We start from the raw sequence: 144,179 nt of genomic DNA on the forward strand, positions 1-144,179 counted from the left end.
TGCTGCTGTGTAGGATGCTCTTTGGCTGGCATGTTCATCCTTGTCACTTGAACACTGAGATGTGAGCAGCATCTTCAAAACGCATAGTCTGTATAGAAGATACGGTCTTTACAGTCCTGTGGCACTGGCTTTTTCTGTGTGTCATACTGTAAGCAAAATATTTATTTTGTGCAAACATTTTGAATCTTTCTGAAGTATACCATGTCTGTAAGTAACGTACATTTGTCCTTACTTTTGGCCGCGCTTTCAGGAGGTGGCAAATATAGTACAAACGAGTCTGCTTACAGTCACCAGTGCCCTGTGAGACTGCACGGCACAGCTCTTTTGGGGCAGCATCGAAGAGGGACAGGGTGCTCGTTCCTCCCTCCTGCAGGTAGAATATCGCTTCTCAACACTTTCTGAGGAAACTCCCGCGCAACACGTCTGGCAAAGCCACCGAACGAGCGCGTTAAAGAGATCTGACGGGGTTTTGCCGGCGAGTGGATGGATTTCGCCGGCGCTGAGGATCAGCAGCTCCATGCTGCCTCCTGCCGCCCACGGCACCCAGCCGGCATCGGCCTCCGGCGCCTCCTCGCGGCGCCGCCGCCCAACGGCCGCCACTAACCGCCGCCGGCCGCTTCCCCCCGGCGTTGGCGGGAACCGGCCGCGGGGTAACGGCCGGGGTGAAGGTCAGCGGGCGGCCCCCGGCCGGCGGGCGGAGCGGTGTGGGGCGGGCTCCCTCCTGAGGGCCGCGCAGGCCGCGGCGCCGGCAGCCCAGCGCCCCTCACGGAACGCGGCGACGGTTCCGCGCTTCGAGGGTCGCGAAACCGAAAGGGAGAGTAGAGGGGGGACGAAGGGAGGAGTGAAGAATTAGCTCAAAATGTCGATTTCGGAAATGTTAAAGAGTTTTGGTGCGGGCACGACGTGAAGGGCAGAGCGTGACGGGGGGAGGCCCCCGTTACACGCACCTGGATCCGCTTTCCCAGGGCTCCACCGTGCCGGGAGCCCTGACGGCAGCTGGGAGCGTTACTTGCCGCTGCAGCCCGCCCCGTCGGTAAAATCGAGCGAAGCTTTTCCGCACAAAGTAGTTATTTTCACAGTTATGCACCCGGTTTCGCGGTTTCAATACCTGTATGAATGTTTAACTCTTCTGCTGGCTTGTAAGCATCCTCGCACACGCGTGGAAGCCCTCCACAGGAAAAGGATGTGTTCCCCAGCCTCAGATTTTATATTTCTATTTTACCTAAGCCCAGACAGATGGAAGTGGAGGGGACTGAGGGGAAATTGTTCAACCTGCATCCAAAAATTATATCCTTCACAGGTGCAGGATCCTTCCCGATAATATGCAATACAAGTGCAGGATTCTTCCCGATAATGGGCAATATGAAAACATCAGATAAAGCGTTCCTCTCTTGACTGTCCGTGCAGCAGTACTTTTGTTTTCAGTAAGAGTGTGACAAACTTAATTCACCCAGAAATGTAAACAAGGAGAGTTTTGGGGCCTGAAAAGTGAATTTTATGTAATAGCCCTGGCCATCTATCCTGGTAGGACTGACATAGCCTTCATTAGAAGATGAGGATATTCAACTTAGTCTAAAACTTGTCTGAAAATAAGACAAGCTGGTTACAATATATTAGCAAGTTCAGAAAGCCTAAGGGAACTTATTTAAAGATTTTAAATACTACCTACAATGTCTTGGCTAACACGCTATTTAAGTATGTTTCTCACACCAGACAAAGCCCAGAGTATATTTCAGCAGATCTGCTGAAGGTTTATGTCTTTTAAATCATCATACCCTAAACAGTTCCATGTTCTCCTGATGTGTCATTCATAAATGCAGCGTTTTCTCTGTAGCAGTGAGGTGAAATTACGTCACTTTTCTGTTTGCCTTTTCCTGTAAGGGCGCCCCTGAAACTCTTGCGCTCACTGAAGCAAAACCAAAGGGCTCGACGGGCGATTTCTGCTACTTTTTCTGCTCTTTCCCTGCAGTTGAGTAACTTTATTCCTTATTGTTTTACAATAATCCTTTAATAATTCGCGTTGTTGGGGTGAAACACTCATTTCGCTCATTTGGACAGAGCACACCAGCAGATAATGGGCTGTGGTTTGTCCGCCGGCCGCCTGCCCGGTCCTCTCTCCACCCGGGCCGTTTGTTTTTATCCCCCCCGTTCACCGTCTCCGGCTCCGTAGGTGCTGCGGTTCCCGCCGCCGGGGCCGCCGAAGCGGGTTGTCCCGCGCCGCCAGCCTGGAAATCTCCCGGCGCCTTTCCGGACCTACTTTTGGCGGGGGTTCGTTCCGATGCTCCGCCGGGGGAAGGCGGGCTTAGTCTACCCCGCGCCTGGACCAGGCCCCGGGGCGCCAGCACTCGTGAGGAGGGGTCGTGACTTTCTCATCCCCCAACTATCGCCCGGCAGCCGTGCTGGGCGGCGGGCCGGGACGGCTGTTGCGGGCCGGGACGGCTGTTGCGGGGAGCGCCGGCCGCGGGGTCCCGGCGACTGGTGGCCGCGGCGTGGCGGCTGCGCGGGCCGGCAGGGGGCGCTGCTGCCCCGCTCTGGCCCCGCTCTGGCCCCGCTCGCTTCCCCCGGCGGTTCCATTGGAGCAGCCGGAGACAAGTTGGCGCCATTTTGAAGCCGACAGGGGGACCGGGGCGAGCTGCGGAAGGGGAGGGGGTTAGAGGCGATTGGCTGCGGCTACGGCGGCAGCTCCTCTCCCAGCCCGGAGCAGCGGCAGCGCGGAGCGGACCCGCCTGGGACCAGCGAGGAGAGGCGGCTGCGGCGGGGTAAGGAGCCCGGCGCCTCGGCCGCCGTTACCCCCCACCCCGTCCCCGCTCCATTTTCCTTTTCTTTGGGCGGGGGGCGCCCGCTCGGACCGAGCTCCGCGGCCAGCGCTGGAGGAGAAGGAAGGGAGGAAGGGGGGACTCCCCCTCCCCCCCCGCCCTGGCCCATGGCGGACCCCCCTCCCCATCCCCCTCGCTCCTTGGCGGGGCTGCTCCCCTCCCCCCTTCCCCATGGCCGGCGTCGCAAATTAAATTTGCCGCCCCCCTCCCCCCCCCCCCCCCCCCCCCCGGTTCCCGCCCCGGGCGCGGCGGGGCCCCGCGGAGTGTGCGGGGGGTGACCTTGGCCGGGGTGCGCTGTGCCCCTCGCCCGGCGCGGTGGCCTTGGGGCGGGGGGGTCACCCCCTCCCCCGCCCCGGGATGGCCCGGCGGGCGGTGTCGCGCGCTCGGCGGCGGTGGCTCCTCGCGGCGGGGGCGGGTGGCGGCGGGGCGGGCTCGCCCGTTGTGGCGAACGGCCGCGGCTCCCCGGGTGTCCCCTCGCAGCCGGCCTAGTCCCCGCTCGGGCTGCACCGGGGCTCCCGCGCGGCTTGCCCGGGCTTGGCGGGGGGACCGCCACCCCCCACACCCGCCCTTCCAAGCCCTCCCCGCCCGGTTGGGTCTCTCCGCTCCGCGCGGATCCTCAGCCGGGAGGAGGTGGCCGCTGCCGAGGACCTGGGTTTGGTGGGTCCCTACTTGTGCGAGCCCCTTTCTTTCATGCTGGCTTCTCTTTTCTTTTTTTTTTTTTTTTTCTTTCTCTCTCCCTTTCTTTTTCCCTCCCCTTTTGCATCAGGCTCTGTTAGAAAGCGCTCGGGAAAGAAGGGGGGGGGTGGTGATAGTGGTTGCCGCCGCTTGGTAGATGAAAAACTATGAATTTTACATCTGAATTGCCAGATGGAGAATGGTTAATTTATAGGTTATGTATTGTTTACGTTGAGAGCCCCTGGTCAGGAATCTAGGTCTGTAACTTCAACCTGCTGCAAATAAATCACTATCTGTTCTTCAAAACAAATCAACAATTAATGACGGTGAACAATCCTGGAAAATTAAACTGCAGCAGATCAGCTCCTACAGAGCTGGATTTTGTCGTGCAAGCCTTATTCTGACTTTTATGTTTGCTTCCTGCGCCGTTGCTTACTGAGAGCTGTGATTATTTTCTTAGGCGTTCTCTTTTCCCATTCAGCACAACTGCTGAAGTATTCTGGTGTTGGTCTTTGTTTTGTGCTTGCTGGGTAGGTGCTTTGGCTGTAACTGATTTCCCTTTGCTGGAGATGGAATAGAAGGAGCTTTGAAAATTTGAGTGGCTTTGTAGTTGAGAGCGGGTGTCAAATCACATTTTGGGGAGGAGATAAGGTGATGCGCATTCCTTCAGGTTTTCCCCTTCCAAACTAGTAGAATTGTTAAGTTTTCAGTTTACAGAAATTTTGCTTGGTGTGTCTTGTATGTAATATAGATATGCTCCAAATATTGTATTTACTTGTGTCAAGTAATACCTCAAAAAGGTGTGAAACAGCTGAATGTATGCTATGCTCAGACCACCCTAGAAGAAAACTGGTAGTGACAGACAATCAGGTAAGATAGTTTAACGGAGGTGTGTGTATTGTGTTCATCACCGGCACTTGAAAATGTGCACTACTGGAGAAAGTAGTTGAGTACTTTAGTACTTGCGTGACACCTTGTGTCTCTGTTTGAAGGAAGGTTGTACTTTATTACTGTGAGGTGGGGGCGTGTGGTGTGGTTGTGTGTGTGGTGTTTTGTTTGATTGTTGTTTTTTTTAAATATGGTTCTTAGACAGTCGCATTTGCTTATGTGTCTCTTGCATTCTGTTTACTGGTTACTATGCAGACTGGATTAACTGTAGTTCAGTTTTTGAGGAAAAAGCTAAAGCATATTAAAACGGAAAAGCGTATGCGTGTAACACTTGTATGCTATTTTGTTTTCTTGTGTACCATATAAATACTGGGTTTAGACTGTATATAGCAAGCTTACTTATGGACTTAAATCGAGCAAGTCAGCTAAGTCATTATTAAGCTGTAATTAAAAATATAAAAACCAACAGTCATTGCTAGCATTTGGAAAAGCATAGTAATGAAATATGGGCATGACCTCGGGCATTATCCATTTTTGGCTCCAGAACAGGAGTCTCTGTTACCTCCTGTAGATCAAAAGAGATGCATTTTCTTTTGGGATACGTTGCTCTCTACCAGGCTCTCGGGTTATGCTTTTTGCCTCTCTGTCTCTTTCTTTCTTCAGTCACACAGCTTATATTCATACAGAGGAGCAAGAGGTTGTATGGGTATGTGTAGGAGTCTTTTAGTGAGGGATTGTCATTTAAGTGCTTTTGGAGTAAATGTTTTGTTTTTTTTTTTTTTTTTTTTTTAAGCCTGAGTTTGGAAGAGGTGATAAAGGCTACTTGTTGCACAAGGAGAATTTTCATGGGAGCAATGAATAAGAAAATGTGAAGCTGAACAGTAAAAGCATGCGAAGTGGGAAATGAGGAAAACATGATGCTAAAACTCATTATTTTTCCCTAACAGTTTCATTCTAATACCACTTTCCCTTAATATTACTTAGCCCAAATACATACCTTCCTCTTTCTTGACATAGTCCCCCTGCCCCCTTCAGACAAGTTCCTTTATTAGAACCAAAAAGTAGTTCTGGTGTGTGGTAGACAAGTAGTAAGATAGTGTATCATACTCCTACATACCTATTGCTCTTCTATTGGTGACATCTTCAGTTGAATGTAGTCTCCTAGAAAACTTGTTTTGTTTTTTTTTTCTGCTTAGTTCTGATGCTTAAGTAAAACATATCAAAAGTGCAGTGTATGGATGAAAATAAACTTTGTTATTTTATTAAGTTAGTGCTTTATTTCAAAAACTCGTTGGAACATTTTGGATTCCGCAGTAAAAATGCTATTAATGTGGGTGATTACCGTAACACATCTAATTTGAAACAATTCTATAAAATACAACTAATAGTTTGACTTTGTTTTTAAGAATCAAAAATTTTAATGGTTCTACTCTTTTTAAAGGTTATTACTGTCTCTGTATGCTGCTTTTCAACCTTTTCTAAAGTGCGAGGAAGTCCTTCAAGTAGGTTCTGAGGATGAAGACCTCCATTACTTTGTCTCCATCTGCGGAATTTACTTTTTCACATCCCATCCCAAGCATTGGAAAAACATTCTGCATCATTCGGCTTGTTTTGTGCTGCCTGATCTTCAGCTCATGACAACTTTGGTATTAATATGCTTCAAGAAATAATAATAAAAAAAAACGTGCCATACCTCACTGAGAACAGATGGGCATGTTTGTACTAATCATCTTGTGTCTGTCACCATTTATATGGTAGTACCGTAACCAGGGATCAGGACCCCATCTGGGGTTTTCTAATTTAGATCCCGTTCTTTAAAGATCGGTTCCAGACAATACTAACTGCGTGTACTTTTTCTCTGACTTAATTAGGGATCCTTGTGGATGCTTCTGCTGCTGAAATGAGATGCTTCACTTGTACACTTTTTAGTGGGCAAAACCAACACGAAGTTAGCAGTCAAAAATGTTATTGTCTTAATTGCTTCCATTGTATAGTCACCTAAACTATATTTTGTACCTCTTTTAAAGAGGACTAGATTCAGCTAAAACTTAATTGGTAATCACTTAGAAAGTAACTGTTGAGTGAGGCTTTCTACCTCTTGTGTAAATACGCCCATTAGTTGTCCACAACTTCTATCAAAGCAGCCTCTGGTTCTCTCTGAGACATCCCCAGTGTATCCACATTGTAGCTCAATGCAACATCAAGAATTAGAATTCTGAAAGTCTTAAAAAGGAGAGAAGGAAAAAAAAAAACAACTTACTATTTTTAAAAACTTAAAAAAAAAATTAAGTTACCCACGCTGAGTGTGAACATACTGCTCATGAGGAAGTCTTAAAAACAAATTTACATCAAAACTTTTTGTATGTAATCTGTGGGCCACCTTGAGTTTGACTGTTCACTTCTAGTAGTACTGCTTTGTTACTTGGATGTAGAGTTTCAGTGAAGACAATCAGATTTCTGGGAAATCTTTGGCGCTACATGTGTTAGGTTTCTGTTTTTAACAAAGAAGAACTTACAACAACTCATCTCAATTATGAGAAATGAGTACAAGATACTTCATGGAAACTTTCGGGAATTTTTTTTCTCCATCTACCTACTTAAAATTTGAAAGAGTTCTCTTGGGGAAAATGTACAGAGGTGCTAAGCAGCTTACCATTATGTGTGATACTGTGTCTGATAATTATTTTGTTATTTGACAGTTCAGTATGAAGCATTGTGTGTAGTTCATTATGACTTCCTGTACATAGAAACAAAGTATACGGAAAACTGTAGCTTTTTGTACCATCAATTTGTGAACCTTTTGTGTGGGACAATGTCTATGGACACTCTGTGTGCCACCCAGTGCTTTTTCAAAGGTCTAAGGGAGATGAATTGTGGAAACTTACTTCATGGTATATAATAAAGTTTACATTGGGTTTTCTTCCTCTGAGAGTGTGAACTAGTCAGTATAAGGCATTTTGCTTTCCTTGTTTTGGAAGTGGAAGAAAGAATGGTTAAGCCCAATGATAAACTCTTCAGAAGATTTGTGAGGGAGTTTTTCAGAGACATAGCAAGTAAGAGATGCATTTCCCTTCCATTTGCCCAGCTTAGATTATGTAGTCTGCAGTTCTTAGAAGCATTTCTGTAACCGAGGGAATTAAGAACAGAAATTTTCATGCATGTACAATTTTCAGAAAGAAATATTCTGCTCTCACTTTAATGACTGGTATATCTGTATTTTGAGAACTTGAAACATTTTGAAGGTGTTGCATATAGCAAGCTCTCCATCAGGTTGTGCATATAGTGTTATATATGAGCACATTTACAGTAACTTTTTATTTCTTACTGGGTCATTGCACCCTTAATCTTCCATATTACATACAGAAGTGCCTTAAAACAATATTCAATTGCAGTTTCTTTTTAAAAGTAGGAAACAGTTTTAATTAATTTCTGTCTGCATAAGTACGTGTTATGGTAGTCTTAGTTATGATTTATATATAATTTGCAACTTGCTCTATTTAGGAATTACAGCTGCATATCAAAGTTGGCTGACGTTTGCCAAAAGCTGGAAAATGTGAAATGAATTGACAGGGGACTGTGGGAAGGGAAAGCATCTCTAGTGATTTGGGTGATGGAATGTCACTTTGGAATACTGGAATTCTTTCTTTCTGTTAGTTTCTTGTGATCCCAGATGAGTCTGTTTAAGATCTTATAGAAAGTTTGATTTAGAAGTGCATTGATTTCCTGGGAGGCAGGCTCTAGACCCTGACTACTTCTGCATGGCTCAACAGAAGCTTTAGTTTCAGACACAGTACTGGATAACATGGTGTACTTTAAAAGTTGTGTCCTAAATTTCTCTTAACTGTGCAGGCAAAATTGGTGGATAATTCTTAAACTTCAGTCTGTAACTCAGGTTACTCATCTATAAAATGGGAAGAATACTCTTTTTTTTTTTTTTACGAAAAATTTTGTGAAATTGTTGTGAAAACAAGTTAATTTTTATGGCATGTTAACATATTACAGTGGTGAGTCCTGCATAGAAGCCCATTAGGAAATTAAGTCTCCTCAGAGCATCATTTAAATAGGGTGTAATAAGGGGCACACATTAAATTACAAGGAGAAAAGCTGAGTAGCTGCTTTGCTTTGATTGAGAAGGAAGTCCTGTGGTATGGAAAGAGGTAGTGAAGGATCAGGAAGAGGTAGTGAAGGATCAGGTAAATCGGCTCCTTAATTCTTAATAAATGATTTTGCAACTATTTTCATACTTTTGCTGTTTCTTTTTAAGCAAACTTAGTAAACAAATTCACTGTATGGATGTGCCCCTGTGAGTCATTAGGTTGTAACCTTTAGGTACGTTACCACTAATTAAATTAATGGAATGCTATTAGTAGCAATAAGTTTTTCTTTTTTAACCAGCATTAAGTGGGATGAGGTGCAAGAGCTCTTCAGTAGATTCTTGCAAATACTCATTATTGGTAGAAGAGCAGCATAACACATGATGATTGCATGTTATACTGCAGGCCCTAGAAAGGACTGACTTCTGCTGGATGTGTCTTCTCATGCCACCCTGCAGCTGAATCTTCCCCCTCCCCCCCGACCCCTGTGTCTCTCTAGGGACTTCTCTGTCTGGTTTGTTCTCATACCTCTTCAGGCTTCTGATTCCAGTCCTTCATTGTCCAAGTAAATCCTACTTTCTCTCTCACATTCAATATTTCTTAGACTTCCAGCCTTGAGGTTCCTAAACTGTGGTGGATGGAGTTTGTGGAGTTTTGTGTGGTTGGTTTGTTCGGGTTTTTTTTGTTTGCTTGGATTTTTATTTCACATGTCCCCTCTCATTAACTTTATTTCTTGGTTGAATGCCTTTCCTATAACCCCTAAACTGTCTACTCCATTTGGCTGATACAGCTTGTTGGTCCTGCAGCTGGTAGAAGTAAGTGTGTCCATATCTCAGCTGTTTCCATGCTAAGCTGAGCTGTTTGTCTTAAAGACTTAATTAAGACAGACTGCTCTTGAGCTGAGAATCTGGCTGAGGTGTGGACAATTCCAGCTTTTTCTGCTAAAGAAGCAGCAACATCTGGCTGTGAGCAGACAGGTGGATTAGTGATGGATTCAGTTGTCAACAGGATTTACTAGAGGTGTTCGTTAGTCTGGTTTGGCTGTGTTAACCTTCTAACTTCAGGGGAGTCAGGAGACAGCAACTATAATGTACACATCAACAGTTCTTTTACCTTAAGTAATAGATGGAAACTCGCTGAACAGTTGTATCTTGATTGTATGCTTACAGTAATAGTGCAAGCAGCTGTATTTGTTTGTTAATACTTTAAAGCTTCCTCCTCTCAATTTGCAAAGCCCATCCTTTTAACAATGAGTAAAGATTAGTTTCTATTGAGTTTTTTACTGTTATCTCCTATGGGTGTTACTTGTGTCCTAATTGTTTCTATTTATGAAACATAATCCAGTGTGGGGTGTGTGGGGCTTTTCATTGTTGTTTTGATTTGGGTTGTTTTTTTTTGTTAATGCTGATGTGCTTTAGATTTTTCTTCTGGGTAGATCTTTGCCCTTCTTGGCGGGGTGGGGTGGTATTGGGGTATTGTAAGGAAGTGATCCAGTCTAGTAAAATGAGATGTGTGTCCTTACTACATATCAGCACAGATCTAAGTCTAAGTGAAAGCATAACCTACAAACTGAAGTACACAGAGTTTGGTTTTCTCTGTGCAGCGACTATGTCATAGAATCATATCTCAAGTTGGAAGGGACCCATAGGGGTGGAGTCCAACTCCCTGCTGTTTGCAGGACTACCTAAAACTAAACCGTATGTCTAAGAGCATCGTCCAGATGCTCCTCGAACTCTGACAGACTTGGTGCTGTGACCACTTCTTTGGGGAGCCTGTTCCAGTGGCTGACCACCCTCTCAGTGAAGAACCTTTTCCTGACGTTCAGTCTGAACTTCCCCTGATGCAGCTTCATTCCATCTCCTCGTGTCCTAATGTGAGTGCATTAGGAGCTGCAACTGAAGGATAACTAAATATTAAGCATTGATTCCAAAGGGGAAAATAAACCACAGAGTTTGAAAACTTACTGCCAACGTTGGCATAGCTGTAGCATTACATACACTCCTGTTTCTACCTACGCCAGGATTAAAATGTATCGATGTTTGTAAATTTCTGAAAGGAGGGTGCAAAGAAGGTAGAGCCAGGCTCTTTTCAGTGGTGCCCAGTGACACGACCAGAGGCAATGGGCGTAAACCTGAAACACAGGAGGATGCCTCTGAACATCAGGAAACACATTTTCACTGTGATGGTGACCAAGCCCTGGCACAGGTTGCCCTAAGAGGCTGCAGAGTCTCCATCTTTGGAGATGGTCAAAAGCCATCTGGATGCAGTCCCCAGCAACTGATTTTAGGCAGCCCTTCTTGAGCAAGGGGATTGGACCAGGTGACCTACAGAGATTCCTTCTGACCTCATCCGTTCTGTGAAAACACAACTCGTCAGGGCTAAATAATTCTAAGGAATAAATACCTGTGTTAGAATAAGTTACAGGAGTGAATAGGTTATTGGCAAAGAACTTACGTCTTGGTCAAGTGTAGAGATAGATGTCAAAGGTTAGTTAGGACTCTGCAGATTGAAACACCAAAAGAGTCTTCAGCTTCAATTTTTTTTTTTAGAGTGATCTTTACTGGTGGGTTCATGTATGATAGCACATGACTAGGCTCTGTCACTTAAGTTTTTTCTAGTCCTATGGTCTTAAAAACCTACCACGAATTCACTTAGGTCACCTGGTTGTAGTTAAGTCTTCATCTAACTCGTGCTTTGTAATCACAATTATAAGTTTTTCCTCCATCTTCAGGGACATGATCATTTTTTCAATCTGTGGTTTTCTGCCACTTAGTTTTGCAAAAAGCAAATAAAATCTTCAAGTAAGCTGGAGGGAAAAAAAGCTAAACTGATAGAAGCCATCTGGGTAGACAACTCCTATTTTTAAGACACCGAGTTGAATGTGATTTTAGTACTAAGATTTCTGTATGCAGTCCTAATATAAATGTTTGTTTATAATTTTACTGATTGTTGTTTAGCACAACATCTGACTTTGCAGTGCAAATGCTTTCTTTTAGGTCTTACAATTCAATCCACACCGCTAGCATTTTTTTGTTTGATCTTTAGTAATTTTGTATCGAATCACTTGCAATAGGGTGTGAGGCATTTAATTTTGTATTTTTTACATTGTATATGAAGTTAGGAAGGGAAGAGAGTCTCATTTTATATAAAAATTCGGACTTGTTACTAAAGCAACTTTACATTAGTTGTTGTGGTTTAACCCCAGCCAGCAACTGGGACCACGCAGTCGCTTGCTCACTCTCTCCGCAGTTGGGGTGGGGAAGAGAATCAGAAGAGTAAAACTGAGGGGAAAAAAACCTCCTGGGTTGAGATAAAGACAGTTTCATAGGTATAGCAAGAGCTGCACACACAAACAAAGCAAAACAAGGAATTAATTCACTACTTCCCATCTGCAGACAGGTGTTCAGCCGTCTCCAGGAAAGCAGGGCTCCATCCTGTATAATGGTTACTTGGGAAGGCAAATGGTCTCACTGTGAATGCCTGCCCCCTTCTTTCTTCTTACCCCACCTTTATATACTGACCATGATGTCGTATGGCATGGAATAGTTCTTCGGTTAGCTGGGCTCAGCTGTCCTGAACTCTATCCCCTCCCAGCTTTTTGTGCCCTCCCAGTCTACTTGCTGGTGGGGTGTTATAAGGAGCAGAAAATGCCTTGGCTGCCCAGCAACAACTAAAAACACCTATCAAAAGTATTTAAATCCCAAATCCAAAACATAGCACTATACCAGCTGCTAGTAAAAAAGTTAACTCTATCCCAACTGAAACCATGACAGTTGTCCATCTGTGAAATCTTACAAAAATATTGTTTTGCTTCTGTGGTAGCATGTTAGTATTCTTAATGTTTGTGGGTTTTTTTTTTGTTTGGTTTTAATTCTTGCCAAAAAACCCAAACAAACTGTCATGGTAAGGCTCAATAAGGCATTTTTTTTCTAAATAAATGGTGTACTAAAATAATACCAAGCATTGTTTCCTCCTAAGGGGCACTACAGTGATGAAACTTATTTGTACCTAATGTCTGTCTGTTGTAGTTGTCTGCTGCTTTCTGTCATGTTCCCCTTATTTTCCCCGTGGCTTCCATGCTGCTCTTGCGTGTTTTCTTTTCTCCCTTTGTGTATAAATGCTATAGATGTTAGCCTTCTAAATTCTGTAATGCAAGGCAAGTCACGTGAGGGTTTTATGACTGTTTTTTATGTTGTTTTGAAAATGGAGTTAATGTAAAGGAAAATAATAATTCCTGCCTCCTTCCCCTCATTCCTTTCCAGCTATTGGGGGAAAGAAACAAATCATTCTTGCCTTACTAACTCTTAAAGTAGCTCCCCTGCTAAAAGAGGGCTGTGTCAAAACTATGGACATAAACTAGGGATATTGTGAAATTTTGATACCTAGGCTCGTTGTCAGTTCTTCTCTTGTTTTAGAATACCAGTCTAAGAACTACATGTCAGTGTTCCTGGTGATTCTGGTAAAAGGTATTTTGTAGAATGAAAGGTCTGCTTTTTCAAATAACTATCCATGTAGCCTACAACAGCAAGATACTAATCTCCTTTGTATACTGAATGAGTTCTGTTATATTCTATTTGGATATTTGCTTCAGTTGTTGTCCAGAAAGTTATTCCAAAACTTGAAATTAAAAACTAGGAATCTTCCTCTAATTACCATGTTTTCTTCATTGTCTGAGCTATTTATCTTTGAGCTTTTGTCTTATGGTGGTTCACTTTCTTTGGTTGGGATCTTCCAGTATTCCTGGTATTTATAGTGATTTCTGCCTCTCTTCCACTTATCCTTCTGACTGTCTCTTCTTGTCACCTCTGTAGATAAATGCTCTCCTGATGTAGTAGACTTTATGTGTGCTTTTTCTAAGTTCCCTCAATGATAGGTGCTGGTAGTTGTACATAATATTCCAAGCAAGTTCTTGCCAGTACCTTGAAATGTGTTAGATGTTGAGGCTTTGGGTTTGTGGGGTTTTGTTTGTTTTTTGAAGTACCTTGTCTAGAATTAATGTTGTGTAGCACTAGTGTATAGTCTTGTGGTGATTTTCTGTGCCTGGACCTAGGCATAGGACCCCCCTTCAGCCTCTTGTTTTTCCCCCTTACATTTGATTGTCTTTCAGACTTGTAGCATATATTCTTGTTTAGGGTTTCAGATGGAGTCTTTATACTTTCAAACATTTCTGTTTCTCTGGTCTTTTCTTGCAGTGTTTCACTGAGAGACAATCTGATCCATCTCTGCCTCCATCCATCTATGATTTCCAATTTAATGTTTACATAAATGATTTTTGGTGTAAGGAAAGTGCAAATTGTTTTATCACAGTCTGATCAAACATGAATTGTCCCAGAGTAATATAACCTTAGAAGTTACATTTATCCTTGTGTTTAAAAGTCTTACTTTAGCATGCAGATTTTCTCTAAACTCTTCAAATATTATTGGTATCAAACTGGTGCAGCTGCAGTAGCAGTATTACTTTTTTGCTCTGCATTGTTAGTGACAGTGCTGCCCTTATTTTCTTGTACTACACCTTCATTTTTAAAGTTAACTTAAATTTTTAAGATTGAAGTGTACTATACCTTAATTTTTAAATATCTTTAAAAAGCTTTTTAAAGATGCCACACTGGTTCACGAATTCTCAGATTATGTCTGTGCAGTTGCTTTCATTTGAAAGTATGAAGGTCTTCAGTGTAGACACAGTAACTTTTGATTGAATATACCTGTTGCCAATTGCCACAGGAGAATGAAGTTTTACCTGGTATTTCTTTGAAAATGGGTGTTCAGCAGACTTTTAAGGGTATTTCAGTACCTTCTTGATACCCAATCATTACTATGCAGGAGCACTTTTTTTTTTCCCCTTGGTTTTAGCTATTGAAGTGGGGTTTTTTTGTGTGTTTTTTTTTTTTTCTTTCCAGTTTGTTTACAATGGCCATCTCAGTTTGGCTCCAATTCTTTCTTATTTCTGTATTTCCCAGTCTTTGTGGTGCAGCTCTCCTCTCCCAAGGGCTCTGATTACTACTTACAACTTTTACTAAGTGGTTGTTTGAATTCACTTAGTAGTATGAAAACTTTACTTGCACCCCAATCAAGGGGACAAACAGCTTAAAACTCGGTTTTGTTCCTTTGGCATGGACATTGACTGTGACCACTGTGTTGGAATTGTATACATCTCCAAATCACTTCTGCTTTCAGTTTGTGCCTTTCAAAACAGAGACTTTATTTATTCACTGCTTGTGTCAATTTAATATAAACGTTATTTGTCTCTGAATGTTGGCAAAATCATATCCTGTGGGATTGTATACTTATATGATGTTTGTGAAACTTAAGTTTTGTTGTGTGTTTATAGGCTGGAGAATAACCTATATCCTGACTAAACGTGAGGGTAGTTCTGGTCAAGCAAGTGCGTGCATGTGGCTTTCTTGATGGAAGATCTTTTTATTTTATTTCAAGTTTCCCACTGAGAGCAGCATTCCCAGATGCAGTAATAGTTAATGAGGAGGCTCACGTGGCCGAATTTCACTGATTCTCTTTAGTATTGCATAGCTCAAACATACAGATAGGATGTTGTGAACATTTCTCATCTTTCTGAAAACCACCCATATAGCTAATGTTGGTGTGTGTGATGGTTTCATGTGGTGGAATGGAAGCAGAATTATCCTGCAGCTGATCCATGTGCTATTGGTTCACTATCTGTGAAATGCCGAAAGATGTCCAGAACACTTATGCCTGTGGTCTCAACTGATGCTTATAGCTCACTGATTTATGCTCTCCATTCTTCTGGAGAAATAAACAGGACTCTGTGTGTGTCGCTTGACAAATGTCTTTTGAGCATCAGTATGTCAGATTTCTCACCAGTACCAGAAAGGCAGGGTATTTCAAAGGCATCCCCTACAGAAGCCAGGTGAATATGTCAAGGAGAGGTTAATGAGTCTTCGTTCACCAATGGTAGACTAAATGCAGTTTTGTGAGCTTTACAATCTTACAGAATTCTCCTTGAGTGTCACTTGTAATAATTAAATTACCATGCTTTATTCTCAGATCTCATCAGTATTTCAAAGCATACCTTCAAACAAAACACTTGTGTTTCAGTTTAGTACTGATTAGTTTGAGTCTCCTGTATGAAAAACTGCATTTTTTTTTTTGTCTTATTGCAATCATAAACAAGAAGATTGTGAGAGGTCTTATTTCTTGAGTTAGGTCAATATATGCACTTTAATTTTAGCTTTCCTTAGACCATGCCCTTATTGTAGACTCCAGGTATTTTTTTGACAGCATTTTTTCTTAAACTATACAAATCATCTCGAAGTATAGCCTGTGAAGGCATGGACTTAATCAATAAAGACAATTTTTGTAGGCTTTGTTGTTAAAACGTAGAGTCTCAAGAGAATATGTATATCGTGGCTTTTCAGAAGCTTTGGGCAAGTTTTCTTTAGCATAAGAGCATATTCTTTGCCCCCAAGACTACTCTTTTCCTAAATTGGTATTTGTATTCTAGAGGACAGGGAAACTGTCATCTTTTTAGACGGCTCTGTCAGATTTGTGATACATTGAGTTTAGTTACTTCATCTTGGATTTATTCTTGGACGTGATTGAGCCATTAACACTCAACTGAAGATCCTTTACATAGCATATGTAAGTATTTCAAGTTTTTAAAAAATGAAGTGACTGATATTTTTTTTTTTACATGGAGACTATCAAGAAAACAAGAAGTGTTAGCAGCCTTTCTAATGTAGCTAAACTTCATAGTGTTTGATAGTGACCTTTAGTATGTGAGACTTCATCCTTTGAAGGTTAAGGTGAAAAGGTCATTGTCAAAAACTTAATAGCTTTTTCTCAGACTTAATGAAACTTACCTCTGTTCTCTGCATCTGCCTTTCTCCCTGCTTTTCCTCCTCACTGGAAGTGTGTTATCTTTTTGCAAAATCCTCTACATCCAACCCTTACATTTCTGATTTTGTGAGTATAATGACATCCTCCCTATTTGCAGCTCCTTCTGTGCATTCTTTTTCCAATTCTTTAAGGAATTGTATTTTTGTAGATCAAAATAAATTACTACAGGACTGGAAATGTTTAGTAAGTGTATTAGGTGAAAACTGTCAGGCTCCTGTCTAACCAAATTTAAGTTCAAGCCAGTTTGAATGACTTACGGCACTTTTTTGTAATATTACCATTTTTGTTATGTCACGTACTTTGCATTCAATGTTAAACACTCTGAGGACTGCTCATAGTCTGCTTGTTGTGTACTTGCCTTTTTTATGGTATGCTTGTGTAAATGACCACCTGACAAGCAATAAGGTGGAATGTTTTCCCTAGTATTTTTCTTGTCTGACAAATATATTGCAGATGTCTATTTTACTAACATCATATTTTGTCAGCCTACGCTCTTTTCTACATTATGAACCAAATAATTACACTTTTCTAAATCTTAAATCTTTATTTCTTTGGTCAGTTATGTCTTTTCCTTTTTCTTTCTCTGTCAGAATCTTTTGCTATAGTCTTCCAATTTTTATCTCCTTATCATTTCTCTTCCTACAGCCATGGACAGAAATAAGAAATTACAATTATAATTCCTACATTCCATTTACTTAGTCTTGGGTAGAAGTATGAAAGCTGAGGTCCCAGAATAACAGAGCAATTTTGTTTTTCCTTAGGTTGTTGATTGGTTTAGTGGTGAATTCTGTTATGTAGTTTCTCATCCTTTTTTTCGAACTGGGTTTATTTTGGTGAAAATGCTGTTTCATAAATGGCAAAAAAAAAAGGCAATTTTATTCTTGTCATTTTTGCTTTCTGTCACGTCTGAAAAAATGCTGTTGGGTCACTTGAGTCTTGTGGAAGCTGCAAGTGTCTGCAACACCACTGGAGAGAGCTGTATGCTGAGACAAAGTGGTACTGAATATTGTCTACTTGCTTAATCTTTGGGAGGCTTTCTCTAATGAAGTTTGGGAAAAAAACCCCACAACAAACACACAAAAAAACCCAAACCAAACCCAAACAAACTCTTCATCAGAAATGGGGAATTGCCTGGGATCATTTCCTAACTGATTGCAAGAGGGAGTACTATATTCTGTGTGAGTAGCTTGCAGACTTCTTAGTGTGCCTGTGTGATTTTAGTATCATGGCTTGTCTTTATTTTAGCATGGTTTGTTCTTTATTCTTACATGTTAGTTCTCTTCCTAAATCCTCCAAATTCTCTGTACGTTATCAAAATATCCCTTCTTGCACAGTTACTACTTCTACATCTTTTCCTTTTCCACAAAGTGTTTACTTAATATGTTAATAAAGAAACTCTATGCTCTTTGCCATATTTTCTAATGGAAGCTTGAAAAATAGTTTCCTAATTTAAACAGGCTTTATTACTTACGTATTGACTTAAAGGATTGCCATTAATGAGACTTCTGTAGTGAAACCCGGTGCTTTTTATGTAATTTGCCAGGCTGAGTGTTACTTTCGCCTCACAATGTGGTTCTTCCTTCCAGATGACCTTTAATTAGTGGTTTCTGTAAATTCTTCATGTATCAGTCCTTACTGCATATAGTGCTGCCTTACAGAAATAGGAAGGTAACGTTTCCTTCATACTATGTACTAGTACCTTGATTTAATGATGGTTAAGTAAACAGTATAACATAATGTAACGCTTCTTAAAGAGAATAGAAAGTATTCCTCTAGACGCTATATCTGAATCAGTATGAAAAATGACTTGGATTTACGTGAGCACACTTGGTCCAACAGTAAAGTTTTCTGTTTTACTCAACAGCAGAAAATTAACTGCCAAGCTTCAGCTTGGAGTGGCTTTTTATAGCCCAGTTATAACTCCTTAGCAGTAGATTTATTATGGAAATAGATTTAATTTAGTGGCACTTAAATAATGAAAGTCTTTAACACCTAAGTCACTTCTCACCTTGATCAATTGTCAATCAGCTATACATAGCTGGAATTTACCAGGATGTAAAAACTTTCTGTAGGTGGCTTAAATCATTAAATTATTTGTGTTTTATTAATAATCCTGCTGAAGCAGAAAGATGCCTGCCTGTTCCACTTCTGTAAATTGCTGAGTAATCTCTTCAGAATGTCTTGTTGTATCTTTTGTGGAAATTACAGCTTGATCAATTTCTTCTTACATGCTATATTGTTGAAGCAAAGTTAGTGCTCTCAAAGTATTTCTAATGGTTTATATTTATTCATACAAGGATGTTACCTACTAAGGGTACAAAAATAAAAAAAACTGGGTATAAATAATAAAAAGAAATGATAAAACAGCATGTTGACAGAGGAAGAGAGCTCTGGAGTGAACCCTGTATTGTAGTTTACAAGATAAAAAAGATTTGACTTCCTCACAATATTCCCTGAGACAATCTGGGGAAAATGTTCTTGGGTCTTCTAAACTCTCTTTGTATCCTTAATGGAATGGCCCGTGACAATGAGAGGCCACTGATTATACGGCTTGATTGTAGAGAACAGATTGATGAAGAGTTGCAAATCCTTTTTCTTGGCTACACTTTCTTCTTGTTGGAGTGATACGAACTGTGTAAACACATAGTTATATCTCTACACATCACAACTTTCTCCCATGCCAGCAATTTATTAAATTCACTTAGGCTTCTAATAGCGTTGTGAATGTGAAGAAAGTGTTATTCCCAGGGCTCATTTTAAAGTGTCTTGCAAACATAGATTTATAGGTATTTGTATAGGTCAAATTTATGTAAGCTTTCTTAAATTTTGTAGGTGTAATTTTAAAATACTAATCTCAAGATGTAACTACATAAATAATTATGTATAGTTCAGTGAAAGTTCTGAAAAAAAGAATGGTGAAGTTTGTACGGTTGATCACTGTTTCTGGTGATCTTCCATGCCCTCGTGTTTGGATTCTGGATTTGAAAGAGGAGGCAATAGTAACGCAGGAGACAGACTTGCAAGAAATATAGGAACTGATTTGCTAAAGCTTCCTTTATCTCTTGGAAAAGACTTCTGTAAAAATATCTGAAGGATTAAGATTTAAAGTATTTTAAGTATGGATCTCTGAAAAAGTACTGTTGACACATGACTTCATGTATGTTAAGGCATAGTTTGTTTGGCAACTAGCACAGTTAATTAAATCACCGTAGGCAATGTGAACTGTCATCCAAACAAAATGCAATTAAATGGAGTGTAGTTTAAGTTCTCCTTTTAGATCATTGGCTGTAATGATATTTATTGACCTATTAAGTACATTGCGTAGGTACTTAATATGCAGGATATCAACCCATGTTTTATTTGCATGTGTGTAATCTATTTTTTTATCCTATTGAGGAAGTAGAGTATGTGGAGTTAAACTGTTCATAAAGAATTATGTACTATATAGAAACAATCTGAGTATTGAATCTTTTAGTATTTAATATCATGGCCAGTAGACTTAGCTGGAACCGAGTAGCTATTGGGTTCTTCCAATTATGTACAGAACTACTAATTTGTGTTTTATTTATTTAAGTTTGGACAAATTTTGGCAATGGTACCTGTTACTAATTAACTCTGTTTAGAGTAATGAATTGTTCCCCATCTATGGTCTGGCTGATAATCGTACTTTTACATTAAATATAATCTTTCAATTTAGCTTTTGCCACAGGAGGTGGATGACTTTAATCCATCCTATTTTAATGTCCAATAAATGCAGCTTGCACTTCTGTTGCTTTTTCCATGTTTTAATTTTCCCGTTATCATTGTACAAAGAGTGTATATTTTTTCTTCGTTCTTTGTTTCTTTCTTTGTTTCTTGTACTAGTTTCTTCCATACACTCCTCATCCCCAATGTATAACTTATTTTTTAATTTTTCAAGCTTTTTTTATATATACCGATTTTTCAGTGTACTTCTGCAGAATTGCTCTTGGTTCCTGATTTCAAGTCTTTGAAGTTGTAGTTGCAACGCTGCTTATGGTGCTTCTGTGTTGAAAGAAGCAGTGAAGCAGGACTTCACTGAAGTCCTACTGTATCATCTCCTTCTGTACAAGGAGTGTAATACATATTTGAAATGCTATGTTAGTTCAAGATATTTTTATTTTCTTTGTAGTTTTTGAAGACTTGACTTGGCTTATAGTATGACGTAACATAACCAAAGCCTGATTGAATCATGATTTTTTTTTTTTATTCCCATGTATTAGGATTAGCGTTGATTTGTTATGTATTTGAAGCTTTTTGTCATATTTATCTCCTTTTTTTTTGGGTCTCATATGTGCAGAAACAGTGCCCATCTTACTGATTAGTTAATAAGCTTACGTTCTAGCTGGTACAAAAGCATCCCAGTGTCTGGAGTGTTTTCTTGCCTTAAAGGTATCCATGTGAGCTTTTTCCTTTTTCTTTGCCTTCTAATTACGTATATGGAATAATACTGGATTTCTGAAAACATTGTGGAGAACTTCTAAAGTTTCAGTTGTTAAAAATTAAAAAATTATCTGTCAGCTGAGTCTCTTGTTGAATCTCAAAGAAACTTTGAAAGAATTGCCCTTTTTCAAAATGCTTGTCATCTTCCAGTATATTCCAAAAGAAGACAGTGCATCTTTAAAAACAAATTTTAAAAGCTTTTTTGAAATTCAGTCATTGGATATCATCTCGCTGGCTTATGGATTTTCATGCTTAAACATGTTCTAGGTAACAGCTGGCCTTGAGGCTGCTGTTCTTAGCTGTCACTTTTCCTTGACAGAAGTTAACTGAAATAGCTGGTGTAACTGTTATGTGAAATCAGAGGCTTTCATTTGGCTAGAATCAGGTTAACACCACCACCACCACCCCACTCCCCCCCACCCCCCCCCCCACCCCCCCCCAAAAAAAAAAAAAGTCCTGGATCTTACTAAAGGTTCAACACAGATTATTTTGACAGTATAGCACAGTTATACTGGTAGTCCAGAAGACCAGCAACTTTTAACAGTGGGGTGTTACAAGCTAATTCAGTTTTTTTAGGTAATGATTGAAGTGATAACTGTTGTACAAGGGGGTAGTTTAGCACTGAATTTTCTCTTGTCGAATGATAGGTTTTGTTTTTTACTATTTCTTTTAAATGACTTTTTTTTCCCCCAGTAAAGCTTACCATTAATGCTAAAAAAACTTTCAGGATTGATCTGCAAATTTTTTTCTTACATAGGAAGTTTAAAAGATTGATTATTCTTTGTCCTTTATGGCTGAAGTAATAGGCTATTTCACTGAACCTTTTTAAAATTTATTTTTGGTCGTATAAGATTAGATGTATTAATTCTATAGAAAATTAATTCCTACTTAGTGATTTCTATACTTCTGAGAGGCATAAGTTATTATGTACCCTATTGTGTAACCTTGGCTGGCTGCTAGGCGCCCACCTAGCTGCTCTCTCACTCCCACTACTTAACAGAACAGGGGAAAAAAATAAGATGAAAAAGTTCATGGGTCAAGAGAAATACAGGGAGGTCGCTTACCAATAACCATCACGGGCAAACCAGGCTTGACCTGGGGAAGATTAACTTAGTTTATTGCCTATTAAAAATAGACGAGGATGGTGAGAACAAAGACAAAGCTAAAGGCACCTCCCCAACCCCCACTTCTTTCCAGACTCAGCTTCACTCCTTAATTTCTGACTCTTCTGCCTTCCCCATCAAGCAGCGCAGGAGAGATAAGGAAGAGGGGTTGTGGACAGTTCATAACCCTTCATCTCTCCTGCTTCTTCCTCACGCTTTCTCCCTTGCTGCAACGCGGGTACTAACCAAGGGATGCAGTCCTTCACAAAGGTCTCCAATGCCGGCCCTGCCTATGGGCTGCAGTTCTTCAAGAACTGCTCCAGCATGAGCATTTCTCACAAGGTACAGTCCTTCAGGAACAGACTGTTCCAGTGTGGGTCCCCTATGGGGTCACAGGTCCTGCCAGGAGGTTGCTCCAGTGTGGGCTTCTCTCCACAGGCTGCAGTATGGGTATCTGCTCTGATGTGGTCCTCCATGGGCTGCAAGAGGACAACCTGTGTCACTGTCATCTTCTCTATGGGCTGCAGGGGAATCTGCTCCAGTGCCTGGAGTACCTCCTCCCTCTTCTCCTTCACTGACTTTGGTGCCTGCAAGGTTGTTTCGCTCACGCTTTTCTCACTTCTCTCTGTCATAGCTGCTGTGCAGCATTTTTTACCGTTTCATAAATACGTTATCACAGTGGTGCCACCAGTGTCACTGATGGGCTCAGCTTTGGCCAGGGGTGAGTCCATTTTGGAGCTGGCTAGAACAGCCTCTGTCCGCCACGGAGGCAGCCCCTGGTGTCTTCCCACAGAGACCACTCCTGCAGCCTCCCCTGCTACCAAAACCTTGCTGTGTAAACACAGTACTGATACTCATTTTCAAACTCAGACCTTGGATGCCGCTCAAGCTTAAGAGCTTGGTGGCATGATAGTTGGACAAACCAGCTGGACAGTTCAACTTGACCATAATACGTGAGTCTCAGTCTTTGGATTATTTAATAGTGTGCTCCAGATGGGACGGTATCACCATATTGTAATGAATTTTCCACTGCAGTTGATCTGATCTGACAGCTATCCACCACTGGAAGGGGGAGTTTTGTTCCCCAGTTCCCTTAGTTTCTTCCCTTCAGGTAGCCTTGTATGTCACATGTTTCAAAAATAATTAGGCGTGTTTTTCTGGGTTGATGAATTTGGTTGGTCCAGCAAAGCATCTGATGCTTCTATATATTCTCAGATTGAGGGGAGCAAGTTTCCCTTCTGCTGTGGTGAGCTGTTAAAATTAATTTAGCTATGATACGTAACATCATTCCATCTGAAAGCTCTAGAATGGAGGATCTACATCAAATAGCAAGAAGAGTGAACTTTGTTACATCTTCTGTGTGTTTTTGAGGAATCCTAGACTTACTGTCATGATGGTGCATTAAGAAATATACCGGGGATGAAGGTGGCATCATATTTTACTGGGAGTATTAGGAAAAGTTACTTCAATGAGTCTTGTTTTGTCCCAGCTCTCTCAGTATCTGTTTTTATTACAACTGCAAGTACTTAGCACTTGATTCAGCTGCTGTGTATGTGTAGGTACAGAGAAGATGACAGAAACTGAGTTGGCTTTTGTGTCGCTTTTGAACTGCATTGCTTATCATGCCTTTTTAATTACATCTGCTCTGTTCATTGTACTTGTATTTTCACCATTTCCCCTAAAGTAAAGATGTGTTGTGCTGTATGTATTCTTCACAAAAACTATTCGAGTAGTCATCATTAACTTCTTGTTTTGTAAAAGATTAGCAAAGATGAGGTGAAATCTGCAACTTAGGTTGTTACTGTGAAATGTGGACTAAAGAATACAAAACACGTTGGGATATTTTCTGGTGGTGCGTGGATGAGTCTATTTCTTGTTCCAGTTCTCCTTCAGTGTAGGATGACCTTGGCTTGGGCCAGTAAGTCTCAGTTATGGCAGGTTACATCATCTAGTTAGGGAACATTCTTCTAGCCCCTCTCTTCTTGTGGATTCTCTTTGATTTTTATTTATGATGCTATAGGTCTGAGAAGTTTGAAGTGTACATAGATCCTCCTTGTATAGGAAGTCAGTAGGAAGAAAATGATGGACTTGGAATTCACAGTTCAGGAAAGTGGTGACTGTGAGGAAGCGTTTCAAACTTTTAAGTAAATAAAAATATCAAGGCAATGGCAAAGAAATTTTATGTCCTCTGTTGTGGTGTGTTTTTTTTTTTTTGTTACATTCTTGACTTGTAACTGCCCTGGTGCATTCTTTTTCTAAAATCCTAAGTATCCCAACACGTGCTGTCTAGTTGGTTTGTTTTTCACTGCCTTTAGTATTAATTGCTTTTATGTAAAGTTTTCGATTCAGATTCCTTCTCTACAGCAGTGGAATTTTTCATAGCTTAGGGTGGATTAGGTGGCAGTCCGCGTTTGCATCAGTTTAAAGGGACTGAGAAACCAAGTAACTGGGTTGTTTTCATAGTTGAATTTTGGAAGAAGATACCATTGCTTATTGGCAGTCTTTTACTTAAAAACTTGGCTTTATGGCATAGAGGGATGACTTCCATTTGGTCTCCTCTCTTCTTTTCCCTGCTTCATTCTCTATCTGCTGCTTGTCTGGCAGTATGGGCAAATTAAAATTAGTGATATATAACACTTCAACAGCACTGTTGTTTAGACTTTTGGGGAAATTGTGCTCTATTTAATCATTTGGAGAACACAAAGTTCACTTCAGATGTTTGTTCTCATAGAGTCTAAGATCTAAGCTGGCTAGGACTTATTACCGAGTGGCAGTAACAATTCATACAATAAGATGAGAAGAATCCTGGTTCTATCTCCACATGTGAAGACCAAATACACTTAGGAATGAGGGGGTTTAGCTTTTCTGTTGTGTACTTCTTTAAAGTGTTACTGTAGCATAGGATAAACTACCTGAATATCAACGGTTGCTGTCTGCCACAATATAGGTTACTGAAACAATCAAAATCTTTTGTCCATTTTTCTCTTTGTTTTTATGGGTTTTGTCTGTATATTTCTAGTTGAGTTTTGTTTGTAAAAGTGGGACAGGTAAGGTAAACATAAACTAGCTAAACAACATTGACTTCTTAATTTCTTTCCACAGTTTTAAAATCGTGAAATCATGGCTCATTCAAAGACGAGAGCCAATGATGGAAAAATCACATATCCTCCAGGAGTCAAAGAAATCTCTGATAAAATATCTAAAGAAGAGATGGTGAGAAGACTAAAGGTTAGTAAGCAAGTAACTGTTTGCCGAATTAAGTGTGTTGTATACAGCATTCAGTGATCCCATTACTATATTTTCTATCTGAAAGGATTATTATTTTTTTTCGTTTGGGCTTTACCTTTTCTATGCTCAGAGGAAGAACTAGTTGGCTGTTACGCCTTTGGTTCTACAATTTTCTTGAAGTGACTTGTCCCAAAACATTTAAATAAGTTTAAAAAAATCACAAATGGAAACAAGCTATGTTAATTTCAAATACTACTTAAACTTTCTTTCAGCTTCTAGAGTAAATCAGTACTTTTTAGAGAAGAAAATACTGGAAAACATAGTGTCATAATTTTGGAAATAGTATGAATGTGTCAGAGTACACTCTTTTTATGCATTTGTGGTCTTTGAGTTGATTATAAAACCCACTTTTATTCTCATTATTTCAGTCTATATTGTAATGAAAGTCTTTGATTATACTACATGTTTCTGTCTGCTGAATTTCTTGACCACTTTATTTGGTCTAACTCTTCAGGAAGGTTGGAGAGATTTGGGGGATAATCATGTTACTACATTTTTTTTTTTTTAATCTATCCATGTATTCTCACAAAAAGACAGGCCTGTTAGCATTGTGCAGAAGGAATGCCTGCAACTTGGGTTTGCCCAGTGAAACAGGAGGGAACAGATGTGGGAGAGGAACCTTAAGTATTCTAACAGCTGGAAGAGCTTAATTTGGAGTTTGTTTTCTTAAGAAGCAGTTTTAAGTCAGTTGGAACTACTGGTAAATGAACAAAAACAAATAAAACCCTCAAACTCAATGATTCCTTCTCCCCTCCCCCCAGTAACCTGTCCATGCTTTGGGAGTTGCGCTTGAGAGACTTTAGTTGGTATAATGCATTCTATGATGTTGAACAGAAGACAACATTTATAACTTTATACATGAGTGACTCCTAACAAAAGAAATCATTTTTTAGCACTTGGGTATTTTTTTCAGCTTGTAAAAATGCACAGAGTTCTCTACTGATACTTTTTTTTTTCCCCTATAGATTAATTTCATTTTTAGCCTTGAAAGTCTAGTCCCTTCTCCTGCAAGACAGATCAAGATGACAGAACAGAAGTGTACTTTGCAGGATGTCCTGTATTTCTTGTCAGCCCTTTATTCTGGCTGTGCATTCATCATTACACAGGCAGGGAGAAAACCACATGTTGTTTCTTTTATGAAGGCTTGGATGATCCAGGCTACGCTACAAGTGTATAGACCTACGGTATAAACAGAATTTCAGGTGCTAAAGAACAGTAGTTGATAAATAAGTGAACTATTAGCCTGTTCATTTTCCTGACTGCCAAATTCATATAAGTAATAGGGAAGAAGCACTTTTCTGTGGATTTTTTTATCATTTACACAAGCAGATAGTCTGCTCTTTGTTAACGACAATATATTTATATAAATACAAAATATTGGGAAATCTGGGAATAAAATGGAAAATATGCACAGTGTGTTTACATATTAGCATGACTTACCTCACAAACGTTATGCATTTCTGATCCACGCCATCTCCAAGTTATAGTAGATTTGGAAGGGACATAGAAACTAAATGATTGGAGTTATGAACTAGCACTGAAGACAGTGAGAAGGTGATAAACATTTGAAAATGATGAACAGTATGACAGGAGCGTTTTTTCCACGGTTTCTCTTCATACACAAGAGCCAAAACATCATCTAATGAGAAATAGTAATTTTAGACCAGCAGGCTAATAGCATACTTATCCATAAGTTATATAACTAAATTTCAAAGCTTATTACTGTATAAAGATACAGGAGCCAGAAAAAATGAATAGGTTAAAAAGTATGGGCCACGTTTGGAAGATGAAGCTCCAGGAGTGTTAATCATGGTGGTCTGGGTGTGATTTCAAGCTCAGGAATCCTCTAACCTATCGCTTTGCAGGAAGCTAGAAAGGTATGCCAGGAACACTAGTTTGTTTTACTTTGTTTTTCCTTAAACACTGTGACAAATTGCTCTGGAGACAAGATGACTGATTTTGTTTTCCTGACCACTATGGAAGTCATATTGTCAGGAAAAAGAAACTGAAGGAAGGTTAATTTTTAGAGTGGACAAAAAAACATACTTCACTTCCATAGAAGTGAAAACAATTCTGTGTTTTAAATTACTTCAATAGTGTGTAAGGGTACCAGTGAACTTCAGGTGGTTCATCTTGTGTCTGAGTGGGGAAGACTTTATTTTTCTCTCAACAGAAATTATATGTGTGCATAAGCTACTATTCTTCTGTACCTTTTAGTAAAAGATTGTAATATGCTAGAAGACTTTACAGCTGGTGTGATCCTAATTATGCAGTTCTTCCTTTTTTTTAAAGTAGGATTTGTTGTTACCTGATCAGTTACAGTAAATCAGGGCCCAGGGGTGGAATTAAATAAAAGAAACTATAGTAAAGTAAAACAGTTTGTATTGTTGAAGGGTTGTGGGCTTTTTTTGTGTTTGGGGTTTTTTTTTTTCCCCTCTTAGGGGTGGATTATTTGGCTTGGTTTTTTTTTTTTTTTGAGGAACTTAACTGACATCATTATTCTTGAAAAATACTCTTCTGCACTGGTGAAATAAATGGGAGTTTTGGCTTTAATTTTCAGGATTGTGTAGTTAAGTCTTTATTACCATTTTGTTAATTTTAACAAGAGTGGAACTCCTTAAGATAATTCTGCCTCTCTGATTCAAAGAAGAAATTGGAACAAAGCATAATTACTTTGTTTTGTCAATAGGTTTTTCTCCTCCAAATAGTGTGGTTTTTTTTTTTTAAATATAAGAATTCTCACCAACTAGCAGTTACTAATTTTGGCTGTTCTTGCTTTTGTTCTGTTGAGGGTGTTAAATATTAAATACTTAGTGTCCCAGACTTTCTTTTTTTTCTTCCGTATCTTTAGTATACTGAATCCTAATAAGACTAATGGGCATTTTAGTCCTGCTGGACAACATACACGCTGCTGGGCTGCACTGGATTTATATAAGCTTCTGCTGAAAGTGCATGCTCTGCTTCAGGGCAGCACAGGGGATAAACTTGTCCTCAGAGCAGTAGTAGAGAAAAACCTCATGTTGAAAGAGAATAGAGGGAAAATAAATTGTAACCCTAAATACTTCAGGAGGTAATAAATATTTTGAATAAAGTTTTGCTGTTTTCTAAATTTTTCAGTGAATGGCTGTAACAGTGAATGCTGTTGTGTGTTTTTTTGGTTTTTTTTTTTTTTTTTTAATTGGCCAACTTGATTATATGGTTTCTCAAAAAGATATGTGAAGTACTACAGCCAGGCTTTCAGTGACTCTGCTGAGTTGGAACAGCCGATAGAGGACTCGACTAGGCCCTTCCTGTACCCTGAAAAATAAGACACTAGTTATTCAAATAAGTACTACTGCATTGCTAATTATGCTTCTCATAGGAGTTGCACAAAACCAGAAAAGGAACTTTCAGTAAGGATCCTGTTACACACAGCACTTAATTTTATGTACTGATGTCTGTCTCCCTTTTTAGATGGTTGTGAAAACTTTCATGGATATGGACCAGGACTCTGAAGAAGAAAAGGAGCTCTACCTAAATCTTGCTTTACATCTCGCTTCAGATTTTTTCCTCAAACATCCTGATAAGGATGTACGTTTGTTGGTAGCATGTTGTCTTGCTGATATTTTCAGAATTTATGCCCCTGAAGCTCCATATACTTCACCGGATAAACTAAAGGTAAATTGAATCAATGTCTTTTTCCACACCAGCTTTTTAAAATGAGTGATTGATGTAATTAACTTATTTCCCCCCCCCTTTATTTTTGGTTCAGTCTGAGCAATCTGAGGTTTTCACTTGATTCTGGAATAAGGGTGTTTGATCAGGTCAACTGTTATCAGATAAAGTGATAATACAGTACATCTTTTAATAACTTGTAGAGTTTGGATCTATATTGAAAACAAATATTTTACTCAACTGTCATTGAGATTTGCACGTAGTTGTCTACTACTTTAGAAATATTGATATGTCTATAGCTTTTATCATAATCTCTTGCAGAGCAGCTAATTCCTTCATTGGGAAAATACCCCCGTGTTTCCAATAAAACTACCAAGAGACAATTAGTATATTTTTGTAGATAAAGGCTCTATTGAAACAAAGAAAAAGCATTTTTGTACAAGGGATAATGATTTCTGATGTGAACTGTAAAATTCTGCAATTACAAACATCACTGATCCCACTAGATGGAGATGGTTGATAGAGAAATGCCAGGTTTGAAAAGGCAGTACATATCTGCCCCATTTGTTTCAGAAAAAATAAATTTTTAGATTGTTTTGTGTCATTTTTACTTATTTAAAAGTAGAAATCTAGCTTACTTTCTAAGTCCCAAAATCAAACTACTTCCCTTACACAGTCTCTATCTAGAGTGATGAACCCAGTCTCATAGAAAATCTTGCAGGGAAAAATTACACTGAAAAATGTGTACTTTTTTTGTCTCCTTGATTTAAGAGTGAGGGGGGGCTTTTTTATTTTGGTTTGGTTTTTGTTTGTTTTTTCCATGGTAGGATAGAGAGGTGGTTGTGGTAGAAGGTATATCAATTATAACTCAAGAAGAAATCACTCAATTTCTGATCTAGTGGTTGCACCGGAAGTGCCTCATAAGTAGAGTGAACAGTATAGTTTCAACTGTAGTGCATCCATTGTTACCATACATACTGGAGAGATACCTAGGGATTTCCGTTAGCTGTATGTTCTTAATTCTAAATTATTGCACCTCTGATTACACACCGTCCAGTTACCTTACTTACTGATTACACCATCTTTAACTGGAGACAGATGAGATATTGAAAGAAGGGATCAGAATTTCAGGTTTCACTGTTTTTTATGTGTATCATCAGTATAAATCTTACATTCCTTGCTGAGTGTTGAAAGAGCTTTGACAACAGGGATGGAAAATGCCACAAGTAGGCTAAAAGCAGAACTGGAGCAGGATCGAGGGAGGTGATTCTGCCTCTCTACCCCTCTCTTGTGAGACCCCACCTGGAGTACTGCATCCAGCGCTGGGGCCCCCAACATAAGAAGGACATGGACCTGTTGGAGTGGGTACAGAGGAGGGACATGAAGATGATCAGAGGGTTAGAGCACCTCTCCTATGAAGACAGGCTGAGAGAGCTGGCGTTGTTCAGCCTGGAGGAGAGAAGGCTCCCAGAAGACATTATAGCAGCCTCCCAGTATATAAAAGCAGGCCTACAGGAAAAATGGGGAGGGACTCTTTATCAAGCATTGTAGTGATAGGATGAAGGGTAACGGTTTTTAACTGAAAGAGTGTAGATTTAGATTAAACATTAGGAAGAAATTCTTTACTGTGAGGGTGGTGAGACACTGGCACAGGTTGCCTGTGGAAGCTGTGGATGCCCCATCCCTGGAAGCGTTCAAGGCCAGGTTGGATGGGGCTTTGAGCAGCCTGGTCTAGTGGGAGGCGTCCCTGCCCACGGCAGGGGGTTTGGAACTAGATGATCTTTGAGGTCCTTCCTAACCCAAACCATTCTATCTATGATTGCTTTTCTGGCATCTGGAAACTTCTAACTGAAGTCCCTTACAGTCTGGGAAAAGCCTGGAGCTCAAATCTAATTTTCAGGGGGGAAGATGTTGTAATCACTGGTATTTGTCAAAGAAAACCACTTGGACAAATGGACTGTCTGCCTGACTTGTCTGAAATGGAGATGTTCAATGGTGTATATAGTAGCAGAACTTCAACCATCTGAATGTGTTCTGTGGTGAAAGCTATGGCTGTGATGCTTACTGAAGCCATTATGTAGTTAACTGGTATCAAGACAAAAATCCACAAAAAACATTCAGTGTTATTCCTGAAGTTGAAGTATAAGCACTTTTGTATTTGGAGTTGGGTTCTAATGTAGACTTGCTTTATGGAGTCTGATGTGAAACCATATTGTCCAATTTGTGAAAGTTGTTGCGATTTCTTAGGTGCAGCCAAAGTTTTTGTCCCATGTTTTGCATTTATAAATGCATGTTCAAATAGTATATTCTGTATGCTCAAAAAAGGGAAAAACCTTGGATTGTATTACACTAGCTATTAAAAATTGGTGAGTACTTTTGAGTTAGTCTGTCTTGCTTCCTTTAAAACAGGAATAGGAAAAAAAATAAAATTAGAAATAAATGATTACTTTTTCAAATGATGCCATTATTATTTGTGAAGTATTCAGATGCTAGACATATTGTACATGTATGCTATTCATTAATGTACATGTTCATATACAATACAGTGATGTGTGCTTTATAAAAATTAGGAAATTTCGTTTTGGGCTTGATAGGGTCTTTGAATCACATCCACTAAAGTGTTGCATACTAAGCTGCAGGATAAAGATACTTTGTTAAATGAACTAATTGAGATTCATTGGTACAAGTTTAACAGAAAAATTATACCTTGGGCATGAGTTCTAAGATGAAGTATTCTTTTTATTTTTGGCATTGATCATTGTCTTGCATGCTCCCTCTTTTCTTGAATTGAATCTTAACCTTCACTGAGACTTCAGTTTTTCGCATGATGGAACTCATTTTGGGTGGTCTGATGGCCGACTAATGGTTCAGGCACTTGTTTTTAAGCGGGGAATCTTCAGACTGGCTTTTTCCTGTGGACTGAATGCTCTTCAGTGGTTGGAGGCCATTAGATGCATCCTTTGAACTGTGTCTTTTGGTTTAGTTTCAACCAAAGAGTCTAGTTTGTGTGCTCTGACTGATCTGAAGTGTGAGCCAAACAGTGATTCTTCTGGTCATCCACTTAACGCTTCAAAGGCACAATCTCGATCCAAATTCAAGCATTAATACAGCTGTATCTCTGAACAATGTACTTCCTGTGCTTTTTTTTGGGAAGAGATGATGATGTCATGTGTAGTGTAATTCTTGTTTTTACCTAAAACCACAGTAAGTGCTCAGCTTAATGATTGAGGTTGAATTTTGTGGTTGTAGCAGTAGAAAAAAGAAACCCTGTTCTCATCTTCTGCCCATCTCATTCTTGGGGGCTAAGGGGAAATGGTCATTTGAAAATGTTATAGAAAAGCTTTCTAGACTATTTTTAAGATAGTTTTTTCATGGTTAACCGTTGGACTTTCTTCTATTTATTATGGCAACTTTATACCTCTTGGAATTTATTTGATTTATACCTAGATTGTTAGATGAAATATTATACAGTTGAGGTTGTGAACAATGTTTCTGGTGATATGTACTTCTGAATCTTTTGATTTAATATAGAAGCTATGAATTTCCAGCTGTTAATTATCTGAATGTAAAAAGCGTTTGAAAAAGACACCTTCCTGTGTGTTTCCATTCTGTTCATAATCAACTGGTTGTTCCTTATAACCTGCTTGAATTTATTTTGTGTGAGACTTTCTGAAGAAGTCTTCCGGTGCTGGAAGTTGATAAAGGAAACAGGAGAAACTTGGTTTATTGGTTTTTGCAAGAGATGTGATCTCTGTCAGTAGTATGATGACTGAGAAATGCACAAACAATACAGTGCAGTAATACTCTAGGAAAGCTGCAGTTGCGTACTGCTTTTTTTCCTCTTCTGTTGAAACCTGTTGCAGTATAAAGTAAAAATGTAAAGTTCTTCGTCCTTCTGAGTGATCTTTTGACTTCTGTGGGATGTCAGCCAGTTGCAGCTCTGTTTGTGAAGTTGAGTGTTTTTCTTTGGAAAAGAGAAACTTTTCCTTCCTTAGAAAAAGGTTACTTTCTCAACCCTTTAAAGAAACATGAAGCATTTAAAGCATTCTCTGTGATGCTTTTGTAGATCATCTTCTTTTCGACAGTGAAATAGTGTGTCTGTCATTGCTGCATATTTTGTAGTGATGAATAATGCTGGTAATTTAAAAAGATAATTATTTCAGTTTTGAAAGTTCATTGCAATTGATTAAATAACTGTCACTTTGTTCTTTTCAGGATATATTTATGTTCATAACAAGGCAACTTAAAGGTTTAGAAGATACAAAAAGCCCCCAATTTAATCGATATTTTTATTTGCTTGAGGTAAGCTTCATAACTTATTTCATAGTAACTGTTAAATGTAATTTTTCAACTTGTATTAACTACTCCTTTTATTTTTTCCTGTTCAACACAGAACATTGCTTGGGTCAAGTCTTATAACATATGCTTTGAATTAGAAGACAGCAATGAGATTTTTACACAGTTGTACAGAACGCTGTTTTCAGTAATAAAGTAAGTATCGCTACCCCCAATTATAATATATTATTGCATGGTTGAGGTCAGATATTTCTAACCGAGGTGTTCAGTCTATTGTGTTACTCTTGCATTAACGAGCTTAGTTTTGTAAATCAGTTTAACTAAAGGTAGTACATAAATATGATAACCTGTTCATTTTGCCTGTTTTAATTAAAGAAGACACACTGCAAATCATCTTTTTCTTTCTAAGAAATTTATTTTGATTGTCTCTTACTGTGTCTATTTTATTCTGGTCTTGAAATTTAATGGTGCAATATGCAATTCTAAGGAATTTGGAGGATTATTGCTATAAAAAGGCGAGTCAGAAAATAGTGAACGCTGGAAGGTACTGCTAGAGATCATCTAGTCTGTCCCTCTTGCTCAAACCAGATCAGCTCTGCCCAGGACTGTAGCCAGTTGGACTTTGATCATCTCCAAGGATGGAGACTCTGTGGCCTCTCTGGGCAGCCTCCTAGTGCTCAATCACCCTTTAATTTAAAAAAGTTTCCTATGTTTTAGATGGTACGTCCTGTATTTCACTTGTGCCCATTGCCTCTTGTCCTGTTGCTGGACACGAATGAGAAGAGTCTTGCCCTGTCTTCTTTACTACCAAAATCAAGTATTTAAACATAATGATAAATTCCTTCCTAAGCTATTTCTTCTCGAGGCTAAAAAAAGATGTCACATCTCTTGGCCTCTTCTTTTATGTCAGCTGCTCCCGTAATCATCACTTAATCATCCCTTTGTGGCCCTTTGCTGAACTGACTCTGGGATGTCCATGTCTCTCTTATGCTGGGAAGCCCAGAACTGGACACAGCACTCCAGATGAAGTCTCACCAGTGTTGAGTAGAATCATAGAATATCATAATAGAATCATAATACACTGTCTTTTCACGGTAGGGACAGATACAGTCCTCTTATTCTTTTACTACAGTTGTAAATTAAGAGGGCATGAGATTCAAGAACACTTTAGAAAGTGGTATGTGTAGCTGAGAAACTGTATTTTAACTTGTAAGAAAACATGTGATTTGATTATTACATTCCTTGCTGTTTCGCATCACCACAGGGAGTACGCTGAACGGAAGTTGTACTTCATATGAATAGTACACTAAGAATTCTTGTTTTTAATTTCAGCAACGGTCATAACCAAAAAGTACACATGCACATGGTTGATCTAATGAGCTCTATCATTTGTGAGGGAGATACTGTGTCGCAGGAACTTTTGGATACAGTGTTAGTTAACCTAGTGCCAGCACATAAGGTAAGACTTAATAGTGGCTTTATTTTTTTTTTTTGTAATCATGACTTATTGGATGTATGTAGTCAGGTATTTAGATTTCATTGAGAGAATATCTGTAGCAAATGTATTGCTATTATTTTTTCTTTTTTAGCAAACAATTTTTAATAGCCAGAAAATCCAGAGTTTCATTGCTTTGATTCACTTGCAATCAGTGAATCAGTATCAGTGGTCATAGTAATCTAAAAGCTTTAATATCATATGAATTTATACACAGGTTTTTTATATACAGTCAATACCAGTAGAATTTAATAAAAATGATACATATATCCTTTGGAAAGTTTTTAATTAGTGTAACGCGGTATCAACAGTTCAAACTAATGTGCTGCCCAAAGTGGGAGGGAATGATTTGTTATGACTGCTGATTTGTAGCTGGCTCTGTTGTATTTCAGAAATGTTGGCTTGGTGTTATTGAAAGCGCATTGGTATCTTTTTGATGCAGCCATAGAACTAACTATGTTTGGAAATGGTGCTGCCTGAAGAGCCCAAGTGATGGCTGTCTTTCCTTAATGTTTTGTTTTTAAAAAAAAAAGTCCTGCAGGTAAACTGAGGAAAAACTGCAATGTTTGCATGTGTTGTGACACTTAAATGTTTAAAAAGCAAGGAAGTCTGACTTCTTTGTTCAGAAAACTAGCTGGGTCCTACTGGAATCTCTTGGTCTACAGTGTATAAGACTTGTAAGTTGTGTAGGACAAAAAAAGATGATGAGAAATTACCCGGGAAATGTGTACTTATCTAGCTTTTGGGCAGTTCTGGCTGTCATCTGACAGCTTTTTTTGTTTTCTTTAAGTGTGCTCAGGAAAGGGTTAAATTTAGTAGACATGAGACGCTCTCTGAAGAATATAGCAAGTAGCACAACATAGTATGTGTTATTGCAAGCCATCAATTTCAGTAAATAAACAGCACATAAATTATTTTTCTATTGACAATGAAGTTTACAGTAAAGGACTAAATATTAGTATAGATTAACCTTTTTTCTTCTGGAAATGTATTAGTTGTGTCCTTCAGGGAGTCCAATACTTTTGTGCCGGGACTAGATTGAAATCTGTGTGGCGAAAATTCAGATTTACCAAGTAAAGCCTTGGAATACAAGAAACAAAAGCAAGACTATGCAAAATACTTCAGTTTGTATTTCTCAGTTGTTAAACATCTGTTGTTTCATTGTGTCGCTTGTGTTCAACTTGATTTGACTGTACTGATTTTAATAAACTGATTTGGGGTTGAAGAATTTGCATCCTGTTAGATTGGCTTTAGCACTGAAACAGTTCTGGTTTATAGTGGATTAAAAGCTACTGACTGAGCATTTTAATAGGATAAGGTATCTGGGGTTTTGCATTTTATTCTGCTTCTGTTTAGTCGAACTTGCTCCTTGTATAGGATGCTAGTTTATAGCTTGCTTCTAACTGAATTAGTTACATAACTTTAGACTATATTCTGAGTACTTTTACCTTTGTTTTGATTTTTTTTAACCTTTTTCATATTAATGGAAACAAGCTTCTAATATTTCTGTTTCATCTCAATATCTTCATATTGTGTTTATTTAAAATTTTGGCGCTTACATAGTCATCTAACCACTTTCTGTGGTTTCTGTCATGTTGGAAAAGTGTAATGAATTCAGAGTGAGAATTCTTCTGCTCATGTCCATTGAGCACAAAACTCCAAGGTTAAGGAAAACTACGTTTTAGCTGACCTAGCCACTAAGCTGCACAAACTGTGGGAAAGGGAAATTGAAAAAACAGACTGGCCACCAAAAATTGCGTATTGTGTTGATATAATGGTGACTAGGGAATCCTTACCTAGCCAGATTCCCTGGGGACCAGAAGAATACTTTTGATGGAGTAAAAGGAGCATAGATTTGTTACTAGCTCAGGTTTGAAAATAATCTGATTGAGAGATCATTGTAGATGTGACAACTATGTTTGTAGCAAGTGACACAGGCAAGTGGTGTATTTTTAATACAGCCAGAAGTAAAGTTGTGCACATGAGAATGTGGAGTGCCCTTGTGAATTGAATGACTGTATTCTAGAAAATAGTGGTAGGGCTAGTATGACTTCTGGTGTATAAACAGTTGCATTGAGTAATGCTAGGTTGAGGACCTGAGGAGCTTAGTCTGCATAATTTATCAAAGGAGCAGTCTCTTAAGTGTGTGTTCGGGAACAGAAGGTTCAAACAGCTCCTTTAGTTTTGGATCCCAGATGCTAAGGTCTAATGGCTGAAATTAAAAAAAAAAAAAAAGGGAATTACAGATTGATGCGAAAAACTACATGAGTATTTTTGAGTTGTAGTAACTAGTTGAACAATATACCAAAGGTTAATTCGATGCTGTTACCTCTCACAATCAAGGTTAATATTTTTCCTAAGAGGAATGTGAGATATGGTCCATAGTCCTGAGTAGTAACTCTAATAAGCAATGGTGCTAGCAGGATGGCTACGAAAACTCAGGCATAAGGAGCGTATACTGGGGACGTGACATACTCTCAAATGTCTGTCTGCCATAATTAGGAGTCACTGAAATAGTCTAAGCTGCTCGCTTGAGTTTGTCATCCATCTCACTTGGCCAGAATAAAAGCCATATTGATGCAAACCTGATGCTAATATCACAAAACAGGTATGTCAGAGTATGCACAAGCTTAATTGAGTAGTACAGCATGTGCCAGATAATTCAATAAAACAGTAAACTTAACTTGTCTGACCATGTGCTCAACTGTTAATTTCTTTCCTTTTGTGGCTTTTCTTTTCTTCTTTTCTATGAACTCTACTGAAATTCTTTTGCTAGATAGTCTTATCTTAATGTAATCATTAAGAGGATATTAAAGAGATAGTGAACTAAACCCAGAAGAGACTGGAAGCAAGGGACAGGTAGTCAATGTGAAAAGGGAAGAAAAATTAATAGTTTTCATTTTCCTTTTAATTGTCATTTTAGATTATAAAGCCTTTATGGCAGCACCTGTAAACAATTTTGTGTTTGTATAGTGTGTTAGAAGGCAAATTGTACTTTATTTCCCAGAAGTGTTTGCCAGTGTTCCATTTTCAGCCTCAGGAGCACTACGGGGAATCCCATGTTGCGCATCATGAATGCTTTACATCCTTATCTTTTTGAAAAAATTATATTGACAATTAAGTTCCTAACTTTCTCTACAAGGAACTTGCTTAATAGTTAGTGTTGTCTATCTTGGCAACACTTCAGCTGAGCTTTTTCTTTGTCAGACATCCTTAAAAACCTGTTTCCCTCCTCCAGCAGAACTAGAGAATCTGTTAAAACTGTTTTGTCAAATGTTCTTGGATACAAATTCTGCTGCTGTGCCATTGATAGTAAGAATGAAATTGAAGACCCTTTTCAAATGCCAAGAAAATAATATGTTACAATGTATGGGGGTTTTAGGAATGTTTGCTCTAGGTACAGACTTAAAATTTGGTTTTCCTCCTAAAGTTATAAAATTAAGGACTGGATTGATTCTAGCTTGTTGTTTGGTGTGTGTGGTTTTTTTTTTTTTTTTTTCATTTAAAGGATGAGTACAAATTATTTCACTCTTGATTTCCTTGAACTGTGTTAAATTGGACATTGAGAGGCAGCTGCAAAAGTTAACTGAAAAAATTCAGTGGGTATACATTTATGTCACTGCCAACCCCATTGCAGCAGTACAACTGCTTTTTAGCTCTGTGGCAAAATGTCCTGGAGACCGTTGCCTGTATATACACAAAAATGTCTGTGCCATGCTGTCAGAGAGGTTGCCACTGCTTCTTGTGTCTGCAGTAGAAGTTTGTCAAACATTCTAGAGAACAGGTACGAAAAATGAGTTGGCAAAACTCTTAGTGTCTTCCAGAAGTGTGAAAAGCTTGAAATGCTAGCAACATATACGCAAAAACTCATGGTAGGAATTTAAACAAAGGAGAGAATTTATGGTTGACGAAGATGGTCTGTCTTCAAATATTAACTGCTGAAGGCCTTCTAAGCATAAAAAAAAAAAAAGTTCTCTACTAACATTCTTTTCTGAATGAAAACTGGAGGGTTTTTTTTTTTTTTTTGGGAAAATGTCTGCAGCATCCTGTAAGTCTGTTTTAGATGTTAAATGTAACTTCTCAGCTATCTTGCAGAAGATCTGTGTTCTGCCTTTTCATGGGTTCTTCTTCGGTTTGTCCTTATCAATCAATACTTCTTTCTGCTTTTTTCTTCAAAATGTAGTAATTACTAATGATTACTTTAGTGTTAGCAGCTGATGGCTTAGTTACTACCCAATTCAGGACTCTTGAAAGCTTATCCCCACTGGGTGCTGATGTGCTCTTAGAGGCATCCTGATTAAGATGATTGTCCCCATCAGCGAGGGATTTCTTAAATCATTGAAAGATCTTGAAATATGTCACTTTTTTTTTCGTAAATGTATAGAAAGATTGAAGAGAGGATAACAATAGAAGAGTTTAAATAAACACAGAGAAGAAATTTGCTAAATTAGGTCTTACCCTTATAAAATTTCTCCTTCAGGCAACGTTTAAAGTATCTTTATGGCTACTAAATTAGTCATAAAGATAGGTTTGACATTTTGCAAAAGATCTTTGAACCTATTTGGTAGTGGCCTGGGCTGCTGTTGTTTTAATTTCGGCTAAGGCAATGATACTTTTTCTTGTTTCTACTTTTATCCTTAAGCTGGAAAAGGGAGAAGAAAGCTTTCTCCTGTGCTTTTAAGGCTTCTTTGGCATTGTTATTTTCAGAAAATTTGGACTCTGGACACTTGAGGGCCCTGGATATTGGCACATATAAATCAGATGCGTGAGGTGTGAAAATAATAGCAAACTTTCCTTAGCCAGTTGTGATCTAGAGTATTTTTTCTCTTTGCAGCTTTTTTTTTTTAGATAGAATAAAGTATAATGTGAATATGTTACTCGGGGTTGCAAATAGCTACTTCTAGCATTTATCTCAGCAAACATTAAGGTGTTGGGAGATCTTTTGCCTGGCCTTAAGTAGCTTAATTATAAAAGGTCTCTGTTCTTTTCAGACTTCCTTTCCTAAGGCTATGTGTGAGAATTTATGTTTAATTTTTTTAAACTTTAGTTATTACTAGTTGTATGGATGAATTACGACAGCTTGTGTGAAATGAACTGCTGTGTGAAAGATACAAGCTGAAGCTGTAATTAATGTGAATCAAAACAGATCTGCCTGTTGGAACTCTGCTATGCTGTTCAGACTTGTTTTATACATAAATCAGATCTTGCTCATGATCTAGAGTTCACTCTTACCCAGGTGAAAGTTGTTTTCATTATTTTGGTGGAGGTGAACTGTGGAAGCTGAGAAGGATCAGAGCAAGACCTGCAACTGGCATGCATTCCTTGTTACTGTTATTTGTGGCTTTTAATTCCTGAACAGTCACAACTCTTACTAAATAACAGAAAACATATGCTACAGATGAAAATGCGGTGCTTTTTTTTTTTATAAACCATAAAGAACAATTGGGCGTGCCAGAACCTTCTCTTTTCTGGAACATGGAACAGCTGTACAATGACCCTTGTATCTTGATTAGATAAGGGAAGAGGAAATTACAGGGATGTTAGTATCTTATGCGAGCATTCGAGTATCTTTCCAGAATTGGGATTTTTATTCACCTTCTGTAGTGGCTCTGAGTAAAACAGATACTTCAGGCATGAATCCTTGTAGTCGTTTTGACTTCATTCACCTAACTTAATTCTATCTATAGGCAAGCCGCAGACTTCCTTTGTTTTATATTAGCAGAAAATGTTAATGTGTTCCCACTGCTGTCTAGAAGTCTATTTTACACAGTTTTTGAAACTGAATACAATACTGTCCATCTCTTGCAAATCTTTTCATTCAGATAGCTACAAAGAACCAAGCACATGCAGGCAAAGAAGTAACCCTGGGTGTGGCAATGCATCTTGTGTTTGCTTTTCATTATGCTAAAAGGAAGGTGTTTTCCTTTTATGGATGAGATGTACTTAAAAAAAAAAGCCGAACAACCACAAACTGCCCCTTTATACTATTTCTTGTAAATGGAATAGGCTGGGTATTTTTAAATTGCAAAGACTAAGCAAAATTGGGGAACTATATTTTTACAGAGACATTACCTATTAAAAGACAATATTTTTTTTGGTGTTGAAGAGTTTTCCTTGATTTTTCTATGTGTTAATCAACTCTGCAGAGGGCGTCACAAGAGCTGAGTTGCATTTACTTCTGAAAATTTTTGAAAAATAATTGTGTAGAAATGGAGAAGTGGAGAAATGACATAGCAACTAGAGAGTGGAGAATACCTTCTGGGAAAGGAAGGAAATAATGAAAGAACAATAACCCAAGTAAACAAATGGAGCTATAGGAATGTTGTGGGTGGTGGGTTTTATTTTTATATTAGAGTTTTGTTTATTTGTATTCTTCACCCTTTTTTGCTCATGGACTGAAATTCTAAGTGTGGTGGGTTCTTTTTTTTTTTTTTTTTCTTTGCTATGTCAGTCAAACAGACTTGAGAGTATCTTGAGATAGTGTAGAGAGACTATGATGGTGGTTCACAGGTGGCTTCTTGATGCAAGGACAGAATTGTACTTTCCACCATGCTCCTGTTGAGAGTCTTGCTTCTGTGGTGACTGTAGGCTTTATATCGCTTTCCTGTTTTTTGGGAAGCTGATAAGGAACAGCAGTAAAATGCAGGAACTGAGTTAGATGGGCAACTGAAAAGTAAGCCCTGATTTGCCAGGAAAGAGTTTTCTCAGTAGTATTGGTGGAGACTACAAAGCTCTGTTTGGACTAGGTTTGTTTTTACTGTATTGTCTTTACTACTGAAAGTATAAAAAGAATAGGCTATTTCTTTAATGCGTTTACCAGTGCCTGGTAGCTTTAAATTCTTGTATTTATTTTTAAGATTAATGCATGTGCTTACATCTTTTTCTGTTTTTTTCCCCCCCCAGAATTTAAACAAGCAAGCCTATGATTTGGCAAAAGCTTTACTAAAGAGGACAGCGCAAGCAATTGAACCGTACATTACTAATGTAAGTGAAGACTGCAGACAAATACGGAAATCAATACAATCTTTAACTGAGCTGTATTGTAAAAGGAATGAATTGCATATAGTCAAATAGGGCTGTAAAATAAATTCTTACAAACTCTCAATCGTTCTTTGAGAGAATTGTTATATTAATGAAGCACTGCGTAACCTGTCCCTCTTGAGTCTAATTCTTTACAATATAGAAACAACTAAGCCCATAACAATTTTGATTTCTGAAATGCAACGGATAGTTTACTTTCTGCTGTCTTGGAAGACCTTGCACTTTAATCTTTAATGTGACTGGAAGACCAAATGTACTTATGTATTGTTCTGATAAAAATATATAAACACATTGTTCCTGTGGCAAAATTCTTTTTCTAGTGAGGAGATGAGAATATTTAGAAGCTAGGATAAGTTAAGATAGAGCAGAATTTTAATGCCGTTGTCACATGAAAAGAAGAGGAAACAGAATCTAAGAATAGGTAGTAAGGAAGAAACCCAGCGAGTGGATTGAGGGTTGTAGCCAAATTGAGTGTAGACATCATAGACATTGCAAAAGAAGAAGGATGAGAGGAAATAAAGAACAGACAGGACTATGCTCTAAATTAAGCTGCACAATAGAAAAAAACCCTACACTTTTTTAAAAAGTAATTAAGGACTTAGCAGGTCTCGTGGCAGCTGTCCAAAACCTCAAGAGCTTGAAAACAATAGAAAATTTTCAGTATTTTTTTGTTGCTTTCAGACTTGTAACACTTCTGGTACGTGGAAAGTGGGTAACTTCTAAGATCTTTTAAAAAAAAAAAAAATCTTCAGTGAAAACTCTTACTCCAAATCTGTTAGTCAAACCTCGCATTTGTGAAGGTATTGCTACATGGGAATGTGTTTTAAATGTTCATCTGTAAGGGGTTAGATTACAAACTGCGTGACGTTTTGTGGGTTTTAAGGAAGTCTGTACAATAAGAATCTTCCTCTTATGGAAAATATGTACATGTAGTCTTCTGTTCTTGGTTTCCCACAAGTGGGTAAAATTATGCTGTCTGGTTTCTTTGTTTTGAAAGTTACTTTCTTTCCTAAAATATATTAAAGACACAGTAGGAGTTAGTTGCATAACCAGGAATGTATACATTCTAGACAACTCTGTATCCAGAAAAGGAAAACTTTTCTGCATGATGGTATGGGGTCTTTAACTTCCAATGAAATGCGCTTATCTCGTATTTTCTAGTCATTATTACAGAAACTATTGACTTTTTCTATTGCTTCACTGATTGTGGTTCACTTTGTAACCTTAAAAAGTAGCATTTTTCATGTTTTTAATTTCTTTACTGATATGATTAAACTTGTCGGGTACAGAGGGACGTGATGTTCATCTGTCACAAGTTTGGGAATAGGAAACTGAAGTGCCAGTTAAGTGTATTATGTTGCATTAGTGGCTGATGGAAATAGTATTAATTTGTTTAGCCACACTTATGTGGTGTTTTAATGCAAAGAGAAAAATAATTTTCCAAATTATGTCCTCCCCCTTACAAGTAGGGGATAGTATACTCCTATTTAGTTACTTCTTACCCATCTATTATGAGAGGATATAGTTGAAAGTAGTGTGGAATTAAAATTTGATATTAGAAAATATTTTTTTTTAATGAGAAGTGTGAAGTTTCTCTCAAACCTGTCAAGTTTACCAAGAAAGAATAATTGCTTTACAACTGCATTATGCTGCTTTTAAATATGAATTCTGAACAGTCAGTTATTAATTTCTATGCCTTACTTACAAATCCTCAATGTGCCAACTGTGTGGTGTAGTAATTAGCCGGTTGTTTCAGCCTTGTTTTGACTAAATATTAGAATGCTTTTAAAGTCATTGTTCTCAATAGTGAAATAACTCTAAATATAGTCACATCATAAAAAGAGCCGATGCACTGGAACTTCTCTAAAGTTGTGTTTTTTAAATTATTTTATAGGCTTGCTGTGGTAAGCTAAATGTCACTTTTTATGTGTCTTTCGTTATGTGTAATATTGAATACAGAACAATGATATTTTAAGATTTCTACTACAGAATCCTGATCTATGTGTGCCCCCTACTCCCCCTCCCCCCTTTTTTGTTTTTAATAGTGGTGAAATAAATGTTGTAAGATTAAAAGGTAGATTTAGTGGTAGACAATCATAGGATGTAGAAGAGTGTGTATACATACTGTTGTTATTGATGTATACTCTGTGTTTTATTTTCCAGTTTTTCAACCAGGTCCTCATGCTTGGTAAAACATCAATTAGTGACCTGTCAGAGCACGTGTTTGACTTGATTCTGGAGTTATACAATATTGACAGTCACCTCTTGCTTTCTGTTCTACCACAGCTTGAATTCAAACTTAAGGTAAACACTTCTTACATTTTCTATGTATTTGAAATGTGTGTGCTTTGACTATTAATGTGATTCTGTTTGTTTTTTTTTTAAATGACAAGTTCATCAAATTACTTGGCATATAAAACTAATACTTTGTCCTGGTTTGTAAAGCATATAAACTCTCCATAGTTTAAAGAAAAACTCATAAAAGCCCTCAAAAAGAGTACTTTAACTTCATGTGCGTGTATGTTTGCATTTTGGCTGGGGTTTGTTGTTTTACTTTTTTGGCTTGTATCTTTCAAGCAGTAATGTGATTTTTTTTTTATTTTTTTTTTTGACCCGAGAATCTGACCTGTTTTGTTCCTTGGTTTACTGTAGTATTTATTGTTAAGGGCTTTAATGTGTTGAAAGTACTTGTGCTGCTAGCTGTGCAGAGAAACTATATCTGTTCAGAGTAGTGAATTTTGGCAGGGAAAAGTTGGGCTCCCTGTTAATGGAAACAGATGTACTGACAATTTTGTCCAAATAAGTGCTGTGTGAAAGGTGGAGATGGAGCATTGGACTCCATGAATATGTCGTGTCATCATTGCTACAATGACTCTTATGATTTTTCAGGTTTATTTCTTATGTCTGAAGGATAGCTGGTGCTAGCTATCTATTTTAATAGGTATTTTTCTTTTTGACTTTTAACCATTTCAGAGTGTTTCTATCACTTGGAGAAAGTCAGTATAACAGCTGGTACTCCCTTTGTTCTGCACTACTTTTATTCTATTTGTCATTCAGCAGGGTTTCTGTGGAAGTGGGGAATTTGGTTAGCTTTATGTTACTAAGTTTGAAAGTGATTTGTTACTAAACTTGCGGGCTAATGTGCAGTGGGCAACTTTTAACCTTGCATGTATTTTTATTATCGAGGACGGATTTTAGGTTTGTAGAACCTTTGGCCTGTTCTCATTGCAGTATTTATTATCATAGTGGTTTGTTCATGCCTATTATTTTTTCACTAATGATGCTAGGAAGGCACACTGCTCTTGCTGGATGAGTTGTCTTTTAATAGTTATATCTTTCCATTCACATTTCTGAAAGTAGGGTTCAATTTACTGTTTCCTGTCTGTGTCTTGAAAGTAGACTTTTTTTCAGCCTTTAATTCCTGTTCTTACAGATGGCAAACAATTATCATTCTCATTCCAATAAAAACAGTACTTTTGGAGCTGAAGCTGTTATTAAAGAGATTTAATCTTAACTGCTGCCACATCCTTTTTTTTTTTTCATAGCCATAATTGCAGTAACCTTTCCAGTTTTAGGTCCATGTAAAACTGCAGGTTCTTGAATTGTCTTCCTTGCTCCTTCATTGACTCTTATATTTCCCTATTACAATACAAACTTCTTTTGCATCCTGTTTTATCATTGGAATCAGCAAGTTTAGTTGCCCAACACTGTCAACCTTTTCTCCCTCCCTAGCCGCAGAACTTAGTGTCTCACCCCTCAACTGAGTGATTTCAGCCCTAATCATTTCCATGTTCTCTTTGTACCTCTTGATTTACAACACTTTTTTTTTCATGTTTGTATTTCTGTTCTTTGTTTAGTATACTATTTATATGTTGAATGTGTATTTTGTTGCTTTTCGTCTCCTTGATCCTTACTGTAGCATTCTCCATGTGACCTAAACCATTGAGGGTAAGGTGTTTCTTCTTTGACATGTGTAAGATCCAGTTTAACTATGTTTCCAATAGACACGTAGGTCTTGATAGTTACATTCTTATGGCTCCTATTCCTTGATGTCTTGTTGAACTCGGTTCGGTTTGTGGCCATTCTGAGAGCACGGTGCAGCTTGGTTGAATCATCTTGTTGCTTCAGGTGTGTGTTTTTGATGCCTGAAGTTATAAGGACAAATAATACATGCATGTTTTGTCCTATTGAGCAGGTTAATCCTGGTTTAAATCCTGAGATGCTGGAAAAGCTTTCCCAGGGAAGTTGTGGATGCCCCATCATTGGAGGTGTTCAAGGTCAGGTTGGATGGGGCTTTGAGCAACCTGGTCTAGTGGAAGGTGTCCCTGCCCATGGCATTGGGGTTGGACTAGATGATCTTTAAAGGATCCTTTCCAATCCAAACCATTCCATGATTCAAAATGAGTTGAGAGGTCTGTAAGACCTTTCTGTGGTTAAAAGGGTATTTTGAAGATGAATGTTCTGAAATATTCATGAAATATGGTCAGCCTTTGGTTTTTCTGAGATCAACACCAGTTCATTCTTTATGCAGACCTGCCAGTGATGATTAAATACTTTCCACTCCAACAATAGCTGTGGCTTTATTCTATAGAGCAACAGCTAGTGTCGAGCATTTTTAATTCATGTCCAGGTAAATAGCAGTGTGCTGAGAAGAGAGTGTGATTTCAATGAAATTCAGAGTACTTATGGTAGAAGGCAGCTAATGTTTTGCTGCTTTGAATGAAAAGAAGCTGGACAGCAGTATCCCAGTTAGCTTTACGAAGCCCTGGGTCAGGGTGGGTGGTAAAGGAGAAAAAACATGCTTGTCAGTCCATATTGAAATATGGGAGAGGGGAGATGTCTTTTAGAATAAAGGTCAATATGGTTAATGACACAATAACCACGAACTTCAGTGAGTTCTGCATATTATTCAGAACTTGCCTAGATGGCTTTGCCTTTTCTGGATTACATAGTATTGTGTTTTTATTCACACCCATAGTTTGAGCCTTGCTCTTTGAGCTCACTCGCTGTGGAGACTCTACTAGGTATTTAAGTAAAAGTTTGTGGAGTATATTTAGGTCAAACACATAGTTTCACAGGGATGTCCAGTTTTTGTTCTATGAGATTGTCTGATACAGCCCTTGAATATAGAGGTGTGATAATAGAAGTCAAATGCTAGGGGCAAATACTCAAATAATGCTTGTGGGGTAGAGGGACGGTTACTGTATTCCAGGATCTCATATAGCTGCTTTACTGCTGAAGAGGTTTGCATTGCTCTTAAAGCAGATGATGTTGAAGGAAAGCTGTGGCTACCTCAACTGTTGAGTTGTCAGTTTTGAGGAGTGAAGATGTGTCAGAATGATCTCATCTTGTATGCATTGAACACATGGAAGTGGACATATGATCTGTGCTTTTCAAAGATAAATTGGGTAATTGCTCTTTGTGTTTTTGAAAACATGCGTTTTCTTTATAATTGGCTTCAAAAGCAGTGATTAAAAAAAAAAATTTGGCCAGATGGAGTAGACTCATGTTGATCTTCTGAGCAAGACATCAAGTGTTCTGGCTGACTTTAAAGGTGATGCTTTAAAAAATATTTTCAGGTGCAAACTTGGCAAGTTCTGTATGAATTTGAACAGAACGTGGTATTCTTGATAATTTCAATGAAATTTAATTTACAAGAAATAAGAAAATGCTTTAAGAAATTGATTTATGTTTTGCCGTAGCTTGAGCCATTTTTATCCAAGAGCTGTTCTTTTTAATTTCTTGTCTAAATTGTCCTGTCTAAAAATTGTCTTAAATTCTTGTCTCAAAAGTCTTTTTGCCAGTAGAGAATGATAAATGGTTACTTTCATACAGATGTTAAACAACTTTTCAATTTTTTTTTGCTGGCCCTATCCTGCAGAACAATGAAGGTGATCTTAATAGGGCACAAGACTTTAAAATAAATTGGGAAATAAGAATTAGGCCTCCGTATATAAAAAAAAAAAAAAAAAGACTGATGTGACATGGGACTTACAAAGGCAAATTGTATAGAACTTGATTACTTTCAACCTGAAAGAAATTTCTTTACTTTTTTGGATGTCATTTGGCAGTGAAGTGGGAAATTATTAGCCAAAGAAAAGAAGACAGGGATTCCTGGAAGAATGATACTATGGTTATACATTTTGAAGAATCATCCTTGAGAAACTCTGTCTGTATGTTCTAATGGTATACATATTTTGCTTCCTGCTATTGAGCACTTAAGAGAAATACAGTTTAGTTCATTCTTCCTTCCTTTTTATTTGAGATGCACCAAGGACACAGATGGTGTGGTCCTGGAGCCATGTGATGACTGATGAATCTTGTTTAGTGAATGGGATGAGTCAATTTACACTGAGGGAAGCCTTTCCAGCTATGCTTCCTCTACCCAAAGCAGAATCCTCATCCACATCAATTAATTTGTAATAACATTGCTGAGACCGAGATGTACACTGCCACCATGATGTGGCGGTGGAGCAACTTGAAATACTGAGCTGAATATAAAAAGATACTGATGCTGATGGAGAAATATTTCTGTGCTGCCTGCCTCTCTGGTTCTGTGCACGCATTCCTCCTATGGCTCCTCCATTTTCTTGTTTGGCACTGCGGGGAGTTTTTCAATATACTTTACCCAAGGAGAGTAGGTGCTAGAGACTGCAAAGACTGAAGTGTCACACCAGCAACTTTACTTTTACCTTAATATCAATTGTTTCTGGAGCTTAGAGAGCTGATGCTACCACCACAAAGCATTAACAGCTAGTAATATCTTTGGATGGAGTGGATAGAGTCGTTCTGTAAGCCTTCTGGTGACAGATCACCTTTAGATAACCCGTTGTCTTTTGGACAAGGGAGGAAAGTGGAATGAATTGTCTAGACACGTAGGTGGCTTTACAGGAATTTTAAGAGCATGCTGCAGAACTGGTACACGTTTCTCTTGGAGAATGTGGAAGTGTGGTGCTGTTTGCGGACATGCTGTGCTATTGGGTCTTCTGGACTCTCTTGAGCCTGGCTTATCTAAGTTGATGGTCTCTGTCTTGTGGGACAGACATAACCACCGTTATTCAGGTACCAATGGAGATTATCTGCATGCCATTTTGGTGCTGTCCTCTTGATCTGCATGAGAGGGAGCTTAAAAGCATGGTATGGAGTAAATGGCACACTTCAGTTCCAGTTAGTACTTGGAAAACAAGGTCTGGTAATTAACTGGGTCAAGTTGCTGAACAAATTCTTTCTAAAGATTCATAGACAGAATACAGTACATAGAATGATAGTTTTTCCAATATGGCCACTATAACACTGTCTTGGAATATGTGCTTCAGTAATGCTGGTGGACATAGCCCTTCTTGCTTAAGAAGGGCTATTTGCTGTCTTTTGAGGATTGTGTGGATAAGGTGATGGACAACTCAGCAATCATTTAAAACTTACACAATGTTGCAGAAACTGTATCTCAGTCCTGCTTTGTTGGGAGCTGTTGAAACTTCAACAGTGTCCCATATCTGTGCCTGCATTCTTCCTATGGCTCCTCCATTTTCTTGTCTTGTTGTCAACAGTTCATATGCCCAATGTCTCCAACTACTGACCATCTAAACTAGTAATCTACAAAGAACTGTAACTTTGTTTAGTGGAACATCATGTCTAGCATTCTCCCATGAATACGCTTGGCTTGGTGAATCTGTATTCTGCTTGGGCTTACAAGAACTACTAAATTCTGTCTGATGACGGACTGAAATCTGTGAAGTCTGGGCATTTCTCTGATATCCTGTTTCTCTAAACTGATTCTTCCTGGTATCAGCAACTTTTCCACGAGTTGCATATTCTGTACATGAACCAGAATTTCCATGTAGTATCTTGGTGGTGGCTTTCTCCCACAGCCAGGTGAGCTTCACTGAGTAATGTCCACTGCCTTCCAATTGATTGGGCTGCCTTGTTCTCAGCATCTGTGGCTGATAGGAGTTTTAAGGTGTGAACAAACATCTGTGTCTCTGTGACTCAAGGATCCAAATCTCTTGTTCTCCATCTCCCTGAATTTCTTTTGCACTCTTTGTGGCAGGATACCTCTTGATTTATCTTCATGGGATCAGGATCTTATGGAAGTTCTAGACTATCTCTTTGAGTGTGGGGAAAAATCCAAGGGCTTTCCTGTCAGTGACCAAAGAAATTTTCGGCCATGTATGGAGGGGTTATGAAACTGTTAGTATGGAATATGTGAGACCACTTAGGTGCCTTGGTAACACTGTTGTGCGTATTTGCTATTTTGGCTCTAAACAATGTGGCCACCTAGTGTTCAAGCACCTTGCCTTTTTGGTACAACCAGTGACCGTAAAGTTTGGTCATGATCATAGAATCATAGATTTGCCTAGGTTGGAAGGGACCCTTCAGATCATATAGTCCAACCATCAACCTAACTCTGACAAAACCTGTCACTAAACCATATCTCTAAGCACTATGTCTACCTGTCTTTTAAATACCTTCAGGGATGGTGCCTCAACCACTTCCCTGGGCAGCCTGTTCCAATGCTTAATAATAATAATGCTTTCAGCATACAAGCTTTTCCTAATATCCAATCTAAACCTCTTCTGCACAACTTGAGGCCTTTTCCTCTTGTCCTATCGCCTGTTACTTGGGAGAAGAGACCAACCCCCACCTCTCTACAGCCTCCTTTCAGGTAGTTGTAGAGAGCGATAAGGTCTCCCCTCAGCCTCCTTTTCTCCAGGCTAAACATCCCCAGCTCCCTCAGCCGCTCCTCATAAGACTTGTTCTCCAGACCCCTCACCAGCTTTGTTGCCCTTCTCTGGACCCGCTCCAGCACCACAATGTCTTTTTTTTGTAGTGAGGGGCCCAAAACTGAGCACAGTACTCAAGGTGGGGCCTCACCAGTGCCGAGTACAGGGGGACGATCACTTCCCTCGTCCTGCTCACCACACTGTTCCTGATACAGGCTAGGATGCTGTTGGCCTTCTTGGCCACCTGGGCACACTGCTGGCTCCTACTCAGTTGGCTGTCAGCTACCACCCCCAGGTCCTTTTCTGCCAGGCAGCTCTCCAGCCGCTCCTCCCCAAGCCTGTAGCGCTGCATGGGGTTGTTGTGACCCAGGTGCAGGACCCAGCACTTGGCCTTGTTGAACCTCATACTGTTGGTCTTGGCCCATCAATCCAGCCTGTCCAGGTAACTTTAACTTCTGTGAGCATTGTACATGGTGTTGACTTGGGTGAAGAGTGGAAGATTGCTGTCAGTAACTGGTGTTCTCTGAAATGTGCAGCTTTTGCGTGCTTTACTCCCTCACTTGCCTTTTCTGTCCTGTGTATCCCAAGAATCTTATATCTGAAGAAAATTGGAATGCAGTCAATTGTGTGTCATTCTGTGTCACATACCAAACAAAAGTGGACAAACTAGTTATCCTTTTGCGTCTGGCTGGGATGGAGTTAATTTCCCTCGTAGCAGCCATCAGCACACTACTGTTTGGGCTGTTGTTGGACAGTGCTTGCACAGGTAAAGGCTTTCTCCCCCCACAACGAGTGGGGGCTGGGACAGGGCAGGAGGTTGAGAAGGGGACAGGTGCTCAGTAGTAAAAGCTCAGGGCAAGGAAGAGAAAGCTGGGGGGCTGGGGGGGGTGGGAATGTTTATGCTTATGGCGTTTGTCTTCCCAAGCAACCACTCTGCATGCTGAGACCCTGTTTTCCAGGAACTCGGGGGACCTTTGCCTGCCAATGGAAAGTAGTGATGAATTCCTCTTTTTGCTTTACTTGTGTACACAGCTTTTTCTTTACCTATTAAACTGTCGTTATCTTGATCCGTGAGTCTTTTCAGCTCCTTCTGTTTTTTCCCCTTCCCCTCTCTGTACAGGAGAGGAGAGTGAATGAGAGGCTGTGTGGGTGTTTGGCTTTTGGCCAGGGTCAACCCACCACACCTTTATAGATTTTTTTTTTGTAAAGAAAAAGCTCTTATGTTCTCATGTGGCAGAAAAGGAGTATTGTTAAACTCTAACACTCGGAGAGCTGTGTCAAATCATGGTTGCTTCTTATTGGTAATTATTTTTTTACCTTGTTTTGGAAAGGAGTCTGGGGGATTAGCAGGAGAATGCGCACTGAAATTCATTTAACTTAACCTCTCCTGTGAGGGTCAGTCACTTGTGCCTGAACTTGGCATTATAAGGTGGTGTGTTTAGAGATCTAGCATTGGCAGAGAAGCATTATTGGTGCAGGAGAGAACAGAGGTAGGAATGTATTGTTGTATAGGCCAACTGGTAAAGGAAACTGATATTGCTTCTTTTGAATTTGATATTTGAATTTTATAAATTTGTATTACTGAAAGTGAATACCATTTTAATGTTTAGGAAAATGAAAAGCTCATGAATAGAGTGTTTAGGAAATGACCATAATGGGTTTTAGGTTTTTATTTTACTAAACCAATATGATGTAATTAATAAAATCAATAAAACCTTGACCTTTTGTTATTGTAGAGCTGCCTTTCTTCCTGGATATGGCAAGTTTCAAGTCATGCGTACACTTGTACTCCCAATTCCCCCCAGATCCCCAGTGCTGCTTATTCTTTTGGACTTGGTAGCAATAACAGTCTGACCAATGTCAGCTGTTGTTAGTGACATCTAGGCAGAAAAGCAGCTGCCTGTGTGTTGGGAGCACATACGGGGAACTGAAAATGTAAGTGTTCAATGTCAATTGTTATTGACAGATCATTGTGGAACACTATTAAGCATAAAGAGTGCTGGATCATCCGTAAGAAGAGAAATGAAGAATGTGACTCTTCAAGTACACAATGTCTCACGGAATGGAGAAGATTAATATTTTTTCAGAGTTTATGATAACTCATTTCTTTTTCCTCAGAAAAAGAAGTAGAGATTAAAGTAGAATAAAGGAAAGAGATTGTAGCAGTGATGCATTCATTTAATAAGTAGTACAGGTTTATTTTTATTACCTTTAGGAGCTTATGTAAGAAAGTTTCAAGGAAACCAACATCTGTGCACAAATTTAGAAAGTACCAAATACTCTTGGTCCATAGTCACGTATATTCATTGTTTCTACAAAAGGGACTAAATATGATTGCGTTGTCTTATAATTGGATTAGTGGCTAATACAGTGACAGCTTCTTCTATGGCTAATTCATTAAGGACACTTTAGTTCTTTTTTTTAATGTCTCTCTTTTTTCTATATTTCTGGCTGGGTAATTAAGTAGTTCAATGTTTAGTGACCTCCCTACCCTCTGGGGTGTCTTGCTCTGGATCTGTGTCGTTTACCTAGAGAAATGCAGAGATGCTTAATATTTTTAATATTTTACTGGTTTAAATGGAACTGGATGGGATTTGACTAATGGAGGCTGGTCTAAATAGGCTACAAAAAAATTCTTAACCATGAAGGCACAGAATAAGAATTTATAATGTAATGGACACTTACAAGTTGAAACTCAACAAGAAAAAAACATAATTATTGCAGATTAAGAGGGGGAGGTTGTAGATGGCTTTCAGGAATGTCAATCTGAAATTTAATTGCAAAAATTAGTCAAATGCAGACAAATGTATTAATGGATTTACTATTAATGTTGCTAATACTTAATACTAAAGTGTATTCAGAAGAATTGTAGTCTCTTGTAGTAATATATTAGTGTTAGATTTCTTCATCTTTAACTTTTCTTGCTCTGTTACTTTAAGGATTTTACAAATGCTTTTACTGTTTTTAGGGAGCTGAATTAAAAGGACATACTTGTAAACTTTTCAGACCATTTATGGTATTGAGTCAGATAGGAGAAATAGTTGGTCTTTAAGACTGTTGTGTAGTATTAGAGAACTTTGACAGCTACATTGTGCTCTTATTTCTTGTTCACATTCAAAAGGTGATGTTGAACTAACAAGAATGTCAAAGATGGTAGAAAAGAACAGTATTTTAAACAGACCTTGTCTCTATTACTAGAAAAAACACTGAAGGAACAAGGGGTGAATAATAACTAGTTAATACGAAGTAACTTCAGCTACTCCCTTTTCAAAAAAGTGTTGCAGCTGGTTTTTCTTCTTTCTTTTTCTTTAATGAGCAAAAGAAAAAAAATTGGTGAACAGGAAGTAATTGCACAAATGTTAGCACACATTTCCAAAGTATGTATTAAGCTTCAAATGCTGTGTGTTGTATTAAACAAGTGTAATGCCAACGAGTGTCAGTGAAAATACACTGGAGAAGGCCTTGTTTTATCTCTGTTAGTGCTAATTTTAAATATGAAAGAAAAGTATCTGTTGTAATTCGTAACTTTTAAATGTAGGCTTAAATACAGGACCAGATCCCATGCCTCTCAGATCTTGGGTGCTTAATGTGATCTCTAAAAACTTACTTTCAGAAAACTTTTTTATTTTTAACTAAGTTTTTGTAATCAAATACTATTCTAGAGAACTGTAAACCTTTATGTGCAGACAAATGTAGAATGGGTTTTGTGGTGTGCTCGAATTTATGTAAGCTTGTGCAGGCACACACCAGGTTTCCTAACAGGATCAGTAACCTGCGATTGAGGGCTGTGTATGTATCTGTGTATTTTTCACCAGGCTTTGTTTACATTGGTTTTTGTCTTGACATTGTTTTTTGTTTTCACTGCCTTTATTATTTTGTCTTCTCCTAATTATAGTGAAGGTTTTTTGTCTTGAGATATACATTTGTATACAAGAAAAGCTTATTAATCGGTTTTATGATATATCTAGAGATGTGTAAGTGTATTGGTGTAAAAACTGTACAAAACAGTAGTCTGGCTTTTGTTTGTGTTGTGGCTTTTTTTTTAATTAGAAAAAAAAATGTGTTCATTTTCCAGAGCAATGACAATGAAGAACGCCTGCAGGTTGTAAAACTTCTAGCAAAAATGTTTGGGGCGAAGGATTCAGAGTTGGCATCTCAAAACAAACCACTTTGGCAGTGCTACCTGGGGAGGTATGTGTTGGTTTAGTTCCCTTCCTAGGAGGGGAAAAAACATTCAATGAAGTATAATTCAACTTCTTTTTAAGTGACATAGCTAAGTGTCTGTTTCCACCTGCTGCTTTATCTCAAATGTGACAGATAATGCTAAAGGTTATTTTACATACATCTTCTGCATCGGTGATTCTCCCTTCATAGTTCAATTTTTTTGCAACCATCTTAATTGCCGTTGTCAAGAAAAAGGCATAGTTTGTTTTACTCTTCACAAATAAAACTATTCAATAATCGATCAATTTTAAAACAGCATCAAATGACATTTGCAGGTGATATTAGAACTGGTTTTGAGGCTTTTATGTACAGTATTTGTATACTGATTTCAATTTTTTTAATGGTTGGAATGCCTTAAAAGAGGTATGTAGTATTTACAATGTTGCAAAGACATTTAATCTTTTGTTTTTGAAATAGTCTGCCAGTTCAAGATAGAAAATACAGCTGGAGCTTGTAGTCAGGAGAAATTAAAGTATGATAAAGTATGGCTAATATAATTTAGCATTCAGTTGTATCAAAACCAGAGTCCTCAAAGAAATGCTACTTTTAAAAGTACAGGACACTTAATTGAGGGAAGGCCTTTAGCTTGAAAGTATATAACTATTTAAACATTGCATGTCATCAAAAAATACCAGATCTAATTGGGCCCACAGGAAAATGCTTCATTGTGTTGTGTTGTGAAGCAATGTGAGTGTGCAATCTGTTGTTCATAATTACTGTTTTCAACTAGTTATGAATTGCATGCATGTACTTACTTTTTTCAGGGATTTTAACTAAGTTGTTATAGCTGCATTACTAAAGGAACCATTCTTAAAATCCCTTGATTTTGAAAACATACCTGGTTTTTACTACAACAGTTATTCCTTAAAACCTCTTTATTTGATAGATAAGCATTTCAACAGCGTTAATGTTCTAAAATTTGATTTTTAATTTGTTTAAAACCAAGCATTTTGAGGACATCTTGAAAATGCATTTGATTTTTCAAAAGAGTTGTTTGTAGCTTTCATTACATCAATAGTTTTATTATAAAATTACTTATATGAAAATTAAACACAAGAAAATACTAGTTTTCAAGCATCAAACTTAATTCAGTCTTTCGAAAGGAAATCTTACAGAAGTTGAAGTGATCCATCTGTGAAAAAATTTATAGTAGGCTAGATGCCCATTTGTTTGCTGTCTATCATACAGTTTAAAGAGAGGATGAGTATTGCAGTCTTAGAAGACTTTTAGTTGTTGATACATGGAACATTACAGAAAAGATAGTTAAAATATGTCAGACATCTTTCTAATAAATAATTGTTGTCTGCCTCAGAGTTTCTCATGTGTACCAGGAGAGGATATTTCTCTTTGTGTTCAGAACATGAATTAATGAGAACAGGATTTTTTTTCTTAAGCTAAAGACAGACCACTTAATACTGTGAAATCGGAGATGTTTTATGCATGTAACTGAGCATGGGAAGCATAAAAATATTTTCAGAGGTATTTGAGATTGTGTAGAAATAAACTAATTGCTTTAGTAAAAGTGATATTTTTGTTGTTTTTGTAATGCATTTGTCTTGTTTCTAAATAGGTTCAATGATATCCATGTACCTATTCGTCTTGAATGTGTGAAATTTGCAAGTCACTGCCTTATGAACCATCCTGATCTAGCAAAAGACTTAACAGGTACCAGATTTATTATAACATTAAAATACAGTGTTAAGTCTCCTGGAAAAATCAGGAAGGTTAGTTGTAATACTAAGTAATATTGCCAGATGTTGTGGAGGGCGTAACTGAGGTTGGACTTCTAACTTCTAGAGTCCCTGCCTTCAGTGCTGCCTCTCGGGCTGGAGGGATTGTGCATAAAGAATGCCTTAACCAAAGAGATCACTCTGCGTTCCCAACTGCTGTTGAAATTAAGCACCATGGGATCAAGCAAAGGCAGCCTGGCTAACCTAGTGGTCATGGCATTTATTAACTAGGGTGCAGAGTGGACACTTCAGTTCCACAAAACTGAAATGTGTAAATATTATGTAGCCACTGTCTAAAACATGAAAACAGTTGTCCTAACTGTGACCACAGCCATTGGTTCCTGCTCCTTCAGATCAAACACAGCCTGTAACTCAAGGCTTCTGTGGGAAGAAGGCAACTGGCATAAGTGAAAGTGTTTAGTGGTTGTTGCTCCTGTGTTTTTTTTCCCCTCGAAGTGTATATGGATACTGTATCTCCCCCTGATCCATAAACTCCTACTTGTAATTTTTTGGTGGTAATATCTTTGTCCTTTTGCTCTAAAGAGAGGAATATAAAGGGCTGTTAAGTGCGTGGGATTGCTCTCCTGCTTGCTGATCATTTGTCAAGTTAGACACAAGTACCGGCAGGCTAGAATCATCCCATAGTTATTGGTATTGTTAAGCCATTTAAAAAAAATAAAATGTTTCTGGACCTTTCCTTAATGGAATGGTAAAGATATTTCCTTTTTGATTATCACAATTGTATTTTCAAGAATTTTTTTTTTTTTTACATTGCAGAAAGACTTTGTGCCCCCTCTAATGGTATCCTCTGGGAAATGTAATTTTGCTCGCCCCTCCTCTCTCTCCCCACAGCGCTTATCGAAGTCAAATTGTTGAAAAAATTCCTCTGACTCACTGGTGTTTGAGACCAGAATTGTTTTGTGCAATGGCATTGTTCTTCATTTGTTTTAGTTTATTATGTGTTCCTGTGGAACAAAACTGGGGTTGTTTTTTTTAAAGTCTTATTTGGATTTCAAATTTCGTAACGTACATAAGTGCAAAGCTTTATTTCTTGATGTCCTCTTTCAACACTTGTGCTGATTACCAGAAATGTTAATGGCCAGTATTTCAGATGAGACTTGAAAGGTTTCACTGGTCATTGAACAGTAATAAGAGAACAGTAACCTCTGCTTATTTCATTCAGAGTAAACTTTGAATTGTCAATGTTTCTTAATGTTCTCAGTGTTTCACTGCTCTATGCTGTGTACAGTGATCTTAATAACTTTGGTGTGCATTTTCCTACCCATTTGTACTTCTAAATTAACGTACGATACATACTTCTAAAAAGATAAATGAACTTTGCAGTTTTATTTGTCAGCTTTCTAAAATGGCAGTAGGTAGCTGACATGCTTGACGCTTATAAGCAGAAATCTTAAAATGTTGGTAGTATAAGGTTGTTGATGCTACCAAATAAGTAGCAATGGGCCAAAATAATCCAGAAATACTGTTTTAAGATGAATTAAACTAGGATGTGTCTAAATAAGCATTATAGCTTGGTCAAAGAGCATGCTTTTGAAGTATGTCTCTTGATTTGTCCCTGCTTACAATGCTTACATGGCTCACACTGTGGAGTGTTCCTGGAGCACGTGAACTAGATTCCTTGTGGATAATGCACTCCTGACCACAACTTCTGTAACTAATGTGCTCCAGCAGCCAAAGGGGATGGAGTCTGCAGGAAGAGAGTAGCCTCTAGCCTGAAGTAAGACTTTAAAATGTATATAGTGTGGTTATCAAGTTCTCAGCACTGTCTGTTCTACTCTACAGATCCAATTCTGTTTGGCTGTAATAATTGCTAATGTAGACATAGCTTAACTATTATGAGAAATAATAAAAATGTAACTCTATAACTCTCATTTCCATAATGTGAGGAATATAAATATTTGTTACTCTAAGCAAATGTAAAGTTTTACTGACACTCCAGTTGATCTTAGAGAAAACTATTGGTTTCTTACTGTTGATGCTCAAAACAGTAGAAAATCGTGTTTACTGCTGTCAGTTGAGTACTGTCTAGAGAAAGAAAAGTAGCTGGAGTTGTATACTTACAATGAAATGTATACTTACAATGAAGTGCTTATTCTGTTTTTTTCCAGAATATCTTAAAGTAAGGTCACATGATCCTGAAGAAGCCATAAGGCATGATGTTATAGTATCCATAGTTACTGCTGCTAAAAAAGATCTTTTGCTTGTCAATGATCACTTGCTTAATTTTGTCAGAGAACGAACACTGGACAAGCGGGTAAGACTTAATTAGTACTAATAATGGCTATGTCTTGTATGTCTAGACTGTAATTAAGCTTTTTAAAAAGCAGCACTTCTGAAAAATGCTGAACTTATTTTAAAATGACTAATGAAAACGAACATAATGCAAAAAATTTTGAAGTTGCCGCCGACTGAAATACCACATTTTTCATTGTGCTGTATTTTTATTTCAGATAGTATGATAAAAAAGGCTGAAGCACAACAACGTTGTTCCAGTTGTCTAGCTTTAGTAATTTTTTTAAGTAAAATGAGATCCTTGTAAAACATTCTAACAGTCTTCATAAGAAATTTTGCTATCAGGTTTCAAAATGTATTATAGATTACTGCATATTCTATTGTCATGTTCCACCATCAGAGGTAGCTAGTTTGCCTGCTTTTAATTAGATCATTTGAAGACTGCGAATCGGTGTGGTAGCTTTCAAATTTGAATAGTCTTGAAATTTAGTTTAGCCATGTTTCATTATTTGGTGAAATTTGAGATTTGCTGCTTTTGTTAAAGCATAGTAAACAAGGCCGTTGATGGCAACAACTTTTAAAATTAACATTATTACCTTATTTTTTAATTTGATGACATGCTTTCCCCCATTGCACCTGTAATACAATCACAAATATTCAGTATAGATCTGTGAGAAAGGGTGTTAGCTTAAATTTGTAACAGTTCTAAACTCAAGATGCATACTTGCGTACTAGTTACTTATGTTGAGTTTAAGCATAAAAGATATGATGCAATATATGTTCTAATGAGAAAGAGTTGCAGTTAGAACTCAATTTAACTTTTTTTGTCAATTAAACTCTTATTTTGGTGTAGAATAGGAAATGCCTACCTCAAAATTCTGCAGTCTTTTGAGTTTTGAACTGCTAAACTGGGTACTATTTCTTTTTCTCAAGTGGAGAGTGAGGAAGGAAGCTATGATGGGACTTGCACAGGTATACAAGAAATATTCATTACAATCAGAAGCAGGAAAAGAAGCTGCGAAACAGATATCATGGATCAAAGATAAACTTCTGCATATATATTACCAAAACAGTATTGATGACAGGTAAGTCAGTCATGAAAGCTAGGTGAGTCTGTGGATAAGCGTGGCAACTCATTATGCACATTTGTTTTTCCTTTGTACTTAAGTGCTGACAAGAAAGAGGAGACTTGATAGTCCTCTATGTTTTGATTCAGCGTGTAATTTTATACAGCTGCAGCCAAATGTCCTGTGTTGTTTTCTATTTCTTTTCTTTTTATGACCAAAAGTGATTATAAAGGGTGAGATAGGTTGGAATATTTCAAAATTTTTAGCTGTACTTCACCACTGCTTCAGTAAAGGAGATTTTTGTTTATATTTCAGGAGCTTGCTAATTTTTATGTTAAAATTCAGTAGGTAAAATTGCTTTAATGATCTTGCTTTAGATTTGCCTGTTGTTCCTGTTATGCTTTAAAGGTAAGTCTAGTACATGTAGTGACAATGGTTAAGGCATCTCACTCTGCAGAAGGTTAGTTTTTCTGTACTATAATAGCCATGAATTAGAGGCTTGTCCTGGATTTGTGGTGAAAGCAGTGCCTCTGTTGTACCAGCTATAGCATTGTATATAGTTGTTCATATTGAAAAATAGATGGTTGCACACGGGGAACTAGTTTGGGAGTTGGTCCACCTTGACTAATCAAGGCCGTCTTGATGGCTTTAGAAACGAGCTTTTGGCCCTTGCAGCATGTTGCGATACAAACATCGCATTGCAAACCCATAAAAGTCTCTTCAAAAACTCGTGGCCTCAGAAAGTGATCTCCAAAATAATGAATTATTTCATGGTATCATGGAAGTGGGCAGAACTATCTGGATCTTCAGATCCGGTCTTTCCCACTGTGAGATTTTTCTTAAACTTTTTGGTGTCTTTTTAAATTAGCTGGGTTTAGGTTTTGACCACCTGCTCCAATTGTGCATAAGGATTTTCTTCTCTTTTCTAGCCTAAAAAATGCGTGATCGGGGTTTTTTTTTTTTCCTATTTACTTCATTCTGTTAACGTTGACCTCAATTTGCAAAAGTCTTGGGCCTTCTTGGTATTTAAGATTGCAACGTGGGCTTCGTTTTCCGTTTGTTTTTTCTTCTCAGTCTTGCCTAGGTAACTGGCAGACTCAAACCTTTCTCTCTTCCTGTTTCCAAATAAGGAGCTTCCATGTTATAGCTGAAGCTTTTAATAATTCCTTCGTGACTGTACCCCCATTTTTATTGCAGAAGCAAAAGAAGTGAGATAAACTCAGCCCTTGGGAAAGGGGCCAGGGAGGGGTGGAGGGAAGGAGCTAGTCAGCTCCTTCGGATTAGTATCTACATTCTCCTTCTGGGCTTCATGATAATGTGAGATATAATCAACATGTTATTTCTTTTTTTTCTTTTTTTTTATTTTAGGCCTGTTAATTTGGGTCAATTCCTGAATTTACCCTAATACTGACCCCTAATGAAATTCACTGATAAGATCTATTTCGGCTGATAATTAATAGACGTCATTCTCTAAAATCCTTTGATTCCTGTCTAGATTAATACATCTGATTTTGATAATGTCATCTCTTAAATTTCCTACTGCTGACATTAACATTATGTCTTCTGTAATGATATATTTTTCTTTAATTTATGCTGAGTTATATTGGAAGTTAAGTAACTTGACCTTTAGGTTTTTGAATAGCCCCATCTTTATATGCAACTACTGATCTCCAAATAGGTCTGAGAGTTTCTGAATGAATGTTTTAGCAATTCAAGACCGCTTGCTTCCTTTATAATTTAAGTTTCTTAATCTTGTCTTTCAGATTACTTGTTGAACGCATCTTTGCTCAGTATATGGTCCCACACAACTTGGAAACAAATGAAAGAATGAAATGTTTGTATTACCTTTATGCAACACTGGATTCAAATGCTGTGAAGTATGTACTATTTTTGACTTCCTGCAAAATAATTTTTAATACAGATATTATTGTAAATAAGTTCTAAATTGTTATGAGTAGCCTAAGGCAGTAGAAAAAAGTAGTTTATGAACGATCAGAAAACAGAATAGCAATAGTATTTATTTTTCAAGTGGGATTTTGAAAAAAACAAACAACTAATAGGGTGTTTTGTAACAAGGCATGGTACCTTTTAACCATAAACGGCTGAAAAAAGTAGTGTCAAAGATCTGGAAAGAAGCTTGAGTGCATGTTAGTCCTTTTATGTCTGAAAAGAGATAGCGTTGCTAGTAGCGTTGACTAGTCCTAGATCTTATATGGGTTTTACTTTATGTATCTTCTCCAGCTTAAAATGGGTATATGCGCATGTATTTGACTAATAACAGTTTTGCTGCTGTAATGTTCACAGTTTGATTGAATTTACTTAGTTTTACTTTGTTTTTCATTTAGTAGTAGGTTTTTTCTCATGAGGGAGGCTAGGAAAAGCTTTCTGTATGAAAAAATGGCTTTAAAAACCCCCAAAGCTTTCAAATACTAGAGAAACTGAATGCCCTGCTTTTCTTGCACTACCTGCCTAAAGATATTACAACTGTAACAAATTAAAATTAAGAATGCTATGTTAAGAGTAAAAAGTTACTGTTCCAGTAATTTGTAGTATAGGCTAAACAAAAATGCAGAATAGATTCTCTTCAGTACTTGTCATTTTAGGTAACAAATAACTTTTGAATTCTATAGTTTTCATATGCAGCAATACTCATTTTAAAGACATAGCATGTTCAGTTAGTTGTATGGAACTGACTTTTTACTTGTGGATTCTGGAAAATTTGAAATGAAGCTGTGACTTTTTTTATTGATACGGCTTATTTTTCCTGGAAAGTGTGCTAATTTTCAGTTTTGTCGGAGTATCTCTAATGTGTCTCTTACAAGTCTAATCATGTCCACTTTTTACAATTTATTCATGTAGCAGCCACTTTCTGTGTGCAAGAATAACATTGTTTTGATGATAAAAATCTTAAACATGTGCTTTAGCCTGTTTCTTGGAATGTTTTTAGAAGAGTGATTTCAGGCTTGTACAAATGAGTTCTTTATGGGCCAGGCATCGGTTAAGGCAGAGTAGTTAAGCATCTGAAATGAAACTTGTTTCAAAACCTCACTTTGTTCCAGTCTTATACGACCAATTAAATTTTCCATATCATGCCATAAGGAAACATTTAGCCTTTGCTCATACAGCAGTGAAAGTTCAGGTGATAAGCACATTTCCCGAGTCTGAAGCTGAAGACAATTTAAAGGCTCTTATTGGACAGTTGTGTTGTTTATTGAATAGATGATTTTGACAACTTTATTTATTTGTTTTTAGAGCATTGAATGAAATGTGGAAATGTCAAAATCTGCTACGGCATCAAGTAAAGGATTTAGTTGACCTAATAAAACAACCCAAAGTGAGTTCAATTTATCTTTATCCCATAGTGAATATGCAGTCTTACTTAATGTGCTATTTTTTTTTAATTCCATTTGTTTCATTATTTCAAGCTGATTTTTAATGGCATATAGAAAGCTTTGTGAAAGTTAACTGATATTCCATTAGACTACAGTTGCAATGGGAAATGTGTATACATTTTGTTAGTAAAATTGAAAAAGTGTTACAGAATTTTTTTAAAAGATTTTGCCAGCCATTTGATACTAAAGTATTTGCTTTCAGTGTTTGAGTTACATCTTGCCAGGATTATTTTGGCTCTTGAAAGGGGAAAAAACATCATACTGTTTTCAACTGCCAAATTGAGTAATTAAGAAAAAGTACCTATACACCCTAACTTCCTATCTTATGTATGATTAGTAACATTCAAGAAATCAGAATATTTTTATCCCAACAGGTTACTTGTTTCTCTTCCCTCTTGGAAACTTCTTAAATGTTGTATTGGAAATATCAGACTATAACTGAATTCTTTGACTACAAATTTGCTCAGAAGGAAAAAATAAACATTTATTGAGCATTTAGGATATTTTGTAAAGTAAAACTTAGGTATTTTTTATTATTATTAATATGTATGTGAATGCTCATCTTTGGGGGAGGGCGGGGGGGGGGAGGGGATAAAAATTCGTAAGATGAAGTTCTGGATATAATTTGTGACTAGAACTTGACTTTATTGCCAAAAGTTTTATCTGGTGCTCTTTTGACAGAAATGATATATAGTAGAAAATGTTGCCATGCTCACATTCATATATGTGTACGTGTCACTTTTATTTTCTATATGTGTATATACTGCAGCAAATTTAATGAAGTTTTATGACTGATTATCCATTTGCTGGAATGACCTGAACCAGGAAGAGTGTGTAACCGTGTGGTTGGATTATCTAATATATCTGCTTAGAAATGCTGTGTTACAGACAAGAAAAACTAATTAAATCAAAATGCATCCCTTACTGTTTCGGTCCTGATTGCAGTGAAATTCATAATTTTTTACATAGTGCATTTAAAACATGCTGTAATGTTGTATTAAATTCTAAGTGCAGTAATTGTTAGCATAACAATACTTAATTGCTTTTAGGTGACTGTACTGAAATATTTTTTATGTCCTGTTTTATATTCTTTGGTGTAGTTTAAATACACTTATGCATTTAAAATCTGATTTAGTTTCTTGATGTTTTCTGCATTTCAGTTGAAAGAGAAATTTCAACTTTTCCTTTTGTTTTCAGGGAGATGTAATGAAAGTTCTTTTTCAATTGTAAAACATCAAATATGATATGGAATTAAACATGTAGGTTTTGATAAATGCCAGCATAAGCATTGCATTCAAAGCAGTATATGCTGTTGACATGTTTGCATTTGTCCATGTGGCTTTCATTCTGTCTTTCGCTACTAAGTGCCTATTCTGTACCCTTGAGTATTCTTTTGTGTAACAGGACTGCATGGGGGAATTTAGGGGGCTAGCAACAGTCTGAGATGCTGTCGTGGGCAACAAAACAGTTTTGAATCATGGAATTTTACTTAGTTTAGTTTATTGTCAATTGACATAATCTTTGAATTATTGATTCTGGTATTGAGAAATAAAAGTGAACACATAAAAATTTAGAGAAATCAGCCTTCAGTTCCCCTTTGGACACCTTTCTTCCCTGCTTCGCCATTTCCAGGCCTCTCGCCGCACCCTATACACAGACCCTTTGGTGAGGCGATGGCAGCGCTAGAGATGGGGATCAGGGCATGGTGGTTCCTTTCCTGTGGCTGCTTCTCACATCTTACCCACTGCTTCAGCATGGGTTCCTCCGCCGGACACAGTCCCTTTAGAGTAGTGCTTCCTCCAGCGTCTCCTCTCTTAAATATGTTTTCTCAGAGGCACCATAGGCTCCTCTGGCTGGTTGAAGGTTTGGGGGTTGGTTTGTTGGTTGTGAAGCTGGTTGGAAGCGGCTTTGATCAGCACAGGGCAGTCCCTGACCACCTCCTGCACAGGTCGCCCCAGCAGCCTGCCCCAAACCCTGCACGCTATGCCCGATGCAGGTGCTTAGCTATTTTTACCAGAACTTTTATTTCTGTGGTGCTCCTCGTATGGTTTGTTTGGGTATTGGGTTTTTTTTCCCAAATTGATAATTTATGTAATTAAATCATTATGTTTTAAGATAAGAGTGCATTTTTATAATCATAAACTGAAGGGGCATACAACCCAAGGCAGTAATAATCTTGATACAAATATCCATTAGCCATTCAGAGCTGTAGAAACTTTTGTTTTCTTTCAGAAAAGAAAACTGAAATGAACTAGTAACCTTTTAGAATATGACTTGGCGTTACCATATGTGCTTTTTCACTTTGGTTTAATTTCGCCACCTAATCATTATAGCTTAGTTGTTTATTTAATTCCCTGTAGATGTCCCTGTGGCAAGCGTAGGCATTGTAAGAACTCTGGGAGATGAGGAGGGATAAGACAAGAAGCAGTGTCCAGAACTTGCCATGAGGAAACTCTGATTAGGTAGTAAGGAAAAAAAAATTGCTGTGGGGGTAATCAGATATGGGAACAGGTGACCAGAGAGGTTTTGAAATCTTCATTCTTGTAAATATTTAGAATGCAACTAGATGAGGCCTGGAACAACACCTGATCTAAGTTGGCCCTGCTTTGAGTAGGCAGTTCAACCAGCTGACCTACAGTTGTCACTTCCAACCTATGTTATTCCGTGGTTATAAATTTTTGAACTTTCTAGTCCACTGTTTTTTCTCATCTTAGAAAACCTTTTTGCAATTTAGTGAAACTCTTCAGGCATTCTCCTTTCTTCCTCTTCAGGCTCTCCCCTGTGTAAGCATTATTGAGGAGACTGAAAATGTGTTAAGAAACTTTCTGGTTTTGCTGATCATAATGTCTCCTAAACTGAGACAGAACAGACCTCAAACTCAAAGATGAGTTACTCTTCTGAAGAGAAAAAGCGTAAATCACAGCTCCTCTTGTTTTCTCCTACAGCAATGGCATACAGTTAAACAAGATACATAAACTTGCCTGTTCACATGCGGAAAAGTGGGTGAATGCCGATTTGTCTGTACTGGAGTATAAGCTTCATTTGCTGCAGATATACCACCTGTTCTGATGCTTCCATATCATGAATGCAAGATAATGTAGATAAAGCGCCACAGTAGATCTTCTAAAAACAAATGTTTCTTGGTCTTCTTCAATCTCTCATTATTCAGTGGAGTTATACTATTAGAAGTTAAAAGAATACTTCTGACTTCAGGTTGTTCATGTTTGGCTCAATGATTAGTAGTTTGCTCAATTTAAGGTCTGTGTTAATGGGAGCTTTAGCCAGTACTTGAAGAGTTAGCCAGTATTAGAAGATCAAACCAGTTAGAACCAAAGAAACTCCAGAAGTACAGTTTTTGGTATTTTTCTTCAGAGTTGCAAGAGGTGCAAATATAGAGATTCTGTATCTGTTGACAGTATTATTTGAAGCCTGTAAACCAGATTTGACTTATGATTTTTGCACTTTTTATGTCTGAACATACCTGTTCAGCTATGACAGCCAAAAGCCCTGACATTTTCATCATTCTTCTGACACTAAAAAGTGACAGAAAGTTCTGCAGCAATACTTAATGGCTAGAATTGTGTGCTAAGTGTCCATGTCACAAGATAGCGAGGACGTTCACTAAAAAAGTTGTTTGTCTTAATCTCATGCTATTTTTTTGCTGTACTCTGATCTTTGTGAGGTTGCCACTATTCTCAAACACTTCCACATTGTCCACAAATTTGCTAATTTATTTCCTTTTTTTAATGACAAAAAGCCTGTGCAAATATGTTAGAACTCAAAATCCTATTTTCTTTCATAGTACCTAGACAACTGCAGAACAGAAGCTTAGTCTGAAAAGTTGAAGGATACTCCTCCTGGAAATAGATACCTCCATGTGTTAGCCAAGGTTATGGCAATAAATTGTAATCTTGTTATCTCCAAAGCTGATATAGCTTGTTTTAACCTTATTTGAGATCTTTATGCAAATTTCTTCAATAAAATGCAAAGAAAATAGATGTGTCTGAATAAGACTCTGACCTCTGTCTTTATGTTTTTTTTTTTTTATCTGCTCCATAATAATTCTAAGACTTTTAGAAGAAAACATTAGTGTCTTGCAACACTACCTCTTAGTGGCTCTTTCCTGAAAAGGCCCACTGTAGGTCTTCATTTATGTCATGTTTAAGTACTTTGGTAAGAAGAGTTCTTTTTTTTTTTTTTCTCTAAGATGACCCTTCTTTCTGAGTTGATTTGACATTGTTGGTAATTTTTAGGTTTGTCTACTATACTTTTTGTCTGTTATAAAGGGAGTTGTGTAAAAGACAATTTTAGTAATGGTGGTGACTAAATACTCCTTAAATACTTTTCAGTGAAAACTCAGTGGTTGTGTTCCTATTTAAATCTTTTCTCAAAAGAATATAATTTGGTATTTTTAGGCCATAACTGATATTATTTATATGCATTTATGAAGTTTTGTGGACTTTGTAAGTTATGTCACCGAAGTTGTTCTGTCAGAATTCAGTTGGCAAAAGAGCAGGTTTCTTTATGGTGTGGAAGCTGATGGGTCTGTATGCTTTTAACAACATTGCTGTAAGCTTGAATTTTCTTTCAGGTTTCAATTTTCATTTTACTTATGAAGATTTCAGAGTTGTTTAACAACACTTATTACACAGCAATGAAAGATTTCTTTTGTTGTTCATATTTCATCCACCTTAGAATACTTTTCTGAAGATGATTAGGGTGTTATCTTCACTGTACAGTTAAGGATTCCCTTTGTCATTTTTACTGATAATTCCTTGATACTTCAAACTTCAGTATAATTCCATAAAACTTCCCAGTCTGTAGAATATTGTGGATTACAGTTAAGTGTGGAAAAAGTGTCTTGGGTACTAGTTTGTCTACCTTCAGTAGCAGGTAATATGTTTTAGAAACATCACTTATCTGTTAAAAATATAATCTCAAGAATGTCTACTTGCTATGTAGTTTTACCTTGCTGTGAAATGTATTGTATTCTTTTTTTCCTCTTCCATTTACTCACTGGCAGAACTAATTCTTAAGGTGAACTTTGCCTGTGGAATTTGAAATCCTGTACCAGAAGAATTACTGACAAAAGGAGAATAAATGAGATTAAAAGTCTGTTTTGTGTAACGTATTTTGCTTGTAAGGTGCTGTTGGCTGACTTTATATCGGCAACAGTTTCACTGAAATTTCAGCTTCACAGATATCCTGAAATGCAGTTATGTTTTAATTTTTTGTTGTTGTTGTCATGGTCCCTGATTGTTACTTTCACAAGTACACCACTATTGTCTGCCTTCCCTGTTCAGCTGAGCTGGGGTAGCAGTTGTCTTACTGACTTGCTCCATTCTTTAAAATAAGGTAGGAACAACTGCCAGGACTACTTAGAATCAATATCTAAACAAGAAGATAAAGTGAATTTAACGCTTGCTGTTTGTTTTATATTTTAATATAAAGAGACTTTAGATGGAAAACAGTTACAGAAATAACCCATTTGTGCTGTTCATAAGATCTATAGTAGATTGAAAAAGTAATAAAAATATTTTACATAAGTATGTGAGACAGAGTGATACTGTGTGGTCATGATGTACTACTTACTTCCTTTGACTGTCTAACATTAACTTTGCAGGGGACGTTTTGATTTCTAACACACTGATGTGTTAGCAAAATGATGGGTGCTGACCTGTTGATAGTGGATTATGGAACTTTACTCACTCTGTATTCAAGTGGAAATATATAATGTAAAATTTTAACTTAATCCATTTTTCTTTTGTGACTTGCAGACAGATGCCAGCAGTAAAGCTATATTCTCAAAAGTGATGGTTATAACAAGTAAGTCGGTTGAAGTATTTACGCTGTCTAAAAATTACAGTTGAAATATATTGCTTTCTTGCTTTAAAGGTCATTTGAGATAAGCTTATAAAAAGTTTTGTAACAGAGAACACTTACAACAAATCACGATAAACATGATGTAACAATATGCTTTAGAGAATTAAGACAACTGTAAGCAGAATTACTTCCTTACTGTAAAAAGTCTCCAGTTGTGAAGCCTGTCACGTGACATTTTGGCTGCATCTATTGTGGACTAATTCAAAATCTAGATGATTAGGGTGTTAGTGTCTTCATTAGCATCTGCTATTGAATATATATTAACTGATGGTAACTAACCTACTAAATGATCTACTGACTTGCCTGTCTTGGAAGTGTCGGTATTGTAAGTGCTGTTGGGAGAATGTGAAAGAGTTTGGGTTTCAGTCACAGGGAAGGCACTTTGGAAACTGAAGAAGTTCTATGTAATCTGAACTCCTGGCAAAGAAAGAAAACACCAACCCCAAAGCAACACTTCTTGCTCCTCACAGCGTACCATGCCAATAGCATTAAAACCAGTAAGAAGAAGAAAAATTTGTTTTACAAAGCTGAAATCTTGTTTTTAAATCAACCTTTTTTAAAAAATGCAAACTGTTCTGTAAAAAAACCCCACAACCTGCTTAAGGCTATGTACATTTTTTAAAAAAATGTGGAGGAAAACCTGAATCTTGCTGCTTAGTTTGCCATGTTCCAAATTCTTTTTCCCTTTTATTTATAGTATAAAAGTTAATGAGTTAATAATTTTTTCTAATTCTGTAAATTCTGGGTCACATTAAAAAAAAAATAAAATCAATACAGCAAAACAAATACTTAGTACAATTTGTTTTGAACTATCTCGTAGTCCTGTGCCATTTTCTGTGCCAGCTTTGCTTAACACCTACTGTACCAAAACCATGAAACATCTTAAACAGTGTACTAATACTTATGCTAATAAATTGTCTTGTTATAATATAAAATGTAAATATAAAATTAATATGTAACTTAAGTGCATCGTTAAAGCTTTTTTAACATGTAAGCTTATGTTTAGTGAAGGAGTAATTTAGGAAGAATACCCTTTTGATGTTTTTCACGCTTGTCATATCAGATGATGTACATAAAGAGTATATTTTTCTGTGGAGTATTGGCTTTGCATTCTGAGGTCAGCTTCAGCTGTTAATATTACTAACAGGGACAAGTACACTTGCTGAAAAATGAGTGTGAAGGGCATGGAAAGTGAATAGCCAGGGGAGGTCTGTGGGTACACCAATTTCTTAGAAATTGGTGTCTTCATAGGCGTTTCTGCACACATTGAGGTGTTTTGTGGTTTGTTTACAGGTTTGTTTGGGTTTTTTTTCCACCCTTCTTGATTAATTTAAACACACATAGAAACTTTCTTGGTGTGACACTTCAAACTTGGGTAACTTCCAATACTGATACTTAACTAAAATAAATAGTGATTTCTTTTGCTTATTTAAAGGAAACCTTCCTGATCCAGGGAAAGCTCAAGATTTCATGAAAAAGTTTACACAAGTTCTAGAAGATGATGAAAAAATAAGGAGTCAGTTAGAAATGCTTGTTAGTCCAACATGTTCTTGCAAACAGGCTGAAGGGTGTGTGGTAAGTATTGCTCTTAATATGTGAATATTTTCGGAACTGAATTGATTATAATTTTAATTGAAACTTATATTGCAGAGGGAAATAACAAAGAAGTTGGGCAATCCAAAGCAACCAACAAATCCTTTCCTGGAAATGATAAAGTTTCTTCTTGAGAGAATTGCTCCTGTGCACATTGATACTGAATCCATCAGGTATTTTTGTGTGTGGTGTTGACTGCAGATCACAGGGTTTGAAATCAAGGTTTCTTATTTCACCTTTAACTGTAAGTAGTAATAGATTGGGCGGGTGCAGTTTAAGGCCTGGTGACCTGCAGTATTTTCTTCTGTTTCCCCTTGCTTAGGGGTTTTTGTGTCCTCACTCAGAATGTAGCCGCACAAACAATTGATTTGTCATTCAGCAGAGCTGGGACAACCTGTCAGGAAACATGAACCTGTTGCTGATGGGGAAGGTTTGGGTTGTGACTGACTGACTTATTTTAAAACAAATTTTTGTCCATGGCTACTCATTGAAACTTTCCACCCAGAGTATTAGCTCATAGTGACATAAACAGTAATTTAACTGAGGAAGTAAAGATTGTGGTGCTGAGTCAACAAGGAAGAGCAAGCCAGTGAAATTATGGGTGAGGAAAAAAGTAATTGCTGAAATGATTATTAAATAGCTGTATTTGAGATATGTGGTACCTTATTAAAGACAAGTAGTTCTAAATAGTGGTAAATTCTTATCTGTTAATTCCAACTATAGTAATTGACTTCTAAGTACTTGAGCTTTTCAGTTTCTGCCTATCATGTATGCAATGTAGTGGAGCCATTGAGATTTCACTTAAAAGTCTGTCTCTGATTTGGATTAAGCATAATGTATAGCTGGATTTTTACTTTAAATTTGAAAATAGATTTTTTTTCATGTTCACGGAAGCAGTATAAAATGTGTATTTAAAGTAATATTCACATGTGGCACTAAGTTGTAATGTTTATTTCACAGTCTACCTGTTGACTGACTGCCGTACAGTATACAAATGGAAAAAAAGGCGTAAAAAGCACATATTTTCAGTTTTGCCACAGAATTGGTCTTCTCCCCTCTTTGTAAAATTTCACTAAACTTCTGCTTCATTTTTGAGACTCAGACTGTGTGTTTTTTCTTAATAAGTGGTCTTTTTTGTCTGATTAGGGACAGAAAAAAAAAAAAATTGGAAGTCTGGGAAGTCTGACTAGGAGGTCTTTCCAGTGGTTTGCTATACCTGGTTTTATTTTTTTTATTCTTTTTGGTGGTGTTTTGTCTATAAATATAACTTACAGGATATACTGAAGGAATATTCTGAGTATTATTTAGTTCTTGATTGGGAAGCTGCCTGCACCACTCACTAATAAGATCATCTGGATACTCACCATTTCCCTTCCTAGGGTACATTGCAACAAAAAACTCAAGCATTACTGTCAAGGTGAAATATGCAGGAAACAGGTCTTTTAAATTTTTCATCATCTCTTAGCACAGCTGTTTAATGATGTTTTTTGTTTCTCTTGGTTATAGACTAAACATTGTAAACAGTTATCTTCCATCAATTATTACGAATCCATAGCAGCTAGTAAACTCACCATAATTCTTCCCTGAATTCGTTGCTTGTAATGCTCAAATTGTTTTCTTATTTTTGTCATCCTTCCAGAGTAATTTGTATATAGTTCTTAATTCAGGATGGATAAACATTTTTGAACTTAATGCTTCATAAGATTTGATTTAGATAGGAGACGAGGGCAACCAGATTATGTATGTGGTTGACATATTTGTTTTATAACAAGCTTATGCTTTAAATAAGTTCCTATAATAAGATTATATCTTAAACTTATGAAAATGGTCATATGCGGTAGAATTGCATTAAACACAAGGCCATGTTTTGTTTTCCTCTCCAAGTGCCCTTATCAAGCAAGTAAACAAGTCTATAGATGGAACAGCTGATGATGAAGATGAGGGTGTACCTACTGACCAGGCAATCAGAGCAGGTCTTGAATTGCTTAAGGCAAGTATACTCCTGGTGGTCAGTGAGCATGTGAAATGTTCTGAAGCAACTTTGCTAAAATAAGTTTTTAATTAGCACTCAGTATCTTTAGTTATAAGCATGTGGTGATAATCTGGAAGAATATTGGTTTGTGTTTTGTTCTCTGTGCTCATCTTATGTAAGGTATCTTATAAATCATTTAGAAGTTTTTCTGGAAGTCAAAAGTAGTTGCGTGTGTGACATCAGCAGCTGAGTTTTGATTATTAGAGTATGAATTCAATGGTTTATGAATATAGTTACACTACTTCTGGAATTGTACATGTATATCAGTACAACAATATTGTTGTTCCCTTGAGTTCCTAATAAATTGAGGTCTTATGTATTTCAACTATGTGTAATCTTTGAGACTCAGTTAACATAGCAAATCCCATCAAGATGTGTTTCTGGGGACATTGTGCAAAACTTTTATTAGGAGGAAGAAGGCTGATCACCATGTTATTTACAAGTACTGTTAAAAGCGTGAAACTTCTTAAATGCAACTACATAGGGCTTTTTGTTTCACTTAAAGTTTTTAGCCTAGTCTTTGAGAGAGACTATGTAATGTCAGCTTTGCCTGTACTTGCATAGAAAGGCACTTGTGCCATAGTACCACCTCAGTTATATGATAGTGTTGGGAGTAGTCCAGCTGTGGCTTGACTTCAGAGGCCTCAAAATCTAAAGAACTCCAATACTGAACTTTTCAGAATATCTCAAATCAACTAAGGGCCTAGTAGATTCATCTGAGAGCAAGTGACTCTTTGGACAGATGTGCATGTTTAGATAGAAGCGCAGAAAGCCAGTAGCACAAAAATGAACCGGCATACGAATGAGTCATGTAATGAAGGACTATATATTTGAAAGAAGGCTCCCAGGTCAGTACTTACATACTCATATGAACTGACATGACCAATTTAAGGAAGAGTAAGATTGTCCTAAAGAAAGGGATCTGTACATCATGAGAAGAATCCAGAAAGGACACATGTAGGAGTCCAGAAAAGGGGATGGCATACAATGAAGTGGTGAAAATAGAAAACTGCATGTGAAGAAGTTCCTACATTTAAAGCTCAGAAAGAATTAAATCTGGCCAGGGACATCAAGGGCAACAAGAAAAGCTTCTATAAGTATGTCAGAGATAAAAGGAAGACTTGGGAAGATGTGGGCCCTCTCTGGAAGGAAACAGGAGACCTGGTCACCCGGGTTATGGAGAAGGCTGAGGTACTGAGTGACTTTTTTGCCTCAGTCTTCACTGGCAAGGGCTCCAACCACACTGCCCAAGTCGCAGAAGGCAAAAACAGGGGCTGTAAGGATGAAGAACTGCCCACTATAGGAGAAGATCAAGTACGAGAGCATCAGAGGAACCTGAAGGTATACACGTCAATGGGACCTGATGAAATACATCTGTGGGTCCTGAGGGAACTGGTGGATGAAGTTGCTAAGCCACTAGCCATCACATTTGAGAAGTCATGTCAGTCTGGTGAAGTCCCCACTGACTGGAAAAGGGGAAACGTAACCCCTGTTTTCAAAAAGGAACACCCAGGGAACTACAGGCTGGTCAGTCTTACCGCTGTGGCTGGCAAGATCATGGAGCAGATCCTCCCAGAAACTCTGCTAAGGCACATGGAAAATAAAGAGGTGATTGGTGACAGCCAACATGGCTTCACCAAGGGCAAGTCATGCCAGAAAAATTTTGTGGCCTTCTACAACAGGGTTACAACACTGGTGGATAAGGGGAGAGCAACAGACATCATTTACCTGGACTTATGCAAAGTATTTGACACTGTCCCACACAACGTCCTGGTCTCTAAATTGGAGAGACATGGATTTGATGGATGTGCCACTCGGTGGATAAGGAACTGGTTGGATGGCCACACTCAAAGAGTTGCGGTCAACGGCTTGATGTCCTAGTGGAAACTAGGAGTACTCCCCACCTGTAGTACTACATCCAGTTCTGGAGCCCCTACTACAAGAGAGATATGGACGTGCAGGAATGTCTCCAGAGAAGGGCCACGAGGATGATCAGAGGGCTGGAGCACCTCTCCTGTGAGGACAGACTGAGAGACTTGGGGTTGTTCGGTCTGGAGAAAAGAAGGCTCCGAGGAGACCTTACAGTGGCCTACCAGTATCTTAAGGGGGCCTACAAGAAAGCTGGTGAGGGACTTTTTAGGATGTTGGGTAATGGTAGGGGAATGGATTAAAACTAGAGATGGGTCGATTCAGACTGGACGTTAGGAAGAAGTTCTTCACCATGAGGGTGGTGAGACACTGGAAAAAGTTGCCTAGAGAGGTGGTGGAAGCCCCATCCCTGGAAGTTTTTAAGGCCAGGCTGGATGGGGCTTTGAGCAACCTGATCTAGTGGGAGGTGTCCCTGCCCATGGCAGGGGTCTTGGAACTAGATGATCTTTAAGGTCCCTTCCAACCCAAACCAGTCTATGATTCTATGAAACCAGTGACAAGTGGCGTTCCTCCGGGGTCAGTACTGGGGCTGGTGCTGTTTAACATCTATGTCAAGAGACATGGACAGTGGGATCGAGTGCACCCTCAGCAAGTTTGCCGATGACACCAAGCTGCATGGCACAGTCGACATGCTGGAGCGAAGAGATGCTATTCAGGACAGGCTTGAGAGAGGGGCCCATGCAAACCTCATGAAGTTCAACCAGCCCAAATGCAAGGTCCTGCATGTGGGTTGGGACAATCCCAAGCGCACATACAGGCTGGGCAGAGAATGGCTTGAGGGCAGCCCTGAGGAGAAGGACTTTGGGGGTGCTGGTAGATGAGAAGCTCGATGTGAGCTCGCAGTCCAGAAAGCCAACTGCATCCTGGGCCGCATCATAACAAATGTGGCCAGCAGGTCAAGCGAGGTGATTCTGCCCCTCTACTCTACTCTGGTGAGACCCCACCTTGGAATACTGTGTCCAGCTTTGGAGTCCTCAGCACAAGAAGGACATAGACCTGTTGCAGTGAGTCCACCGGAGGGCCACGAAGATGATTAGAGGGCTGGAACACCTATACTATGAGGATAGGTTGAGGGAGTTGGGATTGCTCACCCTGAAGAAGAGAAGGCTCCGGGGAGACCTTATAACAGCCTTCCAGTACCTAAAGGGGGCCTACAGGAGAGATGGGGAGGGACTCTTTATCAGGGAGCGTAGTGATAGCACGAGGGGTAACCATTTTAAAGTGAAAGAGGGGAGATGTAGATTAGATATTAGGAAGAAATTAATTACTGTGAGGGTGGTGAGATACTGCACAGGTTGCCCAGGGAAGTTGTGGATGCCCCCTCCCTGGAAGTGTTCAAGGCCAGGCTGGATGGGGCTTTGAGCAACCTGGTCTAGTGGGAGGTGTCCCTGCCCATGGCAGGGGGTTGGAACTAGATGATCTTTAAGGTCCTTTCCAACCCAAACCATTCTATGCTTTTGAGAATAGTTTTTTTGACATGGGTCAGAATATTAACATGAAAAGAAGCTAATAATCAACAGCCAATTAAAAATTCAGAGAAGGCAAACTTTCAAGGAGGATCAAATGAGGATTTTTTAATATACATTATTATTATTGTATTTTCTTTATGTGGGAGGACTCTAGTACTTAAAAACAGTGTCCAAGAATCTGAAGGAGATGTACAGGACCTGGTAAGCTGCTGTGGAAAGCTTGAGGGACTAGAGACCTTATTGGGTATGTCTATATTACTATTTTAGAGGTAGCAACTGCAAAGAACAGCCAGTTGTTCCACTCAGCAAAGCATGAAGTCTGGGAGGACACAAGCTGGATTCCTTTTAGAGAAACAAAATTATGAGATGGGCTTCAGAAGCGCGCATTGTGTTGCAGTGGCTAAAGTGGTTTCAGTCAGTCTAGCAGCACTCTGAAGTAAAACTCCTGAAATGTGAATGCTGCTTCCTTAGCATCAATTGTGTTTCTCTCAAGACCCAAAAAAAAGTCAGAAAAAGAGAAATGTGGATCATGTGACAAAACCAGGCGGAGCATGATAAATATTCCAGTATGGCAGTGGAAAGCAACTCTTGATGGAATTTTCTACGTAAGTGGACCTTCAAAAAATATTAACATGGCTTTCATCTTATTTTGGCAGGTACTTTCATTTACGCACCCTATCTCATTTCATTCAGCTGAAACTTTTGAATCTCTCCTGGCTTGCTTGAAAATGGATGATGAAAAAGTGGCAGAAGCTGCTTTACAAATTTTTAAAAATACAGGAAGTAAAATTGAAGAAGACTTTCCTCATATACGATCGTAAGTTGTGTATCTTATTCTGTTTGAGTAGCGTTCTGTATTGTATGGGATTTTGGAAGTCTTCATTCTTCCTTTTGCATGCTATAGCATTATGTGGCATTCTTTTGGAAGAAAGTATTACTTTCCACAGGAAAGAGATTTAAATGACTTGAAAATGCAGTGTTTTTTGAAGAACGGAAGTGAAATGAATATATCCAAAGTAGTGACAGCTGATATGTCACTAATGCTACTGTAATTTTTATCATTGCTCTTCAGAATTACTTATGTTTTTTCCTAAATTAATATACAGCAATGTAAAAACATTATTTGCAATTTATTTGGGATATGTAGGCAAAAATATTTCCAAAAGAAAAATATTTCCAAAAATATTTCTAACCTGCATAGATAAAATATTTGTTTTACCACATATTTTATCAACAAAAACCAGGTTTGTTTGTTTTGGGTTTTTTACTTGCAAGCCATGTAAATAACCCTTTTTTTTTTTTTCTTTGGAGAAATTGTCAAAGCCAAGACAATTGGCACTTTTGCAGAGGTGTTGTGTTCTATATATATGTATATCTGTATTTTTTTTGCTAGTTTGATATTTTGGAAGATTTTCAATTTGTGAAAAGGTACTTCTCTTTTTTTTTTTTTAAAGTGCTTTACTTCCAGTATTGCATCATAAAGCTAAAAAGGGACCCCCTCGTCAAGCCAAGTATGCTATTCACTGTATTCATGCAATATTTTCCAGCAAAGAAACACAGTTTGCACAGATATTTGAGGTAAAATAAAAATTTTAAAGTTAATTTTTATTAATGTTTTATATTGCATATATAAATTAAGGCATGTAGTGGCAATTGACACAGCAAGTTGTATCAAATTTAGAAAATAATGTTTTTCCTGTTTCCCTTTGTTCTCATACAGTTTGGTTTGAAAAATAGTAGCGGAGGGTGTTTTTTTGTATCCTGTGATCCATCATGTTTAGGATTTTGTATTTTAACAGACAATAGAATAAAACAAAGTGTTGGACTGTTTGCTAGAACCATGAACTATTTATGGAAAGAGGAACCATACGTCACTCCTCACCCCTGTTGGGGCTAGCCCAAAGTATTTAAATGGTACAGAAATTATGGAAAACTGAATACTTATAACTGCAAATGTACTTTTTAATTAGTGCCCATCAGCCTTTTTTCTTGAAGGCTGAATCATAGTCCATTACTGAAATTGCCATCTTGAGATGTAGTATGCTCACTTCTTCAATAAGAAAATACGCTTTTTAATCCATTGTTTCCTAAATGGTCCTTCTTGAGCTGCCACTTTTTGAAGTACCCAGATGTGATAAACATTTTGTCTGTCATCTTGTTTTTTCATTTGTAGGAGACTTGTAAGGTTTGTGAATGTGTTCTTTTAAAATTGTATTTCTGAAACAGAAATAGACATCAATAACTTGGTACAGAACTCTTACTCCCTTTCCCCCAGTATGACACAGATTATATCAGTAATACTTGAATTTATTGCCTTTATTCTAGCCACTGCATAAAAGTCTGGATCCAAGCAATTTTGAGCATCTTATTACACCGTTGGTTACTATTGGCCATATAGCCATGCTAGCACCTGATCAATTTGCTGCCCCTTTGAAATCTTTGGTTGCCACGTTTATTGTTAAAGATTTGCTAATGAATGATAGGGTAAGTATTTTTTAAACCTTGTACTAAGATTCTGCTTCTCCTGTAGTATGATACTCAGCAAGTGAAAATTTTTGGCTTGTTGGTTCTACTTTTTGGATATGGTTATCTTTTGATTTCCACGTGTACTGTTTGACTCAATTGAAAACCCACAGTACTGGAAAGTTAATACTACTAATTTTGTAGTCCTTACAAAAATGACAAACTGTATAGCACATCATTTGATCACTCATGACTTGCCTTTTGTTAAAAACGGGAAAATTGGATTGACTTCACTCACTTAGTTTCTTGTCTTGAGCAAGCAAGTTGTGATTATTTTTTTTTTTTGGAAGTGTAACACATTTGAAACTAAAATACACTGTTTAAATGGAAGACTGTGAATTTTAATATCTAATACTTCTGTATCGATAGTGATTATACAGTGAAAGAAAACTTGTGCATTGTCAACCATTGTTGAAAGATTTACTGTCTAAAACTGTGCTTGAGGTTCCAATCTACTGGATGTGGAAACTGGAAATTATTTTCAAAGCAATGGCTATTACACTCAAAGCAATAGTTTTCAGGTAACAACAGCAGCAGCAACAAAACCCCCTTAACTACTCTTAAATTTGCAGATACTTGAATAGTGATGTAAGAACAGTATCTCACTTCTGTAATAGTTACTTCTATAAAATACAGACGGCATAAAACTAATTAGTGAGTGCTGCTGTATTGTTTTCAGAAGTAAACAGGAAAGATGGGGTTACAGCAGGTTTCACTGAAGAGTAACAGTAGTGCAATAAAATGTAACATTTGGTTTAGCTTCCAGGAAAAAAGACAACAAAACTTTGGGTCCCAGATGAAGAAGTGTCTCCTGAAACGCTTGTCAAAGTAAGTAGCACTTACTGTATTTCCTATGACCATGTGTATAATACTTAATAAAGAAAGTTAAATATTCTGATTCCTAAAGTTGTCAACTGCTTTTCTACATTTCCTTGTCACGTTTTTAAACGTAAGAAAGAAGTAACTTTTTAAGTTGAGGATCTTATCAGTATACACATTTTTTTTGATTGACAGAAGAAAATAATTTGCTTTTGGGAGCATCTACTTTTTTACTTTTGTAAATACATTTACTTAAGACTTTATTGAATTTTTACAATAGCTTTTTATAGGCACAGGTTTGATGTGCAACACTTAAGTATTCCAGATATTATGACAGTTAAAGTAAATTTTTTTTCCCTCCTGTTTAACAGAGGAGTTAAATACCATAGAGACTTTATTTGAAGTCTTCCCTTTTTCTTTTGGATTTTTAGGACATTCAAAAAAACTTTCAGTGCTGTTTTGGAATAAAGAAAAAATTGGTTTTGGATGTGTCAGTTTCCTGAAATGAATAAATGTGTTACATTGCTTTTCTTTGTGTACAGTGTGTATTAGAGAAAAACCTAGATTTAAGAAAAAAAATCTGCCACTTAAAAATCATGTGGGTTTAATTGGGTTTTTTTGGTGGTTTTTTTTTTTTTTTTACTTAAAAATGTCATCTCAAGCTGCTTCTTTTTTGGAATAAGTTCATTATTACATTTTCTGGACTCATTCTCACTCAATTCTTCACTCAATCAGAAATAGACTTCTAGTGTGGAAAATACATCCTATGTCAGTATTTGTTTTTGGAAGCCCTTTCTTCAAAACAGGGATAATTATGCTTTCACATATAATTTTTTTTTCAGATTAAGAAGGATGCATGTACTTTGTAGCATGCTGTTTCTAAGTTAATTATAGCAGTCATTTAATTTCCAGTGCCTTTTGGATAAAGTTGCTCTGGTGGTTTGAAAAAGTTCTTTGCCTCCTCTCTTGAAGTTGTTAAACTCTTTGTATTAGTAAGTACTTTGGTTTCCAGCTTGGTACAGAACTCATTATTGGAAATGCTTAGTTGTGTTTGGAATTATTTGTTAGCTCCTCATTTGTTTGACTACAGCAAGGATATTTTTGTGTTTGTGCAATTCCATAGTTACATAGTACGCTCCAAAAACTGTTAAAAGAATGCATGTTTGTTTTGATTTCATTAACTGCTTGTTTAAAATAGACATGATTTCACTTCAGGAATTATACTTGTAACTGGAAGTAGTAAATATCGTTTTTCTTAATTTTTATAAAATTATTTGTGAAGCTGTAATATGTCTTTAAAATGCGCTTTTATGGTAATAAAACTTTTCATACAATTGACTATTTGGAAGGGAGTTGGCGCATAGAAAATCTTGAGGCAATTTGAAGTTGAAGCCAAGCCTGAAAACTGTAAGAAGCATTTATTGGCAAGTGAAAACAGGTTATTGTGAAAATTGATTTGCAAACTTAATTAGCATTTATTGCCACTGAGAAGCCTATATTTAATGAATGCTGCAGGCCACACCATTAGTTTATAAGCGATTTCTCTCTGACAGCGTATTTTTTTTTTTATTCTGGTTTGAAAAGCCTCTTTCTCCCTTTGTAACATAACCATATCATATATCTAATGGGGATTTTAAAACTAACAATTTCAAGCATGAAAGGGGCAAGGACTGATGAAGACAAAATTTTAGTATCGTCCAGTCTAATGGATGTAGGCTGATATGGGCTAACCTTAGTTTTGAATGCTAGAACTTAAATGAAATGATGTCTGTAGAGAAGTGTTGCAGTACAGTACTAAATATTGATTAGGATTGGATTAATTGCTGTATGAGTTAGATTTGGATTCCTACACCTGGCACTTGAGTGTCTTCTCTAAAGCAGTAATCTTTTGACAGTGACCACTACTGAATACTTGTTTCTGTGCACCATCCAGTGGATTGAGACTTACGTAGTAGCAGTGATATTTCTTGTTTCTGTCTGTGTATGCTGCAATATAGGGTTTCTCTAACTGTGCTTTATGTGGGCATGGTTTTGTTTTTCACTACTGCACAAACCTCCAGCATTTGTCGTAATGCTGATAAGACAGTGTTTCTAGGATCACTATGCAGGATGGGAGCCCATTATACTTTTACAGCAGTCAACGATGATAACATCTAGATCAGAGAAAAGGGTTATAACTATCTGATTATTTTTAATTGTTAATTTTAACCTTAAAATTAATACTTATTCACTATTTTTTATTTAAAGGTAGTAGTTAATTGCAGTTTTCTCATATGACAGATCAGAGATCTGTCACATCATATTTGCTATCTCAGAAATTACAATGTCCTATCGCTTTTGCTTGCACTTCAAATATAGGTAGTTCATGTTGTGCTGCTAAGTCAAGCACAAAGCAGTCATTTGTGGCCTTTGATATGGTTCTGACCCATGTTGTATTTTGACTTTCTTGGTATTTTCATGTTGTGTATAATCTTTAATCTCAGAGAACTCTAGGCTCATGGGACACAATTAAAACAGGAGGTTCAGACTGGATATAAGGAAAAAACCCTGAGAACAGTCAAGGCGATGGAACAGGTTGCTAGAGGTTGCAGGTTGCCAAGAGGGCCTGGGCATCTCCGTTCTTGGAAGCTTTCAACACCGTAACGGATAAAACTGGGACCAACATGGTCTGACTTCATAGCTGACCTTCTTTTGAGCAGGAGATTGGACTAGAGACCTCCTGACACTCCTTCCAACTGGAATTATCCTTTGATAGTTATCCTGCTTGTCTGCAAAGAAAAAATTTAAAACACAAGGGCAGTGCAAACTCATGCCATGTTTGTTTAAGTTTTCAGGTATCCAGCGGCAGTGACTGCAGGAATTCTCGTGCCCTGTACTAATATCATGGGAATGCTTAAAGGGTTGCTGGAATGTCATCACATCACCACTAACACCAGCAAAGAAACAGGGAACATAGTGGGGTTAGAGGAAAATACTGAAGTAGCTGGGATTAAGACTTTTTACGTGTAAGGAAAGACGAGAATAGATTCAGAAAGTAAAATTAGGGGAAGGGAATTGTGGAAGAGGAAGAGAGAAGCAAAGGTTAAAACAGAAATTGCTCGTGAGCTGACCAGAGATGTCAGGGCACAAGGTAGCATGTGGCCGTTCCTTGTCAGAATATGTCATGTGCTTGAAGACAAAACAGAGCTAGCATGTTTCTGTCCTCCTGACAAATGGGAGGTACTAATAGTTACAGGTACTGGTTGTGACATGAAGAAACTGAATTGGTAAGCTGCGAAAAAGATCTGCTGCTGCTGTTGTTGTTGCTTTTATTATTATTGGTGGTGGTTTTATTGTTAGTAAAAATCTTCTGGTGGGATAGCTACAGCTGTTACAGTGGAATACCCTTTGAAAGCCAGGGCAAGATAATTTCAATTCTGTTCCACAAAATCCATTTGCATTTTGACTTCTTGAGTGACAGACATCCTACCTCTTGTTGGTGTTACCCAACAGAATTAGAATTCTGTAGGTAGAGTAAATGGGCTACAGTGCTAAAAAATAAACTCATGTATAGATGTCAATCCTAGAACTTCAGATCTGAAGGGACCATTGTGATTGATCAGTTTGTTACAAGGAATAAAACAACTGTATGATGAATTTCATCTGGTGATATTATGAATTTTTATATAAAAGCTATTAGAACTGCCTTTCCCGTTAAGGAGAAAATTGGAAGTTACCACGTACAAGAAGTGTCATATTGTCTTCTAAAGCTTTTGGGTTTTGTGTTTTAAACTTCAGGGTTTGGTGTTTTGATTTGTTTGTTTTTCTATTTTCCCAAGGATGTCTGTGTGATTCAGATGAGCATTTTCATTTTCCTGTAAGAGGATACTCCTCTTTCTGTTTTCTTTACAGTCTCTGCCCTCATATAGAAGGAAAATGAAAGGACAAAGGGATTCAAATAATAAAATAAACTTAATCTCTAAACTCATGCTTTATTTTCACTAAAGAAACATGAAATTATTCAGTGCTTTATGATAGCTGCTGGATTCTGCATACTTTTAGAAGCTTGCCTCAAAACACTTGATGTTTCCATTGGCAAAAGACAAGTTATCCTAAGTAACAGGCTTTGATCCTTTTCTTTAAATAGTCATGAAAGAAATATTCTTTTCCGGGATGAGTTATCTTAATACAGGTTGATACTCTAACAGTCAAGATGTCTATGAAGTGTTTTTTAATTTACATGTCTTACATATATTACATATATAAATAAAGAATATATAGGGATTGTTTAAGCACAGGAATTACAGGAATATAGGAAGACGAAAATGTGTTCTGCTTTTTGATCCAGTAACGTCTTTGTAACAGCTTAATTAAGATAATGTTTTCATGGGGCAAAATATGTGATTGCTTAGTAGAAGAAACAGTTTGAATTTTAACTGAATGTTGTATGTGGTTTTTATTTGCTGTAATAAATGCCTGAGACTTTCAGTGAAAAGTTGCTGTCTAGTGAATGTGTGTCTAGTTTTCTTTCAGTATTTAAATGATGTTTTGCAGCCGTGACAGGCTTATGTTCCTAGCAACAAAAAAGCACTTTGGAAAATACTGTGTGATTAAATTAAGATGAAGGTTATTTAAAAAATGAGGTTCATGCTGTGATTTGACTTCTGCATATCAAATTTTTTTTCAGATTCAGGCCATCAAGATGATGGTTCGATGGTTGCTAGGAATGAAGAACAACCACAGCAAGTCAGGAACTTCTACTCTGAGGTTGCTAACAACAATATTACACAGTGATGGAGATTTAACAGAGCAGGGGAAAATTAGGTATGTGATAGATGGTGATGTTTAATCTGACGATGCAGTGGGGAGAGTTTTAGTCAGAGTAGTACTTAAACTATTCTGTTAGACTGCTTAACAATTTATACATCTGATTTCATAAGAACTAATGGTAAACTTGGCTGGATTCCTACATAAGTTTTCTGAGTCTCGAGTTTTTTAACACTATAGATATAGCTGTTTTTTAATGTTTTCATCTTGTTTGTTATATCTCTTTCTTCAAAGGGCCATTACCCATATTGCAAGAATAAACTGTGTAACTTCCTCTTTCCCATTGAAAATTGGTTTTAATTTTTTTATGCAGCTTGGTCTTTCTGGTGTGTTGCTTGTTGTGTATGCCAAAGGCCGATAGGCAGGCTTTCTAATAAAAAATAATAGCATGTTTCAGTAAACCAAGTGGGAATAGCTAGTACATAAGGCACTTCTGCTTCAAGGCAGACTTCAATCCCGTGAGGCCTCTAAAAGTGAAGAGAAGAGGGAAATGCGTGAAGAGGATTAAGTCTCAATAAATAATTCACCTTTTAGGTGATTGTTAGACAGCTTATTTGTTTTTCTGGGTATCTTCTTAATCCTCTGCGTTAGAAGTGACAAGTTGTCAGTCACTATTGCTTGCCAAACATTGAAGGTTTATATCTGCAAAAGCCATTAAAGGCATGGGTGGATTGTGCGAGTATGACTAAAAAGGTTTTAATTTTCAGGTAATACAGTGATTATGCAGGTAGAATGTACATTGTGTGTGCAAAAATGCAAACATGAGAATTGTCTAGTATGTATCTGTGTAGCAACTGTGTAGTCTTAAAGTTTCTTGTAAATAATTGTTTCATAGCTTCAAATTCTGTAATATGAATTGGCATGTCGTGTTATATGTCATATGAATTGGCATGTTATGTTACAGACATGAATATGGCAGTTACTAGGGAGTTAAGTGGCAGTAATTTAGCTTTTCAACATAACTGCTTGGAGCGTATTGTTGGCTTATCCAGTAGTTTGTGAATAGATCAGTTCTGTGTGTTTTCATGCTTGGAGCAATGATTCCTTACTGTGTGTGTTTTAGAAACTTAATTTTCCCATTCTTTTTGTACCCAAAACTATAAATAATAATAGAAACTGTACATAATGCTGTGATCACATCTTCATTATTAAAGTTAACGGAGGGCTGAGGATACTTATAAGGGAGGGGAAGAAGCTGCATGACATCTGAGATTGCTCTGTATTAAAAGCAACCCTTCAACCCCAGAGCGTGGGCTCTGCCTGGGGATGGTTGATGAGCCAACTGAGAGCTTATGGGTTAGGATTAGAGAGCAGGCTGGTATGGGTGACATTGTAGTGGGTGTCTGCTGTAGGCCCCCTGACCAGGACAAGGAATTGGATGAGGCCTTCTATAAACAGCTGGAAACAACTTCATGTTAGTGGGTCTTGGCCCTCATGGGGGACTTGAACCACTCCAATATCTGCTGGAGGAGCAACACAGCAGCACATAAACAATCCAGGTGCTTCCTGGAGACCATCAATGACAACTTCCTGACACAAGTGACAGAGGAGCCAATGAGGAGAGGTGCTCCGCTGGACCGCATATTCACCAACAAGGAGTTGTTGGGGATGTGAAGGTTTAAGGCAGCCTTGGCTGTAATGACCATAAGATAGTGGAGTTCAGAATACTGAAGGCAGCAAAGAGGGCAGAAAGCAAGATCATAGTGCTGGACTTCAGAGAACAGACTTGGGCCTCTTCACGGATCTGCTTGGTGTAGAGTCCCATTGGATAAGGCCCTGGAGGGAAGAGGGGCCCAAGAAAGCTAGTTAGTTGGTGTTCGAGCATCCTCTCAGCTCAAGAATGGTCAAAGCAGAAGGTCAAGCAAATATTTCATCAGACCTGCATGGATGAGCAAGGAGATCCTGTCAAAACTCAAACACAAAAGGAGAGATTGAGAGCACCCCTGCAGAGAGGGACTTTGGGACACTAGCGTGTGAAAAGCTGGACATGAGTTGACAATGTTCACTTGCAGCCCAGAAAGCCAACTGTATCCTGGTCTGCATCAAAAGAAGCATGGCCAGCAGGTCAAGCGAGGTGATTCTGCCCCTCTGTTCCGCTCTGGTGAGACCCCGCCTGGAGTACTGCGTCCAGCTCTGGAGTCCTCAGCACAGGAAGGACATAGACCTGCTGGAGCAGTTCCAGAGGAGGGCCCTGAAGATTATCTTGGGGCTGGAGTACCTTTCCTATGAGGACAAGCTGAGAGAGTTGGGATTGTTCAGCCTGGAGAAGAGAAGGCATTGGGGAGACCTTGCTGTGTCCTTTCAATACTCACAGCGGGGCTATAAGAAAGATGGGCACAGACTTTTTACCAGGGCCTGTCGCTATAGGACAAGGGGTAACGGTCCTTGACAGGATGCACCTATGAGTGTTGAGGGAGCTGGCGGATGTCATTGTGAGGCCCCCCTTGATCCTTGTTGAGTGATAGTGGTGATTAGTAGAGGTGCCTGAAGACTGGAGGAAAGCAAATGTGTCTCCTGCCTTCAAAAAGGACACAAATGAGGGCCCACAAAACGAACTACAGGCCAGTTGGCCTCACTTCAATCCCTGTGAAGGTGATGGAACACCTGGGCTCCCCAGTACAAGAGAGATGTGGAGCTACTGAAATGAGCCCACTGTAGGGCCACAAAGATGCTTACGGTATTGGAGTATCTGATGGATGAGGAAAAGCTGAAAGAGCTGGGACTGTTCAGCCTAGGGAAGAAAAGGCTCAGTGGGGATCTTGTCAACATGTATCAATAACTGAATGGGGGGTGTGAAGAAGGTGGAGTCAGGCTCTTCTTAGTGGTGGTCAGTGACAAGATCAGATGCAATAGACATAAACTGAAATACAGTTGGTTCTGTACACAAGGAAACATTTTTTCACTGTGAGGGTCACTGAGCACTGGCACAGATTGTCCAGAGAGGTGGTGGAGTTTCCATCCTTGAAGATACTAAAAAGCCATCTGGACACTGTCCTGTGCAGCCTGCTCTAGGTGACCCTGCTTGAGCTTGGGCTAGATGATCTCAAGGGGTCCCTTCCAACTGTTACTATTCTGTGATTCCCAATATTGCATTTTGGGAAAGCTCTAAGCTGCAAGGTGGGCAGAACATTGTCTCTGTTCATGTGATCTATATTGCCTGCACTAACAAGTACTCAAAACCTGAAGCAGAGGGAGATGATGTTTCGGACCATTAGTTCTGCAGGGAGCTTGCTGGTGTGTTGCTGACACTTCCTGACCTTTATTCTTCACCCTTTGAGAACACAATGAGTGTATCTTCTTTCTGGCTGTGCTTACTGTCTCCTTAATTTGCAAATCTGACACGGCTCCTTCCAGATCAGAGCAGGCTTTGGAAGGAGTAAAATTGTCTGTTCGGTAAAGAATATAACTTTTAAACTGTACTCAATCTGATGTCATTCCACATGGAGTCAATTTTTGTTTGTGGCTTGCGTTTGTCTTTTAAACAATGTATAATTTGCCAAAGGTAACTGAATTAACTGAAAGCTGTGGGCTTTGTGAGGCATTTGACCTCATGTAGGCCATTAGTCATGTTGTAATCACTTTGGTGTTACTGTCCTTATCAGCCATAAAAATTACTCTGTCCCCATGCCTCTCTAAATCTACACAACTGTATATTTCAGTGACAGTGTAAGGGAATGGGATTTTTTAAATTTCAAAGCATGGTTCAGCCTAGAGTGTCAGATGAAGGCAAGGTCCTACTCGGAAAACAAATAAACAAATCCCTACTCTTGTTCATCCTTCTTGCTTTGAAGTAGTAGAATTGATGACTTTGTTGAATTGCTTTTAAGACAACAACTGAATGCTTTGAGATGTTAGCATATTTAGGTTAAATTCACCAGTGTCGCATTTTTTTTAATATTGAAGTTGGAGTTTAGAAATTCATAGTTCTGTGCTGTAGATAACTTGCTGCACCATCTGCTATGCAACATTTTCAGTGGTTATATTCAAAAGACAGTTTTTATTCCGTGGAACATGGGAAATTGGACACTGGCATTTATCCTCTGGAGAAGGAAAAATGTTAACTGCTGGCTTGTAAAGTGAGAGAAGATGATTATGCACCAGATATGTTTTCAAGATGCATTTATTTGGATTATCTTTGTGCAGCCCACCACCTTAATGAAGACTGTGTTTTGCACTTGATTAAAATCTTTCCATGCGGTTGCACTTTTGTTCTCATTTCAAACATCTGGTCTTCAGCAATAGTAATAGCACTCCGGAAAAACAAATAATCCAGGTCCCTCTTGTATCTGTTAGAGAGCTTTTGATAGGACAAGGGCATCCTTGGTACTAATTTTCAAAATTATTACAAGTAATCAAAACTTGCCATTATATCATACAGAAGCTTTTATTTCAGCCTTAATAATTGGGTGATTTGGGATAAAACAGATCAGAAGGCTTTTGGATATAACAATTTGATCAAAAATAAATCCTCAATTGAGTTTCTTCTAAGATAATCCTTTTGGGGAATAACACAGATCTGATTCTCTTCTTCAGCTGTAAGTATCATATTCACAACTGATGCTGTCCTCCTCTTCCTTCCCACAGCGTGCATACATACTGGCGGGTATTTCTGTGATATGTCTACTTTCTAAAGATTTGGCCAACTTTTATGTGAAATATCTTTGATTCAATTTTCAGAATTAAATGTTTTTGCAACCAAAGCTGAGGAAGATAGAAAGTTCTTAATTTTATCCTTTCCTTTGGGTCGGTCACTCTGCACTTGTAAGGCATTATTGTTCAATTGTCACTGAAGTCCAAAAATGGAATCTTTATGGGGTTCACTTATCGCACTAGACGCAATTTAAAGTGAAACTTAGCATTTAAGAATTAGATGTTACCATGTTAATCTTCATGCCTTGTTTGAAAGTTAGTGCAGCTTTTGTCCTGTCACTTGGTTGCTTGGGATCTATTTGGGGTTTTTTTGAAATATTGTGGTTTTCATAAAATGCTGAGGTGTGTATGAAGCCTGATTAGATAAATTTTAAGATTTAAGCTCTTTAGTAGGTATTTTTATCATGAACTCTTTGTTAAAGAAGGAGATAAAACAACATGATTAAAATGCTTTATACAGTTTTCATTATAATGGATTTAAGAATACAGTGTTTGCTCTTCCTAAGGATAAAGGGCAAATGATTAAGAAGTTAAACAATATTTGTCCTGCTTCAATAAATAATTATTTCTAGATAAGAATATGACTTGATTCCTACTCCAAGTTATCAATGGAAAAAGCTATACTTGCTACTTCTGAATAGAATTCATTAATGTTTTAAGTGATGTGTAAGACTTCTTAATTCTTTTGTTTGATGTGAAAAAAGGCAGAAGTAATATACTTTACTGAAATAAATTTTCTAAGAACAGTGAAAGCTCAACTATGTTTAGTAATGCACACATTAAGTGGATATCAATTTGCAAAGCTTGTGTGAAGATGCTTTTGATGTTCTGATAACCTTTGTAAATATGGTTACAGAAAAAAACATTCATCTCTTGATATGAAAATTAGCAAATGCTTGGAGTGTTTTGCTAGATGGGAGTGCAATTTGGGTGTGCAAGTCAAGTAACAATACTTTCAGCATGTAGAAAATTCTTTCACTTGCTGAATCCTTTTTGCTATTGTCTTAAAAATACAGTTCACTTAGTCACCTACCATAATAACTAATTAATTTATGTTGACTTTAACTGTCATTGCTAGAAAAATGTTTGTCAACTTTGGGGACTAGAAATGGGCAACTTCTTTGGCAGGAGCCCCCTGCTGAGGGAAAACTAGCATGCTGAACAAAAGTATCTTACAGGCTAAATGATGTCTCTGAGGGACAATTTGGACTGTGCTGGTTCAGTGCACAGCTAAAACTGTTTCACATCCATGAGGAACTTTCAGGAAGTTTCAAGGAATATTTTCATTGCTAAACTGGGGCAAGGTAATAGGTATGTGGTAATAGGCTGTAAAATGTGGTGCCATGGAAACTACTTTTGGTTTGAAGTTACTTCTGCTGCTGTTTTTTGGGGGCAGGGAGGGGGCAGTGGCTAAGTGCATGGACACTTTTCCTTCTTTTTAAAGTACCTGCTTTTCAGCAATGCAAACTGATTGGGATTAAATGAAGTCAAATAATTACATAATTTTTAACTAATTAACCTTCATAATCCATGTGCTTGTTTTTCAGCAAACCTGATATGTCTCGGTTGAGGCTGGCTGCAGGGAATGCTATTGTGAAGTTGGCACAAGAACCTTGTTACCATGAAATCATCACCTTAGAACAATACCAGCTGTGTGCACTAGCCATAAATGTAAGGAAATTAGGTGGGACTTGTGGGTTATCAGCAAATGTATGAGTATATATGTTGTTTGTTCTATATTTTGTGTATACTTCTGCTAATCTGATTTTATGCAAAACTTCCAGCCTTCGCATTAATTTATTTTTTCATTTACATAATCTTGAAAACTGATTTTGGATGAGCACTAGATCTATAGTACTGGGCTGCGTGGTAGGGGAATGCTAACTTAAAGTAGTGAAATGTTAGAATATTGGTAAACTAAGGAATTCAGTATTGACCTAAAGTAATGCCCCAGCTTCATTATGACATTATTAGAAGTTGAAATGAGATGATACGAAGTATGTTGGACTGTGGTGACAACAATGACCTTGGTTTCTTGATATTAGGGTAGAATATATTTGAAACACAGAGGCCTGCAAAGATAGTTGGCATCCTTTAAATATTAGGAGAGATTTCTCAGTAGATACTGGAATTTTCATCTTTAATTTCTGCCTGTAAGCCCAAAGTATCAAAAGGAAATAACTTTCAAGTTATAAGTAGAGATACAGAGATCCTCTGTGTTCCTGTCTTCTAGGGTTTGCAAATTCTACACAAATTGATTCACACCCCAAGAGTAAGGTAATCATGAAGGGACTCATGTTGGTGTTACTTGTGTAACTGTTGGTATTCTTGACTTTACAAAAGTCAAGAAATCCTCTGGAAGGAATCTCTTCCAGAAGGTCTTTGGTAATAGTGACATTCCATTCTAAACCTTAATGCCTGTGACTAGCTAAAGCCTTAAAAGCTGCAACCTATTTTAAATGTCAGAAGATTTGAAATTGACATTTAATATTAGCAAATACAAAGTATAGCTCCTGTGTGGATATTGTTTGTTTTCACATAGAGTATCTTTTTAAGTTCTTAAGTTGTTTGGAGTTGGGTACAGTTAGGCTAGAAAAATCATTCATATAGCAGGGTAAGACAATCTGTATTAGGTATTAGGCTTGTACATTATTTTAACAATGTTTTTGTAGATTTTAAGCTTCTGTATTCCTATGGGAAAGAACCCTTACTCAGTTCCCAAATGCTATGAAAAACAAGAGAAACAGAACTAAATCTAAAATTCAGAAATTCATTGGTAATAACTGAAGGTCTTTACACCCAAAGCAAGGACTGATACTTTCAGTCTTCCTATTCCAAAGCCTAATAGAAATGTTAGTCTTGTGTCAAAATGAGTTATAAAGATTTTTACAATTCAGAACAAAACTAGTAGGGAGGAAAATAACCATTTGCTGTAATGACAAGTAAGATATGTCTCTGTTCCAGAAAGGATACTCTAGCTGCATAACGTCATGCCAGACTAAGCTTGCCAATATAGCATTTGCATGTTCTGTTTTCTTCTGATCCCAGTGATCAAAATCTGTTCATTTATTCAGTCATTTCCCTCCTGTGGAAAATTCTTGTTTATTGCAAGTGTTAACCTTCGGGTTCTTCTCTGTCAGAATTTGCGTTCTTTGTTTTGGCTCTCTTTTCAATACGTTAGGTGCAAGCTCCTTCCACTCCGTTTCATCACTGTCTCTCACTTTCTTTTTCACTTATTTTCCAGCTGTACCAGTCTTAACTGTTTGTGGATATTGATAACAGATGTGTTGTCGCTTTTTCCTACTGTCTTTGGGTCTAATGCTTACCTGTCCTCAATTTTTGAAAGGGAATTTTGAGAGATGAGATTTAAATCAGAAGAACATAACAGGGTCATCAACATTTGTAAACAATTTCACATCTTACTATAGAATAGTTTGGGTTGGAAGGGACCTCTTAAAAATTATCTGAAATACCATGCTGTGGGCAGGGACATCTTACTCTAGATCAGGTTGCTCAAAGCCCCATCCAACCTGACCTTGAACGCTACCAACGATCGGGCATCCACAACCTCTCTGGGCAACCTGTTCCAGTGTCCTACCACTCTCGGTGTAAAAAATAAATAAATAAAATTAAAAAAAATAAAAAATTCTTCCTTATGTCCAATCTAAACCTACCCTCTATCAGTTAAAAAAATGTTGCCCCTTGTCCCGTCACTGCAAGCACTGGTAGAAAGTCTTTCTCCATCTTTCTGGAAAGTCCCCAGAGCTGGACTGAGTACTCCACGTGGGGTCTCACCAGAGCAGAGTAGAAAGGGAGAATTACCTCGCTTGACCTGCTGGCCACGCTTCCTTTTATGCAGCCCAGGGTGCAATTGGCTTTCTAAGCTGCAAGTGCATGTTGCTAGCTCATGTCCGCTTTTTCATCCACCAGGGTCCCCAGGTCCTTCTCTGCAGGGCTGCTCTCAATCCCTTCATCTCCCAGCCTGTAGCGATACTGAGGGTTGCCCTAACCCAGGTGCAAGGCCATACATCTAGCCCTTTTGAACTTCCTGAGGTTCACATGGGACCACTCCTTAAGCATGTCTAGGTTCCTCTGGATGGTATCCCTTCCCTCTAGTGTATCTAGAGCACTACTTGTCTGTTACCAAGCACTGCTTGGCTTGGTATCATCCACAGACTTGGTGAGGGGTATACTCAGTCCTGCTATCTGTGTCATTAATAAAGATATTGAACAGTACCATTCCCAATATTAACCCCTGAGGGACACCGCTTGTTACTGATCTCCGTTTGGATGTTCAGATTTTGACGACAATTTTAGAATGTGGCCATCCAGCCAATTTTTTATCCATTGAATAGTCTATCTATGAAACCCATATCTCTCCAATTTAGAGACAAGAATTTTGTGTGAGACTGTGTCAAAGGCCTTACTGAACTCCAAGTAGATGACATCATTTGCTTTTCCCCTAACCACCTACACTATAAAAGGCTACTAGATTAGTCAAGCATGATTTGTCCTTTGTGAAGCCATGTTGGCTGTCTGTAGTCACCTCCCTGTGGATATCCATATGCCTTGACATAGCTTCCAGGAGAATCCGTTCCACTACAGTATCACTTCTGTCATGTTTTCTCCTCATTTATTGATGTTTCTTTCCCTTTTGTGACTTTCTTGTTTACTAGAATTTAGATTGTATAGAATCATAGAATTATTTTGGTTGGAAAACACCTTTAAGTTCAACAAGTCCAACCGTTAACCTAAGCATTGCCAAGTTACCACTAAACCATGTGCCTCAGCACCACATCTACATGTCTTTTAAATACCTCCAGGGATGGTGACACAACCCCTTCCCTGGGCAGCCTGTGCCAATGCTTGACAGCCCCTTCAGTGAAGAAATTTTTCCTAATATCCATCCTAAACCTCCCCTGGTGCAACTTGAGGCCATTTCCTCTTGTCCTGTCACCTGTCACTTGGGAGAAGAGACCAACCCCCACCTCACTACAACCTCTAGTTGTAGAGAGCAATAAGGTCTCCCCTCAGCCTCCTTTTCACCAGACTAAACTCCTCATAAGACTTGTTCTCCTGACCCCTCACCAGCTTTGTTACCCTTCTATGGACACGCACCAGCACCTCAACATATTTTTTGTAGTGAAGCACCCAAAACTGGACATAATACTCAAGGTGGGGCCTCACCAGTGCAGAGTACAGGGAAACGATCACTTCACTCATCCTGCTCACCTCACTGTTCCTGATACAGGCCAGGATGCTGTTGGCCTTTTTGGCTACCTGGGACACTGCTGGCTCATATCCAGCCAGCTATTGACCACCACCCCCAGGTCCCGCCTGGCAGCTCTTCAGCCACTCTTCCCCAATCCTGTAGCGCTGCATGGGGTTGTTGTGACCCAAGTGCAGGACCCAGCACTTGGCCTTGTTGAACCTCATACCATTGGCCTTGGCCCATCGATCCAGCCTGTCCAGTTGTAAGCTCTGTCAAGGCAAGAATTCTGCCTTTACTTTTCCCTGCAGCTCCTAATGGATTTTGAATACTTACGAATGACTTTCCTAGATCCTGCTGAGGTCTTCTGCAGGTTCCTTTCTGCCTGGCTATTGAGTTCCGTTCCTCACATGCAAAGTAACTGTAATGGTTTCAGTGGCTTTTGCACTGTATTGATCTCCTGTGGAAACCATCTGTATGGTTTTTTTTTTTTGAGATGTTTGCATGTGTACATATGCATAACACGTCTGTTTAAGCTTAGAATTTTTAGTATCGGAATTCATTTCTTGATGGTAGACACTGATTATTACAAAAGCTTATTAATTCTTAAATGCTGTCAAGTCTAGCCACAAACAAGGATGTCAAGGCCAACTCTACTATTAAGTAATTTAATTTACAGCAAATTTTCTTTAAGTGAACACACCAGGAAGCAGATTAAACAAAATGAAAAGCTTAATTTTTAAGGTCTGTAATGGTTGCACAGGTTCTGCTATGGTTCTGTGCTGCCTTTTTTTTTTTCTCCTCTGAGACTGCCATTTTGTAATGTGGAATGATTACAGTGCAGAATATACAATGAAGTGTTGTCGCTAATTGCTGTATTAAGGTTGCACTGGTAAACAGAGACTTCATGATGACTAAATGCATGTAGTTTTAGTCATTTTAAAGTAAGTTATTTATGTATTTGACCAAACCTCTAAGCTTACCATCAGATAAGTTCTTTGATCTGCAAAACAAATTTTGATGTCAGCAGAGCTTCATATTGAAATAGAATAGAAAATAATTGAGCATAGTGTTAAGTACTTCAGTGTTTAACAGGCCTTAAGACCAGATTTAAGATCTAATAAGCTTTGCTGTTGAAAATGCAATTTTAATTGTAGAATAAATCTTTTAGATTGCATAAATTTCACTTGTTAAAAAAAATAATCCCAAAGCTTTTTCAGTTTCTTTTGTCAACTCTGAGAGTATTTTAATTGTTTAAGCAAGTATTTGTCCATTTTCAAGAATCAGCGTTGTCTGAGGGGTACATGCTGCTTTGCAAATACATATTTTTTTTATTATTATTATTATTTAAAACATACTTTTAAATGGTGACCTTCTGATTAATTGATGTTATGTATCTATTCTGAATTTAAAATTGGGCTAATGTAAGGGATTTATTTGTATGCTATAAAAATGTAGAACTTTTAAGTTTGGTCCCCATTCTCAGTGAACTAGTGTAACTGAGCTGAATTTAAGGTTATTCTTAATATTAAAAGATGAAGAAATAACTATCATTCTAATTCATGCCACAGAACACCATCAGTAACAATGAACTATACCTTCTTTGTCGCCTGCGTCAAGGGGGACATGCTTTCTTGTCAGTATACCGACTAGGCAGAGGGCTTTTCTAAGCTTTCCAAAAGCTTTAGGCTTAGGTGATGCTACTGAGCAGGAAAAGAGGGCTGTATCTTATCCTTCTGCTGGGGAGTGGCTTTGCTATAAAGAGGCATTAGATCTTGGCTAGGTCTCAGAGTTAGAGTTTGTGATCTTGGGTTGCTTCAACTCTGGCTACAGCAGGTATTTCAGGGTTTCCATCTATAGAGAAAGACTGTGGCTTGAAGCACAGAAGGGAAAATGGGGCTTGATGAATTTCTTCTCGGTTTAATACTTGGTTGGGAGGCTTGTTTTATCTAATACGTGATCTCTTTTGATACCACTTGCAGATTTGGCAGAGTCAGTGTTACTCGTGGCTAGGTTTTGTCTCTGTACTTCATGTTGGCTGATGGCTGAAAACCCTCTACAGTTCTTTGTTTTCAAAGCTGTCATTTGACTAAAATAGCTGTTCATTCCTGTTTATGTTTTTTCTTCGTATTTAGAGATAGCAAATCTATCCTCTTGACTTTTTTTTTTTTTGGCAGGTTAAATGTGCCAAGCTGTTTTGGTGGCCTTGTTTACCTTATGCTCTTCCGTACATTTTCTTCTAAGTGTTTTCTGCACCTGCTTCTGTTAACCTTCCTTGACCTGTGTTACTAAATGGTTTGTGGTATATTTTTAGTTATATACTTGAAGACACTAAGTGGTGTCTTAAAGTATGCAGGTAATTTTCATACAGAAAATTTTAAAGTTCATATCTCTTCTGGAAATATGTTGCTTAATAAATTGTAGAAGTACATTTGCCACTTTCATATTATTTTACTCTGTGTTATTTGGAATGGATTAGTCTTTTACATGGTCAGTCATCGTTCATAGGTTTCCGCTGTATAATGGAAATGCTTGGTACTCTCTTCAGTGTTTGACCTTATTTTATCTGGTAATTCCATAGAATTTTATTCTGTTTCTAATATTAACGGCTTGATGAAAATTTGTGAAATCGCAGTAGTAAAATCAGCACAGTGGTTGCTGGGGGTAAACGCTGTTTTGGTGCAGATCTTTGACTTTATCTCCACGAAGCAAGTGGTTCTATTGTAAACAATTTCATTAACTCCATGCCTCAATACTGTGCTAAATTAGGCCTTGGATCCCAAGTGTGATACCTTCCTGTACAGTATCTGCACCTTAACTCTTCTCCTGATCTTAAGGGAAGCTTCAACTGATTAATTCAATTTAAATGCTCTGAACTGGCATTAAAAAACATTCTTACCATTCCTGTGTTTCTGTGGCTGCAAGGTCTGAAATTGGTTTTGGCATATTTACCTAGGCTTCCATGTTTTATTTCACAGTCTGTATTACTTTTCTAAAAGTTTACTGATGTGTTTTTTGGTCTTGCTTTTTTCTTTTTTTAATAGGATGAATGTTACCAAGTGAGACAAATATTTGCTCAGAAACTTCACAAAGGCCTTTCTAGACTACGGCTGCCACTAGAATATATGGCTATTTGTGCACTGTGTGCAAAAGATCCAGTGAAAGAGAGAAGAGCTCATGCTAGGCAGTGCCTTGTGAAGAACATAAATGTCAGAAGGGAATATCTGAAGCAACATGCAGCAGTTAGTGGTAAGAGAATAAAAGCTGCTTTTTTGGTACAAGTGCTATAATTAAAATGTATATGCGAGTAGATTGTGAAAAATATTGATGGCTTTCTGTTTTTATACATAGAATGGCTGTAAATTTCAGTTTTCATTTGATACCTATAAGTGAAAATAGAGTCCAGATTTTTGAGTTTTAACAGGCATTTCCGAGATCTTTCAGTTTTGTTAAAAGCTGTGCAAATGCTTATGCTTAAGTATATTGGCAATGAAGTAGTTTTCCAAGGCAGTTATGTGTACTGTTTGAACTTAATGGTTAATTACGTTGTAAGTGAAGTGACAATGATTAATTTTACCTCAGTAATTAATAATACGCAACCTTAATGACATAAATGCTGTACTAAATTGACTGTCTTTGCGCTGCTGTATTGAGTAGCTTTTTATCTTGTCTTATGCTGTCAAAGGGCTATATTTGTAGGCACTTCAGGATGATTTTTTATGCAATTCTTTCTTCCCAGTGCCAGCATTCTGTTCGTGGGAATGCTTTGTAAGTTATTATGGACTAATGTTAGCTATTTTTCTTTTATAAAATCAGTCCTTTTCCCTTTTGACTTACTCAAAACTACACACATACAGTATGACAACACTGGTATATGGTCATAGGAAAAGGTAGACCATTGTGAAGAGCTATGGGCATTGTGATTAAGAGGTTTTTGAAAGTTTTGTTTCTTTGAAAGATTACTGATGGTTTGGCTTTTGTGAAATGAAGGGGATTTTTTCATCTCATTTTAGGATAGACCAGACCTGTTTTGTGACTCTGATCTCACAGACACTGTCAGATAATTGATTTCCTTCTGCATTTGTGAATCACAGATTTTGTTAGCCATGTCAGTCTGTATGTGCCCTAGTCCCCATAGACTCTGATCAGACAATAAGTCTGCAGAGAAATCCTTTGTGTGTTGTTAATTAGACTTAAAAACCAAAAAAGCGGTGCTTTTCTCCCTCCTCAATAACACATGAAAAAGCAAAATCCATTGAGCAAACACCTTTAACTCATCCTAAGTCTACTCCTCCTCAAAGTTAAAAACTCTTCTTAGTTATGTAGGAGGAAAGTATAAGAATTCTCCTATGATTAAAAGTAATCTCTGATTGCCTAACGGTATTAAGATAGACGATGCAAACTTACTCTCAAAAATCTGTGGAAGAAATTGAGGAGCATAGGTGTGTGAGATTCTTCCTATCCAGTAGGACCTCAACATGTGCCTATTTTTTTTCTTTTCTTGCTGAAAAACTTACCTTGAGTGATGACATTGATTTTATATGTACTATAATCTGTGAGGAGTCTGGATTAAATAAAGGTTGCAGCATTTTTTGAGGATTGTGATGTTAATTTCGTGACATTCAGATTTACCAGTCTGAACTTTTAACCAATAAAATGTCTTAAACTGTTTGCATCTTTAAAAAAAAAATCATTATTGCAGTAATACAAATGAGGCTCAGTTCTGTAAGATCATACTATTTAAATGTGTATGTGTCTCCCTCTGTCATTCTCCCTGCTGGCCATGCAGTAACTCAGGGTAGTAATGACGGTAGTACCTCCTTTGAAAAGCTTCCACAAAAAACTAAAGCTGAGAATCTGCATCTTTGATTAATGCAGCTATTTTTCTGAATCTATAAAAACGTGATTTTGTGATACGTTTTTTCTTGAAAACTTGGTACAGATGAGGAGGATATCTTTCAGATATTTGGGGGCATTTGCTGAAAAGATGGTAAATTTTGTGTACTTTGCCTAAAGAAAACTTCCTAAAGACTGGTACCAGACAGTAAAATGCCTCTTGCCTCCACACTGACCTTTTACAAGCTGAAAGGAATTACTCTCAGGCCTCTGAAATTCTCTGTTACTCGGAGTGGCAGCCACTCAAGAAAAGACTTACCTTGATTGTGTATCTATTACTACTTTCATCTGGGTACAGACTTGTGTCTTGCATAGGAATCTTGGTTTTCTAAGGCTGGGCTTTTATTTGCAAGTCAGTAAGCAGAAAAATTACGAGAGTAAAGATTAATTTTTTTAACAAGTTTCTTTCCTAAATGGTCTTAAAGGCCTGTCATGAGGGTTTTTGGCATTCTGGTTTCAAGTGCTGGTAGTTCACGTCTGTGAAGCCACCCAACCTTTCAGGTTGTGTTCTTTCTTCATTAGAGATGAGGAAAGAAAGTGTAAATTACACTTTTTACACATTAGGGAGCGTAATGATAGGACATGGGATAACGGCCTCAAACTGAAAGAGGGGAGATTAAGATTGGATGTTAGGAAGAAATTCTTTCCTGTGAGGGTGGTGAGGCACTGGAACAGGTTGCCCAGAGAAGCTGTGGCTGCCCCATCCCTGGAAGTGTTCAAGGCCAGGCTGGATGAGGCTTTGAGCAGCCTGGTCTAGTGGGAGGTGTCCCTGCCCATGGCAGGGGGTTGGAACTACATGATCTTTAAGGTCCCTTCCAACCTGAACCATTCTGTGTAAATACTATTTTTTTTCTTTTGTCATGACAGGGGTTAAATATAATATGCGTCAATATTTGTCCTTTTCCTGTTTTGTCTGGATCTGGTTCACTGTATTTTCCAGACCCAGTTGGAATTATTACTATAGTTATATTAGAAATTGTACAAGGCAGGAAGTTAATGAAACACTGAGTTCATGAGCTCTTGATGAGCATTCTATTGAAGTTGCTAATTAATACAAATAATAGCTTGTTAGTTTGCCTGGGACATGCCTAAGGAAAGCCAATTTTGCTAGAGTTCTGAAATCATAATTATGTTCTTTTTCTTCCCTGCCACATCTTTATTTTTTTATTCAGTTACGCAAACAGCTGCTGGCTAAAATGCAGGATAGTGCTTGAAAAAGTGAAAGATGCTTTTAAAGTTAATAGTGGAATGTCAATTGAAACTCATTAAAAACTGCTTTGCAAGTACACTGGATTTCAATTGCATAAATACAATGTGAAATAGAAAGAAATTGGGTGATTTTATTGTTTGTTTCAAACCTTATGGTGGCTTACAGTCCGTGTAGTATAGATATTATTCTTGATAATTATCTGCATCAACAGCAATGGCTTTCTAAAAGCGTATCCTCGGAACTTGACAGCACTATCTTCTGTGGGCCTTTATTAATTTTGAACGCTCTCCTTGCTATTATGAATGAATCAAAATATTTTTATGGAGGCTGTGCATTATCCCTGTTTATGCAGACCTTTAAGAATGGGATAGATTGAGTAAGACTTGACTTATGTGTGGCAATTATGTAGTTAGTCTCGTGAAATCTGCAATAATGATATATTTTATTTGACATGCACATTATTTGTCAGGCACATCTCATATTAATACATATATTAGAGATAAAAGTGTCAGTGTTCAAATGTATTTAAAAAGAGTTTTCAAATATTATGATATATAATGATTTACAGATGTTTGGACTGCTTGTTCATAACCTAATATGGGATAGTTAAAAGCTTACCAAAAGATGATTTTCCAGACTTCATCACGTCTTTCATCACCACTCACTAGCTCAAAAAGGTGATATTTTTTTTTTTTTTTTCAAAATCAGAGCCAGGAATTTCCCGCCTTCCTTCACATGTACGTTCAAGTGTTTATCCATAGGCATGTTAATACTATGACTTTGCATTTGCCACAAGCACTCTAAGATCAGATCACAGGATCAGAGAGTGGTTTGGGTTAGAAGGGCCCTTAAAGATCATCTGATTCCAACCCCCTGCCATGGGCAGGGACACCTCCCACTAGACCAGGCTGCTCAAAGCCCCATCCAGTCTGGCCTTGAACACTTCCAGGGATGGGGCATCCACAGCTTCCCTGAGCAACCTGATGCTTGTACCATAGTAATATACCTAGAATACTAGCATGCCTTCCTTACCTGTCGTCCCGCCTATTGCACAGGGTACAGGTTTAATAATTTAGGTGAGTTGTGCATCCTCCGGTTCTTCTCAGTCATTAGGTTAAAGAAAGCCAAGTGGATGTTTTCTGCAAAATGTTTTTTGACTTTTGGTGTACAACTTGCTTTTTGTTGTCCTGATTTTCATCATCAAATTTTGAGGTGCTGAAGCTCACTCTGCATAGTGTTGGTTAGCTCAGGAATTTGTTTGTTACCTTATGAAATGTGTATTTTGTGATCATAACTCTGAGAGGGCCTTTGGCAACAATCCTTACTTTTTGAATCCCCAATGAAAATAGGCCATCTGACTGTCGGGATGTCGGAAGGACTTTCTCCTGCAGTCCTGTCTTAGGACTACTTGCAAGTTTCAGAGGATGCTAGAAAAAGTTCTGAATGCTTTGAATGGCCTAGTTCAGTTGTGCTGCTCTGTTCAAGTGGAATTAAGCCTTTCAAACTCAGTGTGCTACTACTTTGTTGTAGCTTTCATGTTACCTCCTATTTTAAACAGATAAGATAGGCTGTGGCCATTTGAATGCAAAGGGCCTTCATTTCTGTTCTGTTGACAGCAAGGCTGTACGCAGCAATGTCCAAAGAAAGAATAGTAGCTTATCCTCCAATTGTGCTGGTCTTACGTCTTGCAGTTAACATGGATTTTATGATCTGTCTTCACTTCTGTTTTTCAAAGTCTTTCAGAATACAGGCTTTGAACCAAGGAAAGGATTGGGAGTAGGGAGTGACTGTAGCTGTATTCTCAAGGTAGCTAGAAAATATGCAGCCCTGAGTGAGAGACTTAAAAATTTAATTTTTGCATGCATGAAACATCTGTACATCAACCGTGAGATAGAACATCATAAAGAAATGATAGGCTTGTGCCTATACTTTATCTTAATGTATGCTGACCTTAAATTTTGCTTTCCTCTGTAGTAGAAAAAGCATATTTCTTGGTATATAGTCTTTTGATGCATCTTTCTTCTGCTTTTCAGAGAAACTGTTGTCACTTCTACCAGAGTATGTTGTTCCTTATACTATCCATCTTCTAGCTCATGACCCAGATTATGTCAAAGTCCAGGACATTGAACAACTCAAGGACATTAAAGAGTAAGACTTCTTTTAATAGTGTTATTTCTAGGGTTAAAACAATCTAACTTTATCGTAAGTGAAATTTTAAGTCATTGTGATACCCTGATACAGTGTCTAGTGCACATAACAATGGCAGTTATTTCTGTAAAATATTATGAGAAATAGTATATATGCTTTTTTTAGTGCTCTGTGATATCTTACGTTCACCTTCTGCTCATCTTACCTTCATTTCTTTTTTTTTTTTTCTAAAGAATGGGTTTCCCAGAGCTAGGCTGGTTCAAATTCATAACACAATAAAACCTAGAGTAAACTACTTTCTCAAATGTGCTTTTCAAAGGAATTTCTTTTGCATTTTTATTCATGAGGAGTACTGCATTTCTCCTTTAGGTGCCTGTGGTTCATCCTGGAAATATTGATGGCTAAAAATGAAAACAACAGTCACGCGTTTATCAGAAAAATGGTAGAAAATATTAAACAGACTAAGGATGCTCAAGGACCAGATGATCCAAAAATGAATGAAGTAGGTGATACATTTTGATTGGAAATTGCATTTAGTTCTGGCCTGCTTCTGGAAATGAATTGCTTTTTGTTTCCACACCAGCTTTAAAATGTCATTCAATAGAATTGTATGTGGAAGATTATATAAAGTAACGATTACACTTATTGTAGTATAGATGACAATTATTTTCCTATGCCTCAGTAGATCTTGCACATTTGGAAGGGAGTTGTAATAGGTTGCAGTCCTGTTTCTGTCTCAATAAGATTCTTAAATGTTAACTTTAAATATATGTAAACTATAATTTTTACTGTTCAAATCCTCCACTGAAGTGCTTTGTAATATTTCATTTTAAAAGTGCAAGAGTAAGCTCAGTATAGGAAGAAAAACACATGCATTAGATGTCTCCAGTGTGTATTGTGTAGTGAATATATCTTGTTTTTCAGGATTTTGCATCACATAATGTACAGATTTGTCACTTTCCTGCTTTTACCACAGAGATGAGATTTATTTTTTTTACCACCTTTGTCTTTGAAACCATGGCATGCACTATTCTTGAGTGTAGAAAGATCATGAAAGCTAGCTCTTTTCAGCTGCTGCACCTAAAGTGCTTTTTGTCTTTTGCTCCTATATTTTAGTACCCTGATACACTCTTTAAGATGCAGGCTAATGTCAAATGTTTAAGATAATTGCTTTTAAACTGAGTTCTTGTACTTCTGTGTTCAAAAGATACTGCCTTTTGTCAAGATTTGTGATGAACTTCTAAAGTGTTGTGTTGGGGTTTTTTTAAACTTTATTATTTACAGAAACTATACACAGTCTGTGATGTAGCAATGAATATCATTATGTCAAAGAGTACAACATACAGTTTGGAATCCCCTAAAGACCCTGTACTTCCAGCCAGATATTTTACTCAACCTGACAAGGTATGCCTTGGCACTTAATTTTTCCCAAGATAAGTCTTTTTAAATCTTTGTTAATTGTAATTTAGTGGGTTTTTTTAAATAGTTCTTGTAACTTCAGACTTTTCCCTATTATAATGCAGTTGAAAATGTATGTATGTTTTCACAAACACTTATATATGTGTACACATGCTGATACCCCACCCCCCAAGATATTGTTGTTCAGGTGTAAAATTTCAGAAGCGTAAATGATGTAAAGAAAATCTTTCAGTATTACCTCTAAAATGTATATATCTTGTTTGTTGATTGTGGCTGTGTTTTTATTTTTATTCCCTTCTCCCCCCTCCCCCCCTTACAGAATTTCAGTAACACCAAAAATTATCTTCCTCCGGAAATGAAGTCTTTTTTCACTCCTGGAAAGGTATGTACGGTGGCGGGAGCAGGGTGGGGGATGTCTGCGGTGAGGTTTTTGTTTTGGTGCTGCGTTTGCAGTTTTGGTTTGGCTGGGTTTTTTTGGTGTGTATGTGGCTGTTTTGGTTGTGTTGTGTTGTTTTGTTTTGTTTTTAAAGAAAACTAACATGTAGTTAATGAAACACTTCAAGTTTAAGAATATAGATTGTTTCTGCCCAAAGGGCTTATATACCAAAAGTTAGTAAATGGGTAGAGAGAAAAGAGGTAGGTAGAAGGGAAAACCAATACTGTCTATGCTGCATTGTGGTAATAGTAGGCAAAGCCTATTGTGTGTAAAAAGAGAGAGTCCAAAAAAACCCACCCCATAATATTTGACAAGTTCGCAAAATGGTTAACCTTTGTTTCTGCAGAAGACTACAATATTGCATATGAAGCGACAGCTATGAAAAACTCTAATGTAAATGATTTTAAGAATCACATACTTGATCTTTGGCAAAGCTGAGTACCATTTTACAGTATCTTACAAGATAACTGACTGTTCTATGGTTATATTAATTTGTTCTTTCTGAATATGCATTGTATTTAATGTCAAAGTTCTTTCTTCACTAAAACCAAATCCACGTACACTTTAGAATAAAATTAAAATGTAGTAAAGCAAAAGAAAAATTGTGCGTTTCATCTGGATTAATGTGTCCTGTTCTAGGTGATAAGAGAGCACTCATTTGCTACCTTGCAAAAGCAATAAAAGTGCAGCATCTTCATTACCCTTAACTTTGCTAATGAATCATTAGCTGCGAGCTAGCAACTTACTAATAGAGGAGGACTGCAAGTTAGGAAAAAATGCAGGTGTACAAGAGCATCTTTTTGATTAGAAGTTGAAAGCCAACTCTTATTGATTGGAATGTATCATCACTGTATTGCGCATTTAAGTACTTGAACTCCATGGATTAGAGATTCACTTCTTACTGAAGACAGGAGGTTGTGTGTCTTCCAGTTTCTGATCAGTAGTCAATATTAAGTTCTCTCATCCAGTTTTTGACATAAAACATTCTTGCTAGTTTGTCCCAAACTTAATATATTAAGTGTACTATGACAGTATTAAATGAGAAACATAGTTTGTGCTACCACAAAAAATGACAGAATGTCTCAGGTTGGAAGGGACCTCTGGAGGTCATCTAGTCCAAAGCCTCTTGTTTTCTCAGACTTTCCTCATAAGAGAAATGCTCCAGTCCCTTCTTTATCTTCGTGGCCCATTGCTGGACTTGCTCCAGTAGCTCCATATTGCTCATATATCCTAACTGAAATTCTTTTGAATCCTAAGGTAGCTTTTAATTCTTTTAAATTTCTAGCGCCAGGTACTCTAGCTCCTTTTTTGCTGTTCTGAAATTTTGTAACAAATAGCAGAGGTGTATTTGACAGCCAAAAATTTTCAGTTGCTTCACCATCATGAGAGCAATGTGAAATGAGAGTTGGTGTAGGGAGTCTTATTTTTGGGGATGGAAGACTAGCTTGAGTGGATGATAGTGGGATGGATATAAGTAGGGAACAGCATCTGAGGGCAGCAAGGCTTTGAGTGTCGGTTCTGTGGTAAGGCAGGAGCTGTTAGTGCAGACCCTGTTAGTGTTAGTCCCTCCTTAGTAGGAAGTCCAGTGCAGTGTGAATTTGAACAGCTTTTGAGCTGTTTCTGTATTCACTTATTGATTAACATTAAGTTCTAAACTAATAGATGTAAATTCTTAAACTGGATTTTGTTCTCCAAGGTTTATTTTTGGAGAGGATATGCTGTTTTTCTTGTACTTAGTGCAGAGTGAATCTTTGTAAGTGTAAAATTCCCTCTGGCAGTAAAAGTATAACCAGCACAACAACAGTGCATATCTCTGAAAAAGGAACACTCAAAGCTGCTACCACGTGCACGTTGAGCTTTTTTTTAGCTGTCACTAACTTTAGACATAGCTAGAATCTAATAGTGAAATAGAAGAGGGATCATCCTAGATAATAAGAAATGTGGGGAATGGTCTTTAATTCAACATTTTTGTATGTGGGTGTTTGGCACAAAGGTCTGTTCACTTCAGGAGTAACTGAACTCTTTCAACTCTCTCAAAAGTTAGTATGAGCTGTAGGTATTTGGCATGTCTGAAAGATAATCCATTTAAATGAATAACCAGAAGCTCACCAGTGTCTGGAAACTTTGGCATCTATTAAAAGCCTCACATTCTTAATTCTGTGCATGAAGTATCAGAACTTTCTCCACAGTATTTGATTTTTGAGATTCTTATTCATTCCCAGTTGAAACTAGTGTGGTTTGCCATTACAGTTAAGCCAGTTAAATGGCTTCTTTGCTGAAAGGGCTGTGCTGCTGCTATTTCTGTTTTGCCAGTACAGATGCTTATCTGATCCAAATGGTGAGCTGGTTCAGGCAGCGACATCAGCAGAAAGCAAACAGCACAAAAAGTGCTGAAGTGGCTTACTGGAAGGTCAGGTGAGCACCCAGTACTACCAGTGAGAAGAGCACAGAATGTAAGGGTAGAGAGAAGAATACTGGTTTTGGTGGCAGCTAGCTATTTGATTACAGCTTTGTCAGCTTCCTTCTGGCGTCTGTTTTAACTTTCATAGGAAAATGTTTATTGCCTTGTGTTAAAATTAAGATATTGATGGCAGAAAGTGAAATCTGTGAATATTTTAAGCATAGTACATGTTAACAATATCTAAACGTGTAGCTTGAAATAAAGGAAATATATTTTTGGTTTCAGCCCAAAGCAGCCAATGTTCTTGGAGCAGTTAATAAGCCTCTTTCGTCAGCAGGCAAGCAGTCTCAATCCAAATCTTCACGAATGGAAACTGTAAGCAATGCCAGCAGCAGTTCAAATCCAAGCTCTCCAGGAAGGATCAAAGGGAGGTTGGTAGACAACAAAGGAGCTTTGATATTTCAAGTATTTGTAATGGAAACTTTGAATATTTCTCTAATGCTTTTTAAGTGAGAAACAGAAATCTATTATCTTATTTTGAAGTAAAGTTATAGCATTGCATTGGTATAACTGAAACCATGAATTTGGCCTTCTAACCCCAGAAATAAATTTGCTTTTAAAACAGATAAAACCCAGAATCAAACCACATCCAGAGTTGGCTCTAGGAGGGAAGGAGAGCCTCATGTGTTGTGTTTTTTTAATATATATATATATATATATAACCCCCCCTACATGTATGTATATTCACACATGTATATATATGTCTGTGGGCACACATACATCTGCAGTTCCTAGGAACTTTGTGGCCTTCTGTAATGTTAACAACACATCATAGACAGTGAGGACTGGTAGGCTGTTGTGGTCATCTTGCATGACTTCCTCCTCTATAAATTTGTCCTGCACTTTGCTGAACTATGCAGATAAACATTTTTGGATTTTAGATTCCTTCTGTGATGGAGAGGGGAATGTACTGCAATGCTACATAAGTCTTCTTATAGTTTTATGTCTTTAAAAACTATAGCTTACTTTATGTCAGTTTTTTCAGATTATTCATCAGTTACTGGATCTTCTTTACTCATTTTTTAACTGAAAGTCATATTATCATTAATTTTTTTTCACAGACATTTAGAGATTGCATAGCCCCCACTATTGATATTTCCTCACATTACTTCAGGACTGTGAGGAAATGTTATGTTTGGAAATAAGACTTTTCATTTGGTACTTCTGTGACAATTTAATATATAATAATAATTTTAAATGTAGAATCATAGAATTGCCTCATTGGAAGGGACCTTTCAGATCATCTAGTCCAGCCATCAACATAACTGACAAAAACCATCACTAAATTATATCTCTAAGCACTATGTCTACCCATCTTAAATACCTTCAGGGATGGTGCCTCAACCGCTTCCCTGGGCAGCCTGTTCCAATGTAGTGCAGCATTTTACAAGAAATACTCTTCAACTTGTGGAAATTGCACAGAAAGCCTTATTTCTTACAAGTCATGCAAGTTCGCATGCCAAAATACATTATTGGCTAAAGAAAGGTTGGAAATCCAGATTCTTCTCTGTATCCAGTGAAATGAATCTTGAGACCAATACTGTTCTACATCTAGTTCATTTAAAAAAATGCTGCACTCACAACCTAACATGTTCTGTCATCTTCATGATCTCCCCAGTTCACCTAAATTAAACTGATTAGTGTTTTCAGTGGAGATACCGAAGAAGAAGAAAAGTCCTCTAGAAGTGATGGTAATGATTCAGTATGCAAGGTATTTCCAAGTCAGTCTGACTGAATATATCCAGGCAAGCTTGCATCTGTTAAGACAATGTATAAAATCTAAGTTTCCGATAACATCACAGTTGTTATAGGTTTTATACTTGTAGGAGTGATAACGTCTTTCCCAGTCTATGTAGTGTCCACGCCAGGGAGTTAAGAGTTTGTGTATTTGAATACCACTTTTCATTTTGGTGCATAGCATATTTATTTTCATTTAAAAAATGTGCACTGTTACTTAAAAATGTTGCTTTTACCTGCCCCAGGACAGATGAAACGGACTGACTTGTGTATTGGCTTTTGTATATTACCTTTTATCTGTGGGTCTCAGGATATGCAGGAGGTATTTTTGTCCACTTTTACATACGTAGAAACTGAAACAGAAATGAAATCACTGTTCTAAATAACAACAGAAAGCTGAGGGATGAAATGGTCTCTGAAATTTAAATCTGCTGTTCTATTACCTCAGCCTCACCATAGGAAGGTGTTCGTGCTTTGGCTGGTCTGTCTGTGGGGATCCTTGGTATATGAAAGTGTATGCAGATGTGTACAAATGCACAGCTCTCTTCAAACTCATTAGGCTTTTCTGTTTGAAAAAGCTGCTTATCTTTCCCAGTAAAAAAAGAAAATTCAACTTGGCTTATGGTTGACAACTTTGTCCAGAGACTTAGATGTTCTGGCTTGTGATATGTGGTGGCTATAGTGGCCAGAGTGAAAGGTTCTTTCTGCCAAATTGTTCATGGTTTAGGAATAGATTTCTTCTGAAGATTGTTGTTATTGATAATTATTTTTTTTAACAATTGCCCACTGACCTGTAATAATGAGGAGAATAAATGTTTATTCATTCTAGGCTTGACAGTACTGAAATGGACCACAGTGAAAATGAAGAATTCACGCTGTCTTCTCCCTTACCAGGGAAGAAAACTGACAAAAGGGACGACTCTGATCTTGTAAGGGTGAGCTGTTTGGTTGAATTGCAGATGTTTCATTTTAAGTCACCAGGACTTTAAAATAAAAATTAATGTGGTAGTACTTGATACCATTCAAGAAAATACGATGAAATGTGAAACTGAGTTGCTGTTGTAAACTACGAGAAAATGTATTTAAAGTTGGATATGAAAATGCAATGAAAAAAAAGGTTCAGTTAATCTGTTTTTCATGTGTACATTACATTACTTTTGCATCATACTGACAACTCCTGTAAGCTTTCAAGATTACCAGTTATGATTTGCAGGATATTGGTAATATTGCCGGGGTAGGTTCTGCTAGAGCTATGTTGATGATAATTAGTCCATGATTTGTCTTATTCTCAGGATTTGTTGGTGAATTGTTGGGGACATTGCTCAAGTTGATAGGTTCTTTGGACTTCTGTTCCTCAATATACAGTAGAGATTTTTGTATATGAAATACAGCTTTGGAAGAATTAATTGGATTAATTTGAGAATGATCAACTATACTAGAGTTTTGGGGGAGTGGTTTAACCTGTCCGAAACTTCAGATTGCTTTCTGAGGCTGTAAAAGTCCGTATCATACATGATTTCTTGCTTGTAGCTAACAAAGTTATAATACCTCATTATAGTGTCGATGCATTATAATTTGCGCCTTTTTTGTGCTGTCCCAACCCTGGTGCTAAGGCATGTTCTCCTTTTCTAGCCAGATGTGTTTTCCTTTCAACAGCTGTAAGGAATAGCAACTGTTTGTTCTGTGGTTATCTAAAATACCAAGAGGGCATCGTGATTTGACATCGGATTTAGAATCATAGAATGGTTAGAGTTCAAAGGGACCCTAAACATCATCTAGTTCCAACCCTCCTTGCCGTGGGCAGAGACACCTTTCACTAGACCAGGTTGCTCAAAACCTGGCCTAAAAGTTTAAAGAAGAGTTATCTGAATAGCCATATAGATTCTGTTTTCTTGCATGCAACTTGTACTGCGGCGAAGGTAGGAAAATGCTTGGTTCTGAATGCCAGATATCGCTAGTAGAAGTTGCAGCATGATTTTAAAGCTGTTGATTGTGCATAATACAGTCTTCAACATGCTTTTAGAGCAGAATGAGCTAGGTAGCTGATACTTATAGACAAATACAAGCCAATAATTATGTAAAATAGTCTTAGTGATTAACAAGTACATTGCTTATGCTGTTAGATAAACAAACCCCAAGGGGTAGCAGAACGGTGTCTTTGCTATGCTCTTTTACAGTGTCAGAATCATTCAGGAGAAATTACATGTGTCTCTATCTCAGAGAGAGGTTTTAGTGAATGACCACTAGCCAAGGCCTTTGAGAGCGATAGGCTTGTCCTTACTAATTCTTACTGATGGATTTATGTACTTCTGTAGATCAGTAATGCCAAAACTTTATAGGTTTAGAGGATATAAATTATAAACAGGCTAAATATTGTCTCAAGCAGTATTTACACCCATATCAGAATACAGAAAAATAAAACACTAAAGAAAATTATAATTGTATTATAATTCTAAGAGCAGTCCAAATAATAAGAATTTCACATACCACTAGTAAATTTTGGTTCTTTGTGCCATAGTAACAGTTGGCAGTCTGTAAATTTTGTAGTATTTGGGATATGCATGAAAAAGTAATAATACAAACAAAATCAGATATGTTATAACTGGGTTTTCTAGAATGCATTAAGGATGTCCTATATCTGATGTCACTGCTGCTGTATTCTTTTTGACTGTCTGACATTTCTCTGTTCTCCCATTATGTGAATCTGTTACATTTTTCAAGTTGCTTGGGACATAAGCTGCTGACTAGTAAAAGCGTCCTGAATTTTTGCTTGTCTTGAAGTGAAAATAACCGTCTTATACTGTGATACCTTGAGGGAAAAGCAAACCGTCTTATAACAAAACCAGAAAAATTAGGAATCTCTTGTCAAAAAACCCCACTTCTGATGCTTCCTGTATTGATATGTCACTTCAGCTTATACCTTGGAAAGTCTGAGAGTACAAATAGCTGCGGGCATGCAATTCATGTTCAGAAGCATTAGGTTGAATTGGTAACCGTCAAAGCTAAGTGGTAAAGTAAATACAGTTCAGTATTTCAAGTACTTGAGAGGGCATTTGTATTTCACACTGAATATTTAAGCAAGGTGCTTAAGGTCATTGATTCAGACCTCATTCTTGTTTTCTTTTGAGCTGGGGAGCAGATTATAGCAAGCATTAATTGAGAAGCAGAATTTTAATTGGGGAGCAGAAAGTCTGTGTGTTAAAGATGTCACTATTCAGGATATTTGTTCAGATTACATCCTAGAGTAACATGTTAGTTCTAAGGTTGTGGGACACTGTTTAACCAGAGGGAGAAACTTTGCTTTGAACTTGGCTACAACTGCTTACTTGGTAAAAGCAGCTGCAGTGACATTTGTGCACAGTCACTCCAAAAGCAAATAGAACAGGGAATAATGAGGATGTCACTGATCTAGATCAACAGTTTTGTCACTGAAGTCATGAACTGACAGGAGATGTCACCGTTATTCAAACACTTGTCTTATTTTCTTCCAGGGTAATTCTTTTTCCTTCCATTTCTTTTACTTTTTTTCCTCATATCCTTTCTAGATTTTCTTTCTGCTTTTCTTGACCAGGGTTTATGGATACAGTGAAGACATATGTTTGTAAGCTGACTTCTATCTAATGTCAGAAAGGAGATGTGAAGGGAAAAAAAAAATTCAATCTGGTTTTAAGTGGCATAAGTATGGTTATGTAGGTTAAATTGCAATGTGATGACTACTAATAAATGAGTGTTTGTATGTGCTAAAATACAGTAATGCTAGTTTGAAATGGACATTGGTGTGAAATTGTGAATATTGTAAGTACTTGGACTTTTGTACCATGAAATGGTACAAATTGAAACAGTCATGGTCCCCATGAAATGGTACGTGAGTAAATCTTTTTTATTTTTTTCTCCCAGGGTAGGAGTTGATTGGAGCGATCCTTCTGGCCCTAATAGCTGCTTATTGAAATTTTTGCATATAGATTGAAATCTATAAAGTGCACAGAAATCTTTACCGTGCACTTTAAAGAACTAGAGCATGGAGAAGTGAAGGAATAGTTTCTGTTATGATTCAGAAAGGCCACCTTTCTTGATATGCTAGAGGGAAGGTGTGCCATCCAGAGCGTTCTTGACAGGCTTGAGGAGCTGGGGCCATGTGCAGGTCACAAGGTTCAACAAGGCCAAGTGCAAGGTCCTGCACCTGGCTCAGGGCAGCCCTCAGTATCGATGCAGGCTGGGGGATGAAGGGATTGAGAGCAGCTCTGCAGAGAAGGACCTGGGGACACTGGTGGATGAAAAGTTGGACGTGAGCTGGCAATGTGTGCTTGCAGCCCAGTAAAGCCAATTGCACCCTGGGCCACATATAAAGAAGCGTGGCCAGCAGGTCGAGGGAGGTGATTCTGCCCCCCTGCTCTGGTGAGACCCAACCGGGCGTACTGCGTCGAGCTCTGGAGCCCTCAGCAGAGGAAAGACGTGGACCTGTTGGAGTGGGTCCAGAGGAGGACAACAAAAATGGTTAGAGGGCTGGAGCACCTCTCCTACGAAGACAGGCTGAGAGAGTGGGTGTCGTTCAGCCTGGAGAAGAGAAGGCTCTGGGGACACCTTATTGCAGCCTTTCAGTACTTGAAGGGGGCTTAGAAGAAAGACAGAGAAGGGCTTTTTACCAGGGCCTGTTGTGAAGGGACAAGGGGTAATGGTTTTAAACTGAAAGAGGGTAGGTGTAGATTGGACATCAGGAAGAATTTTTTTACAATGAGGGTGGTGAGACATTGGAACAGGTTGCCCAGAGAATTTGTGGGTGCCTCATCATTGGTGGTGTTCAAGGTCAGGTTGGATGGGGCTTTGAGCAACCTGATCTAGAGGAAGCCATCCCTGCCCACAGCAGGGTGTTTGGGATGAGATGATCTTTAGCAGTCCCTTCTGACCCAAGCTATTCTATGATTCTTTTAAGGGTTGGGTGGGGTTTTTTTTTGCTGCACAGAGCAAATGTTGAGTCTTAATGGAGCTCTGATAGCAGCGCTCTGGCAGCTACCACTAATTTCTTTGCTTGCTTCTACAATTATAAATTCAGGTTGCCTACTGTATTCTGTATTAGCGTCTTGCGCCTGCCAGCATGGGAGCCAGGCAGAAGCACTCCGCAGCTCACAACAGAGCTGAAGCCCCAGGTTGACAATTCTCATCCTCTATATCTTTTTATCTTCCTATTGATAAAAAAGTAGTTATGGATGATGTTCTAGCCAATTGTGTTTGACATGTCTACTGCTACAAATGAGGAAGACCTTACACACTTCAGTGTTACAACTGCTCACCTTTGAAATAATCTCACTCTCTTGTCTGGCACTTGATACGTATGTATGCGTTTATACTTTTGCAAAGTTTTTTGAAATGGATAAGGTAGACAGTCTCAGTAGACAACTTGTGCAACTTGACTGTTTGTCTTGTTGGGGAGAGCTTCTGTAGCTTTTGCATAAGTGACAGTTCAATATGGCAGTTTAATTTTTTAATTTAAAGATGTAATCTTACCTTTTCAGTCAGAGATGGAGAAGCCTAGAGGAAGGAAGAAAGCCGCAATCACAGATTCAGAAGAGAAACTAAGCATAGATGACCTGAATAAACTGGGTCAAGAGCAGAAACTTAGAGGTAGTCAACGGGGAAGGAAGAGACCCGCAGTTGTTTCAGAATCTGATGAAACACAATGGCAAGAGGAAAAAAGGCTAAAAGAAGATGTAATAGAAAGTGAGGATGAGCAGAACAGTCCACCAAAGAAAGGGAGAAGAGGACGCCCGCCCAAAGCAAATAATGGGGGAACACCAAAGGAAGAACCAGTAGCAAAGTCATCAAAAAGGAGCAAAAAAAAACAACCGCCAGCAGCTGCAGCAGAAGAGGAGGAGGAGGAGGAAGAAAGGCAAAGTGAAAACATTGAACAAAAACCAAAAGGCAGGCAAAATAGGACACAGAAAAGAACACAGCAGAGGTAAGTCTGTCTTCTTGTAAGCTGCATCTTTTTTATCCTTGGACATTAGTTATAATTTGATACTTTGCAATTTGGGTCTTCCTCAAAACAGAGCAGAACCATCTGAAACTAGTACAGTTGAATCAGCACAGTCTACGCCACAGAAAAGACGAGGAAGGTCATCAAACACACCACCATCACAGCAAAAAAAAGTGTAAGTGGTGAATATTTTCTGAATTTGTGTTTAGTGAAAATTAAAAATATGCCTCTCTGCCCCCAAACAATGATTTACTGAAAATAGCTCAGAATACTTTAATTGAAGTTAAGAAAATAAATTGCCATTGTTACTTCTAAAAGTATTTTCCCTAGCTGCTTCTCCTAGAGCATCTCAAACCAGAGCAAGAGGCTACGAGTAAGTTTAATGTGCTCAGGTAGCATATACGTAGCTTTGCTCTTATAGGAGAAAAGTCAATAAAGCACATGAGGATCTTGAAGACAGGGCTTTATTAGGACTTCACGCAGAGAAAAGTGCTCCCGTTTGTTTTGTATAGGGAGGAAGAATCACATTGTTTCTGTATTTGAAACAGTATTGTGGAGAATTAAGTTTATTCTGATTCTCTGTAAATTAATGTTCCTTTACTTTCTAATTTGTGGCCTTCTTATTATCCACTTGAATCATTTCCAAATGAATAAAATGTGCTACAATCTATGAATGATAGGAGCTCTTGAAAATTCTGAGGCATATAAAGCTCCAAAACAAACGTAAACTCTGTGGCTAGCTTCATTTCTTGTGCCTACTGTAGGAAACTACAGGTATCTCTACCTTTTCTATACATGTATACACAATATATGTAAAGCAGAAGTGTACAAGTGGACAGGACTTATCTGCCCACTGGTATCAAACTGCAGCTCCTGGAACAGATTTGCAAGATACTTTTCTAGAACCTGGTGATAAATTCCTTTGGGCGGTATCTCAGTCTGACATTTTGTATTACTCTGTTTCTAGCTTCTGGCCTTAGTTAGCATCATGTTGATCTTCCTCTGGCAGTTTAATGTACCGATTTGCCTGTCCCTGGAGATCTTCCATACTGCAGATCTTTGCCTAAACAAGGTTGTACCCTCAGTTCAAATTCTAGTTTCACACTGGATCGCATGTTCTGGCATTTTGCACACACAATATCCTGACCCTTTCCAGTGTTCTGTTTTCCTACCTCAGGTCAGATCTCTCCTGTCCTTTGCTCTGTAACAGAAACACAGGTCCCAACACTGTCTTGGTTACTACAGAAGCCACTGCTACATGTGCAGTGGAGCAAGAGTTGGAAACTGCTACTGCCTTGCAGAGAAGACATGCCAACAAGTTGTTGTTGGGTGGTGTGCTGTGTGGCATTTGTTGAAGATGCCGTTTAGTAAATACTTTGGTAGCTTATGATTCACTACTCAGTGAAATCAGTGAACTCAGTGTGTTTCTTTACCCCGTTTTACACAAAGTAAACTGTATCAGTGCACATAAGCAATAACAGGCATAGCTCTCATTCATGTGTACGTACACTGTTCTGGCCTGAGGAGCCCAAGTAAGTTGTTTCAGGGTTCAAAGTTGTTTGGTCTATTCTAGAGTTCATCAAAAAAACCTACTTTGCGTATTTTTTATTTTTTGTGATCAGACCACCCAAATTGTGACTGTCTTTTTTCCAAATCTGCGAGAAAAAGGGTGAGACCACAGTTATTCCTCAGTGTTCAGAGTGCATTGTAGTCAGACCTTTCTCCCTTTTCTACATACATATCTACAGCAGTTTTAACGGAAGGGAGCTGACAAGCTCAGCAGCGCCGCGTACCACAAGGTAGAAGATATTTAATCCAAATGCTTAAAAGCTTTCTGTGCTCCTTGGGGATGGATTTGACATAAGAATTTGGGTTCCTATTACCTATGAGGTGATAGTGTATAACCTGTTTCTGATAGCTAATTGGGTTACCAATTAGCACGTGTGAACTGACTTATTTTTGTAATATGTGAAAAAATGAACCTAGCTTATGAATATTTTTTCTTTCCTTTTCAATTCTGTTGCTTCTATCAGAGTTGAAAGGCTTGAGTTGGGCTAATTTGTATTGTTTCTCAAAGAATGTTGTGTTGGTTGGTGCTGAAACTCCTGCTATACTATAATTACTATATGCGATTCGGAGATTTTATTTTGTACGTGTTTTAGTGTGATTCTCGGGACTGAAAATTCCCACCGCATGTGTGGTTCGATGCTGTCAGAGGACAGTTGGTTTGGATCTGTAGGCCCCCACTGGGGATTGAAGTGTGTGTGTCGTCTGCCTGGAACAGAGTTTCAGGTTTAATTTCATCCAGGCAGTCACCTAGTTTGGGTGCACCAAGTCTGCATTTGCAGCGAGCTGGACAATTCAGTGATTTGATTCTGAACTGTGCTAATGACCCAAACCAAAATGGTAATGTGGGTGCAGCTCTGTAGTTTTGGATACATATCTAGCTGGCTTTTTTGTTTTTGAAGGCACGGCAGGGGCTAGTTCTCAGTTTAAGCAAATGGGTGCTTTTTGCTTGTGGTTCAGCTCCTATGACTAACATAGACAATTTAAGATATTGTTGACTGATAGTTGTTGATTATCCTGATTAAGATATTGTTATCCTGATTATCCCTAGCATGAGGTGCTCGGAAGATTTGCATTTAGGTTCAGTATAGTGCTAATTTCATAAATAGCAACATGGGTTCTTCTAAGTCTGTAAAAAACATAGATGCAGTTATTAAAATTTTGTTGTGTGTAAACTCGTATAGAAGTAGAGTACATTTATTCATGGAATTGAATAGAAGGAAAAAACCCCAAGTATTCAGTCTCTGGTTGTCTGGCTTTTTCCTGTTCAGCCTTCTTTGCCCTGTATTCTGGCACTGAAGAAACAAAATCTGTCTTGTCTATAGAGGCAAAAATTGTTCAACTTTTTACTCCTAGCCCTCTATTCTGGAATAATTTGGTTTTCAAATGCTGTTGTCCGGCCCCCTGGTTCTACTTTTTCTATTCCATATGTGGATGAACTAGATAGGTATACAAGACAGAAGTACTACATAACATGGAATTTTAAGGCTGCCATTCCTGTAGAGTGCTTAACTCTCATATGGTTTATGCATGCGCACACCCATATACTGCGAAACTGATCTTTATTTTTCTTCTGATTGTAGCCGTGCGGGACGTTCCAAACAAGCAGCCAGTAAAGAGAATGAATCTAGTGAAGAGATGGATGTATTTCAGAGTAGTTCACCTGTCAGTGATGACATTCCTCAGGAAGAAGTAATGGAAGAAGAGGAAGTTGCCACAATCAATGTAAGAGAAATGCCTGAGACTTTCTTCGTGAGTCTTTGTGGTGTCCTCTGTGTATTGGTGATCAGAGAATGACTTCTGTTCTTAGAACTTAACCTTGCTCCTTTAAAATGGATGAGGTGGTTGTCAGCAGCCACTGTTGTGTAGTGGCACTGCACTGTAGTTTCCCAGAGAAGCTGCATTTCTTACAAAATGTCGGGTTTTGTCAAGCATCTTAAATTTTTCTGTTCTGTATAGCTTGTTATCTGTCTGCCTGAGTTGTGTAGTACCTCATGGGAATTCTTTTCCAGGTAACTCATGCCCGTTCTTCTCAGCTAGATAGTAATAGTGAAAAATGTGTCCTTATACAAAACAGGAACACAAAATGAACAGTACTGGAAAATAAGTATGGAATCTTGGAGCAGAATCCTAAACCAATTTCTTCCTCTTGCCATCATATGCAACTATGTTAAAATAAGTTTATTTTTATATTTATTTTATACAAATACATTAGTAATGTTAGTAGTAATACTAAAAATGTAACTGTGAATGCCTTGACACTTTTGGACATATCTAATGATCGGAGCATCTGAGTGTATGAAAACTCTGAAAAAGGAAATCAGGTTATTTTTGAATACTTGAAGGATGCAGGCTCAGTAACATCAAAGTTATGTCCTGGTCATTGACTGAGACTTGTAACCGTGGTAAAATGAGTAGTGAATGATACTGTATACAGTTACTCAAGCATTATTGTGAGAGTAAGCAATTTTCCATTATTAAATATATTTATTCTTGAATTTTTCAAAGTTTTTCTGTAAAAACATTTAAAATACTTTTTCTCCAAACAGGTCCGTCGCAGAACTTCCAAAAGGGAAAGGCGATGAGTGAGCATGTAGTTATCAGCCTTCCAGGTGAAAGCTTTGAAGAATGCTTTTAATATAAAGCTTGAGACTGAATGAAGCTGTTGGTGCACAAATGGGGTTGCTGAAAAAAAGACAAAACCTATTTTACTTTTACTGCCCCTGCATTTGCAGTCCCTAGGTCACAAGCTTTAGCCACACACATGTTGATATCATTAACTGTGGATTTTTGTGAAGTGTAATGTACGCTGGCTTTGTAGACATATGAACTAAAGAAGAAAACTGTAAATAGTTCTTTTTTTAATGTTTCTGACTTCTAAAGTGCTTGTATAGCTTTTATCTGCGGCTTTAAACTGACAGTACCCCACTGTTTATTGGATCTATTGATTTAAAAAAGAACAGAGTTTGTTGAAAATTGATCTCAAGCAATATCTGTCAGTGTTCGTATTTGTACTCTTGTTGACATTTAACTGTGAAAAAAAAAAATCAGTTGAACAAATAGTGCCACTTTCTTTTGCCACTATTTGTTGAGGAGAAGAAGAAAAAAAAAAAAAGTCTTTGTTTCCTTCATTAACCTAACCTAGTGTTTACCTGTAGGCACCTACCTATCATCAGAGGTGCTAAATTACTTTCTTTTACAGTTGAACAATGTTGGATAGAATAATACAAGAGATGCAAATTGTGAAAGAAGTTGTTTGACTTGTTTTACACCTCAGTATTGATGCCAGACTTTTCTGGACTTCTAGTGGCATTGAAAATTCAAAAAGGATTTAAAATATTTTAATTTTAAAAGTGTGTTATTAAATAATGTACTGAATACCCTACCCATTTTATCTTCCCCTATCAGTTTTTATTAATCTACTGTATCAATAAAATTCTGTAACTGAGTTTTTAATAGTCTAGTATGTTAATGTGTATAGATATTTCCTTCTGAACATGACGTTCACAGAGCAAATTATTACTACATTATAATATGAAATCTGATATATAAACGTTAGTGAAAATACAGTTCTTATTACAATGTAAAGTTAATCACAAAGAAAAATTTTATTGATGCAGTGTGTCTTTATAAAGCTGTTCTTGAGAGCCAAGTGTTTTGTATTTTATAGTGAAGTTGCATGTTTATGAAAAATGTGCTGAAAATGGGATGTAATGTTTTTTTGGAAACTCGTATCTAGCAGTAGTATATGGTAGGTTGCCTCACGAGAGAACCTTTTATTGAGAGTTTATTGTACCTTTTTGTTTTGTTTTTGTTTTTTTGAGCCAAATTTTTTTGGTATGAAGAGCTAAGTTTTTGTTGAATAACCAGCTGTTGATTCTTGCAGTCGAGGTATTCAAGGTTTGAACGAAGCTTCATTTTTATTTTGTGCTACCATAGAGAGGTTGTTTTTTTGGTTTTTTTAGGTATAATCTGCAAAAAAAAATAGAAACAAAATACTTAAAGCAGTATCCTGTATGCAGTTTTACAGTTTACAGACTGTGTCTTTGAACCAAAATGTATAGATTACTACACTATGCTTAGCCAAGCACATATTATAATTTCAGGTGCTGTTCTCCCTCTGGTTCCCTACAGTTAACAACAGGTGAAAAAATCAGTTTCTAATTTAGGAAAATGTTATCTCATTGAATAATGGAGCATTTTCACATAATCCATCAATAAATAAGTTATATTTGCAAGGTGGCCTGTAAAGATTCAAGAAAAGGATAAGACTAGAACACGGATTTACCCGTTTCCAAACTGTAAGATCACTAGTAAAAGACACCTTCAGAATTTTTTCATTATGCTTTTTTCTTTTTGTTAAGAATGGAAAAAGGTATTATAAACAATTAGATTATTCTGTCTCAGCTTAACTCTACCCCCTCAGTATTCAGCTTTTCAACATTTATACCTATAGATATGGGGGAAATGCTGCCTAAAAAGGCAATTACGGTTGATTTGAATTGACTTCGAAATAGTTGGCACAATGGAACTGGCTTACTTACGCTTCAGCAGTGCAAATGCAAGTTGTTGGGGTTTTTTTTTAATGGTATAAAATGATTGAAAGCTAGCTTTATATTTTCCTCTTTGACAGAATTGCACTGAAAAACGTTTATGGAAGATGTACCTTTAAGTCCATTTTATACAAAAATATGAAAAATTGATGCTGAAACTGCTGCAGACTCTTGAGGCTTTATGTGCATAAACATGGTTAGGTTAAACTTCATTGAATATTGATGCACATTACTGATCATAATGTTTAATGTAAATTTAAAGTATAGTTTTGCAATTTAAATGTTGATTTCTTGGGTTATAATGTGTAATTCATTATTTCTTGAGAAATAGGCACAGCAAATACTTCATTCTTATATTCAAACCTCTTCTAAGTTCATTCTCATCTCATAAAGAAAATGAATATTTTATGTACTAACATTTTGAGATCTGCGTACAGTAGCTACAGTAGAGTATAATTATGTATAAAAGATAAATTGCTAACATTCAGTTAGCATGCTCTTCTGCAATGATAATGTTAAGTTTATAAAAATGTACTGTATTACATTAAAAGATCAAATTGAACTCACTGTAACAGGTTCCAGTATGAAATTTTTATGAGATTACCGAAGTATCTTGCTGTACTTTGCAGCAAATTAAGCTCATTTGTGTTACATTTCCTTTTCTTGCTGCAGTGCAACAGGAAACTTTCAGTGATCTGTAGTGCATATGCAAAATGCAAACAGTGATTGTAATCTTGATACTAGTGTTTAAGAGTAATTCACTCTGATTCCAGAAGCATGGGATTTTTCTACTTGTCACCATCTGAGATAATTAATATTTAGGGCTAGCTAATCCACTAATAGGAAGGAAACATGAAACTGCTTGAAAGCTCTAGTGTGAGTACACCCCTTCTAGGGTAACCTAGAATCCTGTATTAGCTATACTTGACTCTGCCAACTGACTTTATTTTCTAGCAAAACTGAACCCTTTTTCAAATATTTTGACATTTGCTGTTTTGACATTTTGATCTATGTGAACAAAAACATTAGAATTTACAAAAATGCATTCATATTAAAGACATTTCCACTGAAAATGAATATGCTCGATTTGTGAGTAACTTGCAAACAACTTGGACTTGAAGATTAAATGCTTCGTTCTGGCATAGCATTTGTCATCTGATATTCTAAAAAAAAAAAAACCACCACCAAACTTCACGCAGAGGTGTGTGTGCAGTTTTCTTGCTGTTTTTTTGCATGTGTAGGTTTCAACAGATTATCAAAGTCTGCTTTTGTGAATGCACACAACAGGTTTTGGATCCTGCAAGTTTTACATCCCTATGGTTCCGTGGGATGTAAATGCATTAAGTTCTTAAATGCATTCATCCTATGCAAATGCAAGTGCAAAGCCAAGTATACGGGTATACTTTGATATTCTAACACTTGTGCCCACAGGGCATGTAATGAAAAGAGCATACATGTATCTTAAAACTGTATACCCCAGACATACAAAATTCTGAGTTTGTGGATGGAAATATTTTTTAAAATTGTCTGTTTAGATATATATATATGTGTATTGTAGAGATTGATACATCAAGGTAGGTGCAGTACATACTTCATGAAGAATTTTTTTAAAGAAACACATTCAGGTATACCACTGTGTTTGCCCGACGCAGCGTGTCTACAAACACATGATTAAGATGAGTTCTAGATCAAACTAGTCATCCTGCTAGTCTGATGGCTCTGTGATGACCAAAATGATGAAATTCACCTGACCAAGACCCTCTGTCCAGTCATCCATCAGGAGGAGCAGAAGAACCTGAATGGATCCTTGTTTCACTTATGCTCACGGATTGCCATTCCAGACTTTGCATCTTTGTTGGATGTTGCCTTTACAAAAGATGTTTACGAATTTAGGTGCAATTTCCTAATCTGACAGAAGTGATTTATATTCCACGTATGTTCCATAGGCAGAATTCCTGCTGTGTCAGTAGGTTTGTCCAACATACGTAGGACACCTGCTTCATTACGTACAGGACAGTTTCTGGTATTTTGTCGCTAGTGGAAAAGTAAGAAACTGAGATAGAATTACAGAAAAAAAAAAAAAAAACCACCCAATTTGCTTTAAAGTTCTTCAAATTCTGCTGTCTAAAGGATCTGACCTCTGCACAGAGTTCACCAAGTGCCATTATATTTGTATAGGCAGGATAAACATAGTATCATACAGTGTGTATATGCAGTAGAGAAAAGATTTTACACTTGCATTTTTTTCAGTGCCTCCCTACAGTCATTTCTCTAATGAAGAAGTATATTCTATATTCCTTTGAGATAGCAGCATCGTATCGTATCTATGTAAGAAGGAAGAAAGTCTCTCAAATGCAGATTTCTACCCCTGCAGATCAGTATTGCAGTAATCATGTGATAAGATGGAATTAGTGTTAACATATAGTTTCTTTGGAGGATGGATAACATAAGGTGTTTAATTTGGCTAGCCGTGTTTCTGGTGCTTATATCCTACCTCACGTACGTAAATACGAAGGAACACAGTATTTTGAAAGTCAAAGCAGTATTGTATTATTGAATACGTCACCTGCTTACTTGGAAGTAATTTTATTTTTAAAAAAAATTGCAGTTCACAAATTTGTCACGCTGTTCTGAACAGATCCAGAGAGCTGAAGGTTTTAGATACTAGGTTCTGTAAGACTATGTCAGTATTGTTGCATTTCATTAATCTTCTATGCATAGGAGACAACTGCTCAAATTATGACATACAGTATAAAAAGCACATGAACTTAGTAACTAAGTAGTAGTAACTTCTATTGGTGTTATAATATAAAAGAATGCGTTAGAATGAAACATTCTTGCCCTAGAAAGCTTTTTCTTTAATGTGTTGAGAAGACATGCTGATAATGTAAAACAGCTTTTTTCTAAAGTCACGGCACCTTGAAATAGTCTGGTTTGGGACAGCTGGCTTTTTTGGTAGATATATTTTAAGCTTACAGGTTTCTATGTTCCTTGTAGTACGTTTATATTTAGCAAAATTAAATTCTTGTAAACTAAAGATATTTTGAAGAACAGATGAGTTTTTTTAATCCATATTTAATAAACAATAAGGTGTTCTTTTTAAGCAGCGAGTTTTTTTTTTTTTATAGCCTTACCTATAGATGCAGTAACATGGTTATGTGAATCTGATGTACACCACCGTTTCTCTGGAGCCTTTGACCTACAACATACTGAAAGGCAGTAGAAGCTGCCTCTGTGTTTTCCCCCAAAGGCAGTTATTGTTGTCCTTCCGTAAACATTTCAAAAGATAAGAGCTGGAGGAGGAAGGGAGAGAAAAATGATTTACCTTGCATTTATCTTCTGCTATATTCTAGATGGTTTAGGTGATGGAAAAACAATGGTGTGTGGAGGTGAAAAGCGGGATGTTAGAAATGAGTTACTAATTTGAAAGGTGCTGGAGAGATGAGTAAAGGGAAGGGAATCGACAGATAAATGAGATGGGAAAGCAGTTACTTGATACCAGATGACCAGTGACAGGAGTCTTCTATTCAAGATGAAGGCCTAGATGAGGTAAGCTGAGTTAGCGATGATCATATTATCGTTATTATTATTTGTTTGAGAGAAGAACTGAGGATATGTTGCTTTCTGTGATTTGGAAGAAGAGGTTGAAGTGTTTAAATATATGTAAAAACACACACAGAATTGAGACCAGTGCCCAGAGTGTGGTTGTGGAAAGAATGTGATAGCTGCTCTGAGGTCAAATGTCATCAGTAAGGGATTTGTTGTAGGCAAAAGAAGATTCTAAACTTCACAGGTAGGAACAGAAAGTTAAGGCAGCATCCATTTAAATGCAATGTTAAAAATGAGGCAAAAGAGGACAAGATACAAGCCATCTGGAAGTAAAAGCTCTTAAAGCTGCCTAATCGCAACAGTCCTCACAGGTGCACAGTGCAGACAGCAATATGTAACCGTCAGGATTGATGTCTCCTACAGTGCCTCTCATTAAATCCTTCAATGTGACCTCTTTTCTCAGCAGCTTTTTGTCAAACCCTGATGACCCAGTCTTTCCTACTAATTTCAGTGTACCTTCTTAGCAGCCTGGGATGGTTCTCCCCTTCCCTCATATACATGTGTCCTCTCCCAGGGGACAGCATGTGCCAGGCATTGCTGATTCTCATTCCCCTCAGCAGACCCCAGCCAGCCAAGTTCCAGAGTCTTTCTCGTTTGCGACATCGGCTCTTCACTGAGAGGGTTGTTGGTCACTGGAACAGGCTCCCTAGGGAAGGGGATATGGCACCAAGCCTGTCAGAGCTCGATGAGTGTCTGGAGGATGCTCTTAGTCATATGGTTTAGTTTTAGGTAGTCCTGCGAGCAGCGGGGAGTTGGACTTGATGATCCTTATGGGTCCCTTCCAACTTGAGAGATTCTGTGATTCTAAACGCGGCCATCATGCTGCTTGTTTCACAGCCACCAAGTTGTGAAAGAAAAGCAGTCATCAGAGGACTAGCCACCTGCAGTACGCATTGGAGTACAAGTTCTGTAGCTGAACTAGAGAACTGGTAGTTGAACTGCTGCTACATTTTGCTATCTCTTGGAAGAACCAAGCTCCTTCCAAGGTTACAGTACTTCTCCAAAATTTTGAAGGTGTCTTCCAATATCTGGCCTGCATTACCCAATGAAATGGGAAGTAAGGACTCCCCTGAAGCATAAGTAGGGAGCTGTGTGCTCCCAAATACAGACCAGAATGTAAACCAAGAGGAGGAATAATCTGGAGGGATTTGGGCAGAAGTTCAGTTTACTTCTTGTTTCTTGTATTAGGGAAGAAGCAAGTAGGAACATGAAAGAAAATTAAGATTATTGCAGCAGGGTAGATCATGTTTTGGCAAACCATTTTCTTGTATTCATGGAAGTAACAAGAAAAGTTACTCATAAAATAGGTATTGCTTCAGCAACTTTTAATGATAATGTACTTGGGTACTATCTCAACAAATGTGTGACTATGGGTTACGGGATATTGCACTTAATTCTGCATGGGATAGTATTTTAATCTCTGCAAAGATCTAAAAATGAATTTTGTTTTCTTCTTCCTAAGCTGCTCTGCTACTTGTATTAGGGGTTTTTTTTTATGTCTGGTATTTAATATCAGATCAGCATCATTGCCTGCTATCCGTTTTTGTATTTATCCAAAATAAGGACATGAGAGATGGCCATAATACAAACCTAGTGTCCCTTAGTGCTGTCATATTTAGTTTAGATAAAACACTTGATGTATCAGGAGAAGACTTTAAATTCATACTTAATTTGTTCAAAACTTGTGACTCTGCCTTCTTAGTTTCTATGCTACTATTTGATGTTGAATTTGGAACATAGTTTTCTTTTGTGTTGTTTTCTGTTTATGCAAGTTGGGTTAAAAGATCCAATTATGATCTGCCTAAAAAAAGAAAGTATTAATAGTATAGAATACGTAGTGTGTTGCTGCTACATACCAGAGCCTTCACCAGACTTGTATGTTGTTTAGCCTCAAGTACTTGGTTTTGGTGTAAACCAGTTGTTTCTCTTGGAGCCTGTGGAGTTGTAAACCAGCTTTCAACAGTCAGGGCCTTCCTTCTGTTTGATACACATCACTTGTAACATATGTATGTTGTTTATATATACAAATACTTGGCATAAAGCAGCAAAACGAAGGCGGAGCTCTGAAATGTTTTCTATATAGTATACCTAGAATTGCAAACCTTTTGTCTCTGACTACATATATGCACATTTACCGAAAGAACTTACTGCTTGAGGTTGGAGAGTCTTCGCAGTCCTCAGGGAGCTGTACTACTCCATTCTCCCTTACGTGCTGTGTAAGTTTGTATGGACAGTGTGCCTAATGACATGTTTGTTCCTTTAAATTTCCTGATGAAATAGCTTTTTGTGTGTTGCCACTTTTCTACCGTGTGGTCTGTTGTCTTGTTAGCAACTGATTCACTTTTAAGACGGACTTGATGGGCTTTACTGAGCAAGGTCTTCTATTATTCTGACCCTACAGAGGGGCTCTTGTTTGAGTGGGGAATAGTTTTGGGGTGGCGTTCAGCCATCTTACCTCCATACTAAGAAAGAAAGGGACATGTTTCAAAAATTACTCTAGAAAAGAACCACTTTCTCAGGTCTGTTTGCATATCTAGGTGGACCTGAGCATATTCCAGTTCTCAGAAGAAACAGCTTTCTCCATTTTTAGTACTACAGACAGGGAACATTCTTCTGAAGACATCTCACCATATCTCAATACATTGCATGGTTATGCCAGTATGCCCTGAGATCTTTCAGCTCAAGCAGGGGCTATAGCGGCACAGTAGATCACAAAAACATGTGTTTTGGAGCTGATGTGGCTTTGGCCTTCCCAAACAAGGACCACATGGGTGGTCTGGAGGTCACTGGTGACTTTGATTCTGTATCTGAGGAAACAGTACTGTTGTTACTGTTCCTATTCTCAGCAAGAAAAAGTAGTCCTTAGTACTGAACCCATCCCTGCTTCAGGAGGAACCCACCACCCTATTTAAATTCAAGACGGATGAGGACTTTTAAGAAGTTATTAAGTAGCTGGGTCATCCCATTTTGATATAAAGGGACTAAAAAACCCCAAAGTGTTCCTTGGTTTAAATTCGTGGGATGAATGACTGAGACAACTCGGGGGGCTTCTTAAGGTGGATCCCCTATTTGAACCTCTGGGTTCCATATTCTTGGTAATTAAATATGATGTTCCTGATAACCATTACCTCTATTAGACACAGGGAGATGCTCACCCTCACAACCCTTTCTATTGTCTTTCAGCCACGCTTCTCCATTCCTCTCTCGTGTTCATTTCAAAAGCAGTGGGAGTTTCATCTTGGGCAAGAAATTGCTTCAGGTGTTTTTCTCATGAGCCTTTTGCTTTTAGGTCTAATTCGTCTGACAGTCTTGATATCAGAAGGCTTTTTGATTTCTATTTTTTTTTAACTGCATAGATTCAGACCTTTGGGCATCTTTTAAGCTGTTCATTTCCCCTGTCTCGGTGTCCTGCTGTTTCTACCCAATGACTGTACAACAGGATAGCAGTCTGTGTCCAGGCCTTCTATGAAATACTTCTAGGAGGTCAGCGGTCAACAGGACTCGGATGACTCTTGGAGCAGTGCTTGAAGATCTACTGTATTCTGTTTATCCCCTGTCCATCCACGTGCAGCCTCATCCATGCTTTCACGAATCTGAAATAGGATTTCACCACACAAATTTCACCACTAGAGTTGATGGAGGTCGTCTGGCACACTGATACTACACGCAGCCTGGTGGGGTTTTTTGAGAACCCTCTGTGCTTGATAGTAGCTAACTACTACTAAACTACTAACTGCACTAAAAATGGTGCAACATCTTTATGGAATGCATGCCAACTCACTTGAAGAGAAAGTAAGTTAGTGTGTCCATCTTTGAGGGACATGAGCATCCCACTTGTCTTCCCCACCCTTTAGTATCTTCTGTAGCTGAGAGGTACTGCAATGCTGAGTAGGAGAGGAGAGAGACTCTAGAACGTGACGGCTTGACATATAGCAAGGGAAAACTGTCTCACGTGGCAGAGAGAAATACAACCATGTAAGAACTGTGGTTATTAAAGTACCAGATGTACATTTATTCCTTTCCGCCATTTCTGTTGTTTCTGTTTGTCTTCTGAAACATCTGATGTTTTAATTTCCTAGACAGTAGGGACTGAAATGGAACAGTTTTGTCATGTCTCACATTCATGAGAGAGGCCAGGTTATGGATATATGCTGAAAAACCCAGGTCTTCCTCAGTCTTGAGTTCTGTGCACACCTGTGAAAATGTTCTTTGGTAAGAACTCAGCGCCTGTTAGGTTGTGTCTCTTATTTTCCCTCTTAAACATTTACATTTTTAATGTGCTGAAGCAGACTGTAGTGAAATGGTCCTGAAAACAAGGTTGCAAGACTTCAGCATAGTATATTCTTTTCCTTATTTGAAGCATGGTTCTTGCTTTTCTTCATACGGCATAGACTGCTGTGGAAGTGGTCTTGGTGGCTATGAAGGGGAGAGAGCTACCCAACTAGGGAGAAAGTTCAAGTCCTCATGGGAGAACGTGGGGTGCACTGTTGCTCTACATAGTGGGCACCATCAGAGTTCAATAAAAAATTGGCAGTAGCTGTGGAAAACTCTCAGAATGTTAAGTGTGATGTGCTAAAAACAAAATCAGAGCATACAAAAAATCCAAACAGAGTATATCTTCTATATCTTCTCAATTTCTTCTGATGCTTCTGCTGTGGGTTCCCATCCACTCTATACTGTTCCTTCTTGTTAGTCACATGTAATAGCACACATACAAATGAGGAAAATCAAGTTTCTCTCAAGAAAAAGCCTGTCTAAAACTCCTAAAGTTATGCCTATTTTGTCAACAGCAGATGCCCTCTGCTCTTTGTTGCATGTTCACTGGCCCACGAGGCTTTGATGTGCAGCAGTCATTAAAAACAGCCTCTGAGATGGAAGGTTCATCTCCCACCATCACTGGAACATCGACCTGTTTGCACAGATCTGCTGTGGATAAGAACCAGAGCTGTGCAAGACAAAAACCGGTAAGAAGTGAAAAATGGTGGAATGGAGTAAGGAAATAAACTTTTCAAACCCCGAGAATATCCTAGGAAAAAAAGTGGTCCAAAAGAAATGCATAAAAAATGCAAACTTGCAGATTCTTGTAGGTGGTCCTTTTAAGTAATGCATTGAATTTGAGATATTGGTGGTGTTTGGGTGATTTATTGAGAAAATGTCTCTATGAATAACAAGCTAAATGTATTTCAGCCCTCTGCAAAGAGGAGTAACTTCACAGAACACTGCATGAACAGTCACGTGGTGACCAAGTCACACAACACTTTCTCTCCTGAAGGGAAGTGGTATAAATTTACGTTGCTGAAAGGAGACTGGTAACAGGCTTAGATTTTAATAATGTGGTATCACTTGAACAATCCCCTCAGCTTTGTGAGCTTGTGTCCAAGGGGGCGCTTTCGCCAGTTGGGATGAAAGGTTAGGTGATTTACTGCTGAGGTGGAGCAAGACGTCAAGGGAGAGACCGGTGGTTACAGAGATACAGAACAGGCACAGATCAAGATTAGCTTGCCAGCCACAGGTTAATATGTGCCATAGTGGATGGAGCTGGGCGATGAAGACATGATTCCTGGGATGGGAAGAAACTGCAAGCTGAACTCCCTCCTGGGCATGGTCCAGGTGGTAATCTCGACAGTGTTTCAGTCCAGGCCTTATTTGAATTGAATGAGAGGGGGAATGGGTATTCTGGCTGCTTACACTGAAACGTGAAGATTTTCTCTTACACCTGTAAATAGCCTAGTTCTAGGCTGAGGAGGTATCAGTCAACCAGATGGGTAGAAACAGTGGTTGGATGATTGGACCCAGAGCGCAGTGGTTCAAGGGCTACTCTGCCTCAAGGCTGGTAACAACCGGGATCTGTCCTGGGATGTTTTGATGGGTCCTTTCTAACTTGAGATACTCTGTTATGTTTAACATCTTTATCAGTGACTTCAAGGAGATAGCAGAGTGCTTGCTCATGAGTTCCCGCAAAATGGGAGGGGGCAGTCAATATGCTGCCATAGAGAGGCACCTAGAATCCTTGGAGGAATGGGACTGCCCATGAAATTCAATCAGGACAAACGTGAAGTTCAGCCCTCGCACAGGAAGAATCCCTGGCCATGATACAGGGTTGGGAACTGGCTAGTTTAGGCAGCAGATCTGCTGAAAATCACCTGGGGGAGTTGGCAGACAGTGTTGAGGCATGTATTACCAGGAGCAAAGCCAGCAGGTGATTAGGAGGTGGTGATTATCTCCTCTACTCAGTAGTTATTAGACACATCTAGATATCATGCTGAGTTCTGGCACCCTGAGAACACGGAAGACTTGATACGCTCCTGTGAGTTCAATGGTGGGCCACCAAGATGGTCAGGGCCTGGAGCACAGGCCCTGTGAGGGGAGGCTGACGGAGCTGGGCTTTCAGTGTGATTTTGGGGGACCTAAGAGCAGCCTGCTGATACCTGCAGGGAGGTTGCTGAGAAGATGGGCCCAGGCTTTTCACAGCAATGCATGGTGGCAGGAAGGAAGACAAAGTCAGAAGCTGAACCTGGGTGTAAGGCTGGATGCAAGGAGAAGTTTATGAAGACAAACTGACCAGAATGGGATCAGTCAAGCAGCGGAACAGGTTGCCCAGGGGGATTATACATTCTCCCTTGGAGATTTTTCAAGAACCAGCTGCATAAAGCCCTGAGCAACCTGGCTTGACCTCATGGCTGACCCTACTTTGAACCGGATTTTGGACTAGAGACCTCCTGAGGTCCCTTCCAGCCTGAATTATCCTATGATCCCATTCCTGTGACAGCACAGCTTATGAAGTGGAAATTGTTAAATAGGGAAACTTTCCCTGGCTTGGCAAATTTTGATCACTCTATTATAGCATTCAGTTTTTACTCCACCTGCCATTTAGCATCACCCTAGATGAGTGTTAGCATAACTTAGAAGATAACAAATACAAAGCTAATAGATTGGTTCATCTTAATTTTTCTGACTTGTGATTATATTTTAAGCGTGGGTTCAAAATAGCTTATCAAATGTTTGTGCATGTATATATGCCTGCACACATGCAGGCAGCTTGAAATCAGGTTTTTGATTCTATCTCATTTCTATTTACTAGTACCAGAAATGTATGTACTGTTGCGTTAATGGTGTTAATTATTATTACGAGTCATGTAGTATAGTCAAGGCCCTGTATGGCCATGGGCTTAATTCATCTAATCCACTAAGTACTAAATTCAAATCTCAATATACTGTGGTGGACTTTGGATCTGAATAAGAGAAGAACTACTTTAGCATAGTCAGGTTTCTTTAAAGAATTTTGAAGTTATTTGATATGGCGAGATGAATATTCCTCAATGGTTGATTGAAGGCAGCCTTGGGTTGCTGGAGACACGTTTGAGGAATTGCACATCTGTCAGAGGCAGCCAACAGGCACAGCAATTTGCAGCAGTTTCTGAGCTCTGCTTTGAAACCTTATGGATGTTCTGAGAGTTTCTCTGGGGCCTGGTGGAGAACTTCCAGAGCCTTTTGAGGAGCGTCGGCGTGCTGCTGCATGTAAGGATACTGCAACCTCTAACAGGTCAGGCCTGTTCCTGAAGAAAAGGGGCTCTGAGCCTCTGTTCAGCTGGTTCCTGGACGAAGCGGACACACGCCTTTCCAGCAGGTATGGAGCAGCCCTGTACAAGCACTGGCTGGCCAAGAACACAGCTCCCCATAGCAGCAGTTAGTGCAGGACAGAGCCAGGGACCTCACTGGGAGCACATGCCCTGCCATGGTGAGGATGTGCCACAGATCCCAGCAGCTTTGGGCCAACTGCTCCTGCGACGTCAGCAGCCTCAGCCCAGGTGCAGCTCCACAGGGCTGGGGCTGAGGGACACTGGGGACCTCTCACCAGGGCTGGGGGGATGGGCTTTTGCCCCCAGGAGGTGGGTGCCTGGGAGGGTCTGTGTTGCCAAGTAGCAGAGCTGTGGGATGAAGGCAGTGGCTGCACAGCATCAGGGATGACAAGGAAGGTCAACTAGACGTTCTCAAGGACCCTGCAGGTGCAAAAGCCTGAAACCCCCCCCAGAGCTGCACTCAAGGAGGCACAGGTGGAGTCTGTTAGGTGGGAGGGCAGGACTCCCATTACGGTGAAGGCTGGGAGTTGGTGGCTCCTGGCCCCAAAAGCATGGCTCCTGCTCCCCCTGCAGATCTGCTACCAGGAAGAGATTCAGTGTCTGGCAGCAGACCAGGGGCTGGAAGCAACCTCCAGTGCAGCTCAGTACCTCAGTTGGTAGCACTGGGAGAAAGCAGTCAATGGCAGCAGTGGGAGACTCCATCTGCTGACCCAACTTGCTATCTAGGGAGGCTTGCAGGGGCTTGGATCCTGCTTTTCCATGTGGGCACCAGAATTGTGCGTGGGGAGACTAGGAATGACAGGGGAGGGAAACAGTGACCCACCACCAAGTGATGGATCGGGTTGGCAAGCAAAGGGAATCAAAGTAAAGGCTGAAAGGGAACAATTTTGAGAAAAGCAAGTACCTGCATCAGAGTTTTATGGGGGAAGGTCTCATGCCTCTTCTGGTAAATCAGAACTGTGTGCCTTTCTGAAGTGCCTGTACACTAATGCACATGGCTTGATGAGCAAACAGGAGAAATTAGATGTCCACGGTCCAGTTCAGATCAGAGATTTGGCGAGATAACTTACATGACTGGAGTGCCACCATGGATGGATACAAGCTCTTAAGGAAGGTTAGAACAGGAAGACAGGAAGATGAAGAGGGAGAGTTGCCCTGTATGGGAGTGCAGCAAGGGCTGTGTGGGATGAATGAGGAGCCAGATGAGAGTTTATGGGTCAGGATTAGCAGTCAGGCCAAGATGGGTGACATTGTGGGTGTCTGCTACAGACAGCCTGATCTGGAAGAAGCCTCATGTTTGCAGGCCCTGGTTCTTGTGGGGACTTTAGCTACCAGAGGTTCCTTCCAGCCTCAAGTATTCTGTGAGTCTGCCTTCTAGGAAACCTGCAGTGAAAATGCCAGTTGTGGGAGCGAAGCACTAGAGAATTTCATAAGGAGCTGAGTTTTTGCTGCAGTTGAAGACACTTTGATGGTTTATCTCATTGTACAAGGACCAAGAAGTATGGGTATCTGGAGCTTGGCCATGCCTCATCTGCCATATTCTTCTCCTGTAATGAGGATGGTCGTGTTCTGGCTACTGCAATGTGCATGGCTGCTTATAGCAGAGGCAGTAGGTTAGACCTTTCCTTTTCTATCATAGGAAGACAAAATTTTATCCCCTGCAGCCTTCAACAGATAACACTACATTGCCTTCTCTCCAACTGTCTCTCTATCCCTCTAAATTTGCCAAATCAAGAGACTGATGGCAGAACTGCTCTGTTGGCAAGAACAGGAGATAAAAGGCTGATGGAGCAGCTTCTACCTCATTGCAAGAAGGTTTTACGTGAACTCATGGCTTGTTTTTTTTCACCCAATCCTCTCCTATAGTACTTGAGAATCCCGGGAGTTATGTTCATGGGTAAACGGGGTGTTCTATTAAGCAGGCACAGTACCATAAGCAGGACTGTTTCCACTAATATGGGATTCCCTAGGGATAAGTATGTGTGACCGTTCTCCATCATAGGTCTTATCTACTGAAGAAAAAACCCCAACCCAAACAAAAACAAACCCAACAGGCCTTTTCCTGTGTTATGTATGTAATAGTTATTGGCAAGGATTTTAACTTTCCTTTCCCCACAGATTGCTTAGGGTTTCTTTTAGGATGTGGGAGGTGCCAGTGTCTGTGATGTGAATAGCAGAGACCAGGTCAAGCACAGGAGTTCATGACCAGACTGGCATTTGTTGGGAAGAGAGGCTGAGATCAAAGAACAGGAAAGTAGTTGTACTGGGAAACTGTACTGTACAAGAGAGACAGACTGCCTCCAGTAGTGGCCAGAAACGGGTGCCTAGGGGAGAATAAGAACAAGATAAGAGTATATAGTAACTCCCCCAGACATCCCTGTTGCTGTGAGCTATTTTCAGTCCAGAGGATTTCCTGAGCTTGCTGCAGTTTAACTGTTTAGCAACTTGCAGTGGATCTCTCTTTCAACCCACAGAAGCTACACATGCAGGTACTCCTTGGCAAGCAGCTACTGTGTGAACTGCCTCTGATTATCTGTTTCTGAATCCAGTTCCTACTACCTTCATCTGACCATCCCTAGCTCTGGTGGTAGAGGACTTGCTGAATGGTCAGCCCTTGACCACCATCCTCATGCCACTTAGAGCTTTACAATACTGCTTTAGTTATCTGTGTTTTGGGTTTTTTGAAGGCTATAAAGAAGCCATTCCATGTCTTTCAAAGAAGACAGCAAGGATAACATTTATCAAAATGCCAAAGTCTTGCTCATGAATGGTAACAGTTGAGAGCATATTAAGAAAATTCCCTAGTTATGGGAGAAGTTTAATTCTTCCAGCAGGGATTGCAATCCTCTGCCTTACCCAAGGAAAGTTAAAAATGGCACAAAATGTGAGGAGGAGAGACAGTACTCCCTTATGCCTTTGTTTCCTTTAAATGCTGGCTGCTCTTTGCCTGGGACAGCCAAGCCTTCTTGCTTAGGGTCATGAGCACTATCTAAAACTGAGGTGTCTGCACTGGCAATGGTGTAACAGAAGCAGTAGGTGAGCCACCACTTCGTTATCCAAACCCAGGAATGAATTTCTTCATCCCAAACTGTTCAGTTTCCCTTTCACGCTGTGCTCTTGTTAAATACCTTCAACCTATTAAATACCCCCAAATTCCTCAGTAGCTCTATTACCTTGCTTACATGCAAATTTTTACAAAACGTTGCTTGTGGAAGTTTACTTAGGCCTTGAAAAGTGTCTGCCACAACAGCTGCATTTGCCATTTGACTGTCAACCTGGAATTTTTATAGGCAACTGCTCATTTCTATTTACTCTTCTATTAAAAGATGAATTGACTGGTTTTGCAAACCAACCTCTGCACCCACCAAAATCAGTACGACATTTTTTGTTTTCAGTGGGAACAGAAAACTGTCCAAGAGCAATCTGTATTTCACTGAAACAGTGGTCGGGGTTTTGTACCTATGGAAAGGGTGCACATTTCTCCCTTGCGTGAACAGTATAGTGTTTAACGAACTTACTAGCTGGTAATTAGCTAGCAGCACATATAGAATGACTGTAATACTGTGACAGTCTGCTACTAAATAATCAGATGCAAAACTGTAGGCTTGTAACACCCGAAGAGGAAAGACATCACTGGTAGTGCCCCTTTGTTAGCAGGAGCTCCCAGTACTTCAGTTAAAAACAAGCGTGTTTCTTCCTGGCTGACTTCTTTAAAATTTATGGTCAGCCCTGTAGCGTCTGATTCTTTAACTTGGGTTTCACTTAGCCTGTGGTGCTGTTGTCTCCTTACACTTCTGTGTCTTTGTTCCATGTTGTGTCAGCATTTAATAATGGGCTTTGTAGTCTTGATTTTATTTTATTTTTTAAGTAGATACACATTTCTAAAGGTTCTTCAGAAACAGGCCTGATTGTGTGAATGACTTAATAGATGTCTGAATGTGACCAGCAATGAAAAAGGTGCCAAACCCCCAACTCTGCATCTCATATTGGTGCGAACGATGCCTCAACATGTCCGTGATTCTGTTGGGTAAGATGATGTCATGCTTGGGGTTTTTTTTGGTGTGTTTTTTTTTTTTTTTCTTGGTTACTTTAGTACAGATGTGCTCACCGGACTTTGAGAAACTTGAGAGCTTTGTGCTGTGATCAGTGACAGAGAGATGGACTGAGTCATAATGGCTCAAAATGTTTTGGTAGTTTCTCTAAGGTTGAATAATATCTTTACGTTGGGATACACTGCGGCTTATGGCGAGAGAGATCTTGGTGGCCAACTCGTGGTGGCCTGATCTGGGGAGCTGGGCAGCTGCACCCCAGTCTGGGGTGTCCCACTCACGGCTGCTGTCCTGACATGGTGGCAGGAGGCTGCTCCCAACCAAGGGAGAGGTGCAAGAGGACTTGTGTCTGCGCCTTGCCCCTTCCTCACTTGAACAACAGTTTGTGGCCCTTTGGGTTGGGCTTTGGACGGGCACAAGCAGAGATGCCGGGCTGTTGGCTGTTCCCCGAGCAGCTGTTCCCCATCTCCTGTGGGGGAAAGAGGCACCCAGCCAGGCAGAAACCTCCTGCAGGCTGGGTCTGGCCTGCAGACCCCAATTGGTCTCTGCTGAGCTGGCCCATCCATGCTGTAACTGCGCTGAAAATTATCCGCTTGGTCAAGATTTATATATTTTAATTAGCATTGTTTGATGTGGGGTGTGTGGGTATAACCAATCGCATTCTGATAGTAGTTTCTGCTACTGTTTTGAACGTCAGTATTTATAAATCCACGACTGTTAACTTGTATTAGGTTTGGCACTGTTTCTGAAGCGTTGCTTTAGATTAATGTTGATGTTGTGTGTGTATTGAATCTTTTTTTTTTTTGATCTAGGAAATTAATGTTATCATTGTGAGCAACAAATAGGCTGTTTAAAAACACGTAAGGCTGAACTGTCAGTGTGGCTACTGGGTGTTAACATGAACTGCTTTATTTTAAACTAGTGAAATTGCTGATAAGGGGCTTTGAGTTAGGAGAAGAAAGCGAGTTTGGTGCCTTTGCTTTATAGGCAGGCATCCTCTCTTGGCTGTGCATTACGGATCGGAAAAAACAGTTTAAAAGCACAACAGGCAGACAAGGCAAAAATATTCAATCATCTGATAATAGTTTTAATTGCATTTAAAGCTTTGGTACTTTTAGGAAAGAATAATCGTGGATGCTACAGAATCTGTATGAGAAAAAGGAAGTATAGGGCGAGATAGGGCATGTGCACAAGGGCTTTAAATAGGTAAACAGGGTGGTAATTAATTTGAATAGTGCTGGGTTGGACAATTGCCCCGGGAGGTGTGGAAGGGAGCTGGAGGGAACATACATTCCTGGCTACTCCTGGAAGAAGCTGATGAAAGAAGACGAATTACTTAATTTAAATATTTACTTGTGCTCTCAGTAATTTCCATCTGACTTAGTGGAAGTTCCTTTTTACCCAGATTTTAGTCGAATCTGTGCACATTGTTATTCTGAAGAAAGATTATTTTCTCAAAGACAATGTTTACAGTTTGCAAGATGATCAAACAGATGGTTTAAATTTGTTCTGATGCTCTGTGTTTTTTCACAGTCTCTTTGTAAGTTAAATAAACTTGAAAATGATCTGTCTAGAACTGTGTCGTTTCCCAGACGAGATAGCTGCTTGAGGACATGCCTCTCTTCTCTCTCCAAAGAGATAATCCTCATCTTCAGTAAATAGCAATGACTGCAGTTCCCTGCTCTTCCAGGACTTTTGCTTCTCTCTCCGCTCTCCAAAATGAACCTGTGACCTCACTGCCTCCTACTGTAGCTTCTAAAAGAGGTCCTTCATCGTCCATGGACATTGTCCATGCCCTTTTCTCTTCCTGTTAGTCACCCTGGCAGTATGGATCCTGTCTTCCATGCCAAGAGGGAGCAGGGGAAAAGCAGGGCAGCATGAAAGAGGTGATATCCCCAGTGCGACAGAAGTGATATTCCCAGTGTGCAGCTATTCAGAAGTGCAGACATTTCCTTTTAGCATCCCTCCAACTGTTCAAAGTCTCTTCTTCCTTGCTGGCAAAGCACCCGCTGCAGCCTGCAAATGATCGCCATGTGGGTCGTCTTCTGAAGGGCTGAATGTGTGACTGTTTGTCCCATGTGGTGCAGGCTGACGCTGGTTTCTGAACTAGCTGAAGTTTGTTCGGACTGGCTGGTTTCAGTCCTCTGCAGCAGGCAGTGCTGCCATAGCCCCCAGTTTGCCTCTTACGCAGTGAATGCAGTTAACAAAGATCTTTTGATGTCCTCATGGAAGCCTTGATTAACTAAGCAACTCTAGAAAATTTATTTGTGCATGACAAAGCAGTGAAAAAAAAGATTTTTCTTTTTTTTTTTTCCATTTTGGGACAGGGCTGCAAATTCAGCCTCAATTTACTGTGCACATCGCTGGAGACATTTTAATGATATACGTCTGTTGTCACTGTGCTGAGGCAGACCCAGGGGTAGATTCTCATCCTTCACAGAGTTTGGCGGGGTGCTGGGCTAATTCCTTTTCATATTTCATTTAGGCAGAGAAGAATGAGATTGCAATTGGATACCTCTGAACTTCTCTTCATAGTTGTTGTCTCTAAATCACTGTTTGTGCAATCAAATAGTCCTTCAAACCAACATAGGGACTAGCCAAGGGTATTAATCGAGTGGCTCTTTATCTTCTTTGCCTGGTGTAGAAATGCAGTGTCAGAAAGGAGTGTAACTACCTAAAACCTCAACATTCCCTTTTATTTTCTCTCCATATCTTTTATTTCTTCTTTCCAAGAAAAAGGAAAACAGACTGGTGTAGAGATATGTCTTGGGTTTTTTTTCATATTTCTCTCTCCCCACACTGTATTTTCCTTTTTTGATTGAATCAGAATCTTTTCTCTTTTCTGATACATATTCTGACAGTCTTTGGGGATACTAGTGACTGGTAGAATTAAACATTATTGTGATAGAAATTTCTTTGCTGCTTTTAGCAGCAGTAGAACAGTCAAAATGGTGAACTATGTATTCGCCCCCTCCTGTTTTAGAAAAGGCCTCAGCAATCGGATTCTCCTGAGCTGAGGTAGTTTGAGTGGTCAATTCCAACGAGACCAGGGTACCAGCTCAGCTCATAACTGGGATAAGTCTAGTGTTAGATGTTACTTACCCTGTGCTAAATTAAAATTTGCTATGAGCTCTGTGTAAAATCCATGGCAGTGGGCATAGCTGATACCATGGTAGTTCGGAAAAGCTAGTAGGTAATTTTTTTTTATTTATTTTTTTTTTTATTTTAGGATGGTGTTTGCAGTGAGAAGATCAAGGTATGTTCATTGTAAGCACCTTTTTTTAAAAGGGTGTATTTTTTACGAACTTGTGTAACTATGTTTGTACATCTGTGAATTTGGGCTCTGTAAGCAAAAGGAACTAGCTGTCAGTTCACTGCAGGTTTGGACATGTTACTGTCTGGATCTCCTTGCTTATACGGGGGCTGGGAGTGCTGGGAGGAAAAGGAAATATCGGCCTGTAACCATCATCATTAGGTTTATCTTCTGGCGTATTTTTCTGTCTCCACGAACGAATAATGTAGCCAATCTTGCAGGTGGCATAGACTAGATAAAACATACGCTACTTGTTTTGGTGATTTCCCTGTTACACTAGGCTGGATTTCCAAATGATAAAAAATGTTTTCAATTCACAAATACAGTTCTAGTCCTCACACATACAGAGGAAAAGTATCCAGTGAAATTATCATCTGCTCCAGAGAGGGAATAAAAACAAATATATGCAAATATAAATATTTTGGTGCCTCAGTTGACCCTTTCATATCTGCACTAAGTAGAGATCTAATAGTACTCATAGGGTAGGAGAAGGGAAAAAATCCACAGCAATTCCTGCAGCTTTTATAGTTTAATAAGTCTGTGATCATAAAGTGTTGCAAATGTGGTACTGGGGCTAGAGCCTGGCCAAAGGCCCTCCGGCTCCTGCCAGAGCTGCCTGGCGAAGGTGAGCCCTGCAGACATTACACCCTTTGTACCCATGTGTGTGCTTTTTTTGTTAAAAGGAAAATAAAAAGGTCCTTTTTTTGTTCTATATCGCGTAACTCATCTCAGTCATTTGGGCCAATGCTCCATTACTCTCTTGGGTGAGACCTTCATTGGGGATTTATTATTTACACTTCCATGCTCCAAGCTGGGCACTGGTAAATGTGTAGTAACAGCCAAACGCTGTTGTACGAGTTTCTGGTGTAATCCAACGTGACAGGAGAGCAAAGGGATGTGGGGAAAGCTAATGGGAATGCCAATAGGAGCGCTAGTTAGAGAAATGCTTCTTGGAGCTGGGTTTCTCGTGTGTTTATAAATGATCAAGGGATTTTTTCATGGGCTGCCTGCTTAATGTGTTCAAGGACCTATTTAGTGATGCAAATGAACAAGGATTTTAATGAAATGCTAATAAACCTCTCAGAAACAGACATTTTCACATTTTTCAGGGAAGTATTTATGAGCTTGCAATGTATGCTGCTGGTCTAGAGCAGGTTTAGTGCTACTGAGGACTCATGAGGAAGCAGCAGGTGTGTTTTTGGTGAGGAGAGATTGGATCAGGTGAAAGCGGCCTGCAAGTCGTTAAGGAGAAAGAAGCAACACAGGAAGAAGAGTGAGCCATGGCTTGAAGGTATGGGCCAGTAACTTCATGTGCTAAAGGTGCATTTACTCAGTGAATCCCGGGATTAAAACTAATTTGATTGTTCTGTGGCTGTTAACACCGCATTGTTTGTTGTTCTAGAGGGTTGCTGACTGCTGTTTTTGAGAAGACTACGACGACAGGCCCGTCTCCTACTTTTATGACTTGCCACGCGTGTCGTGGGGCAGCCTGGGCCTCAGGTCTGCGCCAGGCCGGCCGCCGCGGCTCGCCGGCTGCCACAGCGCCGGCGGCAGCCCCGAGGAGTGGCGGGCTGGGGACCGACGGCTACTGGCCGTGCCGCAGCGGCCCCGGAGGGGAGCGGGGGCGGGCCGCCGAGGGGAGCGAGGGGCGGCGGCCGCGGGCGGCGGCCGGCAGGTGGCGCCGCTGCCCCCGCGGCGCGGCGGGAGCGGGCGGCGGCGGGGCTGGGGGAGGGGGCGCGGGGCGTCCCGTCTGAGGCGATAACGGCCGCCTGAGGCGATAGCCGCCGCCTGCGGCGGGGCCGGCGGAGCGGCTTTCAACGGCGACAGCCGGAAGGTCTTAAAACGGCCAAAATTTTACTCCTAACTTTAGAAAGCTCTCGTATATCTTACTTAATGCTTTTCTTTCCCTCGCTAAAATACACAGCGCATGTTATGTCTGCTAGTACGGCAGCATGGAGGCCTGAGAGTGAAAACGGCTGCCAGATATTCCACCCATTCCTGCCACAGCGTGGAGGAGGCCGCTGCAGTGCAGAGCTTGGCCTGCCCCACCACTCCGCCGCCACCTTAAAAACCGGCTTACCACATTTTCAATACTTCTATACACGTTGCAGGAGAGACACCTGCAAACTGAGACACGGTGGCTGTAAGTTAGGTGAAGCAACAACCTCGACTCGCTTCTCCCCTCCCCGAGGCTGTTGGCACCTCGCATGTGCTGTGGTCTGTGTGTTCCTGGGTACAGGCTTGGGTGAAAAAGGCTGGAAGCAGGAAGTGCACAGCTCTCCTTTCAGACTGAGATATTTTTACAGAAAAAGATGTTGGTTTTGTACAATGTTTTGGTTTTTTTTTTTTTCTCTGGAGGTGCTGAACCATCTAGTACCTAGCATATTACATTAAAGTTAATGGCTCTGGTTTGTAGAGCTGTTCTGCTTTCTTTAATAATGTTAGGGTGTGTGTGGGTGCAGTAAAGTAAGTGTTGTTTGCTTTTTTTTTAATCAAAAAGTGAACAACACATTCAAGAAAATTAAAACTGATAGGAAAAACATAACTTGGAAGCATATATATATGCACACACACGAAGGGGAATTTGCAGGTAAGTTAGTTTATCACATATTGCAAAGATACATGTGTTATGAAGTAATCTGCCCAATATATCACATCACTATTTGGCATTATAACATGCAAGCACATGATTTCCATTAAAAAAATAATCAAAACCCAAAGACTATCACTGTAAATTGCTTCTAGTTGCTCCTCAGAGTAGGAGCCTTTTTCATAATTTTTCCTCTAGTTTACTGAATTTTCTATTTCTCCTTCTTTCTTATTTTCTTTAGTACTGTAGTGAAAAAGGTCAAAAGGTTACCTGATTTTCAGACCACTTTTTTCACGCTAGAAAGAAAACCTATTAGTGCAGTATATTCTAAGAAACCACTATGAGCAGCTAGGTTTCAGAAAATGAGCAGCCCAACCAGATCTTGGAAAGAGCTGCTTGTTCTTCGGCTTGTCCTACCCAACGTGACTAAAACATCAGTTTCGGTTCTACATCACAGAAACATGTAACTTGATTTTCACTGGGAAGTGACCTTCCCAGTGGATGGACACTGGTGAGAACAATGTTGGTCAGTGTTGACGTTTGTGTTTAGTGACATAAGTTATTGAGATGTCAAGGAAGTGCTGTAAAAATGGTCTAACATCTAGGAAAGAAACCTTATGGTACAAGACTTACAGAGCAAAACTTATACAGCTTTTTGGAATGATGGACGATGTACAAATAAAAGCTACCTTATTATGAGGGTTGTTTTATTTTTTTTTTTTTCCCCTATTTTAGCGATATATAAGATAATATACTGACTGGAAGTCACTTGTATGAGTTCATCCATGAAATCCTAGTTTTTGTCACAGTAAGGGCGGCTGGAGAGGCAACCAGAGGGGCATGGTTGTGTGGGTCCAGAGGGACTACTGATGGTCCTGCGTGGGAGTCACCAAGTGCAGGTTGACACTGATATGTTCTGAGGTGCTACTGATGGCGGTGACATGCTGTTTTGCACAATGGCAGCACAGCTTTCAAAAGACTAGTTATCCTGTGTCAATAGAGATGGCTGAGGGAAGTCCGTGTGCTGTGATTGTCCTTCCTAGATTTTCAAAGCAGCACAGTGCCATGGTGGAGACAAGGGCCCTGCTATCTCTGTTGGAGGCCCAGGATGTACTGTGTCCATCTTTGGGAGTCCTCAGCACAAGAAGGATATGGCTCTGTTGGAGCGGGTCCACAGGAGGGCCACAAAGATGATCAGGATGTTGGAGCACCTCTCCTGTGAGAACAGGCTGAGAGAGTTGGGATAGTTCAGCCTGGAGAAGAGAAGGCTCTGGAGAGACCTCGTAGCCGTTTACCACTATCTGAAGGGGGCCTACAAGAAAGCTGGAGAGGGACTTTTTACAAGGGCATGTAGTGATAGGATGAGGGGTAGTGGCTTAAAACTGGAAGCGGGTACATTTAGACTGGATATCGGGAAGACGCTTTTCACTATGAGGGTGGTGAGGCACTGGAACAGGTTGCCTGTGGAAGCTGTGGATACCCCATCCCTGGAAGTGTTCGAGGCCAGGTTGGATGGGGCTCTGAGCAACCTGATCTAGTGGGAGGTGTCCCTGCCCATGGCAGGGGGGTTGGAACTAGATGATCTTCAAGGTCCCTTCCAACCCAAACCATTCTGTGATTCTATGTGCCAGAAGATCAGAGCAGATCTATGTGAAGATGCTCACCCCTGCCCACCCCCCCACCCCCCCCCCCCCCAAAAAAAAAAAAGGCACACTGTTCTGGAGACACTTAACTCCTGTGGCTCTGGGAGCTTGTCTGCCCCCAGCCTGAGCGAGGACAGCCTTGTTGGAAGTGAGATACAGTCCATGTTTCCACATAAATGAGCGAAATCTGGCCTACCAAGGCCATATGAGCAAGCCAGTGGTGTGGCTGACCTGTCTGATGTTAACTTCTCTGGACTTGAGAAACTTGCTGATGCTTTTCGTATTCTGTAAACACTCTCCTGCGGAGCGGATATCAAGGGGAGACAGAAGAGCTAATCACCCTGACTTCATCTCTGCCCAATTTCCTCCCTGATTAAACAGGGCTGACACATGCCTTGCATGGAGATTAAAGCTACTTTGTCATGGAAAACTGTAATTAGGGCTGATTGTCTAGTTCTGTAGAGGCTTCAGTGAGCCTAGTGGTTGCTCCAAAGAGCCTAGTGGCTGTTGGATTTGACATGTGTGGCAGAACCCTGAATATTATGATAAATCTGGCAAGCCTTTTACCTGGTTTAAAAAAAGAAAGAGGCAAGGGCTAGATGTCTGGCTGGTTAAAAAGCAATGGCTAGATGTTGGGTACTTCACATCGCTTAGCTGTCAGAAGCAGTTTCAAGAAGGCAAATTTTTAAAATTAGTATTGCTAACTTTCTGGCCTATTTTCACTAATGAATCTAAGGAAGATGGAAGTGAGTGATGAACAACATCTGTAGGGACATAAGCAGTACCATATACAAGGAAAATGATGAGACTTTAGAAATAAGATTATTTTTTTTTTCTGAAGTAAACAGCAGATATGGAGGGACTGGCTGAATTGGTCTCTACTTTTTGGATGAATATTAAGCACAAGAACACCTGCACTTGCCCAGTGTCATTTTTTAAGACCTGCCTGGAGTCTTCTGTCCCCTAGTGTTGGGCTCTATCACAGGTTGACTCTTAGCAATGAATATGTCCGTAGT

At 38.7% G+C, this 144,179-nt stretch overlaps 1 protein-coding gene across 3 annotated transcripts; it reads left to right on the plus strand.

Annotated features, from left to right (window-relative positions):
- The first annotated feature begins 2,627 nt into the window (after window positions 1-2,627).
- On the plus strand, window positions 2,628-121,573 carry PDS5B (PDS5 cohesin associated factor B). 3 transcript variants are annotated; one of them, XM_063332497.1, is made up of 35 exons: window positions 2,628-2,759; window positions 25,012-25,137; window positions 28,651-28,854; window positions 33,067-33,153; window positions 33,245-33,342; window positions 34,480-34,606; window positions 41,546-41,626; window positions 43,847-43,987; window positions 54,479-54,594; window positions 56,198-56,292; window positions 58,487-58,632; window positions 59,544-59,695; window positions 61,441-61,554; window positions 62,930-63,011; window positions 68,847-68,895; window positions 70,388-70,527; window positions 70,603-70,718; window positions 72,430-72,535; window positions 76,632-76,792; window positions 77,430-77,553; window positions 78,301-78,459; window positions 79,258-79,326; window positions 83,984-84,120; window positions 90,321-90,444; window positions 97,027-97,231; window positions 102,122-102,236; window positions 102,606-102,738; window positions 103,521-103,640; window positions 103,975-104,037; window positions 106,778-106,923; window positions 109,119-109,224; window positions 113,800-114,242; window positions 114,334-114,435; window positions 117,410-117,551; window positions 118,376-121,573. In XM_063332497.1, the coding sequence occupies exons 2-35, from the start codon at window positions 25,030-25,032 to the stop codon at window positions 118,409-118,411; spliced, it is 4,347 nt and encodes a 1,448-aa protein (XP_063188567.1). In that variant the 5' UTR covers window positions 2,628-2,759; window positions 25,012-25,029; the 3' UTR covers window positions 118,412-121,573. The 3 variants fall into 3 exon arrangements, with proteins under 3 accessions (XP_063188567.1, XP_063188576.1, XP_063188579.1); XM_063332506.1 differs by having other exon boundaries at window positions 109,119-109,218; XM_063332509.1 differs by lacking the exon at window positions 114,334-114,435.
- Window positions 121,574-144,179: the final 22,606 nt, after the last annotated feature.

This window comes from Chroicocephalus ridibundus, chromosome 1 (genome assembly GCF_963924245.1).
Source record: "Chroicocephalus ridibundus chromosome 1, bChrRid1.1, whole genome shotgun sequence".
Taxonomy (NCBI): Eukaryota; Metazoa; Chordata; class Aves; order Charadriiformes; family Laridae; genus Chroicocephalus; species Chroicocephalus ridibundus.

Excerpts from the sequence above, each read along its gene's own strand:
- PDS5B (XM_063332497.1), top strand. The coding sequence starts at position 25,030 with ATGGCTCATTCAAAGACGAGAGCCAATGATGGAAAAATCACATATCCT. Across the intron at positions 61,555-62,929 it reads CTGGATTCAAATGCTGTGAA|AGCATTGAATGAAATGTGGA; the intron begins GTATGTACTATT and ends ATTTGTTTTTAG. Across the intron at positions 79,327-83,983 it reads CTCCTGAAACGCTTGTCAAA|ATTCAGGCCATCAAGATGAT; the intron begins GTAAGTAGCACT and ends ATTTTTTTTCAG.